The sequence below is a fragment of the Castor canadensis genome, chromosome 8, assembly GCF_047511655.1.
Source record: "Castor canadensis chromosome 8, mCasCan1.hap1v2, whole genome shotgun sequence".
NCBI classification, from domain to species: Eukaryota; Metazoa; Chordata; class Mammalia; order Rodentia; family Castoridae; genus Castor; species Castor canadensis.
This window is the reverse complement of record NC_133393.1, coordinates 99,910,432-100,054,610: the sequence shown is the minus strand read 5'-3', so window position 1 is coordinate 100,054,610 and position 144,179 is coordinate 99,910,432. Positions and strand designations below refer to the sequence as shown.

Here is a 144,179-nt window from a genome sequence, read left to right as displayed (position 1 = left end):
AGATTGGGGATTGGAGGGCAAACCAGGTGAACTGGCCTCCTCCCCATGGGACCTTATCTTTTGAGTCCAGTAGAGCAAGACACTCTTGCTGAGTATTAAAGCATACTTTTGATCATTCCCTATCAACAATACATTTCCTTATAGCTCCTGAAGCATTCTCTAGAGAGAGAAGAAAAGACAGATAAATAGCATTCCACATTTAATATAGCTTGGGCCATATGTTTTGAAACCTTCTCACATTTTTATTACTTAAAAAAAGCGAGGAAAGTTTGTTTGATATTAATAGATATAAGTTAGGAAATTTTTAAGGCAAGCAAAGACTGAAAACCATAGTGCTTCTCTGTATACTCAAGATTCAATAGGTGGACAAAAGAGAAAGAAAAGTCTGTTTCATCTCACTAAGGAAATATGTGGGAAAGGGTATTCCACCTTCTTTTAGGAGAGTAGAATTTCAAAGCTTTAGAATTTGGAAGGGAGGAGTGGGGAAGAAAAGACTGGTCAACTGATACCACTGAAGTTAATTGGGAATTTGGGAAGGTGTGGATGAGAAAAATCATGTACTTGTTTATTTAAATTTTGATCACACATTCTCATTTTGTGTTCTAATATATTACAAGTCACTTGCACAATAAATATGAAGTGAGTGTGAAATAATTGGTTTATTTTTCCTCTATTACATGTACACATACATGTGTACATACATGTATATATTTTGCTGATATTTGAACACTTGGGATTGCATTGTGTTGATATATTATTTGCCCTGGAAATGAGATTATTCTTATGAAAATTTCCTATTATCTTCTACAAATATAAGCTTGAAACACACTGCCACGATTTGGTTGTGTTCTAGAAAACAAAGAGTTTAGTTTCCTTAAGAGTAAAATAGGACATGATCAACAAGTGGTGTGCCTGGACTCATAAATGGTATCAGTGCTACTAATTGCCTTCAGGAGGGAGTTCTTGCTTTCGGTTTTGGGACACAGGCAGCAGCTGCACTGTGTTTGAAACTGGAGCATGGGATGTTGAAGGACATGAGTGTCATGCTTGATTTGCTTAGAAAATATCTCACTTGTGCAGCAGCTCAGTTAGAAAATGAACTTAATACATTAAACCCAAGTCTGAATCATTCGAAATTCCTTCCCTCTGTATTCCATTTCCCATGGAGGATAAAAGGGAAAGTTTTAATCAGAGTAACATATACATGAGTTAAATCAGTATTAACCAGAGATTAGAGTTATGTGACTTGTATCCAACAATGTAAAACTTCTGATAATGGTTTAAATTTATGGGAATCCTCCACTGTACCCAGAAATATGTCTTATACCCAGGATGCAATATCAATTGATTTTAGGCAAAATGGATTCACAACCAAACTGAGCATGATCTTTATTGGCCAAATCCCAAGGCTTGAATTAGAGAATGATGAACGAACGTCACTTAAATATTTTGGAGGAGTTTACCACTGGAAATTAGTAAGTTTATACCAACATTTTAGTCCTTATCAATCTTATAGCAATCTCCATGGTTTATGATAGCATCTCAGGATCTAAACTTTTCTAATTCTCCAAGTGTATATTGAGTACCAGTCCCTGCTATATTTTAGGCACTTACTAAATGTTAAGCATACTAATGATTCAGGGATTGAATGCCCTTTCTATGAGGACTGTATCTTTCAGGTTCCATTCCTTTACAGCCACTAGACAATCTCACATTGTTGTTTCAAAGGATCTAAGCAACTGAAGAATTTTCAGAACCTAAGAAAAGGTTATAAAACCTTTATTTAGTAACCCATTTCTAAATGTTTTAAAAATAATCAAATCCACATAGAGTTTTTTTTTTAATTTTTATTTTATTCATATGTGCATACAATGTTTAGGTCATTTCTCCCCCCCATCCCCCATCCCCCTCCCTTACCTTTCCACCCCCTCCCTTTCCCCTCCATTCCCTCTCTACCCGGCAGAAACTATTTTGCCCTTATCTCTAATTTTGTTGAAGAGAGAGTATAAGCAATATTAGGAAGGACCAAGGGTTTTTTTGCAAGGATAGCTATACAGGGAGTTGAATCTCATTGATTTCCTGTGCATGTGTGTTACCTTCTAAGTTAATTCTTCTTGATCTAACCTTTTCTCTAGTTCCTGGTCCCCTTCTCCTATTGGCCTCAGTTGCTTTAAAGTATCTGCATTAGTTTCTCTGTGTTGAGGGCAAAAAATGCTATCTAGTTTTTGAGGTGTCTTACCTATCCTCATACCTCCCTTGTGTGCTCTCGCTTTATATCCACATAGAGTTTTAAAGATAAAGTCACATATTTATACAGGCATTCTGTATGAGATTATAACTTCATTCATTTACTAAATTTTACTATGTTTCTAGTATACATTGAATTAGACTATGTTCTCTAAATGCAAAACCAAAGACATGGTTCTTAATACTTTTTTTTTTAAGATATGGTTCTTATCAGAAGGAAATTCACTATTGCTTGGGGAGACATGTACTTTTCTGTTAAACTCTCCATGATTTTACTTCCTTTTTTCACCTTTCTAGGGTTCATTGGATATACAGAATACTTCTTACTTTAAATACTGTGTCAACCATCTTCATTTTCTTTTGTAAGCCAAGACTAATGTTAATTTTCCTCATCACTTTCCAAAGTTTTCATATTGCCTTGAATATAATAAAGACTTCAATATGCTCTCACCTCATCTGTTCTTCTCCCATTCTGATCCACATATTGGTTTTATCTGGAATTGTTCTCCATGTTTTGTGGATATATGGGCTTCTTTGTGGTACTAGGGTTTGAACTCAGGGCCTCATGCTTACCAGGCAGGCACTCTACCACTTGAGCCACTCCACCAGCTCAGAGCTTCTTTTTCATTCTTTCCTCATTTATGAAAATAGGTTTCATTAAAATTTTACACAACTCAACTTGTTATATATTTTTCACTACTCTTCGATTTATTTCTCTTCTTTTTGGAATACACCCTGAAAGAATTCTTTCAAAGCTAGTGTCTCTATAGTAAACTTTCTGAAATATGAAACCAAACTTTCAGTTATCTGATAATTGAGCTGCATATAAAATTCAACATACTGCATATTGTTCTTCTTCACATACTCAGTACATAATGCCATGCCATTGCCCTAATTATGTACCAATAAATATTTCCTAAGTGAGAGAATAAATGAATTAATGCATGAATGAATGCAATTGTACTGTTAAAAGAAAAGCATAATTAAAAATCCTCAGAGAAAATCCATAATATACAATGGCTCGGTTCGTTTCAGAAATAGCAATACCTGATATTGGACAATGGCAAATTGTTGTCCACATGAGCACTTTGATTTCTACCACCTTTCTTAGTGACACTCTTCCAAACAGATGTGCAAAGAATAAGCCTCCACCTTCAAATTAATTCACTTAAGCCTGAAAACATTACCAAGAAAATAACAAAATCTTTTTTCCTATTTTTAGAGAAAATAAAACCCACACTCAAAAGTTTGCTAATTTGCCCAGAGAAATAATTGCAACATTGGTCCTCTGACAACAGTTATGAACACTCACTCTCTGATGCTCCTTAACAATTGAAGAGGGCACAAACACAAGAAACAAATACAAGTGAGTTTATGAACAGGGAGTTTTGATTCTACCACCTGCACTGAGAGGAACAGTAATGGTCAAACCATCTGGTACAATAAATAAAAACATGCGTAAAAATAATCAACCAGGAAATCTCTCTTTGAAGTGATTGATACTGCTTTGTAATGAACATAAATAGAAATATGCTAACAAACACATTGCTAGTGGTTTTCTAACTTCCTCATCTCCATTTATCAAAAGCTAGGTCATTTTCCTCAAAATACTCTCAGCTTCATAAAACCTTTTTACAAGTTCATAAAATTCACAAATCTCCTCCCATCTCATTGTCCTTTTGATCCTGCAATACTGCATTATTAAAATGTGCTTTCTACTAGAGTTAGTTGTGTTTGAACTATCTCCTAACTAGACTGCTAATCATCTCTGCCATTCCTAACATAAAGTCTTACTTACAGGTACCCAATAAACATTTGGATAATTGAATGAATTCACACAAAAACAATCAATACAGGCCTTGGGATATAGCTCAATGATAGAGTGATGCCTAGTTGTAAGAGGCCCCTGGGTTGTTCCCTGACACCACAAAAAATTACATACATATTATGTATTTTATGATTTTAAAAACACTGGGTTTGTGACTGCCACCATGACAAGGACAAAAGGGTAATTGATATAACAGATACCAATACAACTTGAGGTTATTCAACAACACATCATATAACATTTATTGATATACCATTATTTTATTATTCACATAATCCTAATCAATAACTCAAAACTGCCCCTGACTTCCATGAAATTATTTTGAAGATACTCACCTTTCTTCTTTTGGGTACTGGTTTTTCAATTCCGTATATTATAGTATATGAAATGTTTGCATCACTCATCTTAAATATTTAATATTTATAAATTTAAGTGATGTTAAGCCTAATTTTATATTTCCATAATATTTATAGAGCCCTGCCACCACAATTTCTCTGCATTGTATTTCCATCATATACACAAAGAAAAGTAACACTTTCTTTATGCTGCTTGATTGAATATTTTATTGTAAGAAGCAATTTCATAAGAACTTTGAGCAAATCTCTTTCATGTAAAGTTCTCTTTCCACATCTATAGTACATTTTAAGGAAAGATTCCCATGTTCAAATTGTTAACTGCATCCTTAACCACAGATTGTAAATAAAACGCTTCTACATATCCATCTCACAGAAACAGAGACTTGACTACCCTCTACTTTTTAAATTACCATATAAGCCAGATATTTAAATAAACGTGTGCCTTGAGACATGATCAAAGTTCAAGATAACCTGGTCTATATAGAATTGTAGGAGTGTACACTCCTCATCAACAAATGTCACTACAGTTCTGCAATGAACTTGTCTCTAGGGATACAAGAGAAAGATAGTTTTAAGAAATAAAATACTGAAGTGGGGGTGAGGAGGAAGCAAAGTAGTATACCTTCAAAGTTTGGATGCAAAATCATTGTAAGCTTTTAGAATAAGCCAAAACCATTATGACTACACATTAAGTAGGCAGTTAGCACAGACTGTGAGCCATCAGAGGCTATATTCACTGAGAGACCACTAGCTGAGTCTCTCCACTGAAGACTGTGTTAAGTCAGATGAGCCTATATAGAGAATTTGAGCAATCTTCAGATATAGGCACTGCTCAAATTTTTTTAATTCTTTGAGTTACTTTATAGGCATTTTTTTGTGTATTCAGCATAGTCCTTTCCTGAAAAGACTCTTGGCTGAAATTGAATAAGAATTCTTGCATTGCATTCCTCAGTCTGCCTTCCTCTGAACCTCATTGTGAGAACCTTCTTTTAAGACCTGAAGTCTGAAAAAATGTGCTTATCTTGAGGAATAGCTATGCATTCTCTGATCTGATAATAAAAATTAAGTAACTGACCAAGACTCCCTTTTTCCTCAGAGCCAAATTTGAGATTGAATAATAGTAACCATTTGAAATCTAATCACCTGCATATATATTTTCTACCCTGAACTTGACTTTCTACTTCTGCTTATATTTCTCTTCATCCTTATTTTCTATGGCTTTTTTAAATCATTACTTATAATATGTGTTCCCATTGTAAAATGCTTCAAATTCTTTGTGGCTCAAGATGGTGAATAAATAAGACTAAGAAAGTACTCATGATCTATCTCTTTAATACCTTGATCCAACTATTAGTTTCTTTATTCTCTGTCCTTTCCTGTGGTCCCCTATGCTCAGTAAATGGCTCGACTGTCTATCCAGATCTCATGCCCCAAACCTAAGGGTCATCTATAATTCTCTTTATGTTATCCTTCTCATACAACTCAATCAAAAATTCTGTTGGCTCTTCTTTTTTTTTTTTTTTTTTTTTTCATTTTTCTTTTATTATTCATATGTGCATACAAGGCTTGGTTTATTTCTCCCCCTTGCCCCCACCCCCTCCCTTACCACGTATTCTTTTGTTTGCTTGTTTCTTCTCACTCCATTTCTATCATTTCTGCCCTGGAATACATTGTATCCTTTCCCTTCTGGATCACTATAATAGCTCTTGACAAATCTCCATTAATCAGCCACAATTATTTTTTAACATTTTTATTAGCATATATTAGTTGTCCAGGGTTTTCATGGTGACATTTCCATTTATGTGTACAATGTACCCAGCTTCATTCTTCCTCTCCATTGTTCTCACTCTTCCCCTCTCCTTTCTTAAAATGACTTTGACAAGTTTCAATGTTCCATAGTCACACATGTATAAAAGTACCTCAACCATATTCACCCTCCTTTATCCTCTTCATTTACTTTCCCCCTCCCACTAGTATCCTTTTCTTGTCATGATCACTTTATATTCCTGTCCTTCATTGTTTAAGTGTCTATTCAGTGGGGTTTTTGCCTTGGTATTTACCTGCAAATGTACTGTACTTTATAACCCCCTCTATTACTCTCCTTACCCTCTCCTCCTGTACTATATTGTTTGACAGTTTTCAGTGCATTTCATTGTGTCCTGTTCCCACAAGATGCAACGTGTTTCAATATTATTTACTCTTTATAATTCTCTTCTTAATAGAGGATCTTTCAAACCATAATGGAGATATTTCTCTCTGTATCTTAACATCCTTCTATGGTGTTCCATAGAAGAAATTCAAAGTGTCTTTCCATGGCCAATGAGATACAGGTAGAGGGAATATCCTTTCTCTGAATTGCTTGGGACGAGAAGCGTATCAAATTTTGAATTATTTTTAGATTGCAGAGTATTTACATACTTACATGACATAGTTTGGGGTTGGATACCAAGAGTAAACATGAAATTTATTTATACTTCACATATACCTTATACATACAGCCTGAAGGTAATTGCATACAATATTTTCATTGGACCTCTGTTCAGGCTGTGACCTGTCACATGAGGGCAAGTGTGACATTTCCACTTTTGGCATCACATAGGTGCTCAAAACCTTTTGGATTTGAAGCAATTGGGATTTCAGATTTTTGGATTAGTGATGCTCTACCTGTACCATACAATCTGTCCTCTGCCTGTGCTTATCCTCCCGTCAAACTGGTCCAACCGTGCTGCCCATTCTTCCTCAGACATGCCAAGCTTATTTCCATTTTTCTGCTTGCTGTTGCCTCTAGGCAGAATATTATCTTATGGCTGCCTTCCTGGTTTCAGGTCTCACCAACATACCTCTAATTTTACCTTCTCAAAGATGCCTTCCCTAGTACTCACCCCTACCATCACCAACAGACTAACTTCCCCACCTGTGCTCACTTGCCAGCTCTTTCCTCAGTTGTGATTTCTTCATGGCACAGATCTCTGTTTTATTCTACTTGTTTATTTCTCTTTTTTTTGCCTTCAAATATAATTTAAAAAATAAACACATTATCTTTCATTATTACTGCTGCATCTCCAAATCTAAGAACTTGATAAATATTCATTGAGTTGAATATTCAGAGACTTGATGCCTTTTAAATGAAAAGCTCAACTACTTGAATTAAACAAATGACAAATAAATGAAAATAGAAAGACGCACTGCCTTCCAATAGCTAAAATCTACCTGGAAGGTCAAGGTCAATAAATAGCACAATTAGTAAATATTCAAGATTACTGTAGAGAGGGCTAAGACACCCTGGAAATGTTCATCACAAGATGAATGAACAATTGAGCAAAGCAGCTGATGGTCTGAAGCTTGTAGAGGACCAGAATTTGCTGTCCCTTGAATGCTGGACTGCAAAGGGTGAGTTTTGCCTTTAAGATACCTATCTGTACAAGGGAAAGACAGACCATGTGTTAAAATTTTGACTCTCCATTTTACTTTCTGAGTTAACAGCTCTTTATTATTTTCCTTACTTATAAAATGGTAGTAATGATAATATCTAACTTAGTCACTCAACATTTCTAAGAGCATTAATCAAGCATTAATGTAAGAACAGAATTGACTTAAAAGACAAGAGCCTGTTCTCACTGACTTTCTTGTCCGGTAAGGTATCTGTCTTGACCACATAAAGTAACTCATGGAAATACTCAGCACAGTTTCTTGTACCAAACAACTACTCAAAAATTTAGCTAGTATGCTATTCATTAGGTATTGGGAAAAATTATAAATTTGAGAGCAGAAAAAAAAGTGTTGAAAGCATACTTTAGAAAACAATAATTTGTGAGGAAGAAATAGAAATGACTCAAAAGGGTTGAGGTTAGAGTTATGACTTCTATAATTTGTATGATTTTTTAATCATTCTGTCAAAAGTAAGTATAATTCTAAAACCATATCTGTGATTTAGTTGGGATTCTAATAACTTTCTTTTGATCTCATTCTTGCTTGCTAATATTATAATGGATTCTGGCAATAAACTTCAATTTAGCAGTGCTCTTAGAACCAAGAGTAGATATTAAATATTAAACTCAAGTTTTGTGTATCACTAATCCAGGTATCTATGATACTCAGTGCTGTGCTGGGTATTAATCCCCAAATTAATTAATTTTGATATCTGGAGATCACAGCTACTGTAGAATAAAAATATGCATGCGCATTCTTAGAAAGTGGTAGGCAATACAGTATGAACGTTCTGAGGACAAATAAATAACTATCAGAAATACTTCATAGAAAAGACATGAGATAGTCAAAGATGAGTAGGAATTTGCCAGATATAAAAAGAAAAAAGTAATAGTGTTCTTTATTGATGATAAAAGCAATTGTGAATATTTATTAAGGGCTCCCTACGTATCAGTTAATGCTTTGTGTTGTAAGGATTAACTGACAATCTTAATAACAGATGAAATGGTTACTATTGTTATCCTTGTTTTGTGGATGAGGAAATTGAAGCCCAGAGTTAATTAATTTGCCCATGTATACAAAGCTACAAAGTAATAAAAGATTATTTCAACCCAAGGAATCTAATTCACCTGAGGTCATGATAGGCCATGCTTTTTCTTTATAGCATATACTGCATTCCATTCACCTCATATCAAATTAATGTGCTTTACCATAAAATAAAAGAAAGTTATAAGGGAGACATAAACAATATACTTTGAATTCTTATCTATCTGGCTACCCCTAATGTGGATGGTTTCTCAAGCAATGATTTCCCACATGTTGAGAGCAGAGGGTGTAATCTCTTTACCCAGCCCTTGGTCATGAGTCAGAAACATAAAAGGCTTTCATGCCAGAATCAATTAGACTTGGAATAAGATATCCATCCCTGAGAATCACCTGCTACTTCATCAATCAGTGTCGCCAATACATTTTTAGTATTGGTGACCTTTAAAAGTAACATCAAAGAAGCAAATTTGGTGGGAAATTGGGAATTGACGAGTTTTACTGATAGTTTTCCTTTTCATATAAGTACAAAGTAGAAGGAATTTATAGTAGAAGTGTCATCCTTCTATGACTAGGGCAATGTCAGAAATGAGAAGGAAATGAAAAGCAAACTATGAGTATTTGGGTTTAATTTGGGAAGTCAGCTTTCTAACAGGGAATGAAACCAATGTTTAAGACTAGTAAAATATAACTTATTTGTTATAAAAACAGTGCTCCTTTATTTTTTTCCAAGAATTTATCAAAAAAGTGTATGAGGAAAACATTGTTTTACAAGTATCACCAACTCAAGGACTTTCTAATATTGCACAACACACCTAGACTATAATCCAGATATTTTAGTGACAATTAATTCGAAGCCTATTATAACATGGCCATCTAATACCCAACTTGATCTTCAAATTAACCAAGAAATTTAAGTAAGACAGAGACAAGCTTTACTAATTTTTTATGCATTACATCCTTATAATATAGATCTGTATACTATAAATATATTATCTATTACATATATTGTATATAAGGCACTAATATGTAACTAAGCACTAATATGTAACTAGCTAGCAACATCGATGAAAATGATGCTAATTCGTTCACACATCACTTATTTTGGACAGTGGAAGGAACTTGCAAATTAGTGGGTTAAAAACTAACAATCAGAAACATAATTCCTCCGTAGGCAATATTAGCAAACAAAATAAAATCACATAAGGAATTTAGGTAGAAAATGGAGATTCTACCTGTACTAGTATTTAGCTATTGAGAAAATGTTGATCCCATGACTCTAAGTGGTTTGCTATTAATGACCATTCATTTTGAAAGAGTTAAACAAAACTTGTCATACCAATCAATGTTATTTATATTAAGTAGTGTATCATTGGTTCACATTATCTGAAATGTAAGTCGAATCACAAGCACTTGGAGTCACCAGGCACCCCCTGTCCTTCTCCATACCACTGGCCAGCTCGGATGGCCTAACATTGGATCCACTCCCAACTTTCTGATTGGACCTCTGCCAGTGCCCATTTCATTACTCTGCTTCAGAACTGACCCCGCCAAGGGATCCCAGTGCACCACTGGTTCCAACAATGAAAGTATTCCTAATTGCCATAGAAAAATTAAAGAATGTTTATAAAAGCACACCTAAATGTTGAGGGGACTTGTGACCAAATCAAAGAAATGTATGATAAATTATTAATGCATTGTTATTAATTAATGTATGATAAAGTAAAAATAAAATAAAAGTTAAAATAAATAGATGGCCATGGTACTAAACACATTACCTACTGTTGTGAGTTGAATTGTTGTCCCCCAAGAAGATATGTTAAAGTCCTAACCTCTAGATCTTTCTTAGAAGATGACCAAGTAAAAATGAGTCCTACTGGATTTGGATGAGCTCTTAATCCTAGGACTGGTGACTTTATAAGGAGAGAGAGATTTGGAAACACAGATACATAGGGAAGAAAACCATGTGAAGATGAGCACAGAGATTGGTGTTATGTGGCCACAAACAAGGTGCATCAAGGATTCCTGGTAATCATCAAAAATTATAAAAAGCAGGGAAAGATTGTCTCCAGAAGATTTCAGGGTAACACAGCCCTGTCAACATCTGGATTTCAGACTTCTAGCCTCCATAGTAGCCTTTACTCTGAGAGAATAAATGTCTCTTGCTTGATCCACCTCATTTATTATTATAATTAATTATGATTAAAATTATTAATTTATTATAATTAATATATATTATAAATTATATATTATTTATTCTAATTATAACCTCATGGATATAATATGTGTGCTTTATTTAACCTTGCAACAACAGAAATGAAAAGTATTATAATCTCCTCTGATGGATAAAAATACTAAGATCTAAGACTTCAGAAATTTTGGTCAAGGTCACATGCTAGACAATAGCAAAACCAGAACTCCTGCCAACTCTATAGCCCTTAGAATCCTGTTCCCTGCTATAAATTCCCTCTCAAAGACTGACCATACCCCAGAGAACATTCTAGCTTCCCCTCAATATTCTCTCTCATCCCAGAGGTGTCCAGTTTTTGCCCATCTTCTGTGGTGAGGTAGAAGTTCTATCGGCTCCTGATTTAGGTGGGAAAGGTGAGGTCTAGGAATAAAACTGAAGTACAGATTGATGATGGCTTCCCTTCACACCAGGCAGCTACACTCTCCTTATAGTAATAATCTAAAATGAAATATTTTATTTGCTGGATTCTGTCTTTGAAATGGAGTACAATATAAAGGTCTATATTGAAAACTTTCTATAAAGGGACAAAAGGAACTTGTGCAAATACATATTCTTAGCTGTTGACTTAAAAATTCAGGACAGTTTGAAGCCATTGCCAGTTTCTATTTTAGCCAAAGAGCTCATCTGAAAGTGTCATAAATCTTTGTTACATCTTTAAACACATTTTTCAAACCATGCGTAAAGAAAGCAACAAAGAAAAGTGGAATTATGGCTGAGCTTCTGAGGAACTTCAATGGAAATTTGACTTTCCACCTCTTACACATATGGCCATCATCTGGCCACTCATCTGCTCCTTTACGAGACAAGGAGCTTCTGGCATGAGAATTCATAGTCAAGCTTCCTGCCTTGCTTGAGTGAACATTTAAAAATATACCTGTGTGCTAGTAAAACTAAACAAAACAATGCACTCAGGTATTTTTTAAAACCATGGAAATACTGTGTCATTGCATTCACAGAATTATGAAATTTTACTTCTGAGGAAGCAATATTTCATAGCAGTCATAATGAAAGAATTTTATGTGTATCAGATTTCTCCATAATAGTATCATTCAAATGTGGGCTCATGAATGCAGATGTCCACATGGATATATGTGAGGATGGCCACTCAGCCTTTACAAGAACCGTCTCAGTGCTCAGAATGAAGTGAGTGGTCTTCAAAAAGAAGCTCTGGACCAGAGTGATTTATTCCCTAGTTCCAATTCACCCATCATTTTCTCAGGTAGGTTCTTGGTGTCTTGAGTCTCTGTGATAGATTAGGGTTACACCGTGATCAAACAGCAAGGCAGGGTGGTGTGGAGAGTGGAAAAATCATTGACTTCAGAGTCAAGTTCCAAATTCGAATTCTCTGTTCACTGCTATGCTGCTCTCATTGCACCTGTGAACTGAATCATAAAATGAACTACACAGTTTGTTCCAATTGTTAATGAAGAGCCTATGCCTACAAAGCACTTTATGAGCCTGCAAGCATTGTTGTATCTCAATGAATGTTTGCTTCTTCTTTTCCCTCTCAGGGAGAGTCTCACACCTTCCCTTTGATAGTGACCATCAGATTTATATAAGTCTTACTGTACTCCCAAGGTCTCCCTATATCAGACAGCCATCTTGAGCTATCATCACACTCTCTCTCCTGGCAGGAGGCCAACAAGAAATGTTCAAGTCCTATAGCTGGAGCACAAAGATGAGGCCCATGAGAAAATGCTGCTTGTAAAATGTTTGATAGTGAAAGGTCATGTTTAGGACTTTGGACTTTATCATAGTAGTATTTAGACTAATGAAGGACTTGAAGCAGACTTTCATGTTTAAAAGGGGAAAAAACATTGGAGATGGAAAAGGGAGACAGGAGAAGATGCAAAGAGACTTATGCAATAGTTCAGTTGAGAGATAGGGAAATTCTGAGTTAGGGGCAGGTACTAACAGTGAGAAAAATATTGGATGGATTTTAAATTGCAGATAAAATATCTGACTGGAGATTTAAGTAGAGGGAGAGAGAAAAAAATCAATAGCACATCCATAGTGGACAAAATCTTAGAACAATACTTGCCCTTATTCTTGCCATATCAATACCTGATACTTGCCATATCAAATGAACACTTATAGATATTGATTATTGTTTTTATTCTGTTATTAAACTTACTATACAATGTGTTAAAATATATGCTCAAATTGCACATAAACTTGATATTTGCTTGTGCAAAATTGTGGAAGGATAATTTGGTAATTTTGCTCCTAAAATTCTTTGACTAGAATCTCACTGAATTTACAATTAGTTATATTTTCATGATAATCATCTTGCATATTCAGGAATTTCTACAAAAGGGGAAACCTAAATAACCTAAATTGTAAATTGTTTCCAAAAGTCATGAAAATTTTATGAATACTAATTTTAACAATTAATGAAGTTGACAATATTGTTTTATAAGTATTTAAACATTTATCAATGCTAAAATTTTGCAGTTTTTCTCTTGGATTTTGGAACAAATACTTTCAAAGGACCTTTAAAAAGCAATTAGATCTAAGCTATACATCTGTCATGCCTAATTAATATATTGTACCTGAAATAGTGGACACCTGAGAAAGAATAAAGGGAAGCCTGGGTTGTAGTACACAGAATGCTATAGAAAGGAAAAAATGGCACCATATGATATAATTTTCCTCCATGTTTACTAATTGGTTCCCAGGCCATCTCAGCCTTAACCTGGAGAGTTTAAAAAACATTATCATAGTTTCATAAACACCATTGGCTCTTTTCATCTTACTTATGTATGAATAAGGGCTTATAAAATACACACTGTCATGCTGCTTAATGACTCTTCTATAAAAGTATTAAGTTTTCAAAAAGTCGGCAAGCATTGCCTCCTTAGGATAGCATATTTGACCTTGAAAGCACATTAGAAATTGTGTAATTAAAAAAAAAAAAAAGGAAAAGACATGACCTGCCCCAAATCCTATAGCAGCTGCCAACAGCACCAAGAAGTCACTTCCAGGAATCCTCTGATGAGTTCTGGACATGCTAATGGATGTGAGTAATGGGCGAGTACTACCCAGGGACTGTGGCCCAGAATTCCTCTGTTAGCACATGTCATTCAGAGTGCTCATACTCTTGTTCCATTTATAAAAGTAAAACCTCTAGACTCACTCTGAGGACAAATTAGGAAGATTAAAATGGTCAAAGCAATCTACCAGGAAATTGGTTATTTACCATGAATTATGTTCAAAAACTTGATGCATGTAAGCTTTGCCTAGGATATAAAATAGTAAAAAAAATAATAATTATACCTTACCTGTTTTTTCCAATGAAAATCACTATAATTAGCAGGGTTTGCTCAAATGATTCATTTGATTCACAAGAAGAAGACAACTGATCCTTGATTCGTATAAACTACCACTTCTTTCTTTTTTCTGGATAGTTCTTACCTGATATTGATAGTGGGAAATATTACAAGTGAATTCTGTACTGACTCTGCTGAGGGTGATACTGGTCATCCCACAGTGTTGAAAACTGAAATACCTTTAGTAGTGCTGTAATACACAAGTTCCAACTACCAGGCCAGGTGCAAAGGAGCACACCTGTAATAATAGCTGCCAGTGTGGTGGTATATCTCTGTGGTGCCATCTCTGCAGGAGGCCACAGATAGGAGGATGGTACAAAAACATAAGACCCTATCTAAAACATAATAACCTGAAGTAAAAAGCACTGGAGGCATGGCTCAAGTGGCAGAGGGCAAGTGCAAGGCCTTGAGTTCAAACCCCAGTTTTTTGGCACTGGGGTGCCAAAAAATTCATTGAGAGCTTACTATATGCAAAGTAAGATCATGACAGCCCCCCAAATAACATACTGCACTACTTTTACAGACAAAGAAGCTGAATCTCAGAAAATTTAAACCTTCCAAATTTGTACAACAAAATTTGTTGACAAATTTGACAGCACAGTGTGGCTTATAAGAATTACACAATACTACATTTGAATTGCAAAGTTCTAGCCAATTAGATGTTAGTCATTTCTGTAACCTTAAAATTCAGTTAAAAAGGGTCTAAAGATCAAGAAAGAGTCTGAGAAAAGGTAGAGATCTGGAAACAATTGCCCTGCTGGTGCTCATCAAAGGAGAAGATACATTTTAAAAATCCTTTGTGACTTAAATTTGAAACTATCTCATTCTAAAAATATTTAGAGAATCTCCACTCAGGCTAAGCAGAGTTCTAGATGTTGGGATTACATTTGGGAGTAAAAGAGACAAAAAGGTCTCGGATTGCTTGTGCATGGTGAAGGGAATACCAATAAAAATGTAATAAGTAAGAAATCATAACAGTTGTGCTAAAAGGTGACAAGTGACTCTGCTGGGAAGGCGCTATAGAGGGAAGACAGGCAGGAAGGGGACTGGCCTTGCTAAGCACTTTTCTAACTAAGACTGCTGGGAAATTTTCAAATGACTCTTTTAATCAGCACATCAACAAATTAAAAGTAAGTTTCATGCCTGGCCTGGATCACTACACCTGTAACCTCGGCACTAAGCAGGTTGAGTCAGCAGGATCACAAATTTGAGGACAGCTTGGGCTACAGAGCAAGACCATGTCTCAAAAAGAAAGTTTCCTATCTGCTTTAGTACTATAGATACATCTAAGGTTAGCCACAGAGTCCTGAAAGAAAAAAATGGCAGTTTTTGAATGCTGGCTGATGGGCTGGTAGAATGGCTCAAGTGGTAGAGCACCTGTTTAGCAAGCATGAGGCCCTGAGTTCAAGCCCCAGTGCCAACAAAAAATGAAAAAAACAAATCACATGGAATGCTGACTGATAACTTCTTCAGATTCACTGCATACTTACCCCCAACTCAAGGCCCAGAACACCTTTGCCAGGGATGCTGAGGAGGGCTCCAGAAATCTGCTGCTCATACAAATTTAATCACAACTAGCAGTCTGGGTGTAACCAGTCATTCCCCTGATGGAAAAAACAAAATCCCAAAATAAGACATGACATTTGTCTTGGGATGGTTTATTATTATTATTATTCATATGTGCATACAATGCTTGGGTCATTTCTCCCCCCTGCCCCCACCCCCTCCCTTATCACCCACACCACCCCCTCTCTCTCCCCCCAACCCCCTCGATACCCAGCAGAAACTATTTTGCCCTTATCTCTAATTTTGTTGAAGAGAGAGTATAAGAAATAATAGGAAGGAACAAGGGTTTTTGCTAGTTGAGATAAGGATAGCTATACAGGGAGTTGACTCACATTAATTTCCTGTGCGTGTGTGTTACCTTCTAGGTTAATTCTTCTTGATCTAACCTTTTCTCTAGTTTCTGGTCCCCATTTCCTATTGGCCTCAGTTGCTTTAAAGTATCTGCTTTAGTTTCTCTGCGTTGAGGGCAACAAATGCTAGCTAATTTTTTAGGTGTCTTACCTATCCTCATATCTCCCTTGTATGCTTTCGCTTTTATCATGTGCTCAAAGTTTAATCCCTTTGTTGTGTTTGCCGTTGATCTAATGTCCGCATATGAGGGAGAACATACGATTTTTGGTCTTTTGGGCCAGGCTAACCTCACTCAGAATGATGTTCTCCAATTCCATCCATTTACCAGCAAATGATAACATTTCGTTCTTCTTCATGGCTGCATAAAACTCCATTGTGTATAGATACCACATTTTCTTGATCCATTCGTCAATAGTGAGGCATCTTGGCTGTTTCCATAACTTGGCTATTGTGAGTAATGCTGCAATAAACATGGGTGTGCAGGTGCCTCTGGAGTAACCTGTGTCACATTCTTTTGTGTATATCCCCAAGAGTGGTATTGCTGGATCAATGTTTAGCTTTTTAAGTAGCCTCCAAATTTTTTTCCAGAGTGGTTGTACTAGTTTACATTCCCACCAACAGTGTAAGAGGGTTCCTTTTTGGCTGTCTGTGTACTTACTCAGGTTCTCCTGGCTCTGAAATCGTGGAGCAATAAGAAGAGCCACTGCTGAAGGACAGGCCCAGAGCCCCTCAGAGGTCCATAGTCATTACAGCTTTTCAAGCCAGCCATTTCCCAGTCCCTCAGCAGCAGACAAGGAAGGCAGGATAAGCCTTCCATGTGTACGAAGTTAAGAGAGCAAGAGTAAATTGTGTTTGGGGACAGAAGGACATGAATTTTTTCCCCTAATGCATGAATAAATGCATTTGCAAAGTATTATCTACAAGAATATTGTAAAAGAAAAAATTAATGACATCATATATAATCCCCACAAATCATACTTTTAAATAATCTATTTTTAACTGAGTTAGAAGTTTGTATGCCCAGATATAGCCTCAAGAATATATCCTCAGTATATAAAAGATTGATATAGATATAGCTTGACATTTATTCTTTTGAATGTAAATTTTTGTGGTTGAATGAATGCCTTTTGTTTTTATTGTGTTTTATAAAGCAATTTTTCACCCAATTGAATCTAGGTTTAATTCTTGTTTAAATTATATATTCCTGCATTTTAAAAAAGGGACTCCCAATAATTCAGCAAGGTAGTCATCAGTATAGCATACATCACTTCTGAAATCAAAGGTTTACTCTGTGTTAGGTTTAAAAATATAAACATTTCAAATGATATTATGACATTTCTCTTTTTGGTATAAAAGACATAGTTGTGCATAAGGCATAGTAATTTTATTAGCATTTGAACAAGTTTTATTTCCATAAAGAAATACATGAGAAAAAGTATTATATAGAATATTAACTCATGCAGACAACCAAGATAAACTCTCCCGTTCTTACCTAGGATTTATTAAAACCCTATTTTAGCAATGCCTAAGTTATTTTCTTCTTTAAAACCAGCTAGAAATGCTGACTTTACATAAATGTATATACATTCCATATGTTAATTGTGCTCAAGCAGTGTTAAGCTATCAAAATCTTATTTTAGTACTTTTAAAAAGAGTAAGTATGCATTACTAATTAATGTACAAATATGTACAAATAATTCATTTGAAGAAGAATGAAGAATTTAGGTACGAGGTACTGCCTAGAGACTCTTAAAACTCTAGTTTAGAATTGTTATTTTCACTGTATAAAACATTTTCAACTATTTGCATATAGTGAAAGACTGATAACAAGTGTCAACCAACCTTCACCATAATAAACCCTTTTACCGGAGCAGCAAGTGAGTAAAATTTATACAGAGAAAGAAGAAATCACATATCTTAATTCTTGTCTTTGTCATCTGTACTTCAACTCTTCCCAGACAGATTATACATATACTCCTTAAAGCCTTTTCAGACCTCTCCTTTTAATGACAGTATTCCTCTCTGCCTTGATCTTACAAAACCTTCCTTCACCATTCAAAACTTTATCCAATAGTTATCTCTTCAAGGAGTCTGTCTCAACTCCCCCAGGCAAAATTATCCTCTATTATGGCAGTATCACTGTTTATTGTAATTATTTATTGGAAAAATCTATCACTTCTTTCCATTGTACAATTCTCAAGGGTAAGGACTGTGTATTATTTATTTTTGTAGTGCCAGCACTTATCACAGTACGAAACACAAGCATTATAGGTGGTAGGTACATGTTTGTGCCAAAAGGGATCATCTTGCCTGTGCCTACAGACACACACTCACACACACACACACACACACACACACACACATATCCATATACACATTGTACCCGTTCTTAACATACTGTACTGTCTTGAATAGCTTTTTCATCATGTGCAAAATGGATTAGTAAATCTTTCCTAAGTAATATGTTGTAATTATAAAAATATTTGTAAAATCATTAAGGTACATTAAAGGATTCAGGGGGGGTGGGGAAGGTACATTAGAAGAAAACTTGAATTTCTAAAACAACGTGTGATGATGCTAACAGTTGTCATGCAATTGGTAAATAGTGTTCAGGCAGGAAGCACTGAGGGAAGAGATCTTTCTGGTAAATTAAGGAATATTCACCAAGCTCTTTAAACTGTAGCCAATTAATATTGCCTATAATTAAAATGTGATAACGACACTAATCAAAAGGCTTATGGCATTTTTTCATTCAAGAAGTGACCCTATAATTAATTATAGGCAAGCTTACATGCCATTTATACAAAGAAGGGCACTATGCCACAACACTGTTTCAATGTCCAAAGGAGTCCCAATGTTAACAGTTATTGGTGAATGTGGCTTAAATAATTTATTCAAAATAAATAGTGCCAACCAACCAGAAGGATGAAACATTAACACATTGCCAAAAACATGCACTGAAAATGAAAAGCTCTCAAACTTGGAGCTGGAAAAGGGATGATAGAAACTCTCTTCCCTGAAATGTGCAGAAGGCTCATCGGCTCCACACAGAAGAGCTATTGAATGAACCAGCTTTGTTGTTTTAATGTACAGACTAGCAGTTTGGTTTCTAGCAATGATGTTTAGCAAAGGACCATTGCAAATAACAATCTGTGATTTTCCAGAATTCAAAACAATGACTGCATTTTCTCTCCCCCATTTTCCTCTTCCATCTTTCTTTCCTTTCTCCAAGTTTAAGAGAAATTTAACCACCACTGACTTGCTTATTTCAAAAAGGCCACTTCTAAAATTTTCCTTGTTGAATTTAAGTAAGAGAAAATGGGTTACCAGCTGTGCCAACCTCCCCATCCCCCATGATATACCCAAACTACTTCACTGCCACAGTTCAGGGATGCCAGAGTAAAGCTCCCCACTGTCTGCCAACACTCCTGAAATCTCAATACAGTAAATTAGCAGGCTTCAAAGGAATTCTTAAATCACACCAAAGACAGTTTTATTACCCGTAAAGTAGAAAACCCACACAGAAGAGAAGCTGTCCTAGCTTTACTGCTTATTGGCCAGGTGGAACTGATTAAGAATGTGAGAATCTGTGGTACCAATAATCATGGACTTCTTGTGTTCAATACAAGAAAGGGTTTCACACAGCCCAGCAACGGCAGGGCATTTGTCCTCAAGAAAGGTAAACTTGCAACTATTTATACCTAGAACCAAGCCAGTGAGTTTGGCTCAGAAAAAAATAATATTAAGGAAAGAGTGTAGAAGACAGAACCCACAAATATAGTACAACAGATCACAATTCCTTTGTAAATGAACGTAAAGGTTACACCATGTAAGATTTCAGCAAAGGGTATATTAACAGGAAGGGGTAGCTCAAAACCAGGTCTGCTTTTATTTGAAGTCTTCTTTACAAAGGGAGCCAAAAATTGCATTCCCTGCAGGAGATGTTTCTTGTCTGTAGGCTGCTTTACCAGATGTTGAAGTAGGAAAAGATGCTACCCTGAAGAAGTTAGACCATGAAGAGAGGTAATTTATCTCCAATCTTCACTGGGAGGAAAATACTTCTATTTTAAAATCTAGAAGTAAAAGAATACAAAGATATAAAATATGATAAGTACTCACAGTGTGAATATTCTCTACTTTGATGCAGCATTGCTTTGAATGTGTTCCTACTATGTTTTACAAATAGTTTTACACTAAAAGTTTATCTGCTTTTATGCTTCCATAGACATCCATTGCACAATTGAGAAACGATGTGACAATTTTGCCAAAATTTGTATCTTAATCATACAAAAACAAAGTTTAATTATTGAACATCAAAAACAACAATAAAATTTCCACAGAATGTGATAGTTTTCATGAGATAAAAAGGAAACATATGCAAAAAAAGATAATTTTATAGATTGAGGCAAAGGTTTGCTTTTAATTAAATCATTCAGCCTGTATCAAATTAAGAATTCTTGCCAAGAAATTTTAAGCTTACAGCTTTCAAAACTCTATTAATTTCAAATGTTATTCCATTAAAAACTTTAGAGATTACTTCATTAATTATAAATGATTATCAATGGGGGATAAGCTTTTCCCTAAATATATGAAATATAATTTAGTTAAAAATAAAAGTAGAACTTTTACTAAAGGAAATCACACTAAAACTTTAAAGAGAAATATGAACACATGTATAGATAAAAGTGTGCAATTTTATAAATCATGTGTCAGTTGTAGATAAAATAAATATGGAGACAGCAAGTAAAAGTACAGGTTAGAGATTAATTTCATTATTATGGTATATATCATGCAAAAAGAAAAAATCAAAACCCAATCTAACTGTATCAGTGTGCATTTCCCATAGAATATTCATGATTACTTAGAACACAATTTTTTGTGATTTGAAGTATCAAAGCTCATCAAAAACTATAAAGAAAAGCAAACAGTCCAAGCATTGGGTTTACACTCAATGAAGATTCCTAAGTCTGGCTTAGCATTTATACTTGAATTTCAAACTATCTAAATTCTGTTTCATTTGAAAACTATTCGATGATCACTTTCAGCTTGAAGGATTAAAATATTCTTGGAATGAAGCAGCCTTCTGCTGTTTTATATTATTATTATTATTATTATTTACTATCCACATATGTAGGATTAGGTATGAAGCCATTCAACACCTGTCTGGTCATGCATGTGCTACGGTCCTCAGAAAACACAGTGCCCACCTATAATGTAGCTATATATTTGCTCTTGACAAATGGTATCTAACCAGGTTCAATGACTACATAATCAATAGTTATAAGATATGCTTACATTTGAAAATGGTGTTGGCATAAGAGTAACTAGAGAGACTTTTATTAATTTTATTTATGTCTAGACTTCTACCTCAATAAGCATGTTGTTTTATTCTGATTTAAAATAACTTTCTATCAGTATTTTTTCTCTGATGGGGCTGGGAATATAGCTCAGTGACAATTATAATACAAATATGCATAGAAATGTTGCAGTGAAACTCCCTGTATAGCTATCTTAAACAAACAAAATGCTTTTTTTCAAAAGTGGAGAGCAGGAAGGTAAAACAGGTTCTGCCTGGAGGTTGGTACCAGTGGGAGGGGAGAAGATATAAGGAAAGGGTAAAGGAGGGTGAATATGATGGAAATATTATGTACTCATGTATGAAAATGGAAAAATGAGACATGTTGAAACTATTCCAAGAATAGGGGGAGGTAGGGATAAAGTAGAATGATGGAGGGGGTAAATTCAACTATGATGTATTGTAAGCACTTTTGTAAATGTCACAATGTACTCTCAGCACAACAATGATATGATAATAAAAAATAAATTTAAAACAAGTGCACAGTTAGCACCTACAAAGCTACAAAGCCCTATATTTAAGCTACTCAAGCTCCCAAAATTCTCTGAAATATGTTGCAATTATCTTAATAAACCCAAAGCATCATTTTGAAACTTTTATTGATTTTCTTTTTATTTATTATTGTTCTTACATTTATTCACATGTATATACATTGTTTGGGCCACCTCCTCCCCACACACACTTCTGGGCAGAACTTGTTCCACCCTCTTGCTCTTCGATTTTGTTGAAAAGAAAACATAAGAAATTATAAGAAAGACATAGCATTTTTGCTAGTTAGAGATAAAGACAGCTATGCATAGAGATTCCTAGCATTGCTTCCATGCACCTGTGTATCACAACCCACATTGGTTCATCTCTACCAGACTTCTTCACTACTTCCTGGTCCCCTTCCCATAGTGGCTTCTGCCAGTTTAAAACTACAGTGAGCACTTCAACCACATTCAAGTTTTAGGTTTCCTTCCCTTTCCCTATTCCTCCCATGTGCGGTCTCCCCTTAGTGTGTGACCCATGTCCAATAATATTACTGCTGAAAGTTTTATTGATTTTTCAAAAGAAAAATTTTTACAACTAGCAAACAGGTTGTAAACCTGCTCAGACAATTGAGAGCCATGAGCCAAAATAACAAAACAGGAGACAAAGTCTCTTATGGAAAAACAGAGTTATGTTTGCTGAGTCAAAGTCTAAACTGATCACAAGTTAAAACATGGACAAGTGCAGGAGAGGCACAATGCCAGCAGAGAAGAGAATATTCAAGAACTCCTATCACCTGACGACGACTTTGTACCCAGTAAGGCAGTGCTCCCTTCTGCCTACCCAGCAATGAGCCAGTGTCTCCCACAGACCGTGGTTAGCAAGACCTTGCCCAAATGCCCAAAGTGCATTTCCAGAGTGCCTGGGTATGTTTTCCCCCTGCTTAAAGAATTTGAGCTTCTAGAAGACTCTCCCAAATGTCTGGGGACAATGTTGTCTTCATTTTGTGTGACTTAATCCATAACCCAATTTATTCCTTATAGGATGATCTTACAAAACCCAAATGTAATCATTTTTCACTGCTGTTTAGAAGCTCTCAAAGCCCCACAAACCCTTTATTTTTCTATCTAACACATTTGGGTGCTAAGATGGCTGAGGCAGCCTCCAAAGAAGTTCTGTACATTGCATTTTCTTGTTTGCCCCCAATACAACCAAAAAGAGACAAAAGGCAAGTGGGGACCTTGGGTCTATGAACAAATATTTTTAGAACAGGAAAAATGCTGTTACATCTAAGTATTTAACTTTTGAAAAATAATTTCCATGCAAGTCCACATATCGACATTAAAGTTCAAATATTTAAAATGCACCCTTATTTTTGTTTTTCAAAAAGGACTCAAGATTTAATTAAACAAACATTTAAAAGCCATCTAATTTGTGCAAATCATTATACCAATTATATAAAGGGAAAGCAAATTAAATAAAATATGGTTAATGCTCTCTTGAAGATTAGAATCCAATAGTGAGGACAAATGAACCCATTAAAATATTATGTAATACACTGAACAAATTCATCTTTTACAGAACATTACTGTATTACAACTGCGAGTATATTCATATACACACACACAGTGCATACATTAGTGCACATATAAAATTGTCTGTGATTACTACATGGTCCCTGCAGTACACAAGTTATTAAACAGGAGGTTAAAATATTTGTCAAAGTCACACAAGTAAACTAGTAAGTGACAAGACTAGGCTTTGAAGTTCAATCTCAGCCAAAGTCCATGCTCTTTCCACATAACATTCAGTCACTCGTACTTTATATTGTGAAAACCCAAGCCAAGAGGGAGGAAATTATAGGAGAAGAAAAAGACAAGCAAAACAGAGACAAATTACCACCAATATAAATGTAAGGGAGTAATTGATGTGAAGATGAATCAAAACACAGAAAATTTTTTCATTTCCAAGTTTTGAATTTTATCAAGTCAGTCACAGATCTTATAAGAGAGAAAACTGAGAGTTTATTCTCACCTCCAGAATTTCAAGTTTGTACCTGATATACTTTTCCCATTAACTTGAAATGCAGCATTTATCATATATCAAATTTTGGTTTATACACAATTCTTTTCTGGAGTCGTATTGATTCCCATATTGTGTCTAGTCTCACACTGCTTTAATAACTATTAGCTCTTTGATATGACTTGGTATAGAGTAGAGCACATCTTTCTCTCTCTCTCTCTCTCTCTTTCTCTCTCTCATCCTTTAAAAAACATGCCCATTCTTGGATATTTTATCTTCTGTATCTGATTCAGAATGTCAGTTTGTATGAAAAGTGATTTTGAAATTGTAATATGAAGAGAATTTAATTTATGGGTCAATTATGGGAGAATTCATAAGTTTTCCACAACTGAGTCTTTACGTCCATGATCATTATATGTCTCTATGTTTTCTAACATAGAAAACATACTTTTCTAAGCCTTTAATTGGTTTAATTCTACTTATTTATTTTCCATGATGAATATCTGATAATATTATTAAATCTCCAACACCAGAAATTAAACAAATTTGACAATATTATTAATTCCCCAACACCAAAAAGTAAACAAATACATAAAATAAAAGCATAGCTTGCCTTAGCATTATGAAAAGGTCCACATATCTCAAGCAGAAGGAGAGAAGTAAGGTTGAGGAACGAGCTTGTACAGAAACAGAGAAATTAGAAACTTCACAACATGTTTGATGATCTAGTTAAGCACATGCTGAGGGCACAGGTTTGAGGGTGGCAGGTAACAAATGTCAGGTGGTCATACCAGAGACAACAGTTGAAAGAGTTGGTCAGTTTATGGTGGGCTTAGATATTCCACATGATGTGACCATGCTGTATTTACTTAATTATTTGGTGGCACAAATTTAAACCTAGAATTTCATGACTACCATAAAATCACCATATATTGCAGATGTGATTTCAATAATAAAGACTCATACCATAGATGTAGGAAGTACATTCACTCCCAGGTTGATAGTATTCTGGATTAAGAAATCCATCCTTGGCATGATGTGTGAAGTCATTAAGTGAGCTTTGTCAGAGAATGGAAAATGAATTAGGTCAGGGTGGATAGATTTTGCCCTTTGTTATGGAAATTAACAAAGTGAATGTCTAATGTTCACAAATAAATATTATCTTGAATGTCAAAAGCAAATTTTTTTTAAAAGGTAGAAAACACAGAGCACAGAGATTTCTGAGAAAAATTGGGTAGTGGGTAGTGTCAAGTATGCCAAGTAATTTTTGACTTTTGTTACTTCCTTCATTCCCCCTTGAGATAACTACTTCATCCTCATCTATCCCCCACCTCTTCTCCTTCTTCCACCTGCTGCTTGCTCTGAAAAAAAAACAGAGCAGGAAAGCAGTTGGAGCAATAGGAACAGATTTTATTTAAGACTATTTCCCTATTGCAATAGGGAAAAGAGAGCTCACTGTAAACTGGCCTCAATTTCCACTGTGGCAGGGATAGGTAGAAGTTTACAGACAAGAAGAAAGAGAAGAAATAATAGGTGTAAGGGAATTTCTGGCTAAACAAACCTAGCAGTTTTTTTGTTGTTGTTGTTTGGTTTTGTTTTTTGAGACAGTCTTGTTATATAGCCCAAGATGGCCTCAAACTCACAATCATTCTTCCTCAATTCCCCAATTCCCAAGTGCAGGCATTACAGACATGGGCTAATAGGATTCTTGCTGAAGACAGGCCAGGGTGATCAGAAATCACATGGGGATGGCAGAGGATAAGGGAGTGGTCAGACTTGGAGGATGGGGAATTCTGGCTAAAGCAACTCATCAGGTTCTTGATTAAAGTCGGTTTTACACAGGGTGCACAGATGAGCCTAGGAGAAGGTTCAAGAATCAAACTAAGGTCTGGCCAAGCAAGGAGTCACTCAAGCAAAGCACTCTTATTTATTTCTCCCCACTACAGAGGCCATGGATACGGACTGTACTCTGTGTTGGAAGGCAGCGAGCCATCCTAGAGTTCCTAGGAGTGAAAGATTTTATTTACTACTGATGCTACTCTTGAGCACTGTTACAACTCTTCTCAGATCAAATGCCAATTTTCAAGGACCCCAGAAGACAATTTTGACCAGGGAGACATTTCTATAATCAAAATAAGCCAGTTGACAGGGTGGGCCTAATAGGAACATTTGAGGAGAAATTGTATCAAGAGGAAAAAGAAAAAAAAGCTGAAACCTAAGACAGACACTGTCTTCCCTAATGCAGGACATCTGGTTACCTTATCCTAATGCAGTCAGTACATTAAGGAAGTCCAAAGTGCAGCATACTGCTGGCCAAGTTGCTATAAGAAGCCTAACCCTGGAATTTCCTGTATTTGTATTTCAATTAGAATTCGTTTTCTGGGTTTATTCTCATTCTTCATGAAAAAAGTTGGAGGTGGGGGTGGGGAGCAGACAGGGAGGAAGAAAAGGCTGGGGGAGTTAAAGGAAAGAGGAGAAACAAAAAAATATTCAAAACATTGTAGCTGCTTTTGGGTGGTGGTGCAGAGGGAGAGGGGAAAGGGTAAGTATGTGAGAAGATGGATACGTTCATTTGTTCCACTAGACACTGTTTTACTAAATATCTACATGTATCTTATAATATCATGTTCTATACCTTAATATCTAAAATAAAGTTTAGTTTATAAGGAAAAAAAAAAACTCGAAAAGCTAACATTTAAGTGATCATTCCCACCTGGAAATGAGAAAAAAAGTCTTTAGCCTGAGGAAGAGGTATTTGAAGTATACATTTAAGGCATGCCATTCTAAAGAAGTGTGAGCCCTATATGTAGTTTGATATAGCAGGCACCATAAAACAAATCAATATTTTCACAACTGAGACTGCTTTGCCATTCATCAAATTGGTCTTCAGAGTCTTGCTTGTCAAATGCCAAAAATGTAGACTCAGCAAATAAGATTTGGTTAGGGGCCAAAAGTTAGAAGGGATATGACTGTGCTATAATATTGAGGAAAAATAAATAGATACCTGGGTCTTATTGCACAGTCCATAGGAGCAAAGTCCTAGTTCTCACATTTCTTTTCTACAAAGTTATAAGAAGCCAAGCTGGCTAAGACCTCTGGGGCTGTCTTCATTCAGAAGTTGAGCAACAAGACACTCACTATTCATTGTGGTTTCTTCTGCTTCTTACTGCTGAACAGTTGATGCACACTCTCTAATCTTATGCAGGGGAATCCCTTACATATGATTACACAATTCTTAAGGAGCCAGTTTTTAAAACAGTGGTAAAAAGCCTTATCAAATAAGGAATTACAACTTGATCTTAATCTTCTTTTCTGCAGAAGTTATTCTTAGCATTATTCAGTCATAAAAGGCTATGTCTGAAATTACTAAGCTTGCTTGGCTGAACCTGGGAAACAGGTATTTTCTGTCTGTTGATGACTCCTTGGTCTTGAATTTGCCACCCTGCCACCCGGTCTTCATCTCTCCTCATTCATGTGATGGGTATATTCAACTGACTGGTACTGGCTCCTGCACATTTCCATATGCAGTAACCTGGGTAGCTGGAAATGTGTCATGATAGAAATATTTACAACATGGACATGGGGATACACAGCAAATACTAGATCTTGTCCCTCCAGAAGGCAGTCTGCTAACATTCATCACGCAACGGAGTATAAATTTTGATGTCTGCATTCACAGCAAGATAAGTTTTAGAATTAAAAATATGTGGTTTTGCTACTTTCTATGTAGATGGTAACTATTCTGACTTTCAAAACAGTCACCAAGCAGACTACATAGTTATTTGAGCATGGTTTATTATAAACCCTTAGAACTCTTAAGACCATTACAAAAAATCATTAATAAAGAGCTTTACTCTCTGTTATTTTTTTAAAAGAATGGTTAATATTTAAATGGAATTGATTCCATCTAATGTGAAGTGACATGTGTGCTTATTCATGACACATCTGGTCCATCACAAAGCTCCATTTACCTCTGAGCATAATGGAAGATTTACAAAGGTATCATTAATGACCTCAAAGAGTCATCTCATCCTGTGCCTTCAAGGGTTAGCTACAGCTGCAAAAATTACAGAAAAGAAGAACAAGGAAGTTTGTGAAATGTAGTTTGTATAATATGCTCCTCCCTCCTTAATCAACCAGGGTAACAGAATGAACCAGATATCACTGAACAGACACTGCTTTTACTCAGAATAAAATGATAGCAACCTTTTTAATGATCAGGGCAAATCTCTCAACAAGGCCACCCAGAAGGAACTGTGCCCTTGGAAAACCACAAATCATGGACTTGAGCTGTTTCTATTAAGAAATTCTTGCCCAGACATTATGTCACTTTATTTTTCTTCTAATACTGTTTATGAACAGGTCTGCAACTACAGGAAATATGTCTATTATACTTATCACAATGAAACTATTTTCCAACACTTTATAGCTTTTGTGCTAATAAAATTACTTAGAACATCTTGGGCAGATAGTTTAATCATCTAATTGTATACATAATCATCTATGACATCATTTTCTATTACAAATGTTATCAGAACCCATAACTAAGCTATTCTTTCTCGGGATTAAATCACCGATTTTATCCAAATAAAAAATACGATAACAATAAAAAATAATAATTTTCAAGCAAGTGATTAAATGTTAGATTTTTGTAAGTAGTTTTTTCTTTTCTTACCTTTATTTTTTTCTTTCTTTGTGCTGGGGATAGAACTCAGGGCTTCACATTTGCTTGGCAAATGCTCTACCACTGAGCTATGTCCCCAGCACAGGTTGGAAGAAAAAATAGCCAAACATTTCCTGAATTTTCAATAGAATTATCAGAAGAATATATTTAAAACCAGTATATAAACAATATAGAATCAATGATTTTATGCATATGAAGGATAAAATCTCAAAAAATTTTTTAAAAACTATAGAATTTAGGAGCCAAAGTCATAGAAACAGTGTCTGATTTTCTACTGTAGCAGACGAAGAGCCAAATAGTGAAATTAGATGATTTGGGGGAGAAAGGCTATACACCTGGTAGGTAGCTGAAACACTAGGATGAAAAATCCATCTTGATTTCTAAAAACGTTTTCAATGGCGCCATCATCTTTCAAATATATGCAGTCAATACTCCAATACAGCATTTACAGTGTCACAGCTGTGCCTCCATTTCTCTAGAAAGACTTTGCTACATTCCAAATCAAGTAGTTTGATTATTGTCATCATTTTTAAAAGCATGTGCTATATAAAGCACTTTTACAATGCATATGGTGAAACATGAATTAACTCTTCTAGATTAACCAGATTGTATTAGATTTTGCCAGGGTAGGTATTGCATTTCTAGAGATACCTTTTGAGTCCAATGCAAGTCAATGTAATTCAGAAATAATTATGATTCACAGTCAGAGAAATTAAGGACCATAAAAATGTTACTTAATATATCCAAACCATATTCATATTTAGAGTCAGGTTATTGCTTTCTTTCAAATTAGATTGCTTTCCATTTAACTACACATGAACTTAATTTTTAGCAATACAGAGGAAAACCACAAGAATAACCTAATGGCTTCAGTTACCTGCAAAACACACTCATTCACACACATGTCTTCAGGGATTCCATATTCAGGAAACCCCCTAGTAGTATGAAGATATCACATTCTGAACTCATTACCCATGCAAGAAAACCAAAGTACTCTTTAAGATGAAGGGTCACTCTTTGTGAAGCTGATTATCTCTAGACTTTGACCTCTAGCCAAATATTCTACCCACCATTTATGTGTGACTTTTTATTTGTAATGTTCACTTAACAGAATTTCAGAGTAGGAAGCTTTCTTGAAGGTCTTGCCTCAGATAGGGACCGCCTCAGACAGGGATGGCCCTAACACTGCAGAGTCACCAGCAGTTGCTTAAATTCTCTCTAATGAGAGAATGCACGTATCTTCTCAAAAACTCACAAAGACCCTGATGTGATGCATTGAGAAAGGCACCACACTTTCACAGTATTTCCTCATGGTTAGTGTCAGCCTAACCATGAGACTACATCAGACAAACCCAAAATAAAAGACACTCTACAAAATACCTGGCCACTACTTTTTTGAAGTGTCAAGTTTGGGCTGGAGGTGCAGGACAATGGTAGAGCATTCCCTAGCATGCATGCGGTCCAGGGTTCAATTCCTAGCATCACAAAAATTAAAAAAGAGAAATAAGACATACAAATGGCCAATAGAATAGATGTATGGTATAAAAAAATGCAAGGTCATGAATCACAGCAAAAGACAGAGAAAGGAGTAAGATGACTACATGCAATATGGTATCCTGGACTGGATACTGGAACAGAAAATACATTAGTAGATGCTAAAGCCTGAACATTGGTGTTTCTCCACCCTCAAATTCATAGACTAGAACCTACCACCCAATGCGAGAGGTGGGGCTTTAGGACTCCTTCCTCTCGTGAATGAGATTAGTATCCTCACAAAACAGGTGTGAAGGAGTCCTTTTGTTCTTCCATCCTTTGAGGACATATAGAAGGTGTTATCTGTGAGGAACAGCCCTCCACCAGACACTAAATCTGTGGGTGCCTTGAACATGAATTTACAGTCTCTCAAATTATTACCAGTAAATTTCTGTTATATGTAAGTTACACAGTCTATGGCATTTTGTTAAAGCAACCTGAACAAACTGAGAGAGTAGAAAATCTGAGATAGCTGAAAGGTTAATTTCTTCATTTTGATAAAGATGCCATGGTTACATAAAATTTTTATATAAGAGGGTATATTACATAAGATGTTAACATTATAGAAACCTTGGTTTGGGGTATATAGAAACTCTACTGGCTTTGCAGCTATCCTAACTTTAAAATTCTTCAAAATAAAGTTAAGTAAAAATATATAAAGATATTATTTCCATTTGATTGACTAAGATATGAGTGTTATAGAGTAAGAGTGAGGTTTTTTTTTTCCTTTTGCAAGGTTAGAGATCAAACTCAGAACCTTGTGCATGCTAAGCAACCGTTTTCTACCACTGAGCTACAGCCCCACTCCAAGAATGAGTTTTTAACTTTAGTCTATCCCTTACCTATTTTGGTGCCTGAATTATCAACAATTTGTTGAGGATGCATAAAAAATGAGGGATAGAACACTTATTTTGAATTTAGTTTCTGCCACTCACAAACCTAGACAAATTTCCTTGGCTACAAAATGTCATGATAATTGGTACAACATCCATGTATAATAACTATTAGTCACTTACTGAATACCCATGGAAGGAGCAGAAACTAACTTGTTAATGTCCAAGCAGCCACTTTAATAGCAGTCCACAAACTTGGCCGAGCATCAAAATCAATTGGAAAGCTTTTGAGAAACATAAATTCTCAGGCCCCAATGCAGTTTTATAAATCTCCTTAGGGGATTCAGATGTGCAGCCAAATTTGGAAGCCCAGAGTTATTCAGTATTTAGAAGACTCAGCAAGGGGAGTTCTTTCTGCAATGTTCCCTGAAAGTCAAGAATTTCAGTCTAAGCCTCTGCATAAAGAACCAATAGAGCCTTTATAATAGGTAACATTATACATGGTTTTACTTTACCTGAGGGAACATTGGAAAGGGGCTCTTGGATGTTATTTAATGAAAGGTAGAAATACAGAAACCTAATCTCCTAGATAATCCTAAATGCTTTATTTATGTATTCTCATTATCATCAGTTTGTATTTAATCCCTTGCTTTCATTTTTCAGTTTATGAAAGCCAGGAACATGCCCTTTCATTTAGCTTGAGCTTGCTCATTTGATTATTTAGCTGTCAGTTTTAGAAAATAGACATGACAAATTTGGGTACAGGTGGAAAAACCTCCCCAGGACAGAGGACAGCATGAAAACATTAAGTGAAGACAAGGATTAACAAGGTAGCACTGAATAATGATTTACATTTTTCCCCCAGGAGCCAGGCCTATTGGTTAATGAAGACAGCCTACTTTTAAATGCATATATATATACACACACACATATGCATTGGTGTCCAGGGAAGAATAGACAACAAGATGGAAACTATAAGAGAAACTACTAGAGTAAGAAGAAAGCACAATGAACTTAAAATTTGCATTTAGACATGGAATTGATGAGGCCAGGGTGAAAAAAGTGAAGTGCTAAATAAGAAACTGGCAATCACAGGTGAGTTACTGAAAGATTCAACAACATTTGCAGCAATTGAATTCTGCCACCCATGTAACCACTTCAGCTCCACTCATATCTGCTTCAAGAGTAGAGACAATTGTGGAGATCTCATCTTGCCTTTATTTTGTAAAGCACTTTGGAATTCCCATATTCATGATCGCTGCTCCTTTGGAACAGAATTTTATTCTATGCACTTCTATTTTTGTGTTACAAAGCAGTCTATAAGAACTGTGATTAAAAATGATTCATGTTGTGCCTTTTAAGCATCTGCAAACACTTTTCCATCTTTGGCCTAATTTCTCTTCTTTCTGTGTTCCCCTAAAAGCTGCTCTGAGAACACAGCTTAGTCACAATCAATGGGCACTCCACATGTGGATTAACTCCAGGAGTTTCATACAAAGATAAGGCTGTGGCCTATTAATGAGCAAAGGTCAGCCATGAGTTAGAGAATGGCTTCCCTGTGGCTTAGCCTGCTGCCTTCTCTCATCACATCATAAAAGCTTCCAAAATATAGGCACTCCCATTAACTGACTTAAAGAAGATTTGAAATTTATGTGTGGATGCATTTTTTTCAAATTGTCTTATACTCATTAGAATTTAGAAACCTGTAACATTAAAATGTCATCAGAGCAAGCAGTAATTCCACCTCTAGATATCCATCCTAAGAACATGATCCCATATGCTAACATTCATGTAGACCTAAGCTTATCACAGCACTATTATATTAAAAACTTGCAAAGAATCTAAGTGCCTGAAACACAGGGACTAATTGCCTATAATAGGATACAGACAAATAAAGAATTATTGGGCACTCATTTAAATTATGTTTGTGAAGAATTATTAACGTAGGAAATCCTAACAAGTTGGCAAAAAAGGAAGAATGACACTTTCTAAAACATGATTTAAGATTAATGAGTATGTATATGAAGCAGTAGAGAGTATCTTGAATTCACATTCAAACACCTTCCACTTTCTCTGTGCTCAGGGACAAATTACTTCACTTCTGTGTTTCTTGTCATCTCTGAGTTAGGAAAAGTAATACTATCTACTCCATAATATTTTTTGCTTTGAATCAAATGAAGACATTTATAGGAAGCACACAGAGTAGTATTTGGTTCATAGTTTCAGTGTTAACTACTGTTATGATTATTATGTTATTGTTTTAATGTTATTGTTATATTGTGGTATTACTGTTACTGTCAACATTTTTTAAAATCTAGGGGGAAAGAAGGCTCAAATGTTTACAGTAGTTACTTCTATGTAGTGAACTTAATACGAGAATATTAATTTCCAGTTACAGTTTTTCTGTTGTTTTTTTTTAAAAATAAATTTAGGACAAGAGGCATGCAAGGCTTTTAAAACTATTTCAAAATGAAATCACCTGACACAAACATGGGAGAAAAAAAACACTCTGACAATTTTCAAACTTTGAAATGTCAAGGCACATACACTAGAGTGATATCCACTACAAATAAAGAACACATGTCACATGCGCCAAATTTCTAACACACTGATGTTATTTCCCAGTCATTGAATTCAGCTTTTTAAAATAAGAAGGGTTTTCCCAGCTGCTCAGCTATAATTTAAGCCATTCTAGCCCACATAATTGTTAAAGTCAGACTAACCCATTCCTAATTGATGCACTTTATTTATGTGTTGTCTTTGAAGGAACAACCATAGTATAACTTAATCAGCAATGGCATTGCCTTGTTTTATTTCCTTGTGCTCTGCCTCTATCATCGAAAATGTTCAGATGAAAGAAAAAGATCCATGGTAATAAGAAGAACTTCTGATTCTGAGACAAAATGGCATTGACTAAAGTAAATATGTAGGATTATTACCACAGAAGAGAACTGGAACACTATCATGTGATTTACATACCAGCAGTGATGCATCTTAATTTGTTTTACAAGCTTCCATCCTCAGGAGTGTAAATAAGACTTGATAAGACTTTCCAGATCTCTGATTTATTTGTCCCTTCGGTCTAACCACCTAACACTCTCTGAATTGCTCAAATTTCTACCCTGGGAATCCCACATCATGTTTAATTCAATTGACACATACAGAATCTCCTCTTCTAAGGAAACCTTCAAGGCTCAATTTCAAAAGCATCCTTCCATTCATATGTCATATATATATATATATATATATATATATATAAAACTAGAACTAACTAGATAGGTTTGTTTGATTTTATTTTTATTCATTATGTAGGCATTATTCAGGATATGGTATGTTGTACGATGCAAATGTTAAGGCTGAAGAAGTCCTTCACACTAATTCTCTTGACAAAGGGGATAATCACAAAATAAAACAAATTATATCTGGTTTATAAGATCACAGTTGAGGAAAGCAGAAACAGTATTCCATGTATTTGGCAACCAGATCCTGTCACATGCGTAGGTAGAAATACTTTCAAACAGACTCAGCTTAGATCATGAAGTCATGAGAGGACAAGACTACTGTTTGAGAAAAAAACAACAAAGTATGGATATAGTTTTAAAGAAAAAGAAGTGAGAGGAAGAAAAGTTACCCACGTTTGAATACATTCACAATGGCATGGTGCATGACGCCAGACACATCAGTGGACCCCATTGCTTTGACGAGCCCTCTGACCCTGATATGTTACTTCAACCCTCTTCACCTTAAAAGATCATATACCCAGATGGACTTTTATCAAATTCAGAGAACCTTTTTGGGTGATCTAGCCTAAAATAGGAGCTGCCTGGCATATTGGGAGTCTTGTGGCAAAAATGAGCTAGTCTCAACTCATAAAAGGATTGAAAGAAAGTAGACTGACTTCAAAGTCAAAAGTGCAGCCAATCCAAAGTTCAGGATTTGATTAGTACTGGAGCTGCTTCTGATTTGGGCGACTCTAATAGCTAGCTTACAAGTGCAGAGGGGTAGAACTTATTAATTTGAAGATTGCTAAATATTTTTCTGAAATAATGCCAGAGTAGTTAAAACACAGACTTAAGTTTGCAAAGAGAAATGAAGAGAACTGTTATTTCAATGTGTTTGCAAACCCCTTTAGTGTGGTCTCTCATAGCCATAGGTATCCCTGTTCTTTCTGTGGCAACACCACTCCCCTTCCACCTTTTTAAGGATCTACTTTATCCATTATCTCCCACTGAGGAATTTTCAACCATTTCTCTTCTGGCTCTTTGTCTATATTCTGAAGATGTCCATGCATCTCTTTTCTACCCTAAGAGATGCTGTACCTTATTGCTACATACTAGATTGCTCTAGAGAGAGTAGACTATGTTGTTGACAGTCTCTCACAGAATTCTCATTCATTACCAATCCATTGCAACTTGACTTTTGGTCCTAACTCCCTTCCAAAGTACCAATGACCATCTCCTCAGTCAAGTCAGTGGCTACCTCTCAGTACTGGCCTTCACTGTGGCACCTGACAGTTTGACAAACTCATTTTGGAATATTAAACTCTCCTGCATGGTTTTCACCACACCGGTGTTTATCACTGGTCCTAACCTCACTCATGAGCTTCAAACAAATCTAACTGCTGACTGGCTGTTGCTTTCTGGATATACCATCGACACCTGAGACTCAAGGTCTAGACTCATGCATTTCCCTAAATATGCTTGTCTTCTTTATCTCATGAATCAGCTTGGTGACCTTACTATCCATAGAGTCACTCAAAGCAGTGAGTGTGATGACTGAAAGTCATTCTTATTTTCTTTCTTCTTCGCCTCTCAAATTTGTTTTTATACCTAAATAGATAATACTTTCAGTAACAAACTCCACTGCAAATGTCCCAAATAATTCACAGAAGAAATAAAGCTTCGTGTCCCTAGTCTGACTTACTCAAGTCCGTTCCTCCTGTCTGAATGTCTCAAAGTTTTTCCTTGGCTGTTTTCTCTCTAGGATATTTTTCCTGGGTGATTTCATACACTATCAGAATTGTAGTCATAATCTATCAGAAAATAGTTCCTCTCCCCTTAACTTCTGTTCCAGTCATCATATAAAATTACCAGTTGTCTGGTAGAAATTCAACATATAACAAACCTAACATCAAAAACGTAACAGGTTTTATGTCATGTGTGGTGGCTCAAGCCAGTAATCTCAAACACTTGGGACATAGAAATTAACAAGGATAACAATTGAAGGCCAACCTGGGCAAAAATGTCACAAGACCCCCATCTCAAAACCAATCACTGAGCACAACGATGCCTGCCTGTCATGGTAGATACATGGGAAGCATAAATGGAAGATTCATAATCCAGGGCAGTGGCAGAATAAAGCAAAACCCTGCCTCAAAAACAACCAATGCAAAAAGGGCTGGCAGGGTGTCTCAGGCAGTAGAGCACCTACTTAGGAAGTGAGGTCCTGAGTTCAAACCCCAGTTCAAAACTTAACAGATTTTCTTCTTCAAAAATTTCTCACATACCCCTGCTTTTTTATCCCTTCTACACTGGGAGTCATTTAAAGTCTTCCTTCACTCCAGAACCACAATAACATGTTTCAAATATGGGTTCTGAAACTGGAGACCTAAATTTAAAACTTAGCTCCTTCATTTACATACCTTGTGACTTTGGACCAATTTTTTTTTCACTCCCCTGAAGCTCCAGTTTCCTACCGTATAAAATGGTGATATTAATAGTAATTACTGGACAGTGTTATCAGGAGGATATAAGCTATATGAAGTTCTGAGGCCATTCATGGTGGTAAACATCTATAATCCCACTTAATCAAGACACAGAGACCAGGAGGATCTCAGTTTGAGGCCAGCCTGGGCAAAAAACATTAGTGAGAGTCCATCTCAGAAAACAAGCTGGGTATGGTTCTTCATGCCTCTAATTCCAGCTACATAGGAGGCACAAACAGGAGGATCACAGTTTGAAGACAGCCCTGGGCAAAAAGCATGAGCCCCGAAAGCAAGGAAGGGCTGGGGCAGTGGTTCAAGAGCTAGAGTGCTTCTTGTGGTAGGCTGAGTTCAAACCTCAATTATTCCCCTCCAAAAAAAAAAAAAAGATGAAGTTCTTAGTGATTAGAATACAGTCAACATAGAAAAGCCATTGCCATTATAAGTATTTATCTATCTTAGGGAGTAAAGTTTGGACTCTGTCATTTACGTTCACACTGTTTTGGAGTTAAGAAGCCTGGGCAGATCTCCCATTTTTTGCTTTTTTTGCCTTGTTTACTTACACACTCTCGAGTTTTCTTGCCTGTTATAGTCCCACATCTTTGATCACTGAAAGAAAATAAATATTCTGAGTAAGCAGAAATTACAACTCAGTCCATGGCACCCATAATTGTGTCACCATCAGGAAGAACTACAGGCATTGCAACCATTTGATTTGCTTTCCGGATGGTAACCATCCAGCAAGCTGACACTGAGTCTACCTCTTCCCTAAATGGCTCTCAAAAACCAAAACGTGCACTAAAATAATTATATGTGAGAGGGTATAAGAAATCTCTTTGACTTGATTTTAGCAGATTGAAATTTTTCTAAATTTCTAATTGAATTTATCCATGCCTTTCTTTAATCTTATGGCTTTGGGTCATCATTTATTTTCTCCTGGTTTTGAAGAAAGTAGTAAAATACTATTGTGAGGTTTTTCCTAGTGAGTGAGTTCTTTAGCAAGAATAACTCTTAGTTTTCCATGTGTATGTATTTGGTCTTTTCCTTTTCTTGGTATTGATTGAGGTTGACATCTAAAAACGTATACTGGCTGGCAGAGTGGCTCAAGTGGTAGAGCTCCAGTCTAGCAAGCGAAAAGCCCAGAGTTCAAACCACAGAACTGACAAAAATAAAATTATACCAAAAACCTACAGAAGAAGAAGTAAATAAAACCAAATTATAATTAAAAATGATCTAACTAACCCCTCTTTAAAAACTGAAAATACTATATACTTAGAAAAACCTTTTCAAGCCAGGCACCAGTGGCTCACGCCTGTAATCCTAGCTACTCAGGAGGCAGAAATCAGGAGGATCATGGTTCAAAGCCAGTCCAGGAAAATAGTTTGTAAGAACCTATCTTGAAAAATACCTAATCAAAAAAGGACTGGTGGAGTGGCTCAAGTGATAGAACACCTGCTTAGCAAGTATGAGACTCTAAGTTCAAACCCCAGTACCATCGGAAGGAAGGAAGGAAGGAAGGAATAACTTTTCATGTTTTGTAGAATACAGTAAAACCACCTGCAAGTAAAGCACATGTTAGCTTGGTGATTCAAAACTTACTAAGAAAAGATTAGAATCTGGCAATTAACAGATCTGTTTGAGCCACCTGTTAAAATAAGAAGAGACTTCTTGAGTTTTCACAGGAAAGTAGTTGCCATTTTCTTTCTTTTAAAATTTTCTTTAAAGTAACTGTGCATAACTCCAAGCATTAAACAATCTAATTCAAAAGTCAAGTAAAATTGAAATAGTATCACCATAAAATATAATTAATAATTTAAAGGCAATATTTCAAGTTCCACCTTGAGGATTATATATGCTTTTCTTCCAAGGAAATGCATATTTCTAAATCACAAAATAATCCCCATTCATATAGTTAAGATATGACTTTATCATTCTTACTATTAAATGGGAAAAAAAATTTGATCCATTGAAGGCTGACTGTCTGCAATAAAAAGTAATGCAGAAAATACAACCATCAGCTAAATTTGAGCTCTGAGCTGATAAGGCAGTTGATTTAAATTATTCACTCTAAACAGGGACATTCTTCCTTCTTTTGCAAGGACTCTCAATTTCCTTCTGCTCATTCAATCTTTTCATTTCTTTTTTGTCTTTGAGTTTCAAACAACAACAAAAAAGGAGGAAAATGTGTATGTACACTCAACTTCTACTCATTTTTTTATTGCAAATGACTAGGTACATATGTTCAATTTTTATTTTTTCTAGAGATACATCCTAAATCATGGAAGTGGGAGACATGGTCTATGAGATCATAATTAGCCTTACTAAGAGAATTTTCCCTCTCAAAAGTAGTGGAGGGAAAAACAAATGTATCTAAGCATGGTTGACATAGATTCAATATATAATCCAGTGTTTCTTCCAAGTGACAGAGTAAGACAGAATTACCAAAAAAGCAAAGCAGAAAAGTCAGGTAGCTAGTGGTTCCATTTCTAAAACAATACAAACTGACCAAGAAAAAATTCAAGAAGAAAACCCTTGCATTTTAGAAGGCACACTGTTCCTAATTCTGCTAACTCGTTATATTTTTGTTGTCTGACAGACAACAACAATATAGTAAAGCAATAGAGCTAAGAAATAGTGTAAACACACTAAAAGCACTAAGTCACACCACAAAAACCAAATAGATAATTTACACCCATCTTTCAGATTGGAAAGTGAGCCTTAGAAACATCCAAAACATTGCCAAAGTTGCCCAGGATCTGAATTCAAACACTTTACTGTGGTAAGTGGGTGACATTCTCTCTACCTTTTCAGGCTGTAAGTTGCTACTGTTTGCATTGTATCAAGGCATTTGATCATTGTTCATTGGATAGCATTCATATGATCTAGTATTTTATAATTTTATATTTAAAATTATTTTCAACTTTCCTTGGGAATTTCTGCAACAAAACTTTGTTGTTTCTTTTAATTTGTGTTTGTTCCAATAAACACAAACATGATACTAAGCATTAGGTCTAAAAATTGAGATGAGGCCATTTCAAAAAAATACACAGATCTCTAAGCCCAAAGAAGCAGGTTGTGGAATGCAGAACAGTCTGCTTTTTCTGTTTCTTTCTCTTTTTTTAAAATTCAAAGAAATGTAAAGTTACTGAAATTTTAAACAAATTTAAAATAATTTACACAGGCAAGACATATTTTAGAAAATAAGAAACACATATAAGCCACAATAATATTTTAAATGCAATCAAATCTTCCTTATTTAACACTTTGATGTGCACCTTGAATAGGAATATTTTTACCATTTTTTCTATGTTCACCTAGAATGGGTACAATGAGATTTGTACATATATATACTGTTGAAATTTTTGAAGAGAAAATTATACTATGAAATAATATTTAAGGAGGTTTCCTTAGAAGTATGGAGTAGATTGGAAGGAAAAGATTAGTAATGTAAAGAAAGATGAAGAAGAAGAAGGAAGAAGAAGAAGAGGCAGAAGAGGAGGCGGGGAAGAAGAAAAAAGAAGACTTCTGTAGTTTTCTGACATAAGATAAAAGCCTGGTTAAAGGTGAATTAGAGCACTCAGAACTTACTTGCCTTGTATACATATGTTGCTAAAATAAAAGCCAAAAATGTCATGCTTTTGAAAGCAAATCTTCATATTCCCTATTATTAATGTAAGATACTGTTTTACGTTATTATTCAAGCATTGTTAAAAGTCATTGAACCTTAGTTCTGTAATGATATCATAAATATCAGCTTGTGCGAACTAGAAAGCTGCCCACTTTTGCAACATTTTGACAAGTTGTTGGAAGGTGAATTACTTATCAAAGGTCTTTTCATTTACATGTCATCAAATTAAGTTGTGGTGATGGTTTCACTGAATTAACCAGTTGTATAAGTGTTGCATAAATTCAGCCTTAGTTTTAAAATTAAGAACTGGCAGCATTTTTGCTGAAGGTTGCCAAGTCTGGGGCTATTAAATGTCCCATCCAGAGAACTTTCCACTTGTAGTTGTCAAAGATCTTTTTTTCTTAATTAAGCCAAAATAGCTTGATGTCTGAGCTACTTCCTGATTGCAAATTAAGTGTCTTTGGAAACTATTCTATGTCTTGCAGGCCTAGAGTCTGATCCATGGAGCTCTTAAAATTTCTATACACTTTAGTAGGAAAAGCAGGAGAAGACACTCCAAGAAAAGAGTACACTTGCCAGTGAGTGAAGTGTTCCTGAAAGGGACTTGCCATGGCAGGAAATGTGCCCATTTTGGGGTTTGTGGCTGTCACACTTCCATGAGCTGTTTCCATGCTGTGCAGACAACATCTACAAAGTTTGCCATCTTAGTCCTAAACACCCACACTGATCTGGCCTGTGTTTAACAGTCAAGTTTTCTGGGTTCAGGTATTGTGCATTTCTCTGAAAAGGTCCACATGTCACTCTTTAGACCTGATATCAGCTTTGTGTTTATTCTCTCATTTTGTGTTTTCTTCTCTTTTTATTCATTTCAAAACACATATGCATACAAACAAGTAAGTCCATAACTCTTTAAGCACGTAGGATGTGTTACACATAAGATACTTGGATTCAGAGGATATAATGATAATTAACTTAAAAATAAACTGCATTCTCAGTGCTCATAAAAAAGGAGGCAACACATGACAAAGTCACACATTTACATTTGTGACTTCAGCCATAGTAGATAACCATCCTTCCCCATACAGCCTCCACCCAATAGACTCTACTTTTTCAATGACTCTAATAAACAGCCTTTCTGCAAAATGTGGCTAAGCAGGACCCAGGCAGATGTCTTGGGCAAAGACTGAAATGTGCATACGAGTCCCATCCCATCAGATCTGATGCATACAGGTGAAGGATTCACAATATAAGGAATGATTTCACTTTACAACAAATACAGCTGCTTATTTTTAGGTGCCAATCGTTGTTACGCTCTTCCCTGGGAAAGTTTCTTCGGTGAAAATTTGGTGGTGACTCATGGAGACCCCACAAGGAGAGAATTGTGCTCAGTGGTGGAGAACACCTGTGGAGAAGGCCACCGGGCCAGTTCCCCTGCAGAGTGGGTATACTGGGCACACAGCCATTCCCCTCCATCAGCCCAGCTTTGACCCAGATTACTGTAAAGCTGATGATTTGCTTTAATCCAACCAAAATAAGAGCAAGCAATCTTAACTCGTTTAAAGAAAAATCTAGTCTTACCTCTGACCTGGGCTATTTTTCTTCAAATATTTAAAGTGCAAATGCACTATGAGCTTCTACTTTCACTTCAAGCCTAAAAATCACCCTTACTGTATTCAACCAACCTCTACATTTAATTTGCAGACTTGTTTATTTATATGTCATATGCTGGACTGTTGCATAATAAATAATGTGTACAATAATATACAAGAACTTAGTTTTTACTTGTTAAATAGGAAACATATAAAATAGTGACCTTGTAGGTAAATGTCTTTTGCATCCATTTTTCAGCATTATTACATTGCTAAAGATTTGCAGGAGTGAGGTTTTACCCTGGCTCTTAGGATAATCATACCAGTCTTTATGAAAGCATTGCTCACAGCTGTGGTGAAACAGTTATCAGTAAAAATCACAGCACTTTATGTTCCACATCAATGACATCATTGTTGTAATTTAACTGTAATTCACATGTGGGAAGCAGTTGTCTACAGACCGAAATTATCTTCCAACTGATTCTAAAGAAAGAGAGAAAGTGTCACAAAAAACAATTGCATAATTTCATCTGCATTCATCATTTATGTCACATTCCAAAATATTTTGGATAATATTATCAGAGGTCATACTTCTATGACAGCAGATGATATTTTTAAGATATTTCTTAAGGAGCTAATAGGAGGACTCTCCTTTCCATGAGACCAAAGTAGTGCTTGAGATACCTTAGTTTTTCAGTTGCACAAATTTTTGTTTCATAAAAACTTTGTGACAGCTGGTTGAGGTAACCCACACCTGTAATCCCAACACTCAGGAGACTGAGGTAAAGGATTTTGAGTTCAAGACCAGCCTGGACTACATAATGGTATACTGACTCAAAAACAAAAACAAAAACAAAAAACAGAGCAAAACCAAACCAAACAAAAACCCAAACTGAAAAAGTTATATGAGAGTAAGAGGAGGCTAGTTTCTAAAACCTAAGTCAGTATCTTCTTAGAATCTGCTGAAATTACAGCAGATGGATTGTTTTAGAGTATTGGATACTCACTGTGAAGAGGACAAGAAAGTGAGAAACAAGTAGAAAATGTTCATTATTAATTCTCTGTTGTTTTATTTCTGATATTGACTTGTTTCATGATAACCCGAGTGTTACCCTATATTTTTCTGCTTGGCAAAATTAATTATGTGACTATTTTACAGGACAAAGTAATCCAGAAATTGCTTTTCTATTCATAAGAACTAGATTGCTCTTGGCTTACTTCATTCAAACAAGAAGACATAAATCCATTCCAATGGGAATACAGTGAAGGAAACTGGTGAGGCTTAGGTCAGGACACCCATTGCAATGAAGCACATTCTGCTCAAGGGAAAAAGTTGGAACCAGAGAGACAAGACTTCCAATAGCTGTTGGTTTAGACATTCAGTGCAGATATACAAAGCTTCGGTTATGTGTCAGCTGTGGGGATTCAAATACTCTGGAAAATTCTACTGATTACAAATGCTAGGTTTTGTTGTAGGCATGGAGTTTCATTAGTAGATAGGACCAAGTACTCACCCTATGGGGCCTACGTTCTGGTGGAGGACACAGGTAATTTAAAAAAAACACTTATGTTGCAATTTCAGGTAGCTATAATACAGCAAAGAAAATGAGTATTGACTACAGATTGTCTCAGGGGAAGGAGAGAAGGGAGCGTATTTTGAGAATGCAGTGAGAAAGTCTCTTCAGGAGGTGAAATTTGAACAGAGACTTGAATGAAGTGAGAATGAGGCAGGAGGTGATAAAAGGACCCTGATCCAGGCAGAATAAAGAGCAGTTAAAACTTTCCCTAGGTGAGAATAACCATGGTAGGTTCTAGAAACTAAAGGAAGGGAAGCAAAAATGGTTTTGCCAGGGAGAATTGAACAAGATCTCAGCAGAGTGGTGGCAATAAGGTTAGGAAAGTAGGAAGGTCCTGGGGGGCCTTGTAGACCACCACAAAACCCATAGATTTTATTCCAGGAATGAGAGATGCCTTGGGAGGGTTTGAAACAGGAGAGTAGAGGAATCTGGCTTGTGTTTGAAAGCATGTGGGCTGCTTTGTGGAGAGCTAATTATAGGATTCCAGAGCAGCATCAGAGATGGGTTAATAGACTTTCATTAACTCAGGTGAAAAAGGATGGTAGGTGGAATAGGGGGATGGGAGTGGTATTGAGAGTGGTCAGAATCAGCACTGAGTTTGAAAGTAGAGCTGACAGGACTTGACAATGTAAGAGGTGAGCTGCACACTGTGAGGGAAGGAGAGGAGTCAAGGAAAACTTGAATTCTGAGTAACCAAAGATAAAAGGTGATGCTTTGACGTCAACAGCACAACACACACACACACACACACACACACCCCTGGCAAGCACTGTCATAGAAACATGTACAGGAATTTCCTGATCTCTAGATTTTTCATAACTTTTATTTAGTGTTTCTCCTTTTGACATTCATATAAATAGATAATTTGATGGTGTGGCCTTTTGGAATGCCCGATGTCATTCTAAGGAAACATGGCAGACAAAGAACTACCAAAGAACAGATGGAATATGAGGAGTGGACCCAGCCTCTTTGGGAGGCCCAGATAGAACAGAGATGTTCCTGAGCGTGAGAAATTCAAATTATGATCTCAAGAACAAGCAATCAGTAAGGTTCACAAAAGTGAAGACAGCCAATCAAAAGTGATCTAACCTGAGGTATACTATCTCCTTTGCATAGCTGCCTGCTATTCTATCCTATTTTAATGGTGTCCTAATAAATCTTTGCTTTCTCCTATCCTCCCTCTCAGTAAATTCTTTCACCAAACTGTAGCTCCCAAATCCATGAGTTTGTAAAGGAGCAGTTTCTTTATAGTTATTTATCATGTAGATGTCTATTGCTTCATACCACAGAGGGTATTCTCCTTGCTCATGTAAACATATGAGAAAGTATCTTCCCCTTTTCTAAATTTCCACACTGGTCCCAGGATAACCTGATTACTCAATATAGAATCATTGTGTGTTTTTCTGTTCTCCTTAAGTTTCATTTGCATTCGTTGATGAAACAGGGTGGGGAGAGGGAGGAGCTTCCAGCATTTGTGGTAAGAGTTCCATCACATATAGAAAGAAAACGTAAGGGCTACATGGTAACAGGGGATTTCATCCTGCAAAATTTCAGAGTAATACCTTGCAGTACAATAGATTTTGTGTTAAAATATTGGTTCCCAGAACCCACCTATAGGATTTCTGATTCAGTAAAGTGGAGAAGGAACCAAATAGTCCTTTTGTCTAATAAACCTCCTCCATGTCACATCTCATGTTAGAGTGACACTGATCTAGAGTTTCCATCACTGGATGAAAACCATCACCTTATTTTGTGCCCCGTGCCTTCAGAAGAACTGTGACCAGAGGAATCATATTTCGTATAAAGTTTTATACTGACGTATGATGAAAGATAAAAGATATTCCAAAGATTCTCTGGCCTAAACCTATTATTCTTTTAAATACCAGAATTTTAAGAAGCTGGTTGCTCTTAATCTCAGATCTAGTAATATGTAAAACACATCTTAAAGACTGTAACTACAAATATGGATCTCCTTAGAATATTTAAGCTATTTTTAATGGAGGCAAACATGCTATATTTGAATGATTTTATAAACGTTGATTTTTTAAATGCCTAGGGCAAAACTTTTAGAAAGAGCTTTTGTTGCTAATCAGTTTTTCCTATTATGCATAATTAGATTTCTACCATTCTCAGCTTGGATCACAAGAAGTCAAGTATAATTACTAACAAGATGCAGAATCCACCCTCACCTTGGGACATTTATCACATACTTTCACTAACACTATAGGAAAAGATGCAAATTACAGGGGAAAATATAGTTCATGTTAGTGTTTCCTTCATAAGCATATCGATTTCAATGAATAATCACAACCATCAGGAAAATGCTCATCAACTGTTAATACTGCTGAATCCTTTTGGGACAGACCCATCAATATTTGATGTAATTAATTCTTCATGTTTCCGTTAATATCCATGGCTTACTTTCATGAGGAGAAATAAAGATTTTTGTCCAAACTCTTACTTGTAAAATATGCATTGGCTTTTAAATATTCTATCACTAGAGCTGGGGGCATGGTCCAGTGAAAGAGCACCTGCTTAGCATGTGTGAAGCCCTAGTTCAATCTCTAACAGCCACTCCCCCCTGCTAAAACAAAAAAAAGGAAAAAACCTAGATTAAATAATTTCTTTTTCTAGCACTAACTACTCAAATATGCTTGACTTTTAGTAACATATTTTAAACTTAGTCAATTTTGAGACAGTTTGTTTTGTTTTAAAATTTCTCTATATGCTATATAAAAGTACAAAAATTACTTTTAGCCCCTAAAGCAAATGAAAAAGAAAATTCTGTTTCCACATGTATACTTTTTCAGCAGTTGAAATATAATGTCCAACATTAATATTTTACTTCTCTGGCCTTCTTGGGTAACATATACACCAAACATGGTTCCCTTAATTGAGTGTAGTCCTAGGCAAAGAAGGTGTGGTCTGTTTCCTTTTCAGCATCATTTTCCACTTCTGATGACCAGTCACCTAGGTTTCCTTGCAAATCAAACTGAGCTTATAGCACAGACCCTAAAATGTCAGTTATACCTTCCGAAACACCCTGGAAGATCAGGTATGTTGATACGGGCAGAAGAGAACTTTAGAAAGACAGTAATGTCTTCCAGTTAGATTTCAAGCCCCATTTTGATAATGAGGCAAGAACATCAACCTTTACAGGTCAAAGTCTAAAACAACAGATTCCTGATGCACACAACTCAAATCATTTTTCCAAATTTCAATGGATGGGGAAAGGACAGATGGAAAGAAGAGACAATTGTTGCAATTGATCAGATTACTAGGCTAAGTAGATGTTATTCTCTCTGATCCTAATCTACTGACCACAAACTTCACTTTTGAGCACTAAGGAAGACTTTGGGAACTCTTGCTTCTTTCAACTCTAAAGGGAAGCAGTGAAGCATGGTGAAGGAATACACTATGAGCTCACATTGACTGAGTTTGGATCCCAACTCTACTATAGGCAATTTTTTTTAGCATCTCTGTATTTCTGTTTCCTTATCTGATAATATGGGGATGATGCCTCATTAGGGAGATTGTAGGAAATAAATAAGCTAATATTCAGCATATATTTAGACAATAACAAGAATAGTAAGAAACCAGGAATGGTGCCTCTTATCTGTAATCCTAGCTGCTCAGGAAGGCAGTGTAGGCAAGAGGATTGAAAGTTCAAGGCCAGCCCTGGGTAAGATAGCTGAGACCCTGTCTCAAAATCAAACTAGAAACAAAAGAACTGGGGGATATCATTCAAGATGTACAACACTTGCTTAATATTTGCAAGGCCCAGAGTTCAATCCTCAGCAACACACACACATGCACACAATGAAGAAAAAAAAGAAAGGAAAGAAGGAAGAAAGGCAGAAAGAAAGAAAAGAGAGAAAGGAAGAGGAAGGAAGGAAGAGAGAAAGAAGGAAGGAAGGAAAGAAAGAAGGAAGGAAAGGACAGAGAAAAAACAAGAAAGTTCTAGGCATTCTGGGAATGTCTCAAAAATAATACAAAAAGACATGAAAAGGGCTGGCTATGGATCTCAGTGGTAAAGTGCTTGCCTAGCATGTGTATGTGAGGCCCTAGGTTCAATCCCCAGTACTGTTTAGAAAAAGTAGTAAACCCTTGATAAGTGTTGACTGTCATTATTAGTTCTCCATACTCATCTCTACAAGACATATAAAAAGAAAAGAGACATTCCCAATCTTAATGAGCATATAGAGAACAAGTAGTGTTATGAGAAAATATTTAAAAGAATTGCAATTCTTGCCCACGGACTGAGAGAAAATTCTTGCCAGTTATACATCTGACAAGGGATTAATAACCAGAATTTACAGGGAGCTCAAAAGACTAAACTCCCAAAGAATCAATGACCCAATGAAGAAATGGGCAAATAAACTGAACAGAGCTTTTTCAAAGGAAGAAGTCCAAATGGCTGAAAAACACATGAAAAAATGCTTACCATCCCTGGCCATAAAGGAAATACAAATCAAAACCACACTAAGATTCCACCTCACTCCTGTTAGAATGGCCATAATCAAGAACACAAACAACAAATGTTGAAGAGGATGTGGGGAAAAGGACCCCTCATACACTGTTGAGGGGAACATAAATTAATACTACCACTATGGAAAGCAGTATGGAGGTTCCTCAAAACACTAAAAATAGGACTACCATGTGACCCAGCAACACTACTCTTAGGCATATATCTGAAAGAATGTAAGTCAGGATACAGCAAAGACACTTGCAAACCCATGGTTATTGCAGCATAATGTACAATAGCCAAGCTTTAGAAATAGCCCAGATGCTCTATAATTTATGAATGGATTAATAAAATGTGATGTGTGTGTGTGTACACAATAGAATATTATTCAATGATAAAGAATAATGAAATTTTGTCATTTACAGATAAGTAGATGGAACTGGACCATATCATATTAAGTAAAGTAAGCCAGGTTCAGAAAGACAAGGTTGCATGTCTTCTGCATATGTGGAAGATAGGTCCAAATACAAATACAAGCATTATTATATATACAAATATGTATGCAGAACATGTTTCCAATAGTGGAACTACTAGAGAAGCTAGGGGAGGAGAAAAGAGGAAGAGAATGATAGAGTAAATAATAATGAAACACATCACATCAGTATAGGAACAATACACAACGAAACACTGAAAGTTGTTGAATAATACAGGGTTGGGAGAAAAGAGTAAGGAAAAGTAATACTTTAGACTGATAAGAGTACAATATATTTGCAGGTAAAATAGCAAGGCAAAAAGCCACCAAATAATGACAGGATACTTAAACAATAAAGGACAGGATGTAAAATAGGCCATGATAAGGAGAGGATATGAAAGAGAGGGTAAAAGAAGGTGAATATGGCTGAGGTACTTTCTATACATGTACAGACATGGAATACTGAAATCTGTTGAAGTCGTTTCAAGAAGGGGCGGGGGGAAGAGGGAGAATAATGGAGGGGATGAACCAAACTGGGGAACATCGTATTAAATGTCACAACAAAATCCCCTGTACAACTATTATATACTAATAAAACTTTAAAGAATCACAATCCTTTAATTGCAAAGAGAAAGTTCAGGAATAGTGCTGGTAGCAGCTTCTAATTTTCCCAGAAAATAAACAAACAAACAACAACAAAAAACCCAGAAAAGCTAAAATGGCATTGGTAAGAGAGTGGGAGGGAATCATTTATGTGTGCTGTAAAGATGAATGCCCTGTCTGAAAACAGAGGATGAAGTCTGAAAAAACTGCCCAAGTGTGGGTGGGGTGGGGGAGGGGAAGAGGAGCCATCCTTGCAGACACAGATGTGCCTCAGGCAAGTGGGTGAGCAAGGCACCCTTCAGAGATGCTTCATGCTCCACAGAAGTGTTTCAGTGGAAATCTTTTCATATGAATATGTAAGCACCACAAAAGTGTGTAAAGGCTTTAAGCTAAAACATTAAGATTTTAACAGAGAAGTACTTGTACTGCCTTTACTATGACAGGAGCAAAAGTTCAAATCCAACTCCATTCTTTATTTGAAAATACTCTGTATTTGAAAATAGAGAGTATTATTCTCTCAGTTATTCTCTATTTGAAAATACTTGTGCAGAATGACATAGCTTGATAGTGATCCTTATATTTGGGAATCAAAGCTGAATTTTTAATGCAGGGAACTTGATTCTGAGACTATTCTTGACAGTTACCTTAATAATTTGATAGACTTGAGTAACTGTAAAATGTATAAGAGGATAAAACTAAAAATAAAAGCAATAATTCATTTAGGAGTGTTATCATGGTGCAGAAATGCAAAGTAATTTTTAGAATAGTTTATAGACCAATTGTTCATCCAAAAAGTGGGAGAAAAACATTCTGCAGCAAAGTTTCCCAAAGGGATCTAGGAGTCTTTTTAGTAAAATGCTTAATGATTCTTTTTTGACCTCATGGTATAAATCATAACAAATTGAGATGGCATAATAAAATTTCCACTAAAAAAAACCCTTAGAGTACATATACTATGTTGTCATAACATAGACTTACAACTTGAATGAAGATTATAAAGTCCACTAAGTTTTATTTTCCATTTTAAGATTAAATATTATTTCATAGTTAAGGGTTTACTGAATTCTAGCATCTTTACTGGTTTTAAAAAAAAAAATCCCAGCAGCAAAATATTTCTGTTGTTAATTCACCTGATCTTTCTGGACAACGAAAAGAAAATAGTGATTTGGAAGTTAAGGAAGAGATCAGACTTTCTATAAGACATTATTAATTACAAAATACTACTGTGTAGCAATGTACCATTTGTGACCACATTCTCCAGATGAGGAAAATGAAGCGTTTTACTATCAAGTGAATCAAAGTTACAGCCCTTCACCTTCCACCACTCTGCGCTTTTGTAACATCTCAAGCTTTGCATTCTGCCAGGGTGGGTTCCTTTACGTGTGTGGTGAGATTTCCCAGTAGAGTCTTTGGATTGATGCTGGCTACAACTAGGAAAAAAATGAAGCAGGAATTGGAAGAAGAGAAAATACCATAAGGTCCTCACAGGAAAGGAGAAACTGGAGTCCACTAGCAGAATCCATGGTGGGAAAGTACACTCGGCACTGAAGAGAATCTGGTGGATGTCAGCCTTCACTCACAATCCAGCCTCATCTCAGACTCCCAGCACTATCACGAGATGATTTCCAGGATATCCAGTTTTGTCCACAATATGAGCTTTTCTTGGAGGACACATTAGAGGGTAACTTGAGAAATGAGTAAAATACAAAATAGCATATATTTAATTTATTTCTAAGTGAATGTTCAGATAACAATGTTTGTATTTAATTCAAGTACACAGTTGGTCAACTTGAGAGAAACAGATGGGTGGTTATCTTCATTTTTCTAGATATTTTCTAAGGAGTTAAGACACGTTTTTAGCAGGCATTTTGTAAAGTAAGAGTGTGCTCTCCTGCCCTCTGAGTGAAGTTTTGCCTTTTGTGTTTGTGCCTGTGTGTGAGAAAAGGGAGTTATCTATAGCTTCTAAAATGCCTTAATGAATGGGAAAAGATACGATTAGGTTACAAGAGTATAGGGACATTTACTTTGGGCATCATTATCTGGGGATTTTTGTGCTTTCCTTCCTCTTCTCCCTTATCTCTTTCCCCTTTTCACAGTTCACACGTACACAAACTGTGTCATTCATTGTAGTGATAAAGTGAGTACTGAGTAGTTTAGCTTTCATTCTTGTCCTTGGATGTTAAAACTGACAGCTTAGCACCTCTATTACTTTTTATCTGTGAGTCATTGGCCTTGCCAGCACTCAAGATAAGAAAGTCTCACACTTGCCAGGGGCAGGGAAAAAAAAAAAAAAAAAAAAACCAGGAAAACTGAAAAGAGCACTGGAGCTGTGCTATACTAACCACAAAATGGAGCGCAAGATGCTATGTTAAAAATGGATGAGGCTTGCCCTTTACTGGGACAAAACTATAAATGAGATTCTATGGTATGATTTAGGCGATTTCCAATGGAAAGTCAATTTTCACCTTCTAGGTGACCATCTTAAAGAATTACCTCTAAAGGAATGGAATGGAAAAAGTCCAACACTTTATCTCATTTTTAACTGAAATGTTAAATAACATCTAGTCAAAATGAATGTGATTACCTCACACTAAATCCTTATTCATGAGACATTAGTCACAGAAACTGAGACTTAATCACTGTAGTGTGTGTGTGTGTGTGTGTGTGTGTGTGTGTGTGTGTGTACAGGAAAACAGTATGATAAAAGATCAGTGATACACTATGCCTGTTTCCGGGTCACTGTTATTTACTGATAAATTCTGGAAAGTTAAACAGAATTTTGTATCATTTTCTTAGTTCATATTGTACTGCTTGTAACAGACTCCCTGGCACTAAGTAATTTATAAAGAAAAGAGATGTGTTTCTAGCAATTCCAGAAGCTGGGAAGACCAAAGTCAAGGGGTCAATATCTGGTGGGGACATTTTGGGAATTCTGTCCAATAGCAGAAGGCAGAAAAGTGAGAGCAAGTACACTATACAAGAAGAGGAGGAAAAGGGGCCAAACTAGCTATTACAACAACCCACTTGCCAAATAACAACCTCACTCCATTGCTAATGGTTCTCTCTGTGTAAGATCAGAGCCTCTATGAATCTCCTGAAGGTCCCATGTCTCAACACTGTTGCAATGGGTACAAAGTTTCCAACACATGAAATTTGGGGAACATGTTTTAAAACCACACCACTTTTCTATCTCTGCTACAGATTATCTTTCCTGGCATTCTGCTTTCATTTTTATTTCCTTCACACTACAAAGAAATCACCACAAGGCTGAGAGACACCTCAGAAAATATTCAGTCCTGCCGGGCACCTGTGACTCACCTTTGTAATCCTAGCTACTCAAGCAGCAGAGATCAGAAGGATCATAGTACAAAGCCAACCCAGGGAAATAGTTCAAGAGACCCTATCTTGAAAATATCCAACACAAAACAGAGCTGGTGGAGTGGCTCAAGTGACAGAATGCCTGCCTAGCAAGTGGCAAGTGTGAGGCCCTGAGTTCAAACCCCAGTACTACCAAAATTAAAAAAAAAAAAAGAAAAAAGAAAAAATATTCAGTCCTTCTTTGCCTAGATACATACACAGTGGAACTTCCACCTGTTCTTTGGTTCATGAAGGGATTGGGGAGTCTGTGAAAATATTGCCTTGATTCAAAAGTTCCACATAGAATAGCCTCTCTTTCTGTTGAGGGTATGGTTAAGGACGTAGTGAGATGGTGAATAACTATATTTAATGTTAATGTTCTGTCTTTTCCTTTACTGTCTCAATGGTCACATGAAGTTCTGCGTAAGCATAATCCATGCCCATAAAGTATCCTTCACTGTTTGAGTCTCAGTTTTGATTACTTTAAAGTGGAATGAGATCATACAAATGCTTGCAAAGCAATCTGCCTGCCGAATTCTTCCAGACAATTATAATCCTCCCCCCACCCCCGACAATGATTTGAATGGGTCCCTCAAAGTTCTTGTGTTGGGGATTTATCTCCAATGCAATGGTGTTGAGAGGTGGGATCTTTAAGAAGTGATTAGGCCATGAGAGTTCTGCCCTCATAAATGGATGAAAGCCATTGATATAGGAGTGGACTTGTTATTGCAGTGTTGAATTCCTGGTAAAAGGATGAATCCAGTTTCCTCCTCCTCCTCTCCTGCTCCTATGATGTGTTTTACCATAGTGTGATAAAGCAAGAAGACCTTCACCAGGTATGGGCCCTTTGACCTTGGCCTTGCCAGCCTCCAGTACTGTAAGAAATAAGTCTCTGTTTAAGTTACTTAGTCTGAAGTTACTTTGTTGCAGCAGAACAAAATGGACTGAGGACCCCCACATTTACAATTATCTTTTTCTTACGTAATTTGATAGCATTGTTTTAGTGAAATCTTCAAAGCATATTTCCCAAGCTTCAAATTTGTTATCATAGAAATGAAATTTTTCTTGCTATTTATTTGGTTGACACAATATTTATTTTACTTGTGTAATTATAGGCACAAGGCAGTCTGGAACCACTGTGGGCCAGCACCTGATGAATAAGGACACACCTACAAAGGGTGGACCAGGAAGGGCTGGGAGCCTCTAGACTTCAACTAATCACAAGCATCAGTAGTAGGTCTTACAGAGAGAAGAGAAGGTGACAGTGAATCCAGAAAGCTGACAAATGAAAGTTAGGTGAAAGAGTTTAATTGTACTTATCACTTACTGCTTCACGCACTGCATCCAGTAACTACTGGATACACTGAGGGTACATTAGAGGGAAAATTAAGCAGAACTTAGCAAAGTCTTCACCAAAGGAGGGATGTCTATGTAGAAATGCAAATCGACCAGGCAGAAGAGGGACAGAGAGTTATCTGGACAGTGAGGGACCAGCAAGTAAAAGAGGGCAAATAGCACCGCTGGGAAGAGAATTGCAAGTGGTTCCTAGAATAGAAGGAAGGGAGATGATGAAATAGAATGAGTTAAGGAGGTAAGTGGGGACCAAATACACACACACAAAAGCTGCATAGGTCACTCCAACAAATTTGGACTTTACTCCCAGGACAACGGGAACTGACAAAAGGAATTAGGAACAGGCTCAGATTTGAGCTTTAGGGCTATCACTTGACTGCACTGTGGACAAAGACTGGAATGCCAGATAGGAAGGAGGCTGTGTTCGTAACCCAAAGAAGAGCTAATGGCTATCTGAATTTGCATGACTGTGGAGATAGAGGAAAGATACAATTTTATGTTTGTGCATATATATGTGTGTGTTATATATATATATACATATATATATATACACACATATATACATACATATTTATGGCTACCGTTTTCTTTAGGAGAAAGATCTGGACTAGAATTATGAATATTATAAATATCAGCATATAAATGCAAATTTAATTCATGGAGGAAGATGAAATAGCATGAGTGGAGAAGAGGAACAGAAATTGGGCCAAATATCCCTCAAATAGTAACAAATTTCTGTCATGTAATTATTTTTGTCATGTGGGTGATATTTCAGAAATAAGTCACCATACTCATGTTGCCATTCTCATACATAATGATGTGAATACTGGCATCTTTCTTCTTTTTAAAACACTGCAATGCACTAAGCCTGATTCTCCTTAGTGAAATAGACGGGTAATATTGAACCCCTAAATCCCCATCACGACTGTAGTGTGTCATGTCCACTCCCAAGCAGGCAAAAGCGTAATTTAAAACTGAGGAAACATATGTATAAACATTTGTGCATCATCAAAAAAGGTGGTGGGGTCGATGCTAAGGCAGTTGAAAAGAAATGGATGGGATAGCTTATCTAAAACAGGGTGTGTCAACTTCATGGTGAGTTTTTCCCTTTCTGCATGAATGGCGGCACTTAGGTGATTTGCTACAGTGGAAATCAATGGACCTTAGAGCCTGGGTTAAAGTCTCCACTCCGCAATAATGAGCATTCTAAGCAGCCCCAAGGACAGATGTGCAGTAAACAATGTATTGTGGTAGAGGCTTAAAATAAGCTTCCAGGTCCTCTTAGCCAACCCCCCTTCAAGCAAATTAGGTACCCCTACTGGGTCTGTTGCTTAGCAGGAAGGAGGAGGGTTTGCAGATGATCTCAGAGGTCTCCATCAGTTTCAACATCCTGTAGGCCCAATCACCTGCAGGAGTACATCAGGACACACTTCCCTAGGAAGTCCTGTAACCTGAATCCATGCCCACTCCTGATCCCTGCCACTCCTAGACAGGTAAGTGCTTTCATCCTGGTAGCGTTCTCAATTAACATGTGCCATTACTCAAAGACCAGGTAGACTAAGGTGAATATATTGTTTTCCCTCCAAGTTCCTAGTAGGTATTACTGTGACTACTTTTATTATTCCTAGCTATTGTCTGGAATTTTATTAAGTCATTTACCCCCAGTTCTATCCAGAGCACTAAGGTCGACTAATTGTAACTCAGTATACCATTTCCAAAAGCATAACTTTTACATGTTACTTTTATTTTGGGTGCTGAAGGGTGGGGACCCTTTGGCATTAAGGTTAAAACAACCGTTTTCATCGAAACCATTGTTTCATCTGCGGATGGTAAGATAATTGATACATTTCTTTAATTTAAAACTAAAAGGTTTCCTGATAATAACTCATTTAACGTTAGTCCCTGAGGTTTCTCTAAATACCTCCAACTCTGAGAACTAGCCTGGTATTTGCACACTTCCTTTTGCCCTTCAACTACATTTGATAGATGGTTCCCAGGACGTAGTGGAGACGGCTGGCTGGAGAGGCTGGAAAATGTAGCTCTGAATTTCCTACAATCTCAGCTCCACTTTCTCCCGTGCGCCAGCCGGGGCTGGAGCCTTGTTATTGTCACGTGGCCGCGGGGTGACTGCAGCCTGGCGGGCCAATGGGCGCGCGCCCGCCATCCCCGCCCCGCCTCGCTGCTGGGCCGCGCGGGGACTTCGCGCACCAAGGCAGGGAGGAGGCGAAAAAGTTGTTTTGCGGGCCAGCTTGCGGGCGCTGCACGGGCTGCCACTCTGCGCAGTTGGCCGTTCTTTTTGCTTGCTCTCCTACTGCTCCGGGGGCATGAAAGGGTTTCGCCGCTGGGAGTAAAAGGAGCTTTCCCCAGGGTGCTCGAGAGAGGAGCACGCGGCCGGGATCGGGGATCGCAGTCCACTCTCTGTTTGAAGTTTGTGCCCAGCCCGAGCGAGCGCCGGTTGCCGAGCGCAGGGCAGAGCGAGAGGCCGCGGGACAGGACGGCGATGCACGCACCGAGGCTCCGTGCGCCGGTGGCGGCGGTGGGGCTGCTGCTGTGCGCGGTCCTGGGGCGCGCCGGCGCGGCCGAGGGCAGTCGGGGCGCCGGCCGCGGACTACTGGGGCAGCCCTCCGGGCTTGCCACGGAGCGCCCCTGCCCTGATTCCTGCCGCTGTCTTGGGGACCTGCTGGACTGCAGTCGCCAGCGATTGGCGCGCCTCCCCGAGCCGCTCCCGGCCTGGGTCGCACGGCTGTAAGTATTCTTCCCGCAGGCAAAGGGGATGGGACCACTCAAGAGTCGAGAGAAAACCCGAGCCAAGCTAAGGCCTGGTGGCTTAGGGCGCGCCGCGCAGCGCCTTCATGGCGGGTCAACTCTTATGGCCCAGGCCATGAGCTACGCTCCGTGGGGGTGGAAAAAGAGCCGGCAGGACCTCAGTTTTCCTTTTGCGTGCTGTGCAGGTGGGTGCCTGGCGCACCCCACCTGGCCGCAGATGGACGAAGGGAGTGGGACACTGTCTGCTGCAGTGGGCGGGCTAGTCTACGTGCTCCTATGAGGCCCAGGCGGGAGAGGTGGCAACCAACAACTTCAGTTTCTAAATGATTCAGGCCCTTGTGCTGTTTTACCAACCAGGGATTGCACGCACGACTTTTATTTGGGAAGCCCCCTCCACGAAGTTCGGTCACTACTTAATCTATCTATGGTGGCTATATCTTTGTTCTCCCTCTGTGCTTAATTTCACTTAGCAGACTGTAAATCTGCCTTCTGGGCCACATGGTAACACGTCCTGATGCCGGTGAGAAGTTGGGTGGTAAGACTGATGAGCGGATAAGGAAAGGAAGGAACTAGGTTTTTCTAGAACCCAAGACATGATTTTTGTACTTGGTTTAGGGGGAGCGCTGAGTGCTGTTATGCAAGTTTTTGGAATTTAGCTGTGAAATTTGAAAACCTGAAATCACTGCCAACTGCGTGGAAGAACAAGGAAGAAAATACAACTTCGTTGGAAATTCTGGTCCTTACCAAATCTTTAGTCTCTCTTAACTAGTTTGTTCAAAATTCTAAGACTGCTGTGGAACATAAACCAAAAAGCAAAAGTTGTAATTTTTTTTTTAAAGTATTGCCCGGTTTAAAAGAAATCAAACAGCACTTCGAGTTGGGCCTAGCAGAATTGCAGTGGAAATTCTTAAATTCTTAAACAATTGTAGTTGACCATCCTAATGTCTTCACAATAATGGTTGAAACTTTTGTCTGGTAGTTTAAGAAGTTGCGCTTCAAATTACTCTCCTAATGTAAATCCTTTTCTTTGTGAATGGTGGAATTGTCAGTCACTGCAACAGCATGTTCTTTGTGTCCATAAACTTCATTCTAATAAAGAAATAGAATAAGAGTATTGGATTGATGTTTAACGGCTGACCGGGGATGTCTTATTTAGTAGCTTTTATTACAAGTGAAGAAGGAGATAAGGGCTTTAACCTAAAGCAGGAAGGCTTTCAATTAGTCGTGGCTAATTCCATTCAATTGCCTCTTCTGGAGGTCATGCTGCTGCATTCATGAAACGTGAATGGCTCTATTGACAACATATGGAACTGAACCTTTGACTGACTGGAGGTGAACACCTATGAATAATAGAGGGATGAGAAAGAAAACTAAGACAGTGCTTCCTGGAGTGTGCTTAGAAATGCTTGGATTATTCTCTAACTTTGTGCAATAGTTTCTCAATGACAAGTGGCCTGTCAGTGTGCAGTATGATTTTGTGAATTTAATGTCTTAAAAAAAAAAAACAACTGTGTTGCCTTTGATTAGAAGTTGACTTGAACCAAAAGGGATTCAATACCTATTTAAACATTGTCTTAAAAGTAGCTGACCTAATTAGGATTTTGTTTTGCAGATAATTTGGTGGCACACTAAAAACAAATTACAGTTTATTTGGTTAGCACAGTCTTTAATTACATTTCCGCCAGCAGTAAATTGTCTCAATACAAGTCCACATTCCTTAAATGTATGTGAAAATAAGTTCCACTTGTATAAATAAGCACTCAGTCTGTTGTCAAAAACCCTGCTGTGATCACTCATTGAATAGCCCTGTCATTCTTGTACTTTTGTGACTTCTAACCATCTCTGTAGGTGTCACCAAACCATGTGGTCTAAATTCTTTATTGTAAATATTTCTTTTGTTTGTGCCTAAAGCTCTAGAGGTCTCTTCTCCACCCTAGAAAGGAGCAAAAAAAAAAAAAAAAAAAAAAACAAAGGTGTATAAAAGTGTCATTTTATTTAGTATATTGGAATAGGAGGTGTAAGAAGCTGTTAAATTTTACTTAGAGAAGCACCTAAATAGATTGAAATTTTCAGAGTTCAGGAAGTTTCTTAACCTTCTTTAGGTAATTAAAATAGTAAGTTTGTCTTTGGTTTAGTTTATGAAATCATTCAGAAAAAACTACAAAAGTATGATGTCTACTACTTGTTTTATTTCTTACATTTTCAGGTTAAAAAAAAAACTATATGTGTGTGTGTCTGTATTTTTCCCAATTCATTCACTTGTAAGTTATTGCCCTAGAAGCCCCATGTGCGAAAAGTTGAATAGTTTGAGCTATAAAATAATAATTCTTTACTCAATTCTTTCAAAAAGTAACCTCTAATACTTTAATGGAAGTTTACAGTCTTGTTCTAGAGTTTGTGCCTACAGTTCTGATCTCAAAGAGCAGTACTTGTTAGAATATGTTACTCAACCAAAAGAAGGAAAAAGTTGTTCTATTGCCAGTGAGAGCTTCAAGTATTATTACATTCTTGCTGAAATTTCAGAATTATTTATCTTATCACATAGAAGTGTTTGAGTTCTCAACAGGGCTTAGTCAAAAGTCTGAAAGGTAGTTTGTGCTGGTGTGACTTTTCTTTAGTGCTGGCCTGTTATAAATCTTCTGGTCTGTACCAGAATTGGGGGTGGGGTGGGTGTAAGACTCCTTATGGTTTTCACAGCTGTTTTTCTATATTTTCCAGACGAAAACTCGAACGTAGCAGGCTGATTTATGAGTCACGTTGGATCAGTGTCTTAAAACAGCTACAGCCTGGCTTTTTGTGTTTTTCAGCTTTCCAGATTTCTGCTGAATTAGCAGCTCTGCAGGCCCCAGTAGGATTGATTAAGGAGTTGTGCTGTATTTGCATTTTAAAATTTGACTTGGAAGTCAGATTTCTAAATGCTAAAAGGAAGAAAATGATAGCTAAAACCAAATGTTGTAAATTATTTTCATGTACATTCATTTGCTTGCTAATAATGCAGGGAGAAAGACTGCTCTCTACCACGCAGAGCAGGAGTTTGCTGTGCAAAGATTTGTCCAGTTGCATTCTATATAAATAGTTAGCGTGTCCCTGCCTCACCACCTTTTTCATTCATTATCCTCACTACAACCAGATTTGTCTTCTTTTAAAAAAGTTTCCTGGGGGAAGATGTTCCCTCATGGAACTCTAAAATCTGAAGAAAATGTCCTCCTTCCTGAATATTTTATGTTCTGGGGTTTAAGAAAACATTGGTATTGTATGTTTGAATCTCTCTTTAATGACCTAGCCATAAAAACAATCTAAGGAAGATTTAGGAAAATGCGACATCCTTTAACTAGAAAGTAATCATTTCTGAAATGTAAACTATATTAAAATTTAAACTTAGGTACATTAAAAGTTTCATGGCTTTAGGTATTTAGCAGTAAAAGTCACCTAAGGGGTGATTTTTTTTTTCTTTTCTCACATATGATGTGGTTTTACTAGTACACAAAACTCAGGGATGGAAGTGTGTTGCAGTAAGTGAAATATTTCAGGTTGCCAGATCTTGCTGCTGGAGGAGACATGAGTGCTCCCCAACTTATTCTCTGGTCTCTCTCTGAAGGCAGTTTCTCATTTTACAGGTCCTTTGTTGGAGGATCTCATCCCATTACTGATGGAAAAAATTTAAGCATTCAATCTCATTTCTCATAGGATTGCTCTTGAAATAATCCTTCCAGTGAAGTAGAGAATGTAATATTCATTATTTTAATTTAAAGGAAAGTCAGCGGAATTAAATGTAAAAGCCAGATTGGTTCCCCTTTGCTTTTAAAGCTGGAAACAATAGGGGAGCAGACTGAGTGTTCTTGAGTTAAGTGGGTCCAAATGAGACCTCTGTGGACTCGGGCGAAACTCCCAGCCGAAGGATTCTTATCCTAGGTTGTTTTTTAAAACATATGTAAGAAGTCTGTGACTGTCTAGGGTGCTAAAGGCACACAGGTTTTGTTTGAATCCTAATGTGAGCTCCTGGACTCACGGTTTCCTTGATGAACTCCAGATGGACTTGAGCCTGACTGTGAGGGAAGGTGTCTGGTTCCAGCCAGCATGGTAAGCATGCACAGCAGTGGTTGTAATTGCAGGATTTTTATAGTTTAAAGACTGTGCCAGCTTTTTTTTTTTTTTTTCATGTTATAACTCTACCAGAACAAATCTACTCATGTCTGTTACTGTCTGGTAGGTCTTTAGGCAAACAGATTTTGAATAAAACCTTTGCAGATTTTTTTTTTTAATAGAGAAATCCAGGTTTACTCTCAAAACAAAAACCCAACACTGAAAGAAATTCTGATTTCTAATTGCTCACTAAGTGAGCTTCTTTGGATGTGATTTCTCTATTTTTCTCTGTTGTTTAAATTTTTGTCCTGGGAACTCATACTTATGCATGTAATCCAGGCTGTTTTTCAGTCACCTTTGATTATTTTTAACTCTTCATTTTAAACATTGAAAGAATTACTTCAGTAAAGATTATTTTACCTCTCTCAGAAGGAGCTTTCGGTTGTAGTGTTCATTAGTCTGGTTTCCAGTAGCTGTTCAGTCATTTCATTTGAAGACACATACAGGGAACATCACCAGATACAGTTGTCACATTTTGTTCCGGATTTTCAGTCTGAGTGCCAAGATAATTTCTTAACCTTGGGTTTTGTGTATGTAGAAGTTCATAGTTGTTTTTAGTAGTATTGATGACCTATGGGAATTGTTACAAAGTTAGACTGAGCCTTTCAGTAAAAAGTGCATTTTTTTAGTGACTAAAATCTGTTCACAGGTGCCTATGTAATCTGTTTACCATTGTTAGGTGGTTGATGTGATCTAAATCATATGTTAAATTGCCAGATATTGAGGAATTTATGAAAACAGAGAGTTTAGGTTGTATACCCTTTTGAGAGTACACACACACACACACACACACACACACACACACACTACTTAAATAATCTGATACCTTAACCCAGAGAGAGACAAATATGCATGAAAAGCAAATTCTGTTTTCTCTGACTGCAAAGAGGGACATTGGTGCTTAATTTTGTGATATTAAAAATGTTTCTACAGAGACTCATTTCAGCAACCTCCCCAATTAGCCACTTTTCATAGGCCATGATGTCATCCTATCAAGTTGGGAGGGGGAGATGGGAGGGTAAAGCACAACCTAGCAGTTCACAAAAGATCTGTTCACCTTGTGCCAAAAAACATCTCTTAAAATGTTTGTGGGCTTAAAGTATTTGAATCTGCCAGCCTCTTAAACTAATTTTGTCCTCAAAGTTTGTAGTTTTGAGCTTGGAATTTTGGTTGCCATCTAGTTTGTAGACAGAACAGATCAATTATTTCTGTGGCTCTCACTAGTGTTGATAGAGATATTTCATAAGCCCATTCTATCTTGTATTATTAGTGATTTTTTACAAATTACTTAGAATTTTATTTTTGATTTCTTACAGGGACCTAAGTCACAACAGATTATCTTTCATTAAGGCCAGTTCCATGAGCCACCTTCAAAGCCTTCGAGAAGTGTGAGTCCTAGTTATTTTCTGCTTGAGCCTTGTGCAAAATGTATTATTCCTTACACTGTTTCACTGTATGAGTATTTGGATTATAATAAGTTATTTAAAAACTTTTAACTTGGGAGATGTATTTAAATAATTTATAAGGTTTTAATGACTGTGAATTACAGATCACTTAATTAGCCTTTTTTTTTTTTGCCCTTTTTTTTTGACACTTACAGGAAACTGAACAACAATGAATTGGAGACCATTCCAAATCTGGGACCAGTCTCAGCAAATATTATCCTTCTTTCCTTGTAAGTAAATGTTAGCAGAATTTCATATGTGGTAGGTGTTCCATCTGGACTAGCATAAAGGTCTTATCAGCAAAATTTGAATACTTGCTTTGAATTAGTAAACATGTTTTCTAGCTTATACTGTCATTCTTAAATTTCAAATATATATATGTATATATATGCATATACACACACATAATGGCCTTTTTTTTTTTTTTTTTTACTTGGGGATGGAACCTAGCACTATATACATACTAGGCAAGCGCTCTTCCACTGAGCTATGTTCCCAGCCTTCAAGTATCCTTACAACAACACCCTTTATAATTTGCTGTCATTGCTGAACTTGTCTCCAAGATTCAAAGAAGCCATTTCAGCCTATAGAGACTCGTTATATTATTTACCTCAGCTATTTCTCAATGGTTGGCATGGGATCTGCGGAATGTGAGTTACATAGTTCCTAGTGGGGAATGATCAGACTTACTGTTGGAGGATAAATGGGAATTGATAATCAACCATTGAGGTATCCTCTTTTAAACATGGCGTGCGCCTGCAGTGAAAATCAGGGTTTGGAAATCTCAACTCAAAATATCAACATATGCAGTTAGAATTAAATCCATAATTGAAGTCAGAAATATCCTCTCATGTTATTTTGTAAATATGATTTTTGAAATCATATTAAATGTCTGTATTTTTTAGGGCAGTAACAAATTTGTATTCATTTATTGATAATAGATTTTTGGATAATTTTGACTTTCCAGCATTTAAAGGCAGAATTTAGAATACTACTGGTATAATTTTTCTAAAATTAAGCAGTTTTACCTTCTTGTTCTTAAATAATTAAACAGTATATTTAAGACACGGATGTGAAAAACATGTTTCTCTTTTAAACAATTTAAGAAGAAACCACTGTTTCTTGCTGCTGTTAAAGGTGTTGGAAAGGTTGAAATTATACAGTAAATTTCAGGAAAACTGTTCAATTAATTAAAGTGATCACTACCCAATTGCTTACACCTGGTGATTTTCAGAGGTTTGTTTTTACGAAGGGCCCAGGTCAGCCAGGTCATGGTGCAGCCGCAGTGTCTGCTCTCTCCTGTTTGAATAAGAACTAAGTGACATTTGATACTGATGTGGTTTTTCCAGAGATCAGAAACAGAAAGGAATGAAAGAAAAAGCAGTTGGTATATGACAAATAAACACTGAATTTAAAAAATATTTTACATTAGCAAAAGTACCCATTTTCTTTGTCTTTTACTATTGCCTAAAATACAGTCTTAGTGGAATGGTTTTGGTGTCTTCCAACATCTGTAGCTGTTCTTGTTTGGCTGAGGGAGTCTTTTGAAATCCAACTTTGCCCTTCTGTCCTTGTACCATGTTTTGGCAGATTCTGTTGTGCTCAAGAACCTTGAGTGTCATGGACAAAGTGATGGCTGAGGGGCCTGCAGTGCCATTTTGTAGTCTGGATGAGGTGGGGTAAACAGTCTGTACTTTGGCGTGACACGTGGCATAGAGTCAAGAACATAAGAACCTGTGGGGAAGTTAGGAAATTCCATTGGAAATAAATAACAATGATTTTTATACTGTAAAGCTGTAACTTACAAATAGAAAGTTAGAATGACTAGACACCTTAATGTAAAGACCTTTAAAGTTTGGACTTGGTTTTAGTGAGTGCTGTGTGTCAAGTCAGCTTCAGTAATCTCACTTTCTTTCTCCTTCATCTGTTGCAGTACATCTGACCCTGCTCATCTCATGTAATGATACATCCAATTATTGCCTCAATTACATAGACTCTGTGGAGAGGGATTTGTGTGATGAGCCTGCTCGTGCAGTATGAGGAATGACAAATTGTTTTCATGCCTATGAAAAGTCTTGAAAAATTTACCTGTCTAGTTGTTTGCTTCTACAATCATTTTGTTTGCTCCTGCAGCCTCTTTTGGGTATTGCAATATGCAATCATTGTTTCCAAAGTACTTACAGTTTCTGTGTTGTATGAAATGGAACATTTTCTTTTATATAGAACCATATATAAATAATCAGAGCTAAGTATCAGTGCTTAAATACATTTCTAAAATTTCAAAAGGAGCCTATTAAGCCACATGACATGACTAGAATTAGAAACTTGCTATAGTACTACAATTAAATCTCATATTTTCAGAATAGTTTCCAGGACCCATTTGCTCTCTGTTACCAAGTTTTTTATTTGTTTGTTTGTTTTACAGTTTGTAAAGGTTATTGATACAAGTTGAATAATCTGAAAACTTGCATTAAGGAAAAAGAAAATTAGTTTGAGTCTTTTTGGTGGTACTGGGGTTTGGACTCAGAGCCTTGTGCTTGCTAGTTAGACCCTACAACTTGAGTTGCAGCCGCCAGCCCTTTTTGCTTTAGTTATTTTTCAGATAGGGTCTGGAAAAGACCCTTGCTCAGAGCTAGTCTGATCCTCCTAACCTTGATCCTCCTAACCATGCCTTCCTCGTGACTGGGATTAGAGATGTGAACACCCTGCCATGCCCAACTTACTTATTACATACTTATTTATTACATTTATTACAACCTAGACTAACTTTTTGTCTAGGTTGGCCTCAAACCATGATCTTCCTGATCTATGTCTCCTGAGTAGCTGTGACTACAGATGTGAGGCACCTCTCTTGGCAGTAGTTGGAGTCTTAAGCATAATATTTAATATCTGGGCTTCCTACTGTTATCACTCTATGCCTAGGGGACTCTCCCAGCTGGAGGGGCTGGATGCAAGGAAGACCACACCTGGTAAAATCTTCCCCTTTCAGAGCTATAGGACCCAGGGACTATCTTTGGGTTAAATGGCACCCCATGTCCAGAGATGAATTCATTTAGGGACTGGCTCTGAAGTCTGTGAAAGAAAATGCCAGGGACCTGGGATGCTGTTTACATACTCATTGAATGTCCTTATTAACAAAGCTCATTTCTGACATTTTAAATGATCTTTTAGAATACAAAACACCTGAACAGAAGCTCAGAAGTGATTGGTGTGCTAGGGGCAGGGCCAGGCTTGTGTGTGTGTATGTGTGTGTGTGTGTGTGTGTGTGTGTATCTTTTTCATTTTTCTCTCACAGTTTTGTAGCTGGGGCAGGATGGTATTTTTGGGGAAAAGAAATGGAATATATTTAGGATGAGCATTTCATGTACTAAAGTTCTTGACCTGGCATAAGAGTTGAGTTTTACCAGTGTGCTCATTTTGGCTGTGTGTGATGCAGCCTGGCCTGCCCAAACATTGGGCGCTTTTGAAAGCTGTGAGCCAGGTTAGGGAAGTTTGAGTTCATGACTTATGCAACATTATTATTGAACAAAAGAGGCCTTGTTGATTATTAAATGAAGCTGCTTGGGTCTTATTCTTGATGCTCATGATTTATGCAGTGTTCCCCAACTTCAGATACTTGCCTGGTGTCCTGGGGTTGAAAAGTGTTTTGGTCAGTGGCTGTCAGAGATGCACCTGGAGTTCTTGCTGAAGATGGGGATTCTCTGACCCCATCTCTAGAGATTCTCAGTTAGTGGGTTTGGGTGGAGCCCAGGAGTATCCATTTCAACACATCTACTCTGCAGTTTTGGACCAGCTAATTCATAAACCTTTGAAATTACCGGTAGGGTCAGTACCATAATTAAATAAGTGTTTTCTCCTTATTTCTTTAAGATAGAGCATTTCTCTCAAGTCCATCGTGTTCTTTATAGCTTCTCATTTTTCCACAGACTTTATTGTCATCCTTCCCAGGTTGTAATAAATAATGATTATCATTGGTGTTAGCACTCCAAAATATGTGTTCTACCAGTGGAAGAGAGAACAGAGCGAGATGATCAGATCTGGTAGTTAAAAATGTCACTTTGGCTTTAGTATAGATAATAGCCTGGATATGGCAGGAGGGTGGCTAGAGGAGAGACCCTTTAGAAGTCCAGAAGTGGTGGCAGCTCCATTCTACAGTGCAGTCATCAGCTCTACAGTGATAGAGAACCGTGATTAAAAGCAAAGCTTAAGCCTGAGGATGTAGCTCAGTGGTTGGTGCTTACCTAGCATGCACAAGGCCCTTGGTTTGATTCTCAGCATGGGTGGTAGAAGGGGATGGGAGCAAAGATCAAGTTTAGGTGGCCTTGAGATTAATTACTGGCTCCACCCTCTGTTAAGTTTGTAACCATGAGCCAGTTGCTAGGTTTGGTTTCCATGGGCGAGTTACTGTCTGTATTTCCTCAGTTTTAAAGTGAGAATAACAGTAGTGCCTGTCTCACAGGGTCACTGTGAGGATTTGAAGAGAGAGCATAAGGAAAGCCTTCTGGCACACATAAACCGAGCGCTCAGTGAATGGGAGTGTGATGGTTATGATAATGACGGTGATGATTCATTCAACGAATATTTATTGAATATCTGTTATGTGCCAGGCTCTGTATTAAGTAAAAATCAGTAGTGAAAAAGTAGACAAACTCCCTTGTATTGTGAAACTTCTCTTCTAATGAGAGGAGAGGTAAAAACAGATAAGTGATTCCAGTTTATGATAAAGGCTGTGATTAGAGCACCCTGGCAGTAGTCCTTTAATGGTGGTGGCAAAGGTGAACACGGACTGGATTCCACTATGTACTGACTATAGTTCTAAGATCAGGGAATAGCAGTTGGAGAAATACATGAAAATTCCAGCCCTCTAGAACTGACCTTCCCATTAAAGGAGGAAGACAACAATGAATAAGAGATGTCTTCAGAAGGGAGTGAGGGCTGAAAAGAAGGAAGGAAGGAAGTATGAGGAACGCATGTGGTCAAAGAGGGGGATGCCAGGAGGGGCTCATTGGGAAGGTAGAACTTGAATCATACCTGATGGTGTGTGTCTGGGGTTAGGGGTCATCTCCTGTATGCCTGCCTGGTCCAAGCCCACCTTGCCTTGTATATCCAACTGTTACATTCATGAAATAATCTCGTTTGTGCTTTTCTCCTCTACTATATTTGGGGACTCTGTGGCTAACTCATTTTTCCTCCAGCACTTAATGTAGGTATATAGTGTATAGTTGCTGCTTAATTAATGTATGAATTAAGGAATATTTATGGGAAATCATAAGCACTTAGCATAATTCAGACCAATCTCACACACTAGTCTTAACTAGTGCCTAAATATTTACCGTGGAGATAGTGTTCAACAATGCATGCTTGGTAAAATAATAATAATAAATTATAATAGTAATAATATTTATTCAAGGAATAAAGGAAAGAACAAGAGAAGGGATTGAAGTAACTCCAGGATTTGAGTTACTCTAGCTAGTGAGAACCTGCTCTGGAGTACATAAGAAGGTGAAAAATCAAAGCCCCCTTTCTCATTTGCCTTTGTAAATGTTAATGTCCCAGCTCACCAAGGTGACTTTGGTAAAATACAGATTTTTCACAGTGCTGGTTCCTTCACACTTGTGAACTACTTCATCAAGTCCAGAATTAAGACAAACACGTATACCTCCCCCACAGAACTGAGCTGATCCCACTCTGAAGGAAACTGGTGCTGTTGGATTCATGGAATGATTAAAGGCAGGAGAATGTCTGCACAGGGTCCTTGGTTATGTTGTAAGGACCTGCAAGGAAGTATTGATGATAGATGGCTTCTCCGTCTCCTGGTCTTGGAATCTAACTTGTTAGAGATGCAATTCTGTCACATTATATATCTTTTATATCAGAGATGTTTTAGGGATACAGGAAAATATGACATTCATGCCCTTTCCTCAGGGATCACAAGTCATTTACATACTACAGAGATCACTCTGGGGAGTAGGGAGTATTAGCAGTGTGTCTAGTGGGAACTGCAGTTTTTGTAGAATTCTTAGAAGGAAAATGATTGTGTTAGACTTTCTTGTTACTTTGACAAAATACCTAAGAAAACAACTTAAGGGAGTAAAGATATAGTTTGGCTCATGGTTTCAGAGATTTCAGTCCATCATTGTGGAGAGGACATGACAGAGCAGATCCTCTAACATCATGGTGGCCAGGAAGCAGCGAGAGAGCACGCCTGCGCTGGAGTCCTTCTCCTTTGTCCTCTTTCATTCTGTCTGGGCCCCAGCGGATAGGATGGTGCTACCCACATTCAGGACTGGTCTCCCCACCTTAGTTCACCCAGAGGTGTTCTTTAGTAATCTCCTAGGAACTTCTTAGTCTAGTCAAATTGACAATCAAAATTAACCCTCACTGATTTTTTTTTTCTTTTTTTCAGTTTTGAAACTCTCACAAGTGCAAGAAGTGTAGTCTCTAGTGGCATTTGTCACATCTCATTCCAGGATAGGACTCTTGTCTTATTGTGCTGTCTGTCTCCCCAGCAGCCCACTACAATCCCAGGCACATAGAAGATTTTCATGGCGAACTCAGGGAATGAGAGAAACTGTGGGCCCTTGTACAACAGGAGAGAGACCTGAGCTGGGAATTAGGCACACAGGTTTTTGTCTTGTCTCACACTAATGGCCTGTCTGACCTTAGGCAGACTTAATTAACTCCTCTTTGTTTATCTGTACAAACAGTCTGTGATGTCTGCCCATCTATCTCCCAGGGTTCCGGCAGAGGATCAAATGGTATCCTCAACATGAAAGGGCTCTGAGGAGTGTGAGCAGCCGCAGCTGCTGCAGTTGCAGTGTGGTGGGCTTGGCGGGGGAGCGAAGGCTCGAGGCAGTGGGCCAAAGTGGAATCTTCAGCAGGAGCATCACAGGAGGGATGCGGGGTTCAAAAACTATCCCAGCAGCAAGAGATGAGGGAGGGAGAAGGCACTTTGTATTTGGGGTGAGTTAGCAGAAAAACTTCTGCTTTCTTCAAATGGTTAAAAAAAAAAAAAAAAAAGGTGAACCTGCAAGTATAATGAGTAACTGAGCAAATGTGGAGCCTGAAGGCTTGTGTACTTATTAGATGAATTTTGAACCCAACAATGCCTGTATGAGCCTATCATGTTCTAAGTGCTAGAGAGCAATTAAAGGAGGACTTGACCTCTGCTCTCCAACAGCTCTGAATAGTGGGGAAGACAAATGTAGACCAAGTGAGGTGATGCCCAGGATAGTGACAATGTCCCCGGGCTATGCAGCACTTAAGAGTGTGAGAGAGAGCTGGAGAAGAAAGGAGACTGGCCTAGTTGGTAGGATCAGCTTGTGAAGCCTCTGCCATACTTAGGTGGCTTGTAGTTTGAGGGAGTCATTGAAAATTTTGTTGTTGTTGTTTATTTGTTTGGTTTTAAGCAGGGGAACGAATGACACAGTATGGAATCTACTTTTCTCGTATTTTTTTCCTAGCTAGTCACGAAACAGTGTTCACTTTAAAAAATCAAATGAAATAACATGGCTTTGAGAATTAACAATTATGACTTGCCAAGCACTGGTCATCCATAGATCCCTGGAATTGTTTGATACTCTGAGCCCTGTGATATGTTAGGGTCACATCTCTTTTTTTTCCACAAAGGGAAATTGGCCATAGCTTGGGAGTGGTATGAGCACCGGCTGCTAGGTGATAAATATGGTGGACTTGAAGGATTAACAAGAAATCAGGGCTAATACAGACCATCTCTAGTGTACAGTGGCTCAGCTTACATTTTTGCAATATTTTGAATTTATGGTGGCTCATGTATACCCCTAATGTGATACTCTTTTTCACTTTTAACACAGTATAACACATTACCTGAGACAGTCAACATTTGGTTATAAAATCAGCTTACTGTTAGATGATTTTGCCCATCTGTAGGCTAATGTGAGTGTCGTGAGCACATTTAAGGTAGGTTAGGCTAAGCTATGATGTTCAGTAGGTTAGGTGTATTATTAAATGCATTTTTAACTTACAGTATTTTCAACTTATGATGTGTTTGCTAGGATGTAATCCAACCTTTAGTCAAGGAGACTCTATATTCTGTTATTTATATACTGAGCCCAATACATACATTACTTCATGAATTATCAAGCACAAAGAGGGAATTTCACCCACAAGCATGCATTTCTCACTACAGTCCAGAAATCAGACTGTTTAAGAAATCATCTTTGGGCTGGGCACTTGTGGCTCACACCTATAGTCCTAGCTACTCACAAGACAAAGGTGTGGAGAATTGTGGTCAAGGCCTGCGGTGGTTGTGCACCTGTCATCCCAGTGACCATAAGAAGCTTAAAATAGGAGGGTTTCAGTCCAGACTAGCCCAGGCAAAAAGCAAGACTCTGTCTCAAGAATATCCAGAGTCAAAAGGACTTGAGGTGTGGTTCAAGCCATAGAGCACCTGCCTACCAAGCATGAAACTCTAAGTTCAAATCCCAGTACTGCAAAAAACAAAAAGCAACAGTTTTGGAGACACTGATTTAAGAAACTGTTGCTTTGTTGTTTAACACTGAGTTTGCATAAATAATTCATCAAACTCAACTCATAACTTTCAAAACAATATTGAACCTAAATAGGTTCATAACTCAGAGATTGCCACACTTAGAGAAGGCAAGCATTATAACATTTTTAAGCAATGATGTACCTGAGAAATTTTCTAACAAGATGTTAAACCCTAAATATTTTTAAACCAAAATAATTTGTAAATAAACATTTGAAAAGAGGTCACTAGTTTGTCTTATTAAGGAACTTGGGGATTAGCCTTAAAATTAAAACTTAAGTTTCTAATAGAAATCAAGAGCTTAGTTTTAATTTAGTGTTCATAAGGCATATCCCATTCTCACCCATATCTTTATGTATCAGAGCCCATGGAATTTGACCACATTAGCTTCAAAACTCATCCCAAAGTGCATGCTGTGCTGGTGCAGATGCTTGACTACTTCCTTTTGCATGTGGGAATTTTGCATTAGAGGGCTACAACCTAAGCAAGACACTGTTGCGCATAATGGAAATAAAACATGAAGTGCAAACCTTACAAAGTATATGCATAAACATCTTAATATGATAAGTAGCATTCCTTTATTGGGTTTTATTGTGTTTGCATATGACTTGCACATAAAGTGTTGACTGTCCTCAGAGCTATATTTGTGATACTGTAAGTTTATATTTCATCATAAACTGATCCATCTCCTTAGTAGGTTCTTGAATTCTCTATTTAGAATGACTGAATTTGAACATAAATCCATGATCATGGGGGGGAGTGAATATGTTTGAAGTACTTCATATGCATATATGAAAGTAGAATAGTGAGACCCATTAAAATTGTTTAAAAAGGGGCAAGGAGAATAAGAAAGAGTGATAGAGTGGGTGGATTTGATTGAACTACATCATATGCATGTATGTAAATATCACAATGAAACACCTTTGTACAATTAATATACACTAATGAAAAAGGAGAAAAAAATGTGATCATTAATGGCTCTTTAGAGTCTTCAGTGGTTCCTCTTGGCTCTTGGGTGAAGAGCAAAGTCCTTCTCAAGACATATTATGCTCTGTATCCTCTTTTCCCATTGCACCTTCTGTGGAATCATTCCTCAGTTCCAGGGATAGGCAGGCTGTTCCTCCCCCAGGTTTCTTTGCTTTTCCCTTGTCTAGAATGTTCACTGTGCCTGCCCTTTGCTCTTTCTAAATCAGACTTTAGGTTTCACTTTTATATTTGTTGTAATAATCTATTTTATTATCATGTAAGTAATCACATTTTCCAATCATATACTTGTGATTCTTTGATGTCTACTTCGCACACTAATATGAAACTTCACAAAAACTGAGATCAGGTCAGTTTTTGTCTGTCTTATGACCCAGGCATAGAGTGTAGTGCCTGGTAGATACTAAGTATGTGTTTCTTGGGTGGATAAATGATTGAATGGATGGCTTAGTCCAAATTAATATACACAGTTATCTTTTCTGCTTCTATCTCTCCATATACAAAAACTTGTTTTCATTCATAAAACTTGTTTTTTCCAAGGTGACAGCAATTTCAGATACGATGGTAAGTCACTGGGCAAGTTTTTCCAGTGGTGTTTCTTGAAACCCATAAAATTAACCCCCACTCCATGGAACTTGACCTTCCAATATAGCTTGCCACAAAAATCTCCTGCATTATCAATATTTATTCTGAACCTGCATTATTTTTTTATTCCCTCTATGAACTTGGTAGTAGCCATTTTGACTGTTGCTTTGAAATATGAGGTAAAGCTTCTACTAAGAACCTTCATGCCAAATGAAGCTTGTTCTGCCAAGACAGACATAACAAAGTTGCATCCAGGAGCTTTTTGTAATTGGGGTGGCAAGATTCAACATGTCTTTCTATTCTGGTTTAGTTACTTTTCCTTCTTCTCTTCCTTATTTTAGTTTCTTTGCTATCTTCCACAGGCCAAGAAGTTCAGGGTTGTAGTTTGGTAGAGACCAAAATAGTGGAGTGGAGTTCTAGCCAATAGCATTTCTTTATTCTTTGGCTGAAAGTTGCTTGAGTACAAAATTTAAAACATGAAAGAAAAGGCAATTATAAATATAAACACCTCTTTTCTAGTACTTAATATCACCTGCATGATTGTCTCCCTTCTTCTTTGTATAGCTTTAGCCAGCAGAGAGATCAATGTGTAGGAGAGGAGGTCGAAGGCTAAATGTAATATTGAGGTAATGCTCATGCTGCAAATAACGTAGGTATAGGATAAACATGGCATGTGTTAGTGGTCCATCAGTTTTACGATACATGAGCCATTTAAGATGTTTTTGTAATAAACAAATCATTTTGGAATAAAGTCAAAATGAATTTTTTTTTTTTTTTGAAAAAGTAAGATGTTTTTTGAATTTGGTCATTGATTGTTGGTGTGATCCCACAAAAAGTATTGGCCTAGAATAGAGGGGAGTCTTCTTCAAAGCTCAATGGATGTTTACAAATGCAGAGAATTGTCCATCAATTGTGTTAATCTCTATTTTTCTTATTCACCATGTCCATGTAAGTGTCAAAGAAAGTGTAAAAGAAACTAGAAATAGTTTGCTAAGTTATGTAACTGTAGAAACCCATTTTTGTTAGTTTTGAACGTCTATGTGCAATCCTAGTAACTTGCAATTGGAAGGCACATTTATCTGAACTCCCTCCTCTTAGGCATTTCCAGGGACAAAAACTCGTTCTTGGCCAGGTGCTTTTTCATAGTGACTAACTCCATGTACTAATTGCTAGATTTTTTTATGTTTATATGTTAAGCTGAGCAGTTCCCTTCCTCAGCTTCTACCTGTTGTCCCTACTCTTTGTGGTGGGAAGAACTACTTCCTTCTACTTTCAGCCTCATAGTACATATATGTCTTAAAATATCAGATTTTCTCAAAACTATCTGTTCCTTTGTCTCAAATTCCCATACCCTTCCTTGCATGACATGGGGTTTTGACCCATCACATCCAATAGCACTTTCTGCCGTGATAAGAATTCCTAAAACTCAATGCCCATTTATGAATAAAGATAAGGAATGTGAGCTCGCCTACATATATGATCATCACCTGCACATTCTCCATGTCTTACTCACAAAGACAAGTTAAATCCTTGAGTAAACTCAAGATATTTGATGTCTGTGCTATTCCATTGTTTCATAAACCGTATCAGAATATAAAATGAGTAATTTCACCTGATGTGTTCATACAGAGCTAATCCTCTGTGTAATGGCTGTTTATTAATTTGGGGTTCAGAATAATGAGGCAGTGATTTCTGGTTCTACTATCATCTCAAGTGAAAATTCTTTATATGGGGTAATAAAATCCATTATACACATCTAAGTTGAATGACTTGTCAGTAAGAAACAAGCAACAGTAATATCTTTGAGGGAGGTTTGCTAAGAACCTTTCCTTTTAAAGAAAGGGAAGGTGTTTTGTTTTGTTTTTTAAGAAAAATGGTGTTATTGATTGATTGAATTGCTACTAAAGACTTCCTGAGCACATTCCTTTCATTCTGGTTCTTCCTAACACCCTAGAAATGAAAGTAAAGGAATGTTTTAAAAGTGAATAACAACAGGAACAAAGGGAAAATAGAGAACAAAAAGAAGATACAGCCAGAAGAATTTTGCAAGCAAATGGATAAATCATACCTGACATAGGGAGAAAGTGAAGTTGACTGCAAAAAGTACAAGCTTTTTTTTTCCCCTACAGATCCTAAGAATGGCTCACGAATTCAAAACCTATAATGGCTGGGGTTCAATGTAGGACTGAAAACAGGTAATTAGTTAAAACTCTTGTCATAAGAAATAATATGACTTCCACATTCCTACTTTCAAACTCAAACCCAATGACTGCCCTTCTCCTGACACAGAAGATTGGAGTATACTTTCAGGAGAACTTGAACAGAAAGTCCCTGGAATTTAGGGTGGGATTAAGAACACCATCTTTTGGAATCAGGAGAATTGAGTCACATCTGAATTCTGAAGGTGATATCCCCTCCTCTCAGCTTATATACCGAATAGCCTTCTCAGACAATAACAGCATTCTTCTTCCCCCTAATTGGACCCTAAAGGTTTGGGAGGGAGACCCACAGAAACTGACAGGTAGCCATCCCACCAGGAAGCACGTCCTCTCCCAGTCACCCATGTAGACTCGCCATTCAACAAGCCCATAGATGTGCAAAGCTCAGTGAGCTTTTTTATTTGTTTTTGGTTTGGAGAGACAGGGAATTATAATGTACCCCAGGCTCGTCTAGAACTTATGATCCTTCTGACTCAGCTTCCCAGGTGCTGGGATTATAAGTGTGCACCACATGCCTGGCTCTGCAGTGAGCTTTTAAACTTTCTTTTCCTAATTAAATGTAAGTGCATATCCCATCATTCAGAAGACTTCTGAAGAGGTTTCTAATGATAAATTCAATCTGAAATGAAGGGGAAAATGGACAGTAGAAGGAAGAGGGAATGTCACAACCACTCTGATCTCTGGAGAAAAAAGAGAAGATGCTAAATCCACAAAACCAGAAAAGCATAAGAAAAAGGAATATTCAGCAAGCAAATTGCAAGTAGAAGTTGAAAATGCTATGACAGACTATTTAACAATGTAATTAGAGTATTGGTTGAAAGTTGAAGAATTCTCTCAGAAAGAAGAAGAAAAAGAAAAAGGACAAGGGACAGAAACTAGAAGAGGAAAAAGTGGGACGATGTGAAGATGGACCAGAAAGCCTAATGCCTCCCTTTAGTGGAATCCCACAGGAAGACAGTGATTGTGAGGCTCAACAACCTGGGCTTCAAGAAATCCCTCCTCTAATTCTAATGGTGTTGAAGTTTGAGCAATACTGGGGTAAAGAACTAGAATAATTCCTGATTCTTCAAACTATATCCATGAGTACTGTGAAAGAGTAAAACTATACCTTCCCAATCTAAAAGGAAAATATTTTCTAATCTAAACACCCAAACTGTTGATCTCCTAAAGAGATTTCCAAACTTTGGAAAGCTACTGGAAGACACGGCCCAGGAAAAGGAGAGAATAAACCAAGAAAGATGAGGCCTAGACGTCCAGGCAACGAATGGGACACCAACCCAAGGAAGAGGTGAAATATCCCCAAGGAGAGTAAAGTGTAGCAGAAACTGCTATTTTTACATGATACCGTTATGTCAAACCTCTGTGGCAAATCCTGTCAAATGCAGTGTTTGTCACTAAATCTAGAATCCCAACTCTTTAGGACTGAAAAAGAACATTCTATTCCATTTCTCTCCGTTTATGCTAGGTTCACAATGCTATGGTTCACAAAGCTCAAGATGTGGCACTAGGAATATAATATAATCCTGTCTAGGAAACTTAAATGTGAATTATTGTATCAAAGCGAGCTGGCCTTTCGCATGTCAATTCATGTAGGAACCACAGTTTTATGTTCACTTTTCTGGATGGCCACTGTTTGGGACATACTGTTTTCTGATATACATATGTACCTTGAACCACAGTTCTTTATGGGCCAGTCTAAAGCTGCTTTTGAGTTTCTGGAGTAGTCAGGATTGTTCACTTCAGGATCTTGAATCCATTCATCGAATCCTGAGTTCTGGGAAACCAAAGATGAATTAATTAAAGGTTCTCCTCACTCACAAGGAAGTCACAGACTATAATGGGAAGACTCAAACTCACAGCTTTAACCATAGCAGTGGTCAGCCACATGAAAATGCCTATGGAAGGCCTCTGCCTCAAAAGAAGAGAAAAATTAAAAGTTTATTAAATCACAGCAGAGCTCATTTTTATTGTACATGAATTATTTCAGCTTAAAATAACTTTTTAGTATCTTCTTTATCATCCTGTTGTCTTCCAAGATTTCCTTTTAAGTTTCTGTTTACTTAGAGGACTAAGTAGAATTTACACTTGGGGATCAAAGAAGGGTTGTTTTGTATGTGGTATGAATGGGCTTTGACCCACATTTCTCTCTCTCTCTCTTTTTTTTTTTTCATTCAGCATGTGTTATAACTGGCACGTGAATAAGGCTCTGATTATTGTAGGACTTCTGTATTAAAGTACTGTGCTGTGGCCATCTTTATCCTGTTTGTAATCCAAAAGATAATTATATTTTATGTTGACCTAGCTTTTAGCTGGAAGAGCTGAGTCTTTGCTGTTGACACCATGGCTCAATTGCTGCTTAGTATCATGAGTTCTTCATCAAGAATCTCTCTCCTGCTGAAGTTTTCACAGTTGGCTTTATTCTTTGATGCTCCAGTACTAGTGAGCCAGTCTAAACATGTGTGCTCTTTTAATGAAACTTCCTAATTATCTTTTTAGAAAAGAGATGAGCAGAGACAGTTTATTTTTATCTTTATGCAAGAGGTTCTTTATTTGCCAAATCTGTCTGTTAAAAGAAGCCTTGTATTATGGGGTGTTAGTTATTCCAGCCAAAGTAGTTTTCAAGGAGGGTCAGGAAACTTGTTTTTTGTGGAGGAGGGCATTGTTGGAAATAAGTAACCTTTAATGTGTTTGTACAAAGTAGTGTTTTCTTTACTAATGTGTGATTTCCTTATAAAGGGTGCTCAGCTGGTTGCTTGTATAGAAATCAGTATTTCCTAGGAGCTAGGTCAGACCATACCCGTCAATATATTTAATATGCTTGCATGGTGATTGTTTGTATGGAATGAACACTGATACAGCAATTGTTCCTTGAAATAACTGAATGGGACTTAAGGGATGTGATTAGACAATTGCATTCTAAGAAGAAAGGGCATTGCAAACATATAAACCTGATTTCAAATTAAATTTCAGTGCACATACCTCTCTAAAAGGAAAATGCCTCATGCACATAGCTTCCCTAAATTGCTAAGATTGACCAGCCTTACACATCACAACCAGAAGGCTGTGAGCTACCTGTTATCTTATGCAACACATAGTAGACAGTTGAAACTATTGACAGATGTTTCTTATTCATCAAAAAGCACGGGCCCAATTTGTTCATGATTTTCAGTGTGAAAAAAATCCTGATATTTTGATTCCTCAGTAACAGAATATTCCATTCTGTGGTTCTCTTTTCTGATGTTGGAAGTAAACTAGCACCATTTATATCCAGAGTATTTGAGTGCTTTTGAGATACTTAGGATTTCTGGAGATCACAGCACCCAAACAGTAAAAACAGTCATCATCATATTAAGTGATCATATCACTAACCTCATCAGTTACATTTTGCTCTTATTAATTTAGTCCAGGCTTACATTCCAAGCAGATTTTCAGAGTATCAGAACAAATGAGCACATTTCTAATATGTGAGAACAACACAATCATTTTCGTCGTGGTTACAGACACATTAAAATGTCAGTAGCATCTCATACCTGAGTAAAAAGGGACCCTAGCATGCCCCTAGAAGGCCTCCTGTATTTGAAATATGAAACACAAATGTAACAAACAGAGAGGATGGGAACTTGGGTAGAGCTAAACTTAGCTGCATGTTTACAGAGCTGGAAACCTGGGCCTGTGTGCAGGGGTGGAGTAAAGCTCAGCCTGTGCTCTGGAAGCCTGAGGAAAAAAGGTACACAGCATACGATCTTCTGCCCTGAATTCTGCATTGAATTAGGAGCCTTCCACATAGCAATCAATCTCTTCTTTCCTTCACCCATTTCTTTTCCTACCCACTGCTGCCAGAGCAGCCAATGTGTAACACATGTAATGTTAACAGCCTACCATGTGAAATCCCTTGATCCCCACCTACAGTTGATCCTGAAGTAAAAGCCAGTGCTTAAAATGGTTTCCTACCACTTGATGTCTTCTCTTTTCAGCCACCACACTCTTCATGTTTTTCTGTTCTCTATCCATGATCTCTACACTCCAGCCAACAAGGCATTATTTCATTTCCTCAAGGGGAAGAAGCCTTGCTTTAACTCTCACTTGCCTGAGACCTAATGTCTTTGTTTCGGCTTGGAGCAGTCAGTGCTGGCCTCTTCTCTCCTTTGCCATTTTGCTGACTTCCCTACACTTCCCACTGCTCTCACATTCCTTTGCCCCTTTCCTTCCTCCTCACAGCACTTGCCATACTGTTGACCACTCCCATTTGCCTGCTGTTCTCTCTTCTAGACTTCAGCCCAAGTAAGGTCAAGGGCATCTCCATGTTGTTCATGGTTAGATCTCCCTCTAGCACTCAGAGTAAACATCACCCAATGAAAATGGTAAGCCATGTTTACATCTGCGTTATAAAGATATTTGGCAACATTGGCTGAAAGATGAAATTAACAACAAAATGAAGCCATTATTGTTGGACTTAAGAAGCCAAGGCTGAAATACCTGTGGCCACTTAGAAGCCTGAAGAAATCAACCATTCACATTCCCCACCAACCATGCCCCAGGTCTGTTTATCCCACAAGGGTCTAATTATCGTCACCTCAGCAATGATTTGACCATGGAACTCCCTGTACTATCAACAAACGTAGAACCAAAATATTCCTGGTCTCTAAGAGGGATTTGCATGAGACCTAAACACCTTCCAATGTTTACAGGACCATATTGTTTTTTGAACAACCAGAAAGATAGCATTTCCACATAACTTAAGTAATGGAAATAGGTATTCATTCAAACAGCTTTTCTTTTGTTCAAGTGTTGCACATTTCCCGCCAAAAATATTAGCTAGCTGCTATGTTTTTAAATGTGTTGACCAATTTTGGCATTTATCAATATTTGGGAAGAAAACGAAAGCTGTAGCTGAATTGAGTCTTTGTCTTCTAGAAGTTGCCATTGTGACACAGTTGATGAAATGCATTCATTTTGAGAATGTCAGATGATAAAAGAAATTTTTAAATATAATTTGTTAATGTAGTTGCCTTTTTTTAACCCCCTCTGATAATAGAAAGCAGGTTTGTTTTTGTTTTTTTATTTTAAACTAGTACATATCAGGTGGTTATTTGCCTGTTAGTCTAAGAACTAATAAGAAACTGGCATTTGGATTTAATTTGGTTCCATTAAGACAGATTTAAATTTTTGTGATACAGGGGCTATTATACTGGCAGTTGTAAGGGATTTTTGTGCTGGGTTGCAGAGCTGACAAAGACCACACTGTGCATGCTCCATCTATAACTGAGCACTTTCACACTGCAATTTAGGAGGTGTGCAGTTCAGGAAATTGCTGGCTTTGGCTGGAGCATGCTTTTACTGCAAGGAAAATTTTATTCGTCACTCAAGTAATTGGCAGTTTTAATACCTTGTTCATAATTACCTTATAAACAAACAAATATATAAACTGAAGATTGTATGGTCTGTTATCTAACTTGTAGCCTTATTTGACCAATGTGATAGACACGTGTGGGTCTCTTTCCCCCCTTCCCCAAAACTATTCTGCTCCATTTATTGCATAAATCTAAACCTGAATGTTTACTTTTTGTTGTTAAATGCTGTGTAAGTATAACCATACCCCAGACAGCCTATGGCCAAACCAGGTACAGAGTTTGAAGGGGTAGGTGGTAGGACAGGGAAGGACCTGGAAAGTGGGGCTGTTAGACACTTCAGCGTTTCTCTACCGTTCATGGGAAGACATCCTGGTAATGCAAACATTGGGTTATGTATTTCAGAGAAAAATTTTGCCCCCCAAAGTGTGGTTTTGTTTAACCCACAAACCCTGACCCTAAGGCCCTGTGGCTTGACTCTTGGACTGAAGCCATCTCCGGGACCTAGAAATTGACTAATTGTCTCACTTGCATTACTCTGTACCTCACAACTAGATCAAGGAGTTTGTGTACTGGCAAATCCAGATGTGGGAAATGGTCAAATCAGAGGTCATGGCTGACTTGACTCTAAACAAAGTCTGTACGACTTTACAGGAATCTGAAGGGCTTGTGCATAAGACTGCTGGTCCTTTTTTTTTTTTTAAACTTTATTGTTATCACCATGTGTGGCTCTTAAGATGTACATTGTCTGTGCTTGTGCTACCTTGTGTAGGATTACTTCTAAAAGTTAGATTCTCTGACTTGGAATTTATTGAAATTTAAAAACAGAAAAAAAAAAATCCCCCTACAGTCTGTAAAAGTGATGTACAGTGTATTTTAGCAATATTTTGAAAAGTGTTGTTTAAATGTAGAATGTACCTCCTGTTTTTTCCTCTTGTAAACAAAGCAGTACTTGACATTTGCTCATATTCATGAAGTCATCCTCTGACTCTGATGGGTGCTAAACCCATGCAAATCCCGGGGAACCACTCCTACCTATGTGGAATGAAAGTGCAGATTGGGAGGGGCCCTCTTTGCATCCTTAAGTGTTGGCATGATGATGGCTCAGTGAGCCAGTGTGGACTCCCACATCAATTTGAAACCAGGAGTTCAACATTTTTGCAAGATGAGAAGTAACAGACCTTCCTAGAGGTACATGTCCAGTAAGAACTCAATTGCCAAAATACTGTTGATACTCTGTTTTCTCTGAAACAAGTCTTCCAGGATTGCTTTGGGACTGTTCTAGACTTACTCTATAGAGTGCCTCAGAACTGGTTGGACATGTTGTGTGAAAAGCTCTGCTTTCATAATTTTAAAATTATCTGTTACATCTAACCAGAGAAATTATTTTATAATTGAATGGCATAATTTATGAAAAGTATTTAGCACAGGGCTGGGCACCTAATCCGTGCTCAGCATGACTAGGCCTCATACACATTCCAACATAGAGAGATACCAGCATACCCCTGCTTCAAAGAAGTTTGCAATGTGGCAGAAAAGACCAACAGTGTAGGTGCTGTATTAGAAGGCAATGTAAGAATTTGTGAAAATATATAAGAGATATACCTAGCTCAGGATTCTTTTGAGATGGCAAGAGATCTGTGAATTATAATAATGCCAAAGAGATTAATAAACTCAGCACACTACGGAAATCCAAGCATTGGGAAGAGAGATAGACACATGAGATGTATTTTCTAAGAGAAATGTATTTATGAAATATATCTAATTTTCTTGTTAAGTGAAGATTAACCACAACCTATAGTCTTTCATGTGACTTTCATGAGATACAGAGGTCTGCCTAGAATATTCAGGTTGTTTCATTGTCCTTTGGGTTGTAAAGAGAAAACCTTCTTATGATTTGTAGGTAGACTGTCACCTTCCCAGCTTTTCTACTTTGACAAGTAATTTTCCCCTGCCAAATGATGGACTAAAAAGACTTTGTTTTATATGACAATTCAGATGTCTTACATATCCATTTGATTCCTATTTTCTAACAAAATTGTCACATAATACTGAATCTTCCCTTAGGAGCTGTAGTATTGATGTCCCCTTAAGAGCTTTCAGTGGTGGCCTCTGCTAAGTAATATCTCAAATTTTTAGGAACATGTTTTATATATTCTAGTATCATGACATATGATCTTATGAATAAACCAAAGTGGCCACGATAATGCTGTCTAACTCTGGAAAGTACTTTGTAGTTTGATCACTTTTCCATATTTCTGAAGAACAAGGTAGAAATAGAAAATATTTTTCTCCTTTCAGTTGGTTGTACCACTAAACCTGTTTTCTGGGCTGTCTTTTAATTCCAGGGCTGGAAACAGGATTGCTGAGATAGTACCTGAACATTTGAAACAATTCCAATCACTTGAAACTTTGGACCTGAGCAGCAACAGTATTTCAGAACTTAAAAGTGCACTTCCACCACTACAACTCAAATATCTGTGAGTGAACAAACCTTTAATGAATTCCTATCTTATAATGAAAAGTTAAACCTTAAGATACAACAAACTGCGTATTTTATTGCTGTGGATCAAAAATTTAATTTTCATATTGAAATTTGCTGTAGGTTCCAAGAACCAGTCTTGATTTTGTTCTTATACTTTTAGATTACAAACAATTAGACATTCTTTGACTGTCCAAAAAATATTTTAAAAGTGCTTCTTTTAAAAAGAAAGCAAAATTAAAGCACTGTTGAATTTTATTAACAACAAATTGCACAAAAAGTGGATATATATATATAACAAATTTTTATAACCTTCAGATTATTCCAGTCACTCTTTCCCCAGCAATCCATGCTAATCTTTTAATTTTATTTAATTTTTTGGTGCTGGCAAATTGAACCCAGGGTCTCACACATACCAAGTGTGCACTGTACCACTGAGCTATAGCTTCAGCCTGTATGTATGAATCTTAAATCAACTTTCGTCCACCAGGAGGTCCATTGATGGTTAGGTTTTCTGGATATTCTTTATAATATAGAGATTTCATGCATTTTAACTTTGCAAAGAAAACAAAAAGAGCAGCTCTTCTTCAAACTTTCAACAGGTATATCAACAGCAACCGAGTGACAGCCATGGAACCCGGATATTTTGACAGCTTGGCCAACACACTCCTGGTGTTGAAACTGAACAGGAACCGAATCTCAGCCATCCCACCCAAGATGTTTAAATTGCCTCAGTTGCAGCACCTGTAAGTCAAAGTGGTCTCATAACTTGTCTTGTCCTTACCTCCTCTAAACCTTAGCATTTGTGTTCTAAAGCCCACAGTGTGGCCAAAGGAGTTTAGAAACAAGCATGTGACCACTGCCTTCCCTTTGAGAGCAGGAGTTGTAGAATCTCAGAATTGGAAAGAGACTTAACCATCACCTGATGCCAGCTGCTGCCTGACAAGACATGTTAGTTACTGAAACAGTGAGCAGCGTGATCACTGAAAGGCCCCCTCACAAAGGTGCCATTGTGGCACTGAAGAAGTCAAGGGGGTTTTCAACAGCTGGGGTTTATGAGTATAATACTGACAACTCCAGGAGGCTCTGATAGCTTAAGTGGCTGTAAAGAACTGTCTTGTTAATAATGGCAGGATGATCTGTGGACAGGCTCCTGCAATAGTGGTTTTCAGCCTTGGCTGCACATTACAGAGACTTGGGGAGCTTTAAAAAAAAATCACAGCGCCAGACCACACCCTAAACCAATTATATTAAAACCTCTAGGGATAAGATCCAGGCTTCAATAATTTTTTACAACTCCCCAGGTGGCTCCAGTGTGCAGCCAAGGTTGAGAACTATTGCCTACAAGAAAGCATTAAAGCTAAAAGGAATTGGGAAAGGTAGTAACCAACTTGGCAAGCGCATTTTGTGGGATACCTTCAAAGACCCTGCTCCTACAGGGACTGTGCGTTTTAGTCTAATGTTTAATTTCCACATTCTGTATCATTTCAAAACAAATATTAATTTCTTTGCTGCTATACTGAGTGGAATATAGTTTAGAAATTGAAGTATGAAGTATAGTCTAGTTTCAGTACTTTGTTGTTCCAAAAATACATCACACGTTTCAGATAGAAATTTACTCCCTGCTAATAAACAGAAATTCTTCTCAATATACAGGTTTAGAAATTTAAAACATTTTAGGTAATTTAACACTGACTGGGTTAAATATATTGTTGTAAAGACACATTTTATTATTACTACCTCAGAATTTAATTGCCATGTGAACTAACTGTTTAATTGTAATACCCAATGCAGTGAACTGAACCGAAACAAGATTAAAAATGTAGATGGACTCACTTTCCAAGGGCTTGGTGCTCTGAAGTCTCTGAAAATGCAAAGGAATGGAGTAACAAAACTTATGGATGGAGCATTTTGGGGGCTGAGCAACATGGAAATCTTGTAAGTCACAGTTCTCAAGCCATATGATCATTGAATGCTAGGTGAACATTCAGTAGTTCCTATTTGAAAGCCTTTATTAAAATCTCATGATACACATTTTGATTTATAATTTAGTATTCAGTTCTGTTTCAGATAACATGAGAATTTACAAACACATATATTTATAAGTCACACATTAGAGTATTGTTTGCTGATGTCTATATATAACAAAAGCTAACTTTCTAGTGACAATAGGACTATGTAATAAGTTGTAATCATGTCCTCTTTGAAGAGACCAATAATGACCTCTGCATCCTGCCTATTCTATTGTGAGTGTAGGCAGCTGGACCATAACAACCTAACCGAGATTACCAAGGGCTGGCTTTATGGCTTGCTGACGCTGCAGGAACTTCATCTCCGCCAGAATGCCATCAACAGAATCAGCCCTGATGCCTGGGAGTTCTGCCAAAAACTCAGCGAGCTGTGAGTTGTCTTTTATTCTCCTCAGGTTGGAGAGTAGGGATCATGGGAAAGCATGAGCTTCTTACCACTGATCTGTGAAATTTTTGTAACAAAGTTTCCAAGGTGACAGCTTTTCTCATATGCAACCTGGCCACATTTCTGTTGTGATAAATTGAAGCCAGATCTGCTGTTTTTAGTTCTGTGACACATTGGCAAAAGCAATCATGGCTGCTTTTTTTTTAATTGCTGAGACTAGAACTAATGTTAACCGGAGTATTATGAAAGCAGAGTTTTAAACTATGGATTATTGTAGTTACATTTATTCCCTGTCTTTTAAAAAACAAATCATTGTGTTGAATGGAAAAATAAAACCTATTTTTTTAATTCTTTTTTTTCTTTACAGAGACCTAACTTTCAACCATTTATCAAGGTTAGATGATTCAAGCTTCCTCGGCCTAAGCTTACTAAACACACTGCACATTGGGAACAACAGAGTCAACTATATTGCTGATTGTGCCTTCCGGGGGCTTTCCAGTTTAAAGACTTTGTAAGTTACACATTTTGCTCTCCATACGCGAACCTAATTGGTTCCTAAATGTGCCCACTTTTCTCCCTGCAGAGTTCCTTTGTTGTCAAGGAAGTGTGTACAGCCTCAAAAGTCGTGTCTTAATCTTTCCCAGAACAGTTTGATTAAAATGGATCCATTTCATCCATATGTGTTTCTTAAAGGGATTAGGAAGGACAGTGATCAGATTGTTTGAGTGATTACAGTTAGCTCTCTCAGGATCTCCAGGAAGTTCCTAACTGCTGAAAAGGGGAACAGTGTTAAATCCACCAATTTTTCTTTATAAAGTACAGATTAAACATAACCCAGAGCAAAAAAGAATATACAAAGGGCAGTGGAGGAAGATGCCTGTTTATCATGCCAGTTACATCTACAACCTGATCTCTGTCCTAAGAGAAAAATAAGAGAATTGAATTAATTGACCTTTGGAAAACCTCTCAGATGTTAATTTAACATTATGCAATGGGCTTTTGATTTCTTTTGCACTGTCAGAAATTTGTGCTCTGTTCCGTTTGAACCATTACAGAATTGAAAGACATGCTGTATGCTTTGGCGAACTCCTGCTTGTGTGGTTGGAACAGTGGTTTTAAAGTTTAATGTAGTTTTCAAATTTGTTCAAGTCTTCCGAATGTAGTCATCTTGATGGAGGAATTAACAGGACCAGAGTTGACTGTCTTGATTTCGGACAAAATCTTAGGATGTTGTTGAGGGAAAGGTGTGGAGTATGAGAAGTACATTGGAGAGCTGAGTTCATTATTTTGAAAGAGATGAAGATGATAGGGGGTTGTAGGAATTTGTTACAAATGGCACGCTACCTGGGTGGTGATCTAAGTTTTCTGAAGCATATCTCTAAAGAGAATGCATGTTTTAATTAGGGATTTGAAGAACAATGAAATTTCATGGACTATTGAAGATATGAACGGTGCTTTCTCTGGGCTTGATAAGCTGAGACGGCTGTAAGTACAATTTGTGTCATAATTTGGTTCCTCTGTGACTTCAAATTTTTGTCTTAATTGAAGTCAGTTCCATGAACTGACATCGTAAAGAGATTAGAAGTCGGTGTGTAATCTTGTTGCTAGTCTTTATCATTTCATCCAAATGAGTACTATGGTACAAGATGTGTGCATACTACCTACTTCTCTTCCTTAAAAAAGAGGAAGAAAATTCAACATTTCAGCTACTTATTTTAGTATCTAAGTAAGAACTTTAAATTATTTGGGGTGCTTAGATCTTGAGGTTGTCACAGTTTATTCAGCATTTTAAAACCCTCAATATTGCACTCCCTGGAATTTTCAAATGAAGCTATCCAGTGCCACTTATAATGCTGCAGTAAGTTCTAAGAATACAAAATAAAAATATTTTTTATTTAGTCATAAAATGATTTTACAAATGGTCAAATTATGTTTTCAGCTGACAATGGAAATATCACAGAAAAGGAGAGGAAGGAGAAAACCTCCAATATTATTTGCTTTATTTATAATAATTTTCTTGAAATAAAGTTTCTTCCTATTTTTAAAAAGACTTTGAAGAACAGTGCTTTAATGTGACCATCAGAGTAACTTTCTAAATACCTGTCTTTGCTGGGTTTTCTGTTGAATGCTTTGAAAAACATATTGAAGTACTTTACTAAAATAAATGGCAGGAGTACAATTTTACAAGATATATTGTTTAATTGAAGAAAGTAATTGAAGAAAATAGAATTATTCACAAGTGACTTAAAAAGCAATCCTTTCCATTGGAGTTCTGCCCCATAAATGGCTCTTTAAAATCAACTGTTCCAATATGAATTTTTTTTTTTTTCCAGAACACTCCAAGGAAACCGGATTCGCTCTATTACCAAAAAGGCCTTCACTGGTTTGGATGCATTAGAACATCTGTGAGTAGTAGGCATTTAGCCTATAATGATTGTCTGTTCATGTGTTGTGAAAGATAAAATAATCTAGAATCTAATTTTGTTGGTACTCTTCTAGTACCATATGATAAGTTTACACATCTACCTATCGATCTGTCTATCTGTCTATCCATCTATCTACCTATCTGCTCTATTTCTCTATCTATATAGAAGTTTACCTATATATATTCTCCTGTTCACTTAAGGCCATTGCTATACTTCGTTATTGAATTTTGTTTGTTTCAATCAAATAGTCATATATTTAAATTTTGAAAACTTACCACATATTGTGCATTTACTACATGCTGGGTAGGCATTTATGTATATTGTCTCACTTAATTCTTATAAGAATACTATTCAGTAGTTATTATTGTCTTTATTTTTAATTAAGCAAAGATCCTGAAGGTTTATTGATTCCACTGAACAGTTAAGATGACATGGATTTTAAAGATCAAAAAGATAATCCCCACAATCGTTACAAGTACATAGGAAGGTTTTAACACTATTTCGAGATATTTTGTTGTTGTTGTTGCTTAATATAAAATGTAAAATCTGTCCCTCCCTGTTGTTCTCCTTTGTTTCTGACCCATCAAGTTAGTGACTGGCAGAAACAGGACTCAAGGTAGGGCTGCTTCTGCCTTCAGCATCCCTGCATCTCTCTAGTTCTTGCTTGCCCAATCTCTGCCCCTCCTCGGAAACCCCTGACATACATTGCTGAAATGAGCTTTAGGGCTGGAGGATGTTCAGCCACTGGACAGGAAAGCTAGCTAACCTTGGGAGGGCTCTAAATCTGCCTTAGCAATACATTTTGACTAACTGAGCCAGTCAGCTACATATGACCATGGCTATCCATTTTGTACTTGTGCAGTGAAATTACAACATTATATGTAACATGTCTGCTCTATTAAGGAATGCTTATAGCCAAAAGTTTTAATATCTGTTAACATGGACAAAAGAAGTTCAAATTTAATATTTGCATTTGGTTTGTACTCTCATTTGGACTATGGATTAAAAGGGAAGATTCAGATGTTATCTGTCAACCACTTTGAATTCATCATCTGACTGTACTAGTTATTTTGAAAGAGATTTGGATTGCTAGTCCTTCTGAAGGCACAGCTGTGGAAATCGTAGTAGGATGATCCTGCAAAGCTGAGTTTAGGGAAGGTGGGCAGTATTAACATACTGATTAAAACAGATTGTTTTCAAAGGAAAGCTAGCCAAAAGGTTTGTCAGAGGGCCTATTCCATTTCTGGGAAAGTGGAATTAGTGGATCCGTGCAGTATTAACCCCTGCTTCAATTTTCTTTAACCTTCCTTGACTCTCTCAAGCTCTTTCCATACCTGTCTGGCACCATCATTCTTAGTCTTTTGTTGTTACTTGCCTCCTTCAGAATCCCTTTTGTATACTGTGACCTCTGTGAAGAAAAACAATGATAATCATTGTGTCTAATACTTTAATTCAAGATGCTTATAAGTGATAGTTGAAAATAAAAGCTCAGAATATTCTGTCATTTTATAAATGTCCTACCTGGAATGTTTATTTGGCTTAATAAGTACATCTTATCTGAGTACCTTACTGCCATTTTATTGGTGATTTGTGTTTGGTAGAATTAGGCTGGTGGTTAAAAGTACAGGTTCTAGAACTGAAAATAAATGGTTAAATTCTTACCTTCCCTGAATTACATTGTAATGCCTTCTACTTTGGGATTACTCTAGGAATAAATGGAAAATATATTTAAATTTCTTAACTGAGTGCATGTCTGGAAAGTGTTTCATAATGACGTTTTTAAAAGTTCAGAATTATGAGGAATTAGCTTTACATATTTAAAAGTTAACTAGTTTGAATAATAAGAAATGCAATAAAACCATATAGCAAAATAGCTTGGGCCCTTATAGACATCAAATGACCTATAAGTGGGGACAGAAAGTGATACTTTTTCCTCATTCAGAATTTGTTTTTGATAGAGATATCCTTATTTCTCAATTCAAGCTTTATAATGGATTCTTGCAGAGTTTCTTCATTCATGCATTTGAACACAGAGTATTTTCATAATGAACGGGGTGCGCAGTTTTGACCTAAACTTTGTCTAAAGACACAAAATGACCCTAGTTTGCCTTGATGTGTTTGATTTGGCTGTTTTTCAGAGACCTGAGTGACAACGCAATCATGTCTTTACAAGGCAATGCATTTTCTCAAATGAAGAAACTCCAACAATTGTAAGCTTTTTTTTTTTCTTCCAAGAGTTTAAAGTAAAGCATAGAAGGGAAAACTGTCATAGGGTGTGTCATCCTCAATTATGTGTCTATAAAAAGTGTCTAGTACATTCTTAACATTGCTTAATTTTTATACCAGAAGCAAAAGGAATTGGTTCTTTGTTCCCTTTGTCAAAATGAGGAGTTTTTTTTTTCTTTCTGTTTTGAATTTACAACTTAAAATTGTGGGACCAAATATTGTAGTGTACCTAAATATAGTACCATTTTTTTTAGCCTAAGGAATTTCATATATCAGCAGTTTTGCCTCAGTAGCACAAATAAGAACAAACTACAAAAAGACAAAAAGCAATATACCTATGTCCATTTCTTGCATTTTAAGATGGATTATAGAATATTTATAATATGGGTTGTGTGTATTTGATTTCCAAATTCATTGCTTTGTTACTATTTACTTTAGTTTACTTGTAGAAATCTGCATTTCATACAAAACAAATTGAATGTAATTACTCTCCTCAGGCATTTAAATACATCAAGTCTTTTGTGTGATTGCCAACTAAAATGGCTCCCACAATGGGTGGCAGAGAACAACTTTCAGAGCTTTGTAAATGCCAGTTGCGCCCATCCTCAGCTACTAAAAGGAAGAAGTATTTTTGCTGTTAGCCCAGATGGCTTTGTGTGTGGTGAGTATAAGTATCACCCTTGATTTTTATTCATTCTCCTTTTTTTTTTTTTTTGCCCTCTCATTTGTCTAAATAATGGTTTTGAACAGATTTATACTATCTTAATAAAGCTTTGATTTCTGCTGAGGTAGAAGAAAATGGATCTATAGCTTGGTAATTATTCTAATTTTACAGATGGGAAAGAGAGTTTTCTAAAATTTCTTCATCTTTATTTTGGCATCAGGGCAGTTTGGTGGGAAGAGAATGAAATTGAATCTTGAGAGAACTAAAGGACGGCCCCAGCCCTTTTGCTTCACTTAAATTCCACAGGACTTAGTCTCTGCAACCATGAAGTAGAGGTTCTGTGACTGCTTCTTAATATTGGTTCTGTTTTTGGTGAATGGGTTATTAATAGCTGTCTTTAGTGACATTGATTATTATGATCAATGATTGTTTTCTTAATTTTGCTGCTCCTTATTTTTGGAGAGTATGGGGGAAATTGCAGTTCCTGATTAGTGATGCATGGGCCTGGATATTTCTCAGTTATTTTCTGCTCTTCTCAACTCTAGGGCCTGTGGAGAGGCTTGTAGAAAAGAAAATTAAGTAGCTAAGGATTTATGGGCTGCTGAGAAGTTGATTGTTCATGAGTAGAGCATCATAAGTAATAACAAGCTCAAATTTATTATAAATAATTTTGAGGTTCACTGTTTTGCACCCAAGAATCTGAGCATTAGAAATCTGCTTACATAGTTAGTTAGTAGCAAATTTTGATTTAAAAAAAAAATAAGGTTTCCTTTTCTGATGCAGCTTTCTGTCTATTATACTACACTGCTGTTTTCTATTAGCTACTAGGGAAACCTGTATAAAAATAATATAAAACATGAAATAAAACATGGCCTAAACTTAAGCATGTGTGTGAAGATAGTACAGAATCATATTTTACATTGGCATTTAAAAATTTCTCTGCTTTGCCTAAAATATAAATTTTTTAAGGTTACAACATTAAACAGTGCCAGCAGTTTCTGGAAATAAAACCTCAGATGTAGGTTTTGGATCCAAATAAGTTTTTGCCATTCCTCTGTAAAGGCCTGAGTTCTTCCTTTCCCATGGTCCTTATTTCACAGTTCTCCCAACCCAGCAAAGGAGCTTCCTAGCACTCTGAGACAAATTCAAACACACACACACACACACACACACACACACATATTATCCATAGGACTTTTTTTCCACCTCCTTCCATTGTGAATCAGAGCACTGATTTATCAGGTGAGAATTTCAACTAGTTGTACAGAAGAAAATGCTGTCTTGTTTACAACATCCAGACATGGTGTGAAAATGAGCAGCATTGCAATAGTTAGAGCATCCCCTGTGTTCCATCGCACACATTAAAAGGTTATTTTTTTCATATTACCCAAATAATACATGTTGGTAGGTCCAAGATGTTTTCTTTAAGAGTTAGAGTATCACTGAGATACTTAAGTTCAAAAAAGGTAACTTTTTTGAAAAGTAACAGAGAACTAAAAATTAAGTGTTTAGAATGAAAGAGTTGCTTAGCTGTAATTATAATGTAGCTTTGTAGGGTAGCACAGCAGTGGGATTGATGCCCTGGGCTGACTCCAGGCGAGCTCAGGGTCACACTGACCTTGGAGATGGTTTTTCATTTGCTGATACATTTGGCTTTCCTTTTTCTTTTTCCTTTTCTTGGGCTCTACCTAAATTACTGCTGTTTATACTGATTCTCTTCTGGGTAGATGGGGTGTTAGTTGCTGTCTTTGGTGATGTTGATTTTTGTGTCGATGATTGCTTTATCAATTTTACTGTTGCTTTTTTTTTTTAGAAAGCATGGGCAAAACTGCATTTCTTAAGAGTAAAATTCAAAGATGTTCCATGTGTTTGGAATTTTCTTCACTGCTTTCTTTCTTTCTTAAAAAAAAAGTTTATTTTTTAGTCAGGTGCCAGTGGCTCATGCCTATAATCCTAGCTACTTAAGAGGATCTGGGTTTGAAGCCAGGTTGGGCAAATAGTTCAAGAGACCCTATCTCAAAAAAATCCATCACGAGGATACAGGGCTGGTGGAGTGGCTCAAGGTGTAGGCCCTGAGTTCAAACCCAGTACCACAAAAAAAAAATGTTTATTTTTTGATTGGCACAGTAATTGCCAATCAAGTGGGGACACTGTGACATTTGAATACATGCATATATGTGCAGTGGTCATGTTAGGGGAACTGACATATCTGTCCCCTCCAACATACATCATTTCTTTATGTTATGAACATTGAAAGTCCTTTCTGCTGACTCTTCTAAATAGTTACTGAATCGCTATCAACCGTGGTTATTCCACTGCATCACTCACTCCTCAACATTGGCTAATTTCTCTTGTGACTTCTTAACTGCTCTTTTCTTGTATTTACATGAAGCACAAGATATCTGGAATAAACCATGAGTTTTCTGGTAGTTTCAAGGTAACAGTCTCAGGTAATAATGATGGATAAACAGGCCTCTGTCTCTATCTGACATGAATGGAGTACTTTCTGAGCATTCACCCTGGGTATCACTTCAACACTGGGACTTCTAGTCAGCTTATAAAACACACATGAGGGTCAGACCTAAGCCACTGTTTGTTTGAGTTTCTTGGTGTTCACATCTGAGCAGTATTTGGACTCTTGAGCCTTTACATTGTTTTGTTTCCTCCTCTCCATTTTGAACAGATGATTTTCCCAAACCCCAGATCACGGTTCAGCCAGAAACACAGTCTGCAATAAAAGGCTCCAATTTGAGTTTTATCTGCTCAGCTGCCAGCAGCAGTGATTCCCCAATGACTTTTGCATGGAAAAAAGACAATGAACTTCTACACGATGCTGAAATGGAAAATTATGCACACCTCCGGGCCCAGGGTGGCGAAGTGATGGAGTATACCACCATTCTTAGGCTGCGCAATGTGGAATTTGCCAGCGAAGGGAAATACCAGTGTGTCATCTCTAATCACTTTGGCTCATCCTACTCAGTCAAAGCCAAGCTCACAGTAAATAGTATGTGATCAACTTTTCCTTCTGCATTTAGAGACAGCTTTCAGAAACAGAAAGCACTGGTTTCCTCTCTCTCATTCCTAACCCTGCCCTTTCAGTTTCTCACCTAACTCTCCCTTTCCTCACCTCTCACTCAAAAATCAAGATTCTTGGTTATTTGTATTCGAACCAGCAATTACTGTGTTGAGTGCACCTCACTCAATATGGTGGGGGAGGAACCAGACATCTTTTGCTCCTGTGGGAGTTCACAATTTACCACTCTTTTTTTTTTTTAATTGTGCCAGGGATACAATTTACCACTCTTGATGTGAAAGCCACAAGGCATATTGTTACTGGCTTTAACTCAGAGATCTGGATGTGACTTCTGGCTCTGCTGCTGTGACTGTATAACTCTCAGCAGGTTATTTAAGCTTTCTGGCCTCTGCTTTTATATCTTTCTATTTTTTCCCCCTTTTGGTGGTTTGAGGATTTGAACTCAGGGCTTCACGCTTGCTAGGCTGCCTCTCTACTGCTTGAGCCGTGCCTCCAGTTCTTTTTGCTTTGATTATTTTGGAGATAGGTCTTGCTTTTTTGCCCAAGCCATCCTGGACTGCGATCTTCCTATTTTAAGCTTCCTGCTGTAGCTGGGATAACAGGCCTGAGTTATCACGCCCAGTTTTTTCCCATTGAAGTGAGGTCTCACAAACTAGTTTTGCCTGGAACCACAATCCTTCCAGTCTCAGCCTCCCACATTATCTTGGAATTATAGCCCTGAGCTACCAGAGCCCAACTGCTTCCACAGTTTTCAGTTAGGAACAATAGTACCCACCTGTGAAGATATTATGGTCATTAAATAAAATAATGTATGTGAAGAACTTAGCAGAATATCTTGGACATGTAAGTAAATGTAAAAACGATAAAGAAAGAAGAAAAAAATATCTTGGAATTTAGGAAGTGCTCAGTAAATGCAGTTAAGGTTAGCTACTTAGTAATCATGGCATATCATCATTTGCTTTGTGTGGCAGGCATGCACTTTTACAGTAGGATTCTTATCACTTTATCATGTTTAACCATTTCTATATGTGTGGTAGAAGATTGCAGATATAATTCATTAATGAATCACTCATTCAGCAAGGATTGCTGAGGCCTGGCACATAGCATAGTTTTGAGTTTAGACTGTAAGCCGAGACACATCTAAAGTCATAAAATGTTAGGTCCTACAGGAGAGACTTTAGAAACAAAAAATAGAAGAAGTGAATGGTCAGGGAACAGAGATGAATTGATTTTCCCAAGATTGCACAGTTAATTATTGAAGAAACTTTGCTGTGACCAGGACACAGTAGGAAGATTGTTGTTAGAGGATCAGATGACCTGTGTTTTATCCTGGCTTGGTCACTTCTGTCCTGTGTGAGCCTGAAAAAGTTACTTCGTCTATCCATTTCAACTTCTGCTTCCCTGTCTTGAGTTAGAAATAACCTCTGCCTGGTCCTTGTCAGGGATATTTGTAAACATTTTTGCAAAAGGAGGGCAATGTATGTGAACCCTTGAATCACAATAGCACTCCTGCCTGCCTTGGTTTTGTGATTTCAGTGCTCCCCTCGTTCACCAAGACCCCCATGGACCTCACCATCCGTGCTGGAGCCATGGCACGCTTGGAGTGTGCTGCCATGGGACACCCAGCCCCACAGATAGCCTGGCAGAAGGATGGAGGCACAGACTTCCCAGCTGCAAGGGAGAGACGCATGCACGTGATGCCCGAGGATGATGTCTTCTTTATTGTGGATGTGAAGATAGAGGACATTGGGGTGTATAGCTGCACAGCCCAGAATACTGCAGGGAGCGTTTCTGCAAATGCAACTTTGACTGTGCTAGGTAAGAGGGCTGCTTGAAACAACTGGTTTAAGTCTGTTTGCATGCTTACCCAAAGGCTCTCAGTGCCAAACATTGGGGGAGAGACGAAGATCCCAAAAGTACTGCCCTTTCCTAGAAAGAACAAACGGCTTTTTGGAGGCTTTGAAGTCAGTGAGCACATTGCACCTTTAAGTATGTGGCTGAGGAGATGAGTCTGCCCCTCCGCCCTAAGGAAAGGGGAAAGTAAAAACTATAATACTTTCTCTTGTGTGGGGATTACCTTCCTCTACTCTGCACATTGTGCAATCTTGACAGTATTTAACACTATAAAGAACATAAAAGAAAATACATGCATAAGAGCGCAGCATAGTAGAGGGTGATTGTAATCCCAGCACTGGGAAGGCTAAGGCAGAGCGATTGCAAGTTCAAGGCTATCCTAGGCTACATGGCAAATTCGTGGCCAACCTGGGCTACATCATGAGACCCTGTTTCAAACCCCACATCCCAAAACCAAAACAGCCCTCCTAATTCCCAACAATAGCAACAAAAAAAATGTACGAACAGGGCTGGGGTATGGGGTATGGCTGAAGAGTCCAACCTGGCTAGTACAAGGCTCTGAGTTCAAACCTCAGTACTGCCGAAAAAAGAAAAAGAAAAAAATGTAAGAATAAATCAGATCAGAAAGGACCTATTCTCTTTTCTTTTTTTTTTTCTTTTATTATTCATATGTGCATACAAGACTTGGGTCATTTCTCCCCCCTGTCCCCACCCCCTCCCTTACCACCCACTCCGCCCCCTCCCTCTTCCCCCTACCCCCTCAATACCCAGCAGAAACTATTTTGCCCTTATTTCTAATTTTGTTGTAGAGAGAGTATAAGACATAATAGGAAGGATCAAGGGTTTTGCTGGTTGAGATAAGGATAGCTATACAGGGCATTGACTCACATTGATTTCCTGTGCGTGGGTGTTACCTTCTAGGTTAATTCTTTTTGATCTCACCTTTTCTCTAGTTCCTGTTCCCCTTTTCCTATTGGCCTCAGTTGCTTTTTTTTTTTTTTTTTTTTTTTTTTTTTTTTTCATTTTTCTTTTATTATTCATATGTGCATACAAGGCTTGGTTCATTTCTCCCCCCTGCCCCCACCCCCTCCCTTACCACCCACTCCGCCCCCTCCCGCTCCCCCCCTCAATACCCAGCAGAAACTATTTTGCCCTTATCTCTAATTTTGTTGTAGAGAGAGTATAAGCAATAATAGGAAGGAACAAGGGGTTTTGCTGGTTGAGATAAGGATAGCTATACAGGGCATTGACTCACATTGATTTCCTGTGTGTGGGTGTTACCTTCTAGGTTAATTCTTTTTGATCTAACCTTTTCTCTAGTTCCTGGTCCCCTTTTCCTATTGGCCTCAGTTGCTTTAAGGTATCTGCTTTAGTTTCTCTGCGTTAAGGGCAACAAATGCTAGCTAATTTTTTAGGTGTTTTACCTATCCTCACCCCTCCCTTGTGTGCTCTCGCTTTTATCATGTGCTCAAAGTCCAATCCCATTGTTGTATTTGCCCTTGATCTAATGTCCACATATGAGGGAGAACATATGATTTTTGGTCTTTTGGGCCAAGCTAACCTCACTCAGAATGATGTTCTCCAATTCCATCCATTTACCAGCGCTATTCTCTTTTTTTAACCTTCTTTACCACTCTGAAAATCAAAGTTCTTATCTATTATGTAAACAAATACTTGTTAAAATTGAAACACTTTTATCATTCATGTGTATTTGAAAGAATTAAAGTAACCAATTCAACACCAAAGAAGAGAGCTGGAGGCATGACTCAAGCAGAAGAGTGCCTGCCCTAGCAAGTGTGAAGCCCTGAGTTCACACCCTAGTACCACCAAAAAGTAAAACCCAAAAAATAAATTATTTTCAGAATTTTAGTATAGATCTAGGCATTGGGCACTAGAAAGTTTCACTTTAAAAGCATTACATTCCAGTTTTTTCTTCATTCAACACTATCCATACTTTTTCTGTTTTTTAAGGATATTATCCCCTCCTCCAATTTCCTAACCTTGGCAGGTTAGAGATCGAACTCAGGGACTTGCACTTGCTAGGCAGGTGCTTTACCACTAAAAGCCACTCCAGCAGCCCTTTTTGCTTTGGTCTTTTTTTGAGATAGGGTCTTGCTTTATGTCCAGGCCAAACTGGCTGTGATCTTTATATTTGTGTTTCCCTGCATAGTTGAGATGACAGGTGCACACCATGACTGCCATTGTCTGCGTTGGAATCTTGCAAACTTTTTTCCTCGGGCTGGGCTTAAACTACAATCCTCCCAATCTCTGCCATTCAAGTACCTAGGATTTCAGGCTTCAACCCAGTCAAAAAGTAGTACCTTTTATCCTTAACTGGTGTGATGAGTAAATGACAACAGAATAATAAGATCCAAAATGTGGTATCATTTTTTAGTTCTTATAGAAGCATGTCCAGTAAATGGGAGGGAGATAAAATTTTAGGCTGCAATTTGAGTACATTCAAATGTTAGGTCTTATGATATGGAAGCCAGATTTCATTCAGGAAATTAAAAATATAATTTGTTATTGTAGAAACTCCATCATTTTTGCGGCCTCTGTTAGATCGAACTGTAACCAAGGGAGAAACAGCTGTTCTGCAGTGCATCGCTGGAGGTAGCCCTCCTCCCAGGCTGAACTGGACCAAAGATGACAGCCCTTTGGTGGTAACCGAAAGGCACTTTTTTGCAGCAGGCAATCAGCTGCTAATTATCGTGGACTCGGATGTCAGTGATGCCGGCAAGTACACATGTGAAATGTCCAATACCCTCGGCACTGAGAGAGGCAATGTGCGCCTCAGTGTGATCCCTACTCCTACCTGCGACTCGCCTCAGATGACCGCCCCATCATTAGATGATGATGGATGGGCCACAGTGGGTGTCGTGATCATAGCTGTGGTTTGCTGCGTGGTGGGCACGTCGCTCGTGTGGGTGGTCATCATATACCATACAAGGCGGAGGAATGAAGATTGCAGCATTACCAACACAGGTGTGTAAACAGAAGCTTGGCCAGGACACTGTAGTTGTGCACTTACAGTTCTGTAGTCATTTTCTTCGAGAAATGTGCATCTCCCAGTCTGAGCCCATCTCAGAAAGGTAACTTATTGGTTTCAAACTGCAGAAATATGGTTAGCTAAAAATAGCACTCCAGCCTGAACTAAAGCTGATATGCAAAGATTAGTACTTTTTACTACTACCTCATCAAAATATGATGTGAGATAGACCTGTTGGCTGTGAGATAGAATGAAGGTCACAGAGTAAAATAGTCTCTCCTTCACAACGTGGTGGAGAGCCAGGAACAGCCCTAGAGTAAGGAGGCTTGCTCTCTGCAGTAGACATGTTCTGAGTCCCATGTGCTTGTGTGTGTGCATGACCTGGTCAGGATTTTAGTCATGAATGAAGAAGGGGCAAACTCTGATATAAGTGAAATCAAATTCAAGGATATAGATGCTATCCGGTGAATAGTCTCAAACCTTTATCTTTTTAAACACTTGTTTTTAAAATTTGGGCAGTATATCCAATGGGTGATAAAGTAGAAAATCAGCTTATGTTTCCCAGAACAGCAAAGCCCTCATTTACATTTCCGGAATTCAGCATATCAGGATAGCTTGGTCAGAGTAGATCTTCGCTTACTTGGTTTGTACAAGCAGTCTATGCTGTTCATCTGTCCCTGTGGGACAATGGCAGTCATTCTTGGTTGATAGAATGACGTTGTTTGATTACAGATGAGACCAACTTGCCAGCAGATATTCCTAGTTACTTGTCATCTCAGGGAACATTAGCTGACAGGCAGGATGGTTACGTCTCCTCAGAAAGTGGAAGCCACCATCAGTTTGTCACTTCTTCAGGAGGTGGGTTTTTCCTGCCACAGCACGACAGTACTGGTAAGTGTTTAAAATGATCCCATGGCCATAGTTGTTTTAAAGCACTGTAGTGGGAAGCTCAGATGTAATAGTGATTTTCACATAAAATTGATGTACTGAGAAGACCTGGCCTGAGATCACTAGCAAAGCTGAAATTATGTAGCTTTATATTCTTCTCTTAACTACTGGTAAAAAAATCTTTTTGTTTCTGACAGTAAAAGACAAGTAGGTTAAGTGGAAATTGATTTCTCCAGGCAATGTAATATTTCCTTTACACTGAAAATGTTCTTTGGCCCTGAAGGTCCTCCTTTAGTAGTTTCATGAATAGCCACAAAAGTCAAATGCTTTCCTATTAGTGAAGTCATCCTATTGGTGAAGTCTAAAGCTGATCCTTGCTTAGCTACTTTGTAGATTTGAAGATAGTGATGGAGGCAGCAGGATGGAGGTGGGCTTGGTCTGAGACCCACTTCTTATGTACATTGTACAGTTGCAGAACTTCTGGCAAGGTGTTTGTAAAAGTGAATTGAAGATGGAAAACTACATAATGCTTGGCACATACTGTGGACTCAGCAAGTGGAAGCTGTTGCTCTTACTTTAAAACATTTTATCATCTTTTTACCACAACCTTTACTGAGTATTTGCTCTATACCAGGCTTCATAGTTGGGAGGGACCATACTGTTTTCAGTTTCACAACTGAGACAAACATTTAACCAAACAATTACAGAGTACTTGGCAAGGCAGTGAGAGAGGGTGCAGAGATAGAAGAGAAGACCTGAGCATAATAGTGAGCATTCAGGCTAGATCTAAGCTCATTCAAATACAATAGAGTTGATTGAAAACATATCATGAAAACCTGATGGGTCAGAACTGGAGCATGGTGGTGGCAGGCTACCTGGAGCTAGGTCTGCTCCCAGAGCAGCTCTGGAAGTCCCTTGCTTTGCTGAGTCACATTCTGTATGTATGCTTCTCTCTCAGACCACCACCCACCCACCTACTGCACACTGTCAACCTCCCAGGTGCGTGACCCATCTTGATGACCCTAACCTTGATGACATTGCTAATCCTTGGACTGCTGTGTCCACTACTAGCTGGCATATCATTTCTGTGTTTAGTTGAACCACCCATGAGACATTTATTTTGGCTGAGCTCATCTTTGAACTGGACACTAAGAAATCATTGCTCAAATGCCAATTCCAGATTCTGGTCATCTGTGACATTTTGTTGGAAGGGGACAGTGCTGGTAGATGTGATGCAGACCTTGACTGCTCTGGCTTCAGGATCCACACAGACATCAGCTTCCCTTTAGAAACCAGATGGTGCCAGCATCAAGGTTGGCGCATCTAGTTCAATGGTTACTGAAGTCTTCTTTTAGTGAGCTGTCCCAAGTTTGCTCACTTCCTAATCCAAAGGCCTCAAGTTGAAAAGAAGCCTGTAACTGTGTGTGATTTTTATGTCATGTTCTAGCCAAACTTTTATCTATAGATATAGAAAATGCTAAAGTTGGAGAGGATGTTGAACGGCTCTTGTAAAATTGGTTGAGTGACTCAGACATGTGTTTTCAAGGGACCTGCCATATCGACAACAACAGTGAAACTGATGTGGAAGCTGCCACAGATCCATTCCTCTGTCCTTTCTTGGGATCCTCAGGCCCTGTATATTTGAAGGGGAATGTGTATACTTCAGATTCCTTTGAAGCCTATCATACAGGTATGTGGTTTTCTTGCTTGAGTACTGTTTTGTTTCCTGAGAGACTTCTGGAAGTGCTAACTGTATCTCCTTCTCATATGGATCCCAAATTTAAAAAGGTTACAGTCCTGACCCAAGGACAGCTTTAATGGACCACTATGAGCCCAATTACATAAAGAAAAAGGAGTGCCATCCATGTCCTCATCCCTCAGAAGAATCCTGTGAGAAGAACTTCAGTAACACAGCGTGGCCTTCACATGTGAGGAAGCTAATGAACTCCTCTTACTCGCAAAATGAAGGAGCTGCAGTGAAAAGTTTAGGTCTGAACAAGTCCTCTTTAGACTGTAATTCAAGTCCAGAACCAGTGTCAGTAACTTCCAGTAATTCTTTCATGGGTAAGTTTATCAAATTACCAGGTCCCTTGTACTGGACCTGTACTCCAAGTTTGCGTGTAGGAGACAGGGAGAATGTTGAATGTCACACTGGTGAAAAATGATTTCTTGGCTTAATAATGTTACCATGAGATCCTCCTGCTTAGTGGGAGCATTTCTAAATGTGCAGACAGAGGAGGTTTTACTTGATTGTGGCTCTGATCTGTACCTAAGCCCTGGGAGCTTTCTGGGTTACACCGTGTGTGGCATGCAGGAGACACGCGTTTGGGGAATGACTTCAGACCTGAGCTCCTCGGCCATGTGGAAAAAGTGGTTTTGGGCTCCAGCAGCCTTTAGGGTGGAGTTGTGCACTCTGCATGATTGTGGTTTCGTATGTCTGGTGGCTTCTAACTGAACCCATGGTGGAAGGGTGGAAAACAGCATCCTACCTAGCAACAGCTGCTAAGTCAGACAAACTAGACTCCTGTCAGCCAGAGACCCTCACAGCCTTCCAGCCCAAGCTGGTGCTGTTCCATACTGAGTGGCACCAGGATTACATTGTGGGTTTTCTGGTTTAGTCCATGGGAACAATGGGATGAAAGAACTGAGATGGTGCTTTCACTTAGTGGAGCAGTATGGGAAAATGAATCACAACAACGTGCCTTTTTTTTTTTTTAGTAGAATTTTAAAATATTTTACCCAGCTTTTAAGAAAATTTATGTCTTGTCACAATATCATTATTTATATTCCTTCTTGAAAAATGAAAGTATGTTTTGAAGGACTGGGGCAAGAATTTGAGTTAATTGATTGGTATTTTGCTACCATCGAAGAAGAAAAGCTGGGTGTAAATCCAGCTGCTCAGGAGGCAAGAGGACGGAGGATCACAAGTTCAGGGCCAGCTCAGGCAAAGGAAGTTGTGAGACCCTGTCTCAAAAATAAAAGGAAAACAAAAGGAGTGGGGTGGAGCTCAAGTGGTAGAGCATTTGCCTAGCATGCACAAGACCCTGGGTTCAATCCCCACTAGTGCAGGAAAACAAAAAAGGCAAGACAGGAATATTTTGAAAGAAACTTTCTTTTTCTTTTTGAACTGCACTGGGATTTAAACTCAGGGCCTCACACTTGCTGGGTAGGATTACACCACTTGAATCACAATCCAGCCTTTTTTTCTTTGATGTTTTTCAGAAAGTGTCTCACTTTTTTACCCAGAATCAGCATGGACCATGATCCTCCTACCTATGCTGCCTGTGTAGCTGGGACTACTGGCATGCACCACCATGCCCAGTTTTTTTGTCGAAATTGGGCTTAGCTTACTTTTTTCTGAGCTTGCCTAGAGTACTGATCCTCCCAATCTGCACATTCTAAGTATTTGGGATTACAGGCATGAGCCAGCATACTAGCCCTTGAAAGAAACTTTCTATATCCAGGCATAATTAACTGCCATGTTGTTACTCAAATGCCCTTTATAGATAATCATGGGATGTCAAGTCCTGAATCAAGGATTTGGGTTGGGGAGAAGTTAACATTGGCAGACTTGAGAAACTTCATTGTGCAGTGAATAATATTACTGTAGGTCATGAGAAGTGATAAAGAAAGAATGGATACATTTATTCAATACAGATGTCTCTAAACAGTGTCAATACCACAGACACCTCAGTACTACAATGGGACCCATAGGATATGCTTGGAATTCTTCTTACTTGCAATGTTTTGTTGCTTTGCATGCTGGCAAAAGGACCTGTGCACTCAAGGGATACTCTTCTTCCAGGCACATTTGGAAAGCCCCTGAGGAGACCGCAGCTCGAAGCCTGCTCCAGCTACGGGCAGTCACCAGATTGCCAGTCGAGAGCCTTGCACATGAAAGCTCCTTCTGTCCCAGATTTGGACTTAGAGTCAGAGGAAGATGAGAAAGGAAGGACAGATTTTCAGGAAGATAATTACACATGCACCTATAAACAGAACTTAGAAAACTACAGGACTCAAAATTTTCAGTCTTACAACTTGGACACATAGACTGAATTGAGCACCAAAGAAAAGCTTAACATACTACCTCAGTGGACTTCTATTTAAAAGAGACAGAATCCTATGTTTTTAAATGGAGTTATGAATTTTAAAAGGATAAATTGCCCTATTTATACAGATAAACCAAAATTACAAAAAGTTATAAAAAATTTTATACTGGGAGTAACTTTCACATAAAAAATACCTTTAAAAGTATTTTATAACTTTGTTTTATGCAAGAAAAAAGTATCTTATGTAAATTAATGGTATAAAACCCATGACTATTTTATGTATTTTTATAATGCCAGATTTCTTTTTATTGAAAATGAATACTAAAGCCTTTTAAATAATACCTGTCTTGTACCTTTTTTGAATAGATGTCACTTCATTTTATTTTGTGCATTACAATTTAATAAACCTGCCACTTTGATGCCAGCCCCCATTTATACAATAATAATTTTTGTCATTTTCAACACATTTTAGACTTAATTAGTTCATATTGTCATGTCTCAAATTGATCAAAATTGTATTTAACTTATTAAAGTCCAGGTAAAAAATGACTATCCACCCTGCCTCCCAAGATTGTGATGCAGATACATAATACCTGGGTGTATATGGAAGAACACAGTACATGAGGAGCTAGAGATTTGAGGTACATTTATGTATTTATAACTCAAAGTCAAGAAAAAGATTTGTTACAGTCTCATGGAACCCAGTACAAAAACCATTCCTTCAGTCTCAATCCACGTTTCCTTAATTCTAACAATGCCTTATGCTTATCCAAATAGTTCACACTCACTGACACTTACTTTATTATAAAGAGGATCATTTTTTTGTTTCATATTTCTACAACTGAAAGGGCTCTAAAGTGTGAATTTCCACCACTGTTCTGATCATAATGGAATGCTGGTAGAATTCTTTTCTATTCGTATTGGTTTTCTGCTGGATGAGCAGTTCGTGCATAAATGGTACTTCTAAGTGATTCTGCAGCATTCTTTAAGAATTAACAAAATATTTTCCTAAATTGGTCATCCCAGCTTTACTTCGTAGAAACTTAAATATTGAATCTGTTACTTAGCCACATAAAACCACTTAAAACATCTGTTTTAAACAGTATTAGGCTAAAACGTTCTTACATAACAGGCCTATATACACAGAAAAGTGAATAAAGCTAGGTGATGTGGTTTAAAATAATTGAATGAAAGAAACTCACTAAGTTTGATCATTCAGGTGATAAAACTAAACTTTGCTCTTGGGAAGTTTTTGTTCATATGTGTAGTTTAAAGAAAACCCTCTCGCTCAAGATAAATTGGCATGAAAGGAGTTAATGTAGTTTGTTAAGCTTTAAAAATCTATCCTGAACTCAAAGGTGCAGATTTATGCCATTGTCAGTACTTTGAACTAAATTGAAAACAGCTCTTGGAAAAGGAGATTCTTCTCAGAGGACATGCTGGAGGTAAGGTATTCATGCTTTAGGCCTTTTCTGTTTATGAGTCAGGAGTCTGAACCCAGATTTTCCTCCTTTAATTTAGATGCCTGAGTCCAAGACGGAAAGTTGATCCTTCCTTGGGCCACCAGTGGCTGAGAACAGAGAAGTAATTTCGTATGCTTTGACTTTATCATGCTGCCAAATTTTCAAAACCTTATTGTTAATTTGTCTTCATTATTGCCATATGTGATGTAAACATGATCAGGTTTTCAATGATTATGAACTTATTTTAAAAGATTTAGTTTTTCCAGATTTAAGCACAAAAACTTAATGCTTGAAATTCAAAAACTGTATTCTTCAAGATGATATTACCCTTTTACTCTGCTTATGTGTTGAAATTTGTGGATTAGTTATAATCTTAATTGTCTGGGGGAAAGAAGAAGAGCTTGATCTATCTTTGACATAAGAAAAGAATCTACATGATGTTGAGGCTTTATGTTGAATTAGCAATGGATTAGTAGGTATTAAGATAGTCTAAAATAACATTAACTTAGGGGGAAAAGTCAATGTAGATAAATATTGTATCACTTGGTTTGTTTATTGGTTTATTTATCTTATATTTATGGTGCTGGGGATTAAACTCAGAGCTTTGCACATACTAGGCAAGTCCTCTACAACTTAGCTACACTTCCAACCCAAAAATGATTTGGTTTGGTCATGAAGAAGAATGCTTTAAATCTATAGTTTAGTTTTCCTGTTTCCTGTTATAAGACCACTCTGTGGAATACATAGCTTAATACATGTTCACACAATTTTTGTATTTTTTCTTAATTTCACTATTGACACAAATAGTAAAACAATTACCATGTATAATCTTACCTGTTTAAGATTTTGGAGAAGAATTCGTCCTTAATTGTGGCAACATTTTATAAAAGTTATCTATGGAACAGGTAATTTTTATAGCCTTCCTGCAGAAGGAAATCACAAATTGTTTCTCAGGATAGAGCCAATCATACTGTTTTTCAAAATACTGATAGAATAAAGAAAAATGGCTTGGTATTTGCACACTTGAGGTGTTTTAGTCTTTTTGATAATGTGATAGAAGTAATTTGTAACCAACATTTCAGTAGGTGTGCTGCATTGATATTTTCTAAGCTTGCTCTGTTCTTCCCACTCTCGGAGTCTGTAGTGATTGAACTTGTGTAACAGGATAATTTAGAAGTTACTATTTTTTAAGACAGAATTCTATCAGCACATCAAATAACACAGTATCCTGCCAGGAAAACTGTTAGTCTTCCAAGAGGGGTACAGTTTCCTTGTGAATTGAATAATTTCAGTACTCCAGAACTATCCAGTTACCAGAACTTATCTTTTTCATGAGATATGTCTTTAATGTATAGTAAGAAAGTATTGTAACCATCTTGATAGATCTCAGGTTTGACCTGAAATGGCACAGAGGTATTTTAGTTGGTTCTTTCTTATAATAAAGGGTTTCTCTACATATGTTTACGTAATTATTCCTATAGTTTGAACCATATTTTCAAGAGAAGTTTGATAATGGGTTAGGATATCTGTTAATGAAGATGTTTAGTTTTACATAACTTGGCAAGCCCATTCTTATCATTGCAGAATTTCAGGTTTCCTTTCCTACTCATTTCATTTAGTGTCAGGGAATCTGAATTCTTTACCCTGAATTCCATGTCCCCCCAGATATGAGATAGCCTCGAACACAAGAAAACTTTAACAATACTCACGTAGCTCTCTATAAAAATTGCATTTCTTGATTAAAGAATTCGTAAGAATACATTTTAAAGATTAAAATGAAGCAATTCACAGCTATTATAATTTAATTATTAGATTTCTTTACAATACTTTTCCCTTTTTCATACATCTTTACTGGGTTTCATGATTGGTTTTATTGAATGAGTTTAACTTTTTTCTTAAATCAGCTTTGAACAAAACACTTAATACCTACATGAGACTATTGGCATGGCTTTGATGAGTTGATGAGGGTTTTTGTTTGGTTATGCTTTTTTGCAGTGCAGGGGATCAAACCCAAAGCTAGACATGTGCCCTTACCATGTCCTCACACATTAGTGTGGCCTTTTTTGACTTATCGACAACTTAGAGTTGAAATTCAGTAATGCACTTGATTATCAAACATTCTATTTACTTAGTTGTGTATTTTGCTCAAGTGATATGAAAATGAGTAAAATAGTCCTTGTCCCAATTACCAGGAACAGGAAGCAGGTTTATAATTGAATAACTGATAATGCTGTGTGTTAAATACTGTTGCCTAGTAGTCCTCTGTGTCTGGCACTAATTTTGTATCTAAAATGTTTGCTTTCTAACTGAACCACCTGGAAATGGTATATGTGCCTCACCCAGCATGTTCTAGACTAAGCTGATTATCTGTTTTCTCCACCTGCATCTCTAAACAATTCCAGTTCTGGCACTCTGTTGAATCAGCAGTGGTCACCATTCTTGTTTGATTTTGCACCTGAATTGTCTTAAAGCTGTCATACCTTCCCTCTTATCCCATTGCTGCAGCTAAAGTTCAGACCCGTCTCTGTCTCTTGCAGCAGCATCTTAACTGATCACACCCCTCGTCTTACTCAACTCATTGTCTCCACTGTTACCAGAAATATTTTTCTAAAATAGCTCTGAATGGATCACCTTCTTGTTTAGAAACCTTAAATGGCTAACTTGAAACCCTAGTTAAGGCATCATAGAAGACCTTTCCTACACTGATCCCAGCCCACCATTCTTCAAGCCTTGCCCTCAACCTACCCCCATGTCACCCCCAACTTTTCACAACCCACACACACCTTGTGCACAATGTCTGTTCACAAACCAAATACCCTTGTTCATAATGCTATCTTAAGCTCAATAAGCATTTATTGAATGGTGACTGTGCTGGGTGCTGTCTTATGTGAATGGCTGTAATAATAATATTAAATTTCTCAAACTCCCAGTTAAACCATATATATGTGAATTGTTTTTTCTCATCTCTAACCTGGCAGAATCAGGCTTCTCCTTTAACACCACGCCTTCACTTTTATCCCAAGCAGAGCAACCTTTTTCTCATAGAACTCATAACTTATTGTGAGAAAATCACAGGCCAGCTATGATGTTATATTGTTATGCAACAAATACTAAAAACAATGACAATAGGACATTTTCTAGAAAGAAAGAAATGAAATGCTTTTGTTTTAGATATAATTTGTCCCCAAGGATTTATGTGTTGGTCCCTGGTGTGATGTTAAGAGGTGGTGGGGCCTATGAAAGGTGGGGTCCACTACAAAGTGGTAGGATCATTGGGACAGTGACACAATTCTCAGATGGAATTAAGTAGGCTTTGTGGGACACCGTTAGTTCCTCTAGTGTGAGTTGTTATGAAAGAACAGGACTGGCCCCTTACCACACTGTCTCACCTTGTGATCTCTCTCACATTATGATGTCATCTGCTAAAGCATCCTCATCAGAGCCAGCCCAATGCCCTTACACCTCCAAAACTGTGAGCTAGTTAAACTTTTCTTTGTAAGTGCCCAGCTTCAGGTATCACAGCAATGGACAATAGGCCAATACAGAGGTTAAGAGTTCTGGGTTTTTTCCTGAAACAATCATCAGATGACGTAGTCTAGCACTTAGCAGGAAAAACAGCTAATGTGCAGTGTGCTAAAGGTCAACAGGTAGCCAAGTGTGTCAAGAGATCTAATTTTTTTTTTCAGTAGGAAAAGTGAGTGGCTTCATGTGAAAAAGTTTGGAATTTATGTGGGACTCAGGAGATGTCACTGGAGAGAGAGATTGTTGCTCCATCTGTGATCACTAATATCTTCACTGTATAAATACAGTAAGCAGGGTCCTATAAAGCAATATCTACCTTTCCTTAACCTCATCTCTAGATTATCCTGTCTTCTGTTTTTCCCATTCAAACTTCTTTAAAGCACCATTCCTTTTCAAGCTAGGATGATAAATACCAATATAATTACTTGGTATGTTTATAATCCTTATTGTACCACACTAATATGCTGTTGCATACTCTTACTAGTCCTCACATTCTCTTAGTTCTCATATTTTGCTGATTATTTTGGGGGAGGAAGTTTGGGTTTGTATTGAGATAGTGTCCTGCCATGTAGCTCAGTCTGGCTTCAAACTCAGGATCTTTCTGCCTCCAACTCCCGAATGCTGGGATTTCAAGCATGTGCCACCACCATGCCCACTGCCGATCATTTTTTCTTGATCTCTTTCACTGATATTTCTTTTGTAACCAACTCCTTAAAAAGCAGTGTTGTTCAGAGCCTAATTTGCTTGGAGTGTCTGATGTCAATCTGTGTATCCTACTATACCAACTTAATTTTTTTATGTGTTTGGTGCATTTTTTCAATCCTGTAATTTTCAGTCTTTCTGTGACATTTTTGAAGTATGAGCCCATTGTTATGCAGCTTCTAAAATAGTGAAATTTGTAGGAACAGAAAATAACGTAGTGGTTACCTGGGATTGGGGTTAGGAAGACATAGCAGTTGCTGCTTAATGGGTTTCAGATTTGCAATATGAGAAAGTTCTAGAGCTCTGTTCCACAGCAATATGATATATACTTAATGGTACTGAACTACATGCTTCAAAGTTGTTAAGACAGTAAAGTTTGTGTTACTTTTTTTTATCACAGTAAAAAATGTGTTGTAACCAGAATATTCCAGACTGATACACTCTCCCACTTGCTGAGCTTATTGGCTGTCTCTCTTATCATTAGTTTTGGTTATGTGCTTTGGAATTTTTGTTTTCAGGCTTACCTTTTTCCTTTTCCTCCTTTTAAGTCATCTCGTTTTCTGTGATTTATTAATTGTTTTGAGGTACCACTAGACCCTTGGTCTAGAGCCCAGGTTCATATGAGAAATTGAGGACATGTGGGCACTTATCTCATTCAGTCACAGAGCTGGCAGCCAACTTGATTCAAGTCCAATCTGCCTTCATCAAGCAGTACAAGTGCACAGCCTGGCATATGCTTTACACCTTTTCAGTGGGCACTGCCTTTTCAATTACTTGAGTGAAGAGCCCTGCCCCACTGCTCAGTTCCATGCCGTGAGTCTGCCTCCATTCACTGCAACACCTGGGAAACTTTGGCTCATGGTCAAACTTCTGGATCTCTCTGCCAGGCACCTTACTTAGGACTTTATAGACCCCTAACTATAGCCTTTGCTACTGATGTTTCTTTCTCTCTCCCTCCCTCTCTCTCTCTCTCTCTTTGTTGGTTTTGGTTGCTGAAGTCTGGTTCTAGATATGCCCTTGAGTGTGGCTGTGTCTCTAATACATAAACACACACACACACACACACACACACACATACATACATATATATATCTTTGTTGGATGAAGGTGAAGCAAGAAATCATAGTTCCACACTGACCAGGAAGGGATCACCTATTTGAAAACTGGAAGTGATTGAGAGAGGGAAACTGAGGAAGATACCAAAGTTGTAGTTGTTGTGATAAATGGATGATAACTCCACTAACCAAGAGACAATATGATAAGCTTGAGGAAGGTAATAAATTTTTATACAATTTGAGGGAATTATTAGAAAACAAAGTATAGATTTCAGCAGAAAATTCTACTGTTAAAAGTGTACAAAGTTCAAAAGAGCAAAAAATACTTCAGAGGAAAAGTTGGGAATCATTAGACTAAGTTAGAATGTAAGTCTTGATAGGTTACAGTTTCTAGAATGATAGATAAGACAACCAAAAAGGTAGGGGACAGATGAAGTGGGATTAACAATGAAGCTTTGAAAGAATTTTCAGAAATATAAGAGAAAATTTGAAGCAAAAAAGAGATTTAAAATGTATTAAGTTGTCTATTATTGACTAATCATTCAACAAACATATACTGAGCATTTTTTATAATCAGGCATTGTTCCACCTGCAGAAATATAATAACCACACAAGTAAAAGTTGCTGCCCCCTTTGAACTTATAGTGGAGGAGAGATAACAAGCCAAATTAAATCTATATACTATGTCACATAGTGACAAATGCTAAAAATAAAAATAAAGCAAGAAAATGCATTTAGCAGTATCAGAGGTAGGGACTAAATTTTTTGAAATGGTGCCCAGAAAAAATTCACTCACTTTAGCTATGTCCTAAAAAAAGTGAGGGATTCAGCAATGCTAATATCAGGGAGAATGCACTCCACACAGAGAAGACAAATTGCAAATGCACAGGTGTTGTTATGGGAACAAGTAACAAGGAGATAGTAGACAAGGCAGAAAGAAGGAAATAAAGCCAGACAGGCAGAGGCCTTTAAGTTATAGGATTCTGGCCTTTTCTCAATGAGACATGGACCTGGAAGGGATTTGATCAGAGGAAAGACATGTTTATGAGTTTGTTAGTGCTGAACTCAGAGCCTTGTGCACACTAAGCATGCATTTTACCACTCAGTTACACTCCCACTCCAGCACTTAGCAGGTTAATTTACTGGCTGTCTTGGTAAATGGCTAAAGAGGACAAGGTTGGAAACAAGGAGAGTAATTATGTGACCATTTCCATAATCCTAGCAAGATGTGATAGGTGCTTGGACTGGTGGTATAGCTAAGAAGATAGTGAGGATTATATTGTTTGTATATTTTTAATTTAGAGTCAACAGGATTTGCTGATGGGTTGCATGTAAGGTTTAACAAAAAGTAGAGTCATGGATTATCAAAAGTGTTGCCTGAGAAAGGTGGAATTAGTATCAAATGTCTAAAGTCAGATGGTGAACCTCATGGAAGTATCTGGTTTTTAGAAGAGAGTGTCAGCTCAGCTGTAGACAGATGCAGGACTTCTGAGTCATAATCAAATAGAAAAGTCAAGTTGGCACTTCAATATGTGAATCTGGGATGTATTTATAAGCTAAAGAGTTATTAGCATAGAGATAATATTTAAGGTCTTTGAACTAAATTAGTTTACTTAGGAAGTGAGCAGAGACAGAAAGGAGGTCCAAGACTGAGCTCTGAGACTGCACAATAAGCAGTTTGGGACATGAGAAGAATCCATCTAAGCTGCTTGAGAAGGAGCCAGAAGTTAAGTAGGAAGAAGAGAACAGGTAGTAGTATTCTTGGAAGTCAAATAAAACAACATGTGTCAATGAGAAGTAAGTAACTGACCATTTTAAATTTGCTAAGAAAGACAAGCACTGAGAACCTATCAGTGGGTGTACCCATGTGGAGCTTATAAGCGACCATAATAGAAACATGATTAGAATGAGTGCAAAAGAGAATAAGAGGAAAGAAATTAGATACAGAAAGTACAAAAAATCTTTTGAAGACATTCCACTGTAATAGAAAAGAGAAAGAGCCATCCCAAGAGAAAAGCTAGGTAAAAAGAGTCTTGTTTGTTCATAATCCAAAAGATAAAAGCTCAGTATATTTATGGTAATCAGAAAGATACATTAGAGAATTAAAAACTGCTGAGGGGTGTGTATGTGTGTGTGTGTATATGTGTGTGTATGAGAGAGAGAATGAGATAGGGAGACAGAAATAGAATTGCAGAGAATAATGGTTAATCTTGTCAATTCAATTGGATTGATAGATGCCTAGATTAGTAAAGCATACTTCTGGATATGTCTGTGAGGGTGTTTCCAGAGACAGTTGACATGAGGGAGAACAACTGAGGGAGAAGATGCCCCTGAATGGCAGTGTCCAATAGGTTGGCAGCCCAAATGGAGCAAAGATGAGGAAGGAGAAAATCAGCCAATGAGTGCAAACTCCACTCTTCCCAAGCAAGCGTGTCTATTACTGATTTTATCATCTATGGACATCAGACCCCAGCTTCTTCAGCCTTTCCACCTGGACTCACACAATAGGCCTCCAGGAAGTTTCCAGGCCTTCAGCTTTGCCCTGGGACTGGATCATTTGTCCCCCTTGTCCTGAGGATTCCAATTTCTTGGACTGAGAAGCTGCAGGGTTCTCTGTCTCTCTAAGCTGGGGGCTTCTCTAGAGAACCCTGTGTAATAAATGTACAAGGCCAGACTTTAATGCATCTGTTGGCAGCCTTAACAATGAGTTGGCAGTTCCATGCTGGTTATCAGGAAGGAAATTAAGACTAGATGCAGTACTGATACTGGAGACTGTGGTTATGTAGCTGTGGGAACTTGTAGGATTCTCGTCTGGGTGTGTCTGTGAGTTCTCTCTTCTATTTTCTCAGAGAACTAGAAGCCAACAGAGATTGAAAATAGAGAAGGCGCTATTAGGTATTTGACACTAGCAGAATGGAAGAATTACAGTAATGAAATACTTGGATGGTGTCTAGACTTCCCTGTGGGCCCAATTGAGCTTGATATACCATTATGGTATCTTTTTCTTTAGTCTTGTTGTGTTGTGCAGATGCAGATGCAGGCATGCAGAAGGCAGAGAGTTGGATTTATACATGAGTATAGTTATGCCATGCAAGTCCAGGGAAGCAAAGGGGTAAAGGAATTGAAAATTCATGCACAGATACTTATAGTGATTAGCCGTGGGATTTACCTGGGGAAGAAGAAGAGATGAGAACAGTGATTTTACTCTCAAGAAGATACTATTATGTTCAAAGTGTTACTGGAGTAGGAGTCTTACAGGAAGTATCCTGTGTGTTCTAGAATCACTAACATGTCATATATTTCAAAGTTTAGAATCCTTCATTGTTAATGATATATTTTCCATTTTACAGATGAGAAACTTGAGAATCACAAGATCCATGTTGTTGATGCATTCCTTCAATAGTCATTGCTATGGAAAGCTCCAACAGAATAAAGGCCAGCTATGGTCTTTAATTTGAGTGTTCATGTGACCATGTGAGATCAATGTCAGTAGAGCTGTGGTGATAGAACATAGGCTAAAGTGAGTTAAAAATGGTTCTGAGACAAAGATAACAAACGTAGACTGTGTTACTGAGTATAGCAATGAGGGAGTTTGAAAAGTGAATCTGTACCTTAAAGGAGGCACAAAATTAGAATTGAGTGAATTTGTAAAGTTAGAAGAAGAAACTAATGAAAATCATTCTTACAAATACAGCCACCTTAGCTAATTGAGAACCATAACATCACAGATGGATTTTATAAGTGAGTGAAATAAAAGTCTGTTTGAGAAATTCAGTCATGGTGTATATGTTGTGACTGGAATTAGGAATTCCTAATTCTCAACTGAGTACTTTTCAGGGTTAGAGCTGGTGAACCTTAATGTCATTTTTCATCATACACGATGTCCCTATCCTATGCCCAGATAAAACTCAGACAATGCAGATACCAGCGCAGTGCTTTCTGAGGACCATAAAAGATGGCTCATAAACACTGGCTCCCTACCGACTACATTTAAAAGATGGATGCAGGAGAGGTAAGCTAGCTTTTTAATGATGTGTCATACAATTAGATCACTACTTCATGACCTGTTTAAAATTACTAAAGTTAGTCAAATTATATATCTATCTTTCTGTAGTCAAGGAGTATCACCAGATTTCTGAAAGAGGAGAAATAAATAAGTAAAATGTACTTAACATCTAATAGTTACAATTGAGTTTATTTTTAAGAAGGCCACATTTTTAGAAATGTTTATGGGTATTCATCATTGGGAGACATATGTTAAGGGGATAAAAATAAGGGAGAAACTTTCTAGTATAAACAAATAATGCAAGACCCCCATCAATGCTTTTTATTTGTTGGTAGAAACAAGCATAAAGAATGTTCTACAAATAAAAAAATGTTTATAATTTAGTGACAGATACCGGTTTAGTGGTGCAATCCTAAATTTAGGAGTCAGACATATCTGGAATTCAGATACGCTTTATACCCAGTTACCTAATACAAATTACTTAAGGCCTCTTAAGTTTCAGGCTTACTATATTAGACATAACGCCTACTTTCCAGGTTTTCTGTGAGGTTTATAACTAATGCCAAGGGTAAGGTTCTTAGCACTTATGCTAAATAAAGATAACTACTACTATGATTTCTTTCTTTTACTATTATTAAAATACACAGGGTAAATAGGAAATATGGTGTTTTTTCTGCCAATAAAAATCTTTGACAAATTATTTGTTATGGAACAATAAGACCTGTTGCTATACTTACCTTCCTTATCTCACTCTGGTATTTTGGATTTAAATGAAAATCCATATTTATGATTTGGTGGAGTACAAAGATTTGGGTTCTTCACCTGACTTGATGCTACACTTTGAATATTTCTGGAAATTATTTCTTGTTTCCTCACTTGTAAAATATGGTTAATAGAATAAGTATAGCCTTTGTTCCAGGAATGTTGTAGGGATCACAGGAAATGACATACACTTGAAAAATGTGTACTGCTCTATAAAAGCTGTGTGGATCCCACAGGTGACACTGGGTTCCTATATTGCTGATGCTTTATGAGTGGTCCTAGGGCAAGTCCTTTAACTGCTCTTGGGATCAGCAACAGAGGACCTAAAACTGTCTATAAAGAAAAGCTTAATTCAACTGCAAGTGATCAAAGGATTTTGTGAAACTACCTTCACCAGAGTTTATTCAGAATAGGTAATGTGACCTGCTCTCTAGAAGGTTGCAGTTGCATTTCAAAATGGAGTCCAAAAATACTGAGAAAATGAACTCTAGAGACTTTGTTTTCTAGGATTTGTACAATTTTGAGAGAGACAAAAAGAGTGGACTTAGCTTTATGTAATCCAACAAAGACTCAGTGAGTATTTTGTCCACAGAAATGTGCTGTCATAGTCTACTGGGGAGGGAAAAGGATGCTTTTAAAGATGAGTAAGGTAAAGAGATAGATTCTTTCTTACTCTACCACTACCTCAGTGTTGTCCCTGTGGGTGTCAGAGGGATAGTGTCCAGAAGCCAGAAGGAAAGTGAGTGATTCTGATTGTAAACCATTTGCCAAAGTATCTCAGTAGTTTTGGGAGGTAGATCTTAAAGAATAAAAGATTTTCCTTTCCTTAAAATAAATTAATCCCCAAAACTTTGAAAAACAATTTTTAAAAGTTTGTGAAGGATAAAGAATGAAAATGGACTTTTATATTCTGTGGTACAAATTCTCTAATCATGCTATAAAACCATACTTCTATTGCCAGGACAAAATAACTGAGAAAATAAGCTTAAAAGGAAAAAGGTTTATTTTGACTCATGGTTACAAAGGTTTCAGTTCATAATCAAAATCTTTGGGCCTATGGCAAGGTCTTGATGAGGGTGGGGGGTGGGTGGAGTGGAGCAAAACTATTCATCTCATGGTGGTTGGGAAGCAAACAGATTGGAGGAGGCCAGACTTCCAATATTCCCTTCAAGGGCATGTCTCCAGTGACCTAATTTCCTTCTACAAGAGCCCACCTTGTAAAGGTTCTACCATCTCTCAATAGTGCCACAGGTTCAGACCAACACATGGGCTTTAGGGGGACATTTAAGATTTAAGCCATAACATATGCATGCAAATATAATGTTGAGTACCTGTGGAACTGAATATATGTCTCTCTTACTTCACTTCTAGAATCTTCCTGCTCTTCTCTCCAGATTAGAAATAATCTAAAAGATTATTTCTAATTAACCTTACTTTGCAAACAAATCACATTGTGGCCAAGTCATCTTGTAACCCATATGAGTCATGATATCAGCACAAAGTGATCCAGATGTACAGTTTTGGATATATAATACCCAGAGTAACCATCAAGCATGTAATGACCAAAGCATGCTGGGTACTCTATGACTCAAATATATGGAGTTGGAGACTCACAATGACTAAGGGCTACTGTGATCAATCCACACAAACACAAGAATGAGAAAGCAAGAATACTGTGGCTAACCACACTGTGACCATAACACACAAGGTGCTTGGTAACCAAGACTTTGCGCCATGACAAAATATACTGGGTAAATGGGGCTCTATAACCAATATTCTAAGACCAAGACATATAGCAAAGAGCACTGTGGCCTAAGCATGACATGATCAAGGTACACTATGACCAAGGTGTGCCAAGTCTGAGACCTCTGTAACTGAGGCAAATTTCGACCAAAGTCCATGGTTCCCAAGGAGGACTGTGACAGGCATACTATGAACAAGGTGTACTTCAGAAGCTTCAGGATGGCAGTATGGAAATCAATGTGTGCTCACATACCAACAGAGCCAGACTCATAATCTAAATGTGTGAATTGGGCTAGATATGATATATAAGGGAATGGCAAGGACGCCAATAGGTACAACCACATTGGTCAACCCACTCTGGGAGCTTCCCTACTAATTTGGGAGTTCTTGCATAAAATTGTGCCCTACACAAAAGTGTAGGCATGAGAGTCTTATGTATTCTCATGAAGATCACCTTTTGTTGATTTACCCTGGCTCCTTCAACTTGGTAAAAGGTGGAATATTTGTATGATTTGAAAAGAAATCATAGTATCCTCAATTTGGACCTAACTTCAGACCAGGTGTTCTTATATAAGTGATATACATTTATATATTTAATCCAAGTAAAGTGGGGAGTCTAAGTATAAAAACAAGCTATAAAGCTAACTTCCTTCTTTTTAAATGCAGGCTGTCAGAAGGGAAAACTTTGAAGGGGTTTCTTGGTTTCATTACTCTCCACCCTTGCCCCAGGGAAAAACAAAGTCTACTTTTTAGAGCCAGGTGTTCCTCAGAGTTAAATGATAGCAACAGGAGAGGATAAGCTTGCTTTTCTTTTCAGAAAATAATAAAAATGTACACTGACTTTGTTAACATCTGTAATTTTAAGCATATTGCAAAAATAAAACAAAGAAAAAAAAACATGATGTCTAGTTTCCATTCCGTTTGCAAATCTCACACATCTATAGAAAACTCAACAACTGGATCGTCAAAAATGGGGTCCAGGTTTACCTTCACTCTCACTCCACCTTGTTCCTACAGATGCTAATATAAATCAATTAGGGGCTGACACAGCAATTGGCTGCCTGACAAATGTTCCATAATAGAATAGCTCAAAAAAAGAATGTGGAATTTCTGAGGTGCCGGTTATAACGCTTTCAATATAGCTGTAAATTCCATGCCATGTCAGCACAGGTGGAAAGCTGAGTCGTAAATAAAATGTTTCCCCAATTCCTAAAGAGTTCCCTAGATGATTGAGCAAAGAAAGTTGTGATTTAATTCAGCCACTTAAAATCTATGGAAGTAAAATCCAGACCTTCATCAAATTCAGACCCCCAAAAAGGTGGGGGGAGAGGAATATGTGTGTAGCGAATGGAAGAGGGAAGAAAGAAAAAGAGTGCTGGCAGCTAAGTGTTCCAATGAATATGGACTACTCCAGCTGAAGCAATTAAAGGACTCATTATTTGGAAAATAGTAAAAGAAAAGACCACAGCTAGACATGTGCTCAGTTTCATGGGAGTGATTAAAGGAGGCACACCACTTCCCCACTCCCTCCATGGACCACAGCTTGTCATGCATGCAGTGACTTAAATTTTCCACTGTGTTTTAATGGCTAGTGATGGAAGCACTCATGATTCATGTTGCTCTCCCAGCCCTTTTTCCATTTGGAGAAGCCTAGTGGATTTAAGCCAATTACCTTCTTTGCTTGGGGAATGGAGGGAGAAACATAGTTTTTGCAAGTTTTCTCTGGGACCCTCCCCAGCACTATACTACTTCTTGTATTCTGCAAAGCTTTTTAACATAACTGAAAGAACATAGCAGGCTCACTGTTAATATAATGAAGAATCAACAAAATGAAACAGGTGTCCTCAAAGATGAATTTTAAGACACAAGATAAATAGAGCAGTATTAGTAAGTTTAGATGAAGTCCTAAAATTTGAATATATCCCACGTGACTTTTTAAATATAGTATCATTACTTCATTTAACTGTCTCTTAATTCCCTGTAGTTTTGATGTCATTATGTCCAAGTATGCATTGATAATTTATGGGAAAGATAAAACCTTCTAGAGATATGAGTATGGAAACATATTACTATCTGAATTGATGTTAATGCACACCCTTTTTTGCCGAGAGATGCCTATGCAGACTAAAAGAACTTGTATTGCCAAGATAGTAATTGGTTTCATTTTTATGTTCTTCCATTTCACATTTTATCTAGCTTCTTTGCAAAAGTTATGAATATCTGTGTGTGTGTATAGTTGTGTGTTTGTTCAGTTCTGAGTATGGTCTTAGGACACTTCCACTAAAGATACTAAGTATTATAAGTATATCATTAAATTTCTCTCTGGTGTAATAGCTTTAAAGCTATTGCAAAGTTTCTAAAGAAAATATGGTCCATTATTTGCAAAATGACAAATACTTTTCATATTTCTGATTTGCAGTTATGCTTATTTTTCTGTTCATACAACTATATATGACTTTCCTTAAGGACATCCATAATTTCTAGTGTATCTGAATTTCACAATTATTTATAAATTTCTTAACTCTCAACCTTGAACTTCAATAACCCTAATTCACCAGGTATTTTGATGATCAGTTTTGTCAGTCAAGACCAAACCCTTACTTAATAAACAATTAAGCATAATTAGCTCCTGGTTAGTTTAATGCATTTTTGTTAACATATTTTGAGTATGTATAGTACCTCCTACCTCCCACCCTGGTCTTCCCTTGATAAAGCATCTTAGACAGAGATGGGAGGCATGAACAGTGGAACAAATTCTTCTCCACTTTTCCCCTTTGATGGACTGTTAGGAGACTTACTAATTTCTCTGCTATGATTACTCCAAAGATGTCCTGCAAGACTGAGCAATTTGTCACAAAGCTACTAACAGATCGGTAATATTCTATTATGTTTGCTTTTCTTCCTTTCCCACTGTACTTCCTTTATTCCTACTGCCACTTGCCTGGGATTTCACCTCCCAATCAAATGTTAACACATAAGGCATTGTTTTTCTTGGGAACTCACACAAGATATTCTCAGCCTGTGCACCAGATCCTCCTTCCTTCTCCAGGACACTTCACCAATGATCTCTCTCTCTCTGGGTTCTGCATTTTTCTTATAAGGAAACAGACCATTGTTACTGCCCATATTAAAAATAAGAATGTGAATACCATCTGGATGCCATTTCTTTCTCCATCTGCTTGATATTTTTCTTTTTTCCCTTTCCCTATTTTTCACACCACAGAACTCTTGGAAGAGTTGTATCTAATTCCTCACCTTCTGTCCCTTCATGAGCCCACTTCTGTGTTTATCTCTTCTCTAAATTGCTTCTGATATGTTCACTTATGACTTACATGTTTCCAAATCCAGTGGTCATTTAGTCCTACCTCTACCTGATGTGCCAATAGCATTGGATAATTGATCCATCCACCTCCTTAAAACACTTTCACCTCCTGGCATGCAGGATTTTTCCTGGTTGTGCTCTCACCCCAAGGCCTGCTGCTTCTCACTTTCCTTTAGTAGTTCAACATATATTCCCAGTCTCCTAATACTGGAGTCCCTGCACTCAGCCTTGGACCTCTTAACCTATATTGTCACATTCCATGACTTTAAATACCACCTGGATGCTGATTTTGCTCATATCTGTATACCAGCTCAGATCTCTTCCCCTTTGCCATCTCGGCTTAGATATTTATTAGGCATCTTGATGCCAAACATCTTCCCCTCTCAAAAACTGCTCCTACTATAGTATTCTCATTTCCTTTAATGGTAACTCCATTCTTCCCTAGATCATATTTTTAAAATATTAGTCAGTTTTTATTTCTCTCTTCTCTTGATACCCTATACCCAACCCATTAGCAAATTTTCTTGGCTCTGCTTTCAAAGCAACTTCTTACCTCATCCACTCTGTCAACCTATTTCAAGCTGCTCTCATCATCCCCTGAATTACTTTAGTATACTTACTGGGATCTCTGATTTATCACTGTAATTCCTCAAGTTATTCTCAAGAAATCTATTAAAACATATAGATTATATCATTCCTCTGTTCAAAACACTGTAATGACTTCAGAGTAAAAGATAATGACCATTACTTTTGTCTTTAAAGTCAGGCACAGTCTGGATTACGATTACCCTCTAACAGTATCCCCTGCTGTATTCTCTCATCCCTCACTACTTCTAAGCACATGGACCTTTTACTGTTCCTGAAAGTACTAACCAGGCTCTCATCTCAGAACCGTTGCCCTTTCTGAGTCCTTGCTTCTATTTACCTCTCCTTTCTCTCTTCCAAAATGGTCCTCTCCTAAATATCCACATGGCTCATTCCCTTCTCCCCATCAAGTCTTCAATCAAATATTATCTTCTATGGCAGGCTTCCTCTGTAATTTATCTGATAGCAATTGCTCAGCATTTCTTGCCCACATTTAGCTTACCTTGCATTTTATTTATTATCTCTTTTCCTTTACTAGAATGTAAGATCTAGAACTCACATGAAGAAAGGGGCAGGGATGCTGGCCAGTGGCAGTCATGGAAGTGCTCTCAGTGCTATGGCTGTACTCAGTACATGGCAGACACTTAGTAAATATCTACTCATCAGCAACACATTGCACTTTCCTCATCACTACATCTCCCATACCTGACATGATGCCTATTAAATGCCTCTCTCCCACCTGGTGACTAGTTGGCAAGGGCAGGGTTAGAGTCTCCAGTCCTTTTTGTAGTATCTGCAGGTATAACATAGCACTGGCATGGAATTGGATGGTCAATAAAGATTTGTCAGAAAACTGACAGTAGTTTTTATGTTACCTAAATTATTCATTTACATGCATTTACATTGAATTATCTGCTAAGGTTTAAATCATGTCAATGAGAAAGTCAAGAAGTTGGCTTTTGACTTAATCCAATCCTTTCATAGCCTTTGCCTTGGTTGTAGGAGCCATTAAATCTAGTTAGGTACAAACACAGTAGCAAGATTTGGGCAGCTGTCATCACTTAGATAAGGTGTGGTGCTAGAGATCATGTCCCTCCTTACTCTGTTAGACTCTGAACCATATGGATATCCAAAACTAAATTCCTCCAAATGCCTCCTACAGTATTTCTCCATTCCCCACTCCCTTTGTGTCCTTTTAAATAAGATAATGCCAACAACATATTTTTCTTATTGTTGTTTTTATTATAAAAATATGCAATGCAAAGATTTGGAAACTGAAGTTAAAAAAAAGGAAAAGAAAATTCAGATCATCTTCTATCCTTTTGTTCCAGGAAAACCTATGTCCATATCATGTTCATGTACTATCTATCTGAAATCTGATCACACTTTTCACCTTATTTTCCACATAAAACACATATGTACAAATACAAATAGTACTAAATACACTACATGTGGTTTAAAACCATATATAATACATACATGCACTTTTGAAGAATATATATGGCTAGTGGAGTATTCAGGTGGTAGAGTGCCCAACTAGCAAGGGTGAGGACCTGCATTCAAACCCCAGGGCCTCCAGAAAAAACCCCAAAATAAGAATACATGTATATCATAATTTAATCATTTTCATGTTGTTAGAATTTTAAGCTACATAATTTTTCTCTAATGAAAATAACACATTAATAAATCTTATTAATTTGCTCAGAACAGATATCTTGAAGAAGAAATATCAGATCAAATAGTATGTATTTTTATAGCTTGATATATTTTGTCCGGTTGAAGGAACTCACCAACTTACAAGCAACTAGCAGTGTACATGACGGAGAAAGCCTTATTGGAAGTACTGTGATGTCTATAAATTTTTGACAACTGAGATGTGAAAGATGAAATCTCATTGTTATTTTAACTTACCTAAAATTCTTCAATGCTTACTATATGCCAAAAACTTTTTAGAGCACTTAAAATAAATTACAACATTTGATCCTCATAATAACCCTATGAAGTAGATACTATGGTAATTCCTATGAATATCATTATATTACAGTCAAAGAAAATTAGGCATAGAGAAGTTAAGTGCTTCTTCATGGGCTAAAATGTTAAACTAAATATTTTACTCTAGGTTAAAAAAGAATTTTAGCTTGCAGATAAACCTGGACTTGGACATTATTTTAGTATAGAGTCTGGTTGCTTAATCCACATGACAAAATTGTACCTTTACATATGTTTATTAGTTCTTTTTATGAATATTTGAATTTACTATTCAATATATTTTTTCACTGATCTTTTAGAATGTTAATCTTTTATTGACATGTAAGAAATATTTATATCTTAACTAGAAAAATAATTTGTGATGTAGTTTTCAAATGTTTCTTAGGTGTATTGTTTATCTTAACTCTATGAATAGCAAGCACTATGGCTGATAGAACTTTTATATGTTATGTAATCGAATATTTTACTTGCTTCTTTCATGGCTTCCACTGTGTTGTAAAGGAAGTCATCTTAACACAGATATAGAAATCACCATCTATATTTTTCTTCTAGTTCTTTTAGCAGTTCATTTTCACATTTAATATTATGATCCACTTGGAATTTTTCTTGATGTGAAGAAAGAACTTACAGATGATTAAACAATATTCTGAAACAATTTAGTAAACCAGTAATTCATTTTCCACTTACATGAAATGCTTCCTTTATCATATACTAAATTTTGTATCTACTCAGTTCAGTTTTTAAAGTTTTAACCACCCTTAATTTGGGGAAGGCATATTTCAAGGTGCCATTTTATAAGTTCTTTACTTTTTGCTTTGGAAAGAAGATGAGCTTGGACTTATTCTATAAACATATACATCATATATAAATATAAAAACACATATGTAATTGTCTATAAACAATTTCTTTGGTCCTCTTTTCTTTGTACAACAAAGAATATTTGTCTAAGCTATAAAGTTATTATGTAGGAAAATGATTATTTAATGAAAAAGGGTTTAACCAAAAACAACTATGTAAATATTTTCAGTTACTATAGTACGTAATAGGTAATGGACCATCATTTAAAAAACATTAAAGACAGACAACAATTTGTCTACTTAAATTAATTTAAATAAAAGAGCAATTATTTGTTAATCCTCATAGTTCTAAACAAGATCAATATTTCCATTTTTTTGCAAGGAGGGCAGACTCTCTTGACACAATGAGGCAAGGCCTCAAGGACTTGCTCACATTGCTGTAGCCCACCATTTATAGCAAGCAGTTTAAGGATTCCTAGTGCTTCAATCAGTCTAGCCTGACAGGTGGCAGTCACCAGATGAGACCAGATGAGAAAGGTGTTCTAGAGATGGTCCTAACTTGTGTCTCCATGACATTTGCTACCTCTTAGGTTTTGACAGCTCTTTCTGGTTATGCAAGGAATCATTGGCAGGCACCTCAAACCTAAGTGCTGGTGCCACTTCAGGCACTATGACAAAAAGGCTTAAGATATATGGCCTCCTATGTCTTACTCCAGATGCAAATTATTCCTTATCTGAGCCACATCTAACCTGAAACCTCTCAGACACAGGTAAGTATGTGCCGCCCTAGATTAGAGCTGCTGGGTTCTAGGTCTCTATGTTCTCAGAGAAAGTTTGCCTTTCATAGAGCAGTAATACAATGTATGTGGCAAGTTATTAAAAACCAGGAAAACATACTCTTGAAGCACAGAAAGAAAAGTAAAAAAAAAAAATCTCACCATTACAAATTTATCTTGAAGAATTCATTAACAAAAAAAACCATGTGTTATTATTCAGGGTTTCTACACTCATGCCCCAGACATCTTCTGGTGGTTGCTTCCCATCATTCTGCAACAGTGTCTACACTCTCTTTAGCTCTGCCTCACAAACAGAAGCTGTAGGAGCCATCACTTTTGGTTGTGCTGCTTCATTCTCTCATTTTCTCTCACTCTCTCATTCTCTCCTCCTTGCATCAAATGTTGTTCACTTTACAAGACATCTCAAAATCTATTTTTTGTTTTTTGTGTTGGGGACTGAACAGATGATCAGTCAGGGCCTTCCACATGCTCTCTACCCTCAGCCCCCCAAATCTATTTCTTTTGAGAAGTCACAAAGACTTCTTTCCACCACTGTCTACACTGATAGCTGTTATGGTCTTCATTACTTGTTTGAACCTAATTTACCAAATGATATCACTGGTTATTTTTTATATGTCTATATACTGTTTGCATAGCTAGGACCATTAGTTCTTTGCTGTGGTATACTACATATGTGCCTTTTAAACTCATCTTTTAAAGCTATGTCAGTGCCTCAGTTAATCCTAAACAAATTTTTGCTTAATTAAATTGTCTTAGCACACATTGTATCTCTGAAAGTCTAGAAAGACACTTAAAAGCTCTCTCAAACCTGTCCTTCACTTTATCATTTACTTCGCCTTTCTTTTCTTCCTGTTATAGCCCTTTGTACCCAGGGGCTGCTCAACAAATGTTAATGGCTATGATCTTTTCAATCAGCAATTTGTAAAGTAGGTGATTATTGTCTGTAAGTGACAAGGGAGACACTATTTTCTATTTATGCTAATAAAAGACTTGACTTAGGAAGACATTATCTACAAGCCATGAATGGCAAAACTGAACTCCTTCCCTTCTCCAAAGCAAATATGATGCAGATTTAGGAGACAGAGTGACACCTAACGTTCAGGAGATGCCCATTTGTGTTTCCTGTTGTTTCCTCCTGCATTGATTCATGCCTGTGCCAGCAACATAACCTATAAATAATAGCATGTCTAACACAAAGTGGTAGTTGCTTGCCGTTTGTAGTACAGGACATCTGATTCCAGCAGCATTTGGTTGTCAAGTGTATTGGTTAATCACATGTGCAACAGCAGCTGTATTTTAATTCTTGCCCATTTCAAAAGCAAGCCATTCAAGATGGGAGAAGTGTTATGTAAAAACACAACTAAGGCACATTTTTTTAAACTTCTAAGGAAAATGATGAATGATGAAAGAACAATTTTTTTAGGCACCTCTGGTGAAATCTGACTTCTTTGTATAAAATTATAGGTCTATAATTTCAAGAAAAAATGAAAGCTTTAAGTTTTATGTTTCATATGACCTATATAATAATAACTTCTCCTAAAATGTCATTATCAAGAGCCAAGAGGACACCTACTCTTATGTGGTCAATTATTATTTTTTGAACATGGAGAATGGCCCTGTGGAAATAGTCTGTCATCTAGTCTCAACTTCAACACCTCCAGTGGCAAGAATTTCACTATATCTTGAGGCACATACAACAATATAACATGGCAATCAGTTCTTGTCTTAGCTTTGTTAAAATGTTGTAGAACAGATCTAATGATAAAATGTGTATGAAAGCATTTTGAAATGTATTTGTTATTATTACTACAAGGCATAATATATACAGTAAAGCCTTTAGTTAATCTGTACAATATAACTTTTGAAAGCTACCTGTAAATGCTGCATAACACATATTGAAAATTCTGCAGGAGACTAGCAATTCTAAAGTATAAAATCTTTGGAGTTGCTAAAGAAAAGTTGCCCCAAAGATCATTGAAATTTCCATAAATGGTTCATAGCCAGATGGCAAATACTTCAATTTATATGTTTTATAAATTATGAAGCTATATTATTCATACAACATGAAATATTTACTATGGTGTAGATGTAGTTTACCTAGGAGCATGAGTCCATAACTTTAAGACAGTCTCAAAATAAGTTGATTTTGAAAAAATGTGAGATGAGCAAATTGGAGAATAGAAAATAGGTGATTTAGGTCTGGAGTTGCAAAAGATATAATGGAAAAATTCTCGGAGGAATTGATAATGTAGCATGTCTCTGTGTTAATAAAGTGAGATCAGAGGGCTAACGGTGAAGGGACAAGAAGATATTCTAGGCAAGGAGACAGTATGAGCAAAAGCACAGAGAGCAAGCTATTGTACAAACATTGGCCAAGAAGGAAGAAAGAGAAACAGCTGAAAAGGAGATCTGAAATGCTTCTGTTTTGCTTGGTCATGTTTTAAGGTACTAAAGAAGGAGCCAGTAAAAACCCAACTTTGTAGAAAATGAAGGAGACAGTATGTCAGAAGGAGATGGAGAAAGATAACATAGTGGAGGAAATGGAATTAAGATAGAGACTTGAGTCTTAAATATAAGAAGGGACATGTTGCCCTCTTACTCTAAGAGAAATAACAGGAAAAAAGAACTCATGGGAAAAACAAACTCCAAGGAAGTACATATCTGGTCAATTCTTAATGTAATTTGTCAGATTCATTTACTTTCAGTTAACTTTAGTGAAGTGTACTTTACATGCGGTAAAATTCACCAATTTGAAGTATACAACTTGAGGTGTTTTTACAAATATACTTAAGTTGTGACCTGATGCTCACAAAAGATGGAATACTTTCAATCAGCTCCTAAGTTTCCATCAGGTGTCTTTGTAGTCAGTCCCTTCCCTTCACCTTTAGGCCCCCAGAAACCACTAAGTTTCTTCCTTTTACCAAAATTTTGCTTTTCCTAATATGTCTTAGAAGTACAATGGTATAGCATGTAGTCTTTTGTGTCTGCCTTCTTTCACTTGAGATTAAACTGTTTTTATGTTTCAGTAGTTCATCCATTTTTTATTGCTGAGTAGTATCCCTTAATGAATATAACACAACTTTTCTTTTTTAGTTCATCAGTTCACAGGCATTGAGGTTCTTTTGAGTTCAGAGCTGTGTGAATGAGGTTTCAGTAAATAATCAAAAACAAACATTTTAAACATAGACTTTCATGTTATATAAATACTATGAAATGAAATGGTTGGATCAAATTGTAGGTGCATATCTAACTTTCTTAAAACTTTCACGCCGTTTCTCAAGTGGTTAGTGGCAGTGGGTGAGTTCCAGCTGTGTACTTTCTCTCATACTGCATGCCATTGGTCTTTACAATTAAGAGCTCTAGTAGGGTCTAAATGATATCTTATTAGGTTTTTAGTTTGCATTTCCCTAATGAAAAGTGATGTTGAAAATCTCTTTTGTATGCTTTTTTTTTTGTTCATGTGTTTTCTTTGATGAAGTTTTTTTTGACCATTTTATGTTGGGATACTTGCTATCATTTATGGACTTTTGGAATTCTACACATATTCTGGACACAGGACATGTATTACAAATATGATTTGAAAGTATTTTATGGAGTCTGTGGCACAATCTTTTAATGGTATAGCTGTGAAAAAGCAAAAGTTCTGAATTTTGATGATGTCTAATTTCAGAATTTTTTCTTGTATGCTCATGGTTTTGGTGCTATATTTAAAAAACAATTACTTAACCCAGAGTCACAAAGATTTTCTCCCCTGTAGAAATTTTAAAGTTTTAGGTTTTACATTTTGTTCTATGAAACATTTTGATTAATTTGTATGTGTGGTATAAAATAAAAATATATGTATTATAAAAATCAAGTTTCTTACTTGTTTTAATATGGCTCTCCAGCACTACTTATTAAATAAATTATCTTTCTGTATCAACTTTCCTTTGCAATCAACTATCAGTCCAATGTGTGTGGGTCTATTTCTTGATTCTCTATTATATACCATTGATCTCTCTACTATTCTCCAATACCATGCTGTCTTAATTACAAGAATTTCACAATAAATCTTGAAACCATATAGTGAAAGTTCTATGTAGTGAACTTCTAAACTCTGGAACCTGTAAAAGTTACATTATTTGGAAAAAAATTCACAGTACAATTAGGGATTTTGAAAGTAGACTATTCTGGGTTGTTTGAGTGGGCTTTGAATCCTTATGTATATCCTTAAAAGAGACATACAGAAAAGATAGAGGAGGATGTGGTATTACCAGAGAGGCAGGAGATAAAAGAGGCAAGGAATGGGTTTTCCATTACAAATGGATGTTCCATTCTTTCTCCAAAGAAATACAGCCAGCCCTGTTGACACTTGATTTCAGAATTTTGGCCTCTATAACTGAGAACACATTCATGTTGTTAAAAGTCACCCAGGTATTGTAATTTGTGAGAGTCACAAGCAACTAATACATTCTACGATGTTTTTCTCTTTTAAAGTTTTTGACCTTTCTATATTATTTGTATTTTCTTATGAGCTTTAGAAATGGCATGTTAACACACATGCACACAACATGGCAGGAAATTAGATTGCTGTGAATCTATAGATCAATTTGAGGATGGTTAGCAATACTGAATTTTAACAATATTGTGCCTTCCAATTCATATTATGGTATGTCAGTCCATTTGTGTAGATCTGCATTAGGTTCTCTCAGCAGTAATGAAAGCAGATGTCTTTGCATTGTTCTAATCTTTGATATAAGATTATTTAGACTTTTACCATTAATTTTGATTGTTAGCTATAGGTTTTTTTTTATAGATGCCTTATTTAGATTGAAGATCTAGAGCAAGTATAGTAATGTATAGTTGGACTTGGGTCACATGATAAGGGGTGAGCACTCACGGATAGGATAGGTAAGAAACCCAATATATGAAAGTATTTGTGCCCCACTGCAGAGGAACTAATACAGAAACCTTAAAGGAACAGAGGTCAATATGAGAAGGGGATTAGGAACTAGTGAAAATGTCAGTTAGAGATGAATCAATTTAGGATGCAACACATTTGTACATGGAAGCAATGGTAGAAATCTCTCTGTATAGCTATCTTTATCTCAACTAGCAAAAATGCTTTGTCTTTCTTATTATTGCTTATACTTTCTCTTCAACAAAATTAGAGATAAGGACAGAACAGATTCTGCCTGGAAGTGAGGGGGGATGGGGAGGAGAGGGAGGGGACAGAGTGTAGAGGGGAGAAATGGCCAAAACAATGTATGCACATATCAATAAGTGAATAAAATTTTTTTTAAAAACCTAGAAAAAAGAATTACCCTTCTACACTTATTTTTGTACATTTTTTAACAATAAAAATGGATCTTGAATTAGTCAAGCCATATTTCTGTATTTAATTATTGTGTAGTTGTTGTAATTGTGTTTTGGCTTTGGTTTTGGTCTGTTTAATATGGTAAATTGTAGTTTTTGAATTTCAAATGTTAAGTCAACCTTGAGACCCTGGAAATAATCATTAGTCACTAGTCACTAGTCATTAGTATGTTATCTTAATATACTATTGGATTCACTTTACTAAAAACTTCTTTTGGAATGTTTGCATCTATAAGCAACAAAGGATGTTGGTCTATAGTCTTCTTTCTTGCAATGACCTTGTTTGATTTTGATGTCAGAGTGTTGGTGCCTCATAGAATGAGTAAAAAAGTCTTTCTTAAAATTTATGAAAGCATTTGTACAAAATGATGTTATTTCATACTTAAATGTTTGATGGAACTTACCAGTTAAGTATCTAAGCCTCAGATTTTTATTTGTTCGTTTTGTGGAAGGGTTTAAAGGTATAGATTTAATTATTTGAATAGCTAGAGGACTATTTGGATTACCTATTTCTTCTTAAGTAAGCTTTGATAATTTTTGTCTTTTAGTGAATTTATTTCATTAAGTTGTTAAATTTATTTAATTTCATTGTTATTAAATTTGTTTATAATGTTTTTCATTATTTAAAAATACCTATGAAATCTTCAGCTGTCTTATCCTATACTGGCTTTCTTATCCTAAAAATTAGTAATTGTTGTGTTCTATATTATTTTTGATGATCTGAGTTTTCAATTTTATTGAGTTACTAGTAAACAACTTTCAGTTTTGTTATTTTTCTCAATTACTTCGCTATTTTTTGTCCTTAGTACTTCTTTTCTTTGGCTTATTTGCTGTTTAGCTTGTTCTTTTATTTCTAGGAAGTTAGCTCTTGGATTTCCCTGTAAGCACCATTTCAGCTGTATGGCTGTAATACTATACACATATTTATATATGTTCCATTTTCATTTTCATTCAGTTTATAATACATTATAATTTCTTTTGTTATTTCTTCTTTGACCTCCAAGATACTTAGAAGTACACTACAAGTTCCCAAATATATTTTCCTTGATATCTGTCACTGATTTCTAATTTAAATCCATTCTGGTCAGAGAATTTATTTGTCTATTTGTCTGGTTTGAAAGTTGTATAACTTGAGACTTGTTTTGAGTCAGAATATTGTCTCATTGGAAATACACTATGGCCATATCTTTCTGTTTTTTCTTCTTCTTCTTTGGCAGTCCTAGGGATTGATCTCAGGACCTTGTGCTTGCTAGGCACTTACGTCACACCACCAGCCCTTTTTGCTTTGGTTATTTTTGAAATTGGGTTTCGCTTTATGCCTAGGGAGGCCTGGACTTCCATCCTGCCACAACATCCTACTGTGCTACCACATAGCTAGGATCATAGGTATATACAAAAGCCCCCAGCCATTGGTTGAAATAGGATCTTATGAACTTTTTGCCCAGGCTGGCCTCAAACCGCAGTCCTCCAGATCAATCTCTGCCTCCTAAGTAGCTAGGGTTCCAGGCATGAACCACTGTGCCCAGCCATTGTAGGCATTTCTTCAAAAAATGTATTCTCATGCTATTGGGTGGAGTGTCCTCTAACTGTGAAGGTGGTTCAGGTCTTCCATGCCGCTTACTTTTCTTTTGGTCTACTTGTTCGATCAATAAATGAGAAAAAAATGGGGATATATCCAAACACATATTTGAGCTTGTCTGTTTCTCTGAAGTTCCACTGGTTTTGCTTCATTTATTTTGAGCACGTTTATTAGGTATATAAACACTTAGGTTTTTCTTAATTTCCTTTTGATAATTAGCCACTTCATCATTAGAAAATTATCTTCTTTTCCCCTAATAATTTACTTGTTTGGATGTACTTGGCCCAATATCAAAAACCAAATTCCAGCTGTCTTTTGTTTATACTTAAAGTGCTTTTCATATAATTGGCATATAATTTATTATTCAAGCCTATAAATTCTATTTACAGGGTCTTAGCCCACTAACATTTAATGTCTAAATGACTAGGTTTAAATCCCCCATCTCCCTGCTTGTTTTCTAGTTGTGATGTCTGCTTTTTCATTCTTCTTCTGCTTCTTTTATTCTGACTCCTTTTCACCTTTTCAGTTGGATGATTAGCTATAAGCCTTTATGTTGCAACAGTGGTTGTTTTGGGGTCCGTGATACACATTTTTGATCACCATACTCTCCCTTTGAGTGATAGTGCATTACTTCATATGCACCACAGGGCAACAACTTGAATGAGGTTGATGTGTTCACTGTACAGGAATGAATACACAAATCTTAAACTGGCCTGGGCCACTATGGGAAGTGAACTAGGGAGGAGTGAAGAGGACTGGAAGAGGTGAATCAGTTGGGGCTGCAATACACATATGCATGAAAACAACACAAGGAAACTCCTTATGTAGCTATCTTTATCTCAAACTAGCAAAAATGTCATGTTTCTCTTTACAACAAAAAAGAAACTTCATTTCTCTCCCCTCAGCCATCACATATTAGTGCATTTTACCAATACATATGTTTAAAATCTCACAATGCATTGTTGTTATTTTTGTTTTTAACACTTGACTTTCAGAGAGAGTCAAATAATAAGGAAAAAAAGACTTCATATTAACCCATAGAGTTACCACTTTTATGGTACTCTTTTTTTCCTCTGTGGCTTTCCACCTGACATCCTTTTTCTTCTGTTTGAAGGACTTGCTTTCACATTTCTGGACTGTTGGTCATGGTCTCCTTCAAGCTAGGGTTAATTTTTCCCAACTATTGAGCCAATGCCCTTCTTAGTACTGTTCTTACCAGTTGGTAGTCATGGCAGACCTTAGTCGAGAGATCTCAGGTCCTTGGTGTCACAAACAAAGAATTGAGTGGAGATACACAGATTGCAAAGCAGCATCAGTGTTTCACTGAGGCTGAGAGTGAGTGAGTGAAATCAAGAAGGTAAACTCCCCTAGGAAGGGAGGACGTTTCAGTGAGGTGGCTAAAAAGCACTGCCTGTGGCTAAAGAGCACCAATGCCTTGGTTTGGATGGGTATTTATATAAGAGCAAGGGGGGAGATTTGGGTGGTACTTAGGAGTGACTTTTGGTGATTGACAGATTGGCTGCGCATCCAAATTCAATGAGATATCGTCCTTATTCATTAGGCTATAATTAGGGACCCTTGTGTGCATGCCCAGTTTGAGTCCAAATGAAAATGCTATTTCTAAAGGGGCATTTTGGAGCAGTTCTGAGTGGAACTAGAACACCTATTCCCCGTGAGACAATCTGTGAGGAGGCTACTGTTCCCCATGATATGGTTTGGGTACTTTCTCTGAATTGCCTGCCTCACTCTGGCCTATACTTTGTAAAAAAAATACAAAACTTTGTAAAAAAAAAAGCACAAAAGTTTTGTAAAAAAATTTGTACAAAGTTTCTAGCCTGGTAGTTGGTGAGAAACGCTTTTCCTAGAATAGTGTTGGGCACTTGGTTATGGTTTGAATGAATCAAAGTTCATATGTAAGAAACTGAATCCCTAATGCAACAGTGTTGAGAAGTGGGACCTTTGAAAGGTCACTAGATCATAAGAGTAGAACCCCGATTTAATGAATTGATGTTATGAGAATGAGTGGATTTGCTATAAAAGTGAGTTTGGATCACTCTCACTCTCACACTCTACCTTCCACCATGGAGTCACACAACAAGAAGTCCTGTGCCAGATGCAAGTCCCTTGGTCTTGGGCTTCTTAACCTCCCAGAACATAAGAAATAAACCTCTGTTCTTTATAAATTCCCCAGTCTCACATATTTTGTTACAGCAGAACAAAACAGACTAAGCACTGTTCCCTCTAACTCTTCCAGGTGACTCTTTCTTTGGCCTTGGATAATTTTCTCTGCAAATTTCTACATTCTTACTTTCTCAGTGCAACCCTCTTTTCTTAGTATTCTGCGGTATGAATGTTGCTTATTCTTAGACTGCAGAAATCTAGATCCATCTCCTCAACTAAAGGGGACTGTTAGGCCCTGCATGGGTTTCTCCTTGCTGTGCTAGTTCCTGGAGAGTTCCAGGCAGTAAACTGAAGTAATGGTCAGGCTCACTTTGTTGATTTTCATTTCCCACAGTTCACTTTCCTTTGTCGTCTGAGATTTAATATCATGAAAGCATTTATTTCCAACATTTTTCTAGTTTTATTATTATTTCAGTTGAAAGGGTAAATCTGGTCCCTGTTACTCCTGTCTGGAAATGAGAATGAACTGAATATTTTATTGTATTTAATTTTAATTAATTTAAATGTTAACTAGTCACATGTGGCTATATGGAATGAACCAGAGGTGTTGATTATAGAGGTATTCACATCATGAAATTTCATTGAACTATGTGCTTATGATTTATACTTTCTGCACATGTGTAACATTTGAAGAAAAAATGTTTGAGGAGTCAAAATATCTCTCTAAAATTTTTTCAACAGAAGTATCCCCTTTCTTTTAGATTACTGATGAGGAAAGCTGACAAAATTGTATGTGTGTGTGTATTTAATCATAAAATTTTAGCAAGGAGGAGGTAGGCAAATAATGCCCTCATTATTTTGATTCAGGAAAGATGAAAGGGTAAGTGTCAAGTAAAGCATGTTCATTTAAACTTCCTGTACACATTATAAGATTAAGAATGGTAATATCTCTTTTTTGTGGCAGAGTGGATGTGACAAGAGCAGAGTGGCTCACATCATGACAACCAGAAAGCAGAGACAGAGGGAATGTCTGTGGTGCTAGCTGGCTTTCTCCTTTTCCCCTTTTATGCCATCTGGAATGCCAGCATAGTAGATAGTGCCACTCACCTTCAGGGCAGGTATTACCCTCTATGTCCTCTATGGAAACATCCCCACAGACACACCCAGAGGTGAGCTTTACTAATCTCTTAGGTGCTTCTCAAACCAATCAAATTGACAGTAAAGATTAAACATTGCAGGTAAATAAGGTGCTTTGATACCTTATATTTTTGTCTACCCTTAGTTTCTGGATTTACTGCTGTCCTCTTTCCCTGAGATAGAAGGAACTGCTCTTGATGGGAAAAATTAGATAAGTTTTGGGACAATGAGTTTTAAGGGGGTGAAAGAAGAACTTAGTCTATTTTGATGTTCTGAATAAACAGGTGTCATATTTACTTCTGTTTTTATTTTAATTAAATAAACAAGAAGGTTTGGTGGAGAAATGGTAATAAATTCTGCCTTGAGACTGACTTATCCAACATTTTATAGACACGTTTATGACAAAATTATGGCTCATAATAACTCTTATTAACTCGACAAGTTTTCATCTGTGATTCATTTTGTTTAACTTACGAATAGTGTAGAGTGGCCGTTTGATCAGACAGATCAGACTATATAGGGTAACTCTATTTCTTTCCTTCTTTTGTTTTGGTGGAACTGGGGTTTGAGCTCAGAGCCTCATGCTTGCTAGGCAGCCACTTGACAATTTGAGCCACTCCACCAGCCCTGTTTTTGGGTTTGGTATTTTTGAGATGGGGTCTTGTGAAGTATTTGCCAGGGCTGGCTTCAAACCATGGTCCTTCTATTCTCTGCCTCTTGAGTAACTAGGATTATAGGAGTGAGCCACTAGCACCTAACTAGGGTAATTGTATTTCTTTTTTCTTTCACTTTTAAAAAAAAATATTGTTGTGTTGTACATTATGGAATTTACAAAAGTTCCTAAAATATATCAAATTTATCATACTTAAATTCACCCTCATCACCATTCTCCTTTATCCCTTCCCTCCCCACTCACTACACACACACATTCCTGGAAGTAACTTTATTTCTTATGAGATATGTTGCCTGGGCCAACTTTCTCTGAAAGCCTTAGTTTTCTTTTTCCTGCAACATAATTCTAATATATAATATAATATAATAAAATATAATACAATACGATATAATATAATATAAATAATGGGGTCAGTATGCAGAATTCATGTGTAATCTCTGGGAGAAATTAAGAACATAGTATTGTAACTGCTGCTCTTTTACTGCTAAAATCAAACTGAGAAATAGATAAATCAGTATGTAAGTGGAACGCTTTTTTTAAAAAAGAGAACATTTTCGTGTAACAATATAACACATTTCTAAAAATGCCCATTAACTTGCATTTGCTATATGCTTCAAAATCCTCTCTTAACCACTTCTGTGTGTCATTGTTTTTTTTCCCTAGAAGCAAAAAGAAACTTTATGAAAGTTTAAACAGACAAAATACAGTGGTATAAATAATAAGATCCAAGTTTTTCTGTGTATATTTGGAATTCCACCTTTATTTTATGATTTTTGCATCTACTAGCACAAACAATTTGCCCCTAACCAAATTAAAAATGCCTTCAGGACTATCAAAATTACATACAAAAATAGATTTTGCCAGTAAGAATTTTATTATGAAATAGGGTTGCATTGCAAAAATACTTGTTTCAACTTCAAATGGGAAAATAGCTTCAGTTAGTTCTCAGAGGAACCTTGATTTATGTAGATTAGGTGGTGAATCAAAGGAGTTTAAGTTACTGGATTTACTAAATTCAATTTAAGGTACTACTTTGGGATACTGCATAAAATGCTTCATGCAGTTAGTATTTATTAGCAAGACAAAATGAAATAACCACTTTATGCTTCTAGAAACTATCATGTTTTTATGCCATCACCTAGAGAAAATTATTTAATATTTAAAACCTGTGTATATGTAATATGAATTGAAATCCATACCATATTAAAAGTTTATAGAAACTACAAAACCTAATTTATTTGCTGTTTGCATTTAAATACTATATATATTTTTTAATCCTCAAGGAAATTAACTTACAGTCACCTTAAAGAATCCAAATTTCCTTTCTTCTAAAACAAGAGTTCCCTTCCATGTCACAAATGTTCTAGAAGCTTCCAGCAGTTAGAAAGATCCAAATAGAAAACGCAGCAGACATGATTTTGCAGCGCTAGGGAGCACTTTGTTCACAGAATTTGCCTTCCTTCTGTTAAAGGTGAGATATAGTAGAACAGCACAGTCCTCAGGACAGTGAGAGAGAGGAATAAAAACAGAAGCTTGCTTATTCTTACCTCATCCAAGGGGCTGGTGTTGGGGCAGGATGGCATTACAGTTAGAAGCCTTCAGCTACATCCAAGAGAAACCCAACTCAAAATGATTTCTACATTTTATTCATATTCAACATATTATAAATATATTTGTAATATGTTGAATATTATAAATATTCAAGAGCAAAGGAGTATTTATTATCTCACAAAGCAAAGAGTCTTGAAGAAAGGCATCTCTTAAATAGGATAATTTAATGGCTGAGGTGCATCAACCAGGAATCAGGCCCTTTCCACACTTCCTAACTGTCATCTTCACTTTCAGACACAGTTCCCAGCAGGAAAGAAAAAGATAGAATGTTCCTTTAAAAGAATGGAAAACTTTCCCTAAAGCCCCACCACTGTCTTCCTTCGTAAGTCACTGGCAATTATTGGTCATATGCCCTTTCCTAAACCAATTAGTGGCAAGGGAAGTGGGATTATTCTCTCTGCCTTAGACCATGGGTGGTCAATCTTTCTCAACGAAGAGCTGGGTAGTAAATATGTTAGGCTTGGTGAGCCACAGTCTCAGTGGCAGCAGCTACTCATCCTTGCTGTTGTAGTACAAAAGCTGCCACACAAGATGCATAAATGAATGGGCCTGGCTGTGCTCCAGTAAAATCTTACTTATAAAAAAGAGGTTGGACAAAATGAAATTGAAGCAGCAATCAAGAGTCTCCCCAAAAAGAAAAGTCCAGGATCTGATGGATTCTCTGCTGAATTCTATTAAACCTTTAAAGAAGAACTGATACCACAAAATAGAAAGGGAAGGAAAACTGCCTAACACATTTTATGAAGCCAGTATTACACTTATCCCAAAACCAGACAAACACTTCCAAAAAGGAGAACTATAGACCAATCTCCTCAATGAACATTGATGCAAAAATCCTCAACAAAATAATGGCAAACCAAATTCAACAACACATCAAAAAGATCATTCACCACAACCAAGTAGGCTTCATCTCAGGAATCAGGGGTGGTTCAACATACAAAAATCAATAAACGTAATAAACTACATTAACAGAAGCAAAGACAAAAACCACTTGATCATCTCAATAGATGCAGAAAAGCCTTTGATAAGATCCATTTCATGAGAAAAGCTCTAAGAAAACTAGGAATAGAAGAAAAGTACCTTAACATTATAAAAGCTATATATGACAAACCTACAGCCAGCATTATACTTAACAGTGAAAAACTGAAACCATTCCCTCTAAAATCAGGAATGAGACAAGGATGCCCACTATCTCCACTCCTATTCAACATAGTACTGGAATTTCTAGCCAGAGCAATTAGGCAAGAAGAAGGAATAAAAGGAATACAAATAGGTAAAGAAACTGTCAAAATATCTCTATTTGCAGATGATGTGATCCTATACCTTAAAGACCCAAAAAACTCTACTCAAAAGCTCCTAGACACCATCAATAACTATAGCAAGGTAGCAGGATATAAAAACAAAATAGAAAAATCATTAGCATTTCTATACACTAATAATGAACAAACTGAGAAAGAATATATGAAAACAGTTCCATTTACAATAGCCTCAAAAAAATTCAAATACCTAGGTGTAAACCTAACAAAAGATGTGAAAGACCTCTACAAGGAAAACTATAAACTTCTGAAGAATGAGATTGAGGAAGACTATAGAAAGTGGAGAGATCTCCCATGCTCATGGATTGGTAGAATCAACATAGTAAAAATGTCTATACTCCCAAAAGTAATCTACATGTTTAATGCAATTCCCATCAAAATTCCAATGACATTCATTAAAGAGATCAAAAAATCTACCATGAAATTTATATGGAAACACATGAGGCCACGAATAGCCAAGGCAATACTCAGTCAAAAGAACAATGCAGGAGGTATCACAATACCTGATTTCAAACTATATTACAAAGCAATAACAATAAAAACAGCATGGTACTGACACAAAAACAGACATGAAGACCAGTGGAACAGAATAGAGGACCCAGATATGAAGCCACACAACTATAACCAACTTGTCTTTGACAAAGGGGCTAAAAATATACGATGGAGAAATAGCAGCCTCTTCAACAAAAACTGCTGGGAAAACTGGTTAGCAGTCTGCAAAAACTGAAACTAGATCCATGTTTATCACCTTATACCAATATTAACTCAAAATGGATCAAGGATTTTAACATCAGACCCCAAACTCTAAAGTTGATACAGGAAAGAGTAGGAAATGCCTTGGAATTAATAGGTATACACAAGAACTTTCTCAGTGGAACCCCAGCAGCTCAGCAACTAAGAGATAGCATAGATAAATGGGACTTCATTAAAAAGCTTCTGCTCAACAAAAGAACTGCTCTTCAGTTCTAAACTGAAAAGAACACCCACAGAGTGGGAGAAAATATTTGCCAGCTACACATCAGACAAAGGACTGATAACCAGAATATATAGGGAACTTAAAAAACTAAATTCTCCCAAAACTAATGAACCAATAAAGAAATGGGCAAGTGAACTAAACAGAACTTTCTCAAAAGAAGAAATTCAAATGGCCAAAAAACACATGAAAAAATGCTCACCATCCCTAGCAATAAAGGAAATGCAAATTAAAACCACGCTAAGATTCCACCTCACCCCTGTTAGAATAGCCATCATTACGAACACCACCACAACAGGTGTTGGCGAGGATGCGGGGAAAAAGGAACCCTCTTACACTGTTGGTGGGAATGTAAACTAGTACAACCACTCTGGAAAAAAATTTGGAGGCTACTTAAAAAGCTAGACATTGATCTACCATTTGATCCAGCAATACCACTCTTGGGGATATATCCAAATGTCTGTGACACAGGTTACTTTAGAGGCACCTGCACACCCATGTTTATTGTGGCACTGTTCACAATAGCCAAGTTATGGAAACAGCCAAGGTGCCCCACCACTGACGAATGGATTAAGAAAATGTGGTATCTATACACAATGGAATTTTATGCAGCCATGAAGAAGAACGAAATGTTATCATTCGCTGGTAAATGGATGGAATTGGAGAACATCATTCTGAGTGAGGTTAGCCTGGCCCAAAAGACCAAAAATCATATGTTCTCCCTCATATGTGGACATTAGATCAAGGGCAAACACAACAAGGGGATTGGACTTTGAGCACATGATAAAAGCGAGAGCACACAAGGGAGGGGTGAGGATAGGTAAGACACCTAAAAAACTAGCTAGCATTTGTTGCCCTTAACGCAGAGAAACTAAAGCAGATACCTTAAAAGCAACTGAGGCCAATATGAAAAGGGGACCAGGAACTAGAGAAAAGGTGAGATCAAAAAGAATTAACCTAGAAGGTAACACCCATGCACAGGAAATCAATGTGAGTCAACTCCCTGTATAGCTATCCTTATCTCAACCAGGAACACTTATCCCTTCCTATTATTGCTTATACTCTCTCTTCAACAAAATTAGAAATAAGGGCAAAATAGTTTCTGCTGTGTATTGTGGGGGTGGGGGGAGAGGGAGGAGGCAGAGTGGGTGTTAAGGGAGGGGGTGGGGGCAGGGGGGAGAAATGACCCAAGCCTTGTATGCACATATGAATAATAAAAGAAAAAAAAAAGAACACAAAAAATGAGGATTACAGGTGTACATCACCACACTTAGCCTAAAAATTTTAATAATCTAAAATAAAATAGACCCTGACTGAATTCTTTACTGGAGTCAAAGTATAAGCCAGACTGAATTCTCGTCTGGAAGCTGTGGAAGGAAATCGTCTTCCAAGCTCATTCTTGTTCTCAGAAGAATTTACTTCTTTGTGCTAGTAGAACTTAAGATCCCATTTTCTTGTCAGCTGTTATCTGACGCCTGCAGTCAGCATCTAGAGGTCACTCACATTCCCTCCCAAGCAACACCATCTGTAAGCCAGTGATGACTTGACTGTGTGCTTCCTGTCTCTGACTTCATTTTATGCAACTATCCCCCTTAAATTCTATTTGTAATGGCTCACACCAGGACCTCAGTCTCACTGGTAATTTCCCTCACCCTTTGGTTTGTTCTTTTGTTGGGGACAGGGTCTCACTATATAGACCAGCCTCAAACTTGAAATCCTCCTGCCTCATCCTCCCAAATGCTGGGATTATAGGCTCTCTCTCTTTTGAGATCAACTGTGCTATAAACATAACCTAGTCACGGAAGTATACACTCGCAGATGTGGGATTATATTGGGAATGTAGATTGGGGAATGGGAGTGAGGAATCTTAGGAAGCATTTTAGAATTCTGCCTGACACCCACTTATTATTACAACTTTCATGCAAAATTTAAAATACCAAAGCATTTGAAATATTCTAAAGTAGAATGCATTTACAACATATTATGGAATAAGAATGGACTATCATATTTATCATTAGCAATGATGGCTAATGAAAGGCAATAAAAATGTTTTCAACTTTCCAAGGGAATTATTTTTTTCAATCTAGAATTCTATTTGTAGTCAAATTATTATTCCAGTCTGTAGAAAGAATAAAAATATTTTTAGACATGCAAGGAGTCATAAAACTTTTCTTACTCCTTCAATGATTTGAACTGCTATAATAAAACAGCATAAATTGTGTGGCTTATAAACAACAGAAATCTATTTCTCATAGTTCCAGATCTCAAAGTCCAACATCAAAGTGCTGCAAAATACAGAGTCGAGTCTGATGGGCGATTTCCTGGTTCATAGATGACAACTTTTGGTAGTGTCCTCACACGGTAGAAGGGGCCAGGGAGATCTCTGCTATTTCTTTTACAAGGGCACTGGGTCCACTCATGAGGTCTCTGATGTTCTGACCTAATCACCTTCTAAGGGCCTATCTTTCGATACTGCCACCTTAGGGGCCCAGGATTTCAACACATGAATTCTGGGTGGAGAGCACAAACATCCAGAATGTAACACCACATACCCTTCCTTAGGAGTTAAAATACACAGAAAACATAGAAGGAAAATGGTGCCAGTTTGTGCATATAGTAGACCCAACAGAATAAAGATGGAAATTGGTTGGCAGGCCAACAGAATCACAGAGCAGCTTGAAGTTAGTAAGGAAAAATGTTTCATGGGGGAAAATTAGTCTCTGGGGGTAGCAGTAAAACTCAGTGGTAGAGTGCATGCTGCACAAGCATAAGGATGGCCTTGAGTTGAATCTCCAGGGTTGGCACACACACACACACACACACACACACCCCCCAACACCAACAAAAACAAACAAAAGTTCTAGTCTCATTTTTTTCTTTTTGCTGTTTTTGTTTTTTAAATTAGGATTCGTTAATAGACAAGGAAGTTTCATTGTGGACATTCCATAAATGCATACGGTGTACTTTGAACAAGTTCACTCCTTCTATTATAGTCCCTTATCTCCCCCACTGCCCTCCCCATTTTTCTGGGCTCAATTTCTTCAACCCTAAAATGACTCTAACACCACTACTTACTTCATAAGGTCATTACGATAAATAAATAAATGAACATTTGTAAAGTGCTTGGAACATTATCTTAAATTTATAAACACTTTAAATGTGTTTTGATATAGATTTGGAAGTAATTAGAAGAAAGACTAAAAAAGAAAAATGGTTCATGGGAGGCAGGACAAGATTTTTGCTCTTTGAATTCTATTTTACACAATTATCTTTTTAAAAAGTAATACTGGTCAATAATATTAGACACTTCAAATATGCTAAATAATAGAATGAATGTCTATAATGTATCACCATATTCAGTGTAAAGTAGTTTGTAATTTTTGCCTTAGCCATTTCAGAAAAATGAGAGAGAATGTAATGAGTTTGGGGGAATAGAAGATGATAGACAAAGTATTTGTCTCAGAAAATCTGAATTTAAAGGAGGATAGTACAAGAGAAGGAATTAAAGTTGAAGGAACGTGTACTTTAAAAAAGTTAGAGGTACAAGAAGAGAAAGGGAAAGGGTTAGAGGCCCCAAACTGCGGAAAGCTGTACTAGTTCTCTCAAGTCCACCCAAATAAACATAATGAGAATATCATATTTTGATATAGATAATGAATACTTTTTAAATTTTTATGTCATGTGAATAAAATATCATTAGAAGAATTTCTACCATTATTGATCTCTAACAAATAAGCTGAGTAAATGCTAAGGGTTTGCTATGCGAGCACAGTTTTCAGACAGATCTGCAATGTATGGTCCTAGAGAGTTTTGAGCTATTATCAGTGAGAACACAAGAAGCAAGACCCAAGGAGAGCAATGCCATGCTGACTGTCCTCCTTGTTTCTGCTCCTTGTCTCCAGTCTCACACAAGAGAAACTATGTCCCTCCACAGACAGGAGGGTCCAGGTGAAGACTGAGTGACTGGAAGTGGTCTCAGTTAGTAATTTGCTACTTTTGAAGCTGAGAAGAGTTGTTCATTTTTGTGTGCGGTTTTGGGACTGTCAAACACATCTTCATTGCACCAGTATTTTTGCACAGTGATGCTCCAAGTATGAAATATAGACAGGTGTTGGCTTAGGAATCATTTGTTACTAGTGTGTAATGGTAACTGAAGGTAAACATTTATTTTTATGACAATTTGACAAAGTAATTTTTTACCTTTCAAGGCAGATTCTAAAATATTTGAGTCTGTATGTTACATCATTTTTTTATTTTCCCATTTTCCTGACAATTGTTTTTATAAGCCTCATTACAAAGTGATAAATTGTAATCTTAAAAAAAATTCCACCACCATAGATAACATGAGAAGCACTGCTTTCGAGCACCTTCTACAGGGACTCTGGCCTTGAGAGGACTTGGGTCCTAGCCACACCCCTCCCACAAGCTGACCTGGATCATGGGGATGACATTTAACTTCTCTAAAACTACATGTCCTCTTCTTTCAGGTAAGGATAATAATTCATCCCTCAGAGGGCCACTGTGGGTGAAATTACATAAAATATCATAACTGATTGTTTCTCCATATAGAAGGAACCCTTCTGGGCAACTGGGCTGCTGTAGTATTCGGGACATGATTAAAGATTAATTTCTGCAGTTCATATATGAAATAGTACTTCATAAAAGTTTATTTTTTTATCTTAACTCATATTAGGATTCTATTACAAAGCCTCTCACTCTGGTGTTGTTTTATTGAACTGTGCAGTGACAGGTTTCCATTTGGGGTGATTGGTGAGCAGGGAACATTACTTAGGCTTTTCTCTCCTTTTGCATCATCTTGCTGCTTGTTGGCAGTGCCTACCATTGCTAATGTTCTGGGCAATGAATGAAATGTGATTGGCAAAGCCTATAACACTGAATTTGAATGCCATTAATCTCTCACATCCCTCCTCCAGATTCTGCTGCTCTTCTGCTCAGGGAACTAACCTGACCCACCTTCAGAGACCCATCAAACTACCTGACAGGATGCAATGCCTTTAAGATCTCCTTCCTGTTTTCTTTTTAGATAAGCATGCATTTTTGTAGCTGACTGAAATGGGATTCTACGCATGAAAGATTTGCAGAATTCATATCCAATTAGTAAGGGCCACTTTGCACTCTGCAGTTGTATACGCATTTTTTTAAACTCACAATTGTAAGTTTTGCACAAATTCCTTCATTCTTAACTCTTTTTAGACTTTGTGTTCAGGATAGAAATTACCCTTTCCAGGAAGTTTTGCCATGCTGGGTATAAATCTACAATATCTCGGCAGTAAAACAACCCTGGAGGGATAATTTTGTGCAACCATTTCAATCTTGATTCCAATTAAATTGGTACTATGTATCTCACCACCATCACACAAACAGGTTTCTGTGCTGTCTCCCCAGCTCTTGCTTAGAGAAAACCATAGATTTATTTGGCCACACTCAGACGTAAGATCATATATCTTTTTTTTTCAGAGCTTTATGGCTTTTAATACCAACTTAAAGTACTGAAACAAACCTATTTTCGCAGCTGCCTTTCAATCAGTATGTAACACATTTTCTGTTTTGTCCTCACTAGAAAT

At 37.2% G+C, this 144,179-nt stretch overlaps 1 protein-coding gene across 2 annotated transcripts; it reads left to right on the top strand.

Annotated features, from left to right (window-relative positions):
* Positions 1–56,226: 56,226 nt before the first annotated feature.
* On the top strand, positions 56,227–118,423 carry Lrig3 (leucine rich repeats and immunoglobulin like domains 3). 2 transcript variants are annotated; one of them, XM_020151987.2, is made up of 19 exons: positions 56,227–56,787; positions 62,268–62,339; positions 62,552–62,626; positions 82,408–82,539; positions 83,144–83,287; positions 84,336–84,479; positions 84,798–84,941; positions 85,324–85,467; positions 86,361–86,441; positions 87,290–87,361; positions 89,521–89,592; positions 90,106–90,269; positions 92,956–93,276; positions 94,843–95,124; positions 97,693–98,145; positions 98,882–99,040; positions 100,584–100,727; positions 100,826–101,101; positions 102,843–118,420. In XM_020151987.2, the coding sequence occupies exons 1-19, from the start codon at positions 56,543–56,545 to the stop codon at positions 103,085–103,087; spliced, it is 3,369 nt and encodes a 1,122-aa protein (XP_020007576.1). In that variant the 5' UTR covers positions 56,227–56,542; the 3' UTR covers positions 103,088–118,420. The 2 variants fall into 2 exon arrangements, with proteins under 2 accessions (XP_020007576.1, XP_073939885.1); XM_074083784.1 differs by lacking the exon at positions 98,882–99,040 and having other exon boundaries at positions 56,403–56,787; positions 102,843–118,423.
* Positions 118,424–144,179: the final 25,756 nt, after the last annotated feature.

Coding starts and splice junctions, on each gene's coding strand:
- Lrig3 (XM_020151987.2), top strand. CDS start 56,543: ATGCACGCACCGAGGCTCCGTGCGCCGGTGGCGGCGGTGGGGCTGCTG. Junction 82,540..83,143: donor CCACTACAACTCAAATATCT/GTGAGTGAACAA, acceptor AACTTTCAACAG/GTATATCAACAGCAACCGAG. Junction 84,942..85,323: donor TGCCAAAAACTCAGCGAGCT/GTGAGTTGTCTT, acceptor TTTTCTTTACAG/AGACCTAACTTTCAACCATT.